This window comes from Loxodonta africana, chromosome 12 (genome assembly GCF_030014295.1).
Source record: "Loxodonta africana isolate mLoxAfr1 chromosome 12, mLoxAfr1.hap2, whole genome shotgun sequence".
NCBI lineage: Eukaryota > Metazoa > Chordata > Mammalia > Proboscidea > Elephantidae > Loxodonta > Loxodonta africana.
In genome coordinates this window covers 32303824-32448002 of record NC_087353.1, presented here as the reverse complement: position 1 = coordinate 32448002, position 144179 = coordinate 32303824, and the positions used below count along the sequence as shown (strand labels likewise).

Sequence of the window (144179 nt, the reverse complement as noted above, 5' to 3'; positions counted from 1 at the left end):
TCCAGGCAAAGTTAATTATATCTGTCTCTGTTCTACCTCTGACCACACTGGACTGTAATCATTTGTTTGCACATCTTCAGACTCTTGAACTTGTAAGGGCAGAGCAGACCTGTGACCTGTGTCTCCCTTGCAGAAAGCCTAGCTCGTGTGCTTTCTTAAATAAGTGTCAGTGAATTGTTGTAGCAAATTAACAAATAAGAGCTTGTGTGAATTTTTCTTGAACCTGAGACTTAGATTTTTTTTTTTAAAACCTCCTTGGCCTTAGATCTTTTCATAGCTAACCTTGAAGACATTTAAACATTTATAAGTTAACTTTAAATTATTTTATCATGAAAAAGAGAATTTTTTTTTGGTGTGTGTGTACGTAGCTTAATTAGATTTTTGTTTTTGTTTTCTTAGATAATGCCTGTGTTCTTTTCGCCGTCTCTGTTCTTATGTTTATAATCAGTTCAATGCTGGTATATGGAGCAATTTCTGTAAGTATTGCATATTTTCAACTTTTGGTGGTTGAGTTTTGCTGAGTGGTACTTAGTAATTTCATGTGTGTGATATGATGCTGCGGTTATTTTGTTCTACAGTATCAAGTGGGTTGGCTGATCCCATTCTTCTGTTACCGCCTTTTTGACTTCGTTCTCAGTTGCCTGGTTGCTATCAGTTCTCTCACTTATTTGCCAAGAATCAAAGAATATCTGGATCAGTTGGTAAGTGCGCCTGCTAATAAGACGTGAAGTAAAATATTTAACTTAGAATTCTGAGTCTGACCGAAAACACAAACCCATTGCTGTCGCGTTGATTCTGACTCATAGCAACCCTATGACTGTGACTTAGATGCCATTATTTCAGCTACCCCAGAGTCTAGACACATAAAGATGTTCTCTGTGATAATAACACTGTAGCTGTCACATGGCAGCAGTAAATGAGGAGCTTAGATTAATGCTGTGTGATGGAGGAGGCAGGGAACACTCTGCTCTGAAGTAGCTAAAGGGGACTTCGTGGGGTAGGTCTGATAAATGAACGGCAGAAGGGGCATCCCTAGTGCATTGCCAGATCCTGGCTTTTAGAACTTTTCACCTCACTTCCAGATTTCCTACCTTGTCCATTTTGTACACCATCAAATTTATCTTTCATTCATTTAGAAAACATTTGTTGTCACTCCTGTGTGCAAGGCATTGCTAGTTTGTAAGGGTGCATCACTGGAGCTTACTTTCTAGAATCAGACAACAATTATTGAATTACAGTTGTGATAAATGCCGGAAAGGAAAAGTTTAAGTTATCAGAGGGGTGTCAGACTTAGGCTGGGATGTGAGATTTGAATTGTACTCAGAAAGATGAGCAGGAGTTAAGCACAGAAGGAAACGTTTCAGGTGAAAGACCCTTGAGGCAGGAAGGAGCATGGTATAGTCAGTAAAAGACGGCCATGGTGGCTGGCACACAGAGTGAGGGGAAGCTGGGGCAGGGCTTGCTGCCAGGTCAGCCATGGTCAGAAGCTTCCTAAGCACTATGGTGTCTGACCCTGTCATCTTTGGCTGAAAACGGCAAGTGATGCCCCACTGCTTTCTGATAAAGTGTAGAACCCTTAGCATAGCATTCCTCCATGAGCAGGTCTCATCTTTTTCCTTTTAATTACCAGTGAAGGCTCCAGGATGAATCTTGTCTCAAGGAGACACTTAGCTAGGATTTTTGGTTTGGTGTGTGGGCCCTTTTTTTCTTTTTGTTTTTTTTAATCATTTGAGATTTCTGTGCTTACGCTGCGTTTGATAAAAGTGAAATTATTTGGGCCTTTGTGTTGACATTTCCACTAAGAAGAGAGAGAATAGCTAAAAAATAAAACAAATGAGCTCTGTAGAAAATGGAGCCCTAGTGGCTCACTGGTTAAGAGCCCAGCTGCTAACCAAAAGGTCAGCAGTTCAAACCCACCAGCTCGTCCTTGGAAACCCTTCGGGGAGGTTCTGTTCTGTCATATAGGATTGCTAGGAGTCGGAATCGACTTGATGGCAATGGATTGGTTTTACAGAAAATAAAACCGAAATGAAATTTTCACTCTTCCTTTTACAGACACCCGTGTTATCTCCCCTCTGTTTTATTCACTTGATCCCTCCAACTGAAAGACAATTTTTGCTGGCCAGTTCGTGAATCCTAAGTTGTTTCGTAATGCCCTTCTTTCTGGACATAACTCGTTGACTTGCACGCAGTAAATGCTATCTAAATGTTTGAATGGATATAGCTAGTCCTAAGTAGAACATCCTGTGTCTGCAGTAAATCGTGTAATCTTGCCTGGCTTATAACCAGTGGCATGCCTTTTTTTTGCATCTGTCAGCTGAGAGTTGAGACCAACATACTGGCTTTTTAAAAAACTGTTTCTCCCCTTGTAGGCCTTATTCACCCATGTAATTTACATGAATTTCAGCACCTCCTAAGTTAGCGACTCAGTACCCAGAGTCAAATCTGGGGTCCAGTACAGGAGCTAGCATTTTTCTAAGGCCAGAAAGATATAAAATAGTGAAAAGTAGAGAGAGAATGAGCTCAATTTAGACTCTTTAGGAGTGTTCTGGGCATTCAAACCAGTGTGTTTTGACTAGTGTAATGGCATGCATTAATGGTGATTAGACTTAAAAGCACTTGGAGTTAAACTCTGTGTAGTTTTTTGTTAGAATATCAGTTCTAACTTTGGTCCTTTTATTCGTATTCTTAATACGCTCTCTAAATACCGTAAAGCACAAGCGCGGTGGCAGATATGTAAATACACGTGTTTTTTTTTAATAGCCTGATTTTCCCTACAAAGATGACCTCCTGGCATTGGACTCCAGCTGCCTTCTGTTCATTGTTCTTGTGTTCTTTGCCTTATTCATCATCTTTAAGGTAAGTTGATGACTAAATCTTTTGGGGGGCCAGTTAGACTGGGATACTGCCCACCTAAACCTCTTGTCTGCTTTATTGTAGATTGAGTTTATTGTCACAGTGTTTACTGTGGCATAATAGTAGAGATAGTTTGTAGAGAACATCCTCCCTCGTATTTCCAGGGAGTGGTTGGAAGTGTCAAGAGCCTTCCTAAGCGTAAGGAAAACCATTATGTTTTTGGAGGTGGTTCATGATTTGGAATGAAAATCCTAAATTCCCAAGGCTCAGAAACAAAGGCTTCTTTCTTCTACAGCACAATGGTTGACAGACCTGACTTCAAACCCAGCTCTGATTTCTCAGTAAAATGGTGATAATAAAACTGGTGACCTTTAAATGAGATCCAGTGTAGAAAAGACCTGGCCTTTGCTAGGTCCAAATGGATGTCAGTTTCCATCTCCATAGAGAAGATGCAGGAAAGCATTATAAATCACCATAATTTTAGAGTCCTGCAGATAGAGCAGGTAGTCTGTTAAGTTTCTAACATTATATACATTTTGTTTTTACTCTTTCAGGCTTACCTAATAAACTGTGTTTGGAACTGTTATAAATACATTAACAACAGAAACTTGCCAGAGATTGCTGTGTATCCTGCCTTTGAAGCACCTCCACAGGTTAGCCATTATTGGTTGTTTGCAAGAAATAACCTGGATCCTGACTTTCTCTTTTATGCCCTGACTGTGGTTTGGGACATGACTAGCTTAGGCCCACAAGATATCAGCATTTCTCAGTTGGAATCCTGGGCGTGTGGGGCTAGAGATATCTGCACTGCTCTCATCTAGCTTGGCTGGTAATGCTTGCCTTTAGGAATGTTGGGTTTGTGGGGGAGAACAGACAGGAAAGAGAGAAGTATGAGTCATGCCAGTCTCAAGGCCTCTGGAGTTCTAAGGCAGGAGAACATCAAAGGCTGAAGCTTGTGTTGTTTTTAAAAAAAAAAAAAAAAAAAAATCCATGTGATCCAAGGGGAAGCTGATCTTTCTGTGGGGAGATGAATGCAGTACATTCTGTGAGTCTGTAGGAGAGGCTCCTAATTACTGCTGTAGAGTCCTCACTATCTCCTGAGGATCTCAGTGCATAGAATATACCTAGAGTCCTCACTATCTCCTGAGGATCTCAGTGCATAGAATATACGTGGCCCATAGAGGGCCAGCCTGTTATACTTTAAGTCTCTGAGGTTAGAATGCCACTCTGCTACCTAGCTATGTCTTTCACCCTAGAGGGCATGTTTATACTTCCTGATCTTTGGCTACAGACAGGGTTCTGATGAAATGCAGGATCTAGCGTCTTACTGGATGCTTGCTGTCACATGGTGTAGATGTCAAGTGTTGTCTACCTTACCTACATCCTCAACCCCTGAGGTGTAATGGGCAGTGGTACTTCATTAGTCATACTGGAAGAAGGGGACACAGTGGTGCATACTACCTACTGAGGAATCCTTGCAGCCTCAGGGCCAGATCAGATGCAGAATTCTGTCTGCCTCCCTTCCCCTCTCCCTGCCTCCTCTGCTCCCTTGTAGTCTTGGGTCAGGTATCTCTCCCGCATGAAAAGTTCCATGTTATTTAGTCATCTCTACTTTCAGGAACTTACTTAGATAATAGTTGCCTTAGCTATTCTCTGTAGGTTTATCTAAAAGCTGAAGTATTTCAAAAAGGATCTTAAAGGAGAATTAAATCTGATATATTTTTTTCTCTTTCTAGTATGTTTTGCCAACCTATGAAATGGCAGTGAAGATGCCTGAAAAAGAACCACCGCCTCCTTACATACCTGCCTGAAGAAATTCTGCCTTTGTCAATAAACCTTATACCAGCTTTTTGTCTTGTTTATTTTACAGAATGCTGCAGTACAGGGCTCTTCAAACTGATTTGATATAAAATACATTTTGTTTGTTTAAGCATTTTTTTTCCAAAACACTAAGCTTTTTGGACATCTATTAAAAAAATATATATATATATTTTTTGTTAAGGCTATATGTTTAAATAGTTTTTGAAGACAATCTAGGTTAGGCAGGAGCAAAGTACCATAGTTTGCTTTTACTTGGGTCGGGAGGGTAGGAAGGGGATATTCTCCACGTATTTTCTTTTATAACTTGGCACTTTCTTTATATAATAGTTTGTATTTTGGTTATTAGCTGCCCTGGATACTTTCAGGAAGAAAGAATTAAATATTCAGGGTGAGAGAGTTGGGTGTAAGATCTGAAATTTTCATTATGGAAATAGGAAGTGTGTAACATTTTGCCTTGACTGTGGAAGATGATGGTTGCATGTTTCTAATTTGTATTTGTTTCCATCTTTGTAATACGATGCTTTAATAAATCTCTTAAATATTTACTGTCATCATATTTCTTTCTTTTAAAATTACCTTTTCTTTGATGAAAAAACATAGCATTTCCATTACCCTAAACTCAGACTGCCAGATTTTTTTTAGTACTTTGAGAATATAATGCTACACGTTTAATTAGAAAGCATTTCTTTAATCTAGTAATGCAGAACTATTTTAAAATTCTTAAATCACAGGCCAGAAATTAATATTGATAGTTTGATTTAAAAAAATATGATTAGTGTAGCAAGCTATATATTTATGCTGTCTTTAGTAAGGTAATGAATTCAAAATTAATAATTGAAGTTAAAGTGCATCAGATGACCTCCAGGGGAACCAAGAGAGAAAGCAGATGCAAACTGTAGCTAATAGATAACCACAACTTAAATTTCTCCTGAATGTATTACAGCTTGTATCTTGCTAATGATACAGCAGTGGTGACTTTAACCAGGCCTACACACCATCTAGCCACATGAATCTAATTTATACCTTCTCTAAAGGGAGATAATTATTTGGCTGCAATCTCCTTTAAATGAATACCTCCCACCACAACCACAAAATAAACTTTAGAAATCCCGTGTGTCTGCCAGTTTGTCATACTGTGGTGGCTTGCGTGTTGGTGTGATGCTGGAAGCTATGCCACTGATATTTCAAATCCCAGCAGGGTCACCCGTGGTGGGTAGGTTTCAACGGAGCTTCCGAACTAAGACTAGAAGGAAGGACCTGGCAGTCTACTTCTGAAAAAATGAGCCAGTGAAAACCTTGTGAATAGCAGTGGAGCATTGTCTGATACAGTACCAGAAAATAAGCCCCTCAGGTTGGAAGGCATTCAAAATACTACTGGGAAATAGCTGCCTAAAAGTAGAGTCAACTTTAATGATGTGGATGGAGTTAAGCTTTTGGGAACCTTAATTTGCTGATGGGGCATGACTCAAAATGAGAAGAAACAGCTGCAAACCTCCATTAATAGGAACGTATAATGTACAAAGTATGAATCTAGGAAAATTGGAATCGAATTTAAATGGAATGCATAAACATCAATATCCTAGGCATTAGCTGAAATGGACTGGTACTGGCCATTTTGAATCAGACAATCATGGACTATGCTGGGAATGACAAATTGAAGAGGAAGGCATTGCATGCATATCAAGATCTATCCTGGAGTACGATGCTGTCAGTGATAGGGTAATATCCATAAACCTACAAGGATGACCAGTCAATACAACTATTATTCAAATTTACACACCAACCACTAAGGCCAAAGATGAAGAAACAAGATTTTTACCAACTTCTGTGTCTGAAATTGGTCAAACCAACATTGATAAGTACTGGTAGTTGGAAACAAGAAGAAACAGTAGTTAGAAAATACAGCCTTGGTGATAGAAACAATGCTGGAGATCACATGATAGAATTTTGTCAGACCAACAACTTCATTGCAAATACCTTTTTCAACGTTATGAATGGCGACTATTTACATGGACCTCACCAGATGGAATACACAGGAATCAAATTGGCTACATATGTGGAAAGAGATGATGGAAAAGCTGGATGCCATCAGTCAACAAGGCCAGGGGCTGACTGTGGAACAGGCCATCAACTGCTCATATGCAAGTTCAAGTTGAAGGTAAAGAAAATGAGAACATGTTCACGAGAGGCAAAATACAACCTTGAGTATATCCCACCTGAATTTAGAGACCATCTCTAGAGTAGATTTGACTCATTGAACACTAACGACCAAAGACCAGACAAGTTGTGGAATGATATCAAGGACGTCATACACGTAGAAAGCAAGAGGTCATTAAAAAGACAGGAAAGAAAAAAGACCAAACTGGATGTCAGAAGAGACTCTGAAACTTGCTCTCGAACGTCGAGTAGCTAAAGCAGAAGAAAGAAATTAAAAAGCAAAAGAATTGTATAGAAGATTTCAAAGGGCAGCTTGAGAAGACAAAGTATTATAATGAAATGTGCGAAGACCTGAAGTTAGAAAACCAAAAGTGAGGAATAAGGTCAGCATTTCTCAAGCTGAAAGATCTAAAGAAAAAGCCTCGAATTGCAATTTTGAAAGTTTCTACAGGGAAAATATTAATGCAGGAAGCACCAAAAGAAGATGGAAGGAATACACAGAGTCACTGTACCAAAAACAATTGGATGACATTCAGCCATTTCAGGAGATAGCATATGGTGATCAAGAACTGATGGTACTGAAGGAAGAAGTCCAAGCTGCACTGAAGGCACTGATGAAAAACAAGGCTCCTGGAATTGACAGAATACCAACTGAGATGTTTCAACAAACAGATATGGCACCATAAGTGCTCACTCATCCATGTCAAGAAATTTGGAAGACAGCTACCTGGCCAACCGACTGGAAGAGATCCATATTTGTGCCCATTCCAAAGAGAGGTGATCCAATAGAATATGGAAATTATGGAACAACATAATATCACACACAAGTAAAATTTTGCTGAAGATAATTCAAATGCAGCTGCGGCAATACATCGACAGGGAACTGCCAGAAATTTAAGCCAAATTCAGAAGAGGTAGAATGAAGGATATCATTGCTAATGTCAGATGAATCTTGACTGAAAGCAGAGAATACCAGGAAGATGTTTACCTCTGTTTTATTGACTATGCAAAGGCATTCGACTGTGTGGATCATAACAAATTATGGATAATATTGCAAAGAATAGGAATTACAGAACACTTAATTATGCTCATGGGGAACCTGTACATAGACCAAGAGGCAGTTTCAAACAGAACAAGGGGATACTTGGTGGTTTAAAATTAGGAAATTTGTGTGTCAGGGTGGTATCCTTTCACCGCATTTATTCAATCTGTATGCTGAGCAAATAATCCAAGAAGCTGAAATATATAAAGAAAATGAGGCATTAGGATTGGAGGAAGACTCGTTAAGAGCCTTCAATCTGCAGATGACACAACCTTGAAACACTTTCTGATGAAGATCAAAGACTACAGCCTTCAGTATGGATTACACCTCAACAGAAAGAAAACAAAAATCCTCACAACTGAACCAATAAGCAAGATCATGATAAATGGAGAAAATATTGAATTTGTTAAGGATTTCATTTTTACTTGGATCCACAATCAACGCCCACGGAAGCAAGAGTCAAGAAATCAAACAACGCATTGCATTGGGCAAATGTGCTGCAAAAAACCTCTTTAAAGTGTTAAAAAGCAAGGATGTCACTTTAAGGACTGAGGTGTGCCTGACCCAAGCCATGGTGTTTTCAATTGTCTTCTATGCATATGAAAGTTGGACAATGAATAAGGAAGACCGAAGAAAAATTGATGCCTTTGAATTATCTTGTTGGTGAAGAATATTGACTATACCATGGATTGCCAGAAGAATGAACAAATCTGCCTTGGAAGAAGTGTAGCCAGAATGCTCCTTAGAAACAAGGATGGTGAGACTTCATCTCCTATACTTTGGATATGTTACCAGGAGGGACCAGTCCCTGGAGAAGTACATCATGCTTGGTAAAGTAGAGGATCAGCAAAAAAAGAGGAAGACCCTCAATGAGATGGATTGACACAATGGCTGAAACAATGGGCTAAAGCATAACAAAGATTGTGCATATGGCACAGGACAGGGTAGTGTTTTGTTCTGTTGTACATAGAGCTGCTATGAATTGGAAGTGACTCAATGACACATGACAACAACAAAAACATTTAGAAAAGTATAATTATAACTGGAAGTATACCTAGTTTCTAGTAACGGAAGATATTTTTCTGATTTCTTTAGGACTTCAGAAGATCTCATATCAAGAACATCTCTGGGGTAGGTCTCACTTTGTTTCTGTATAAAAACTGAAATGGACATGTCATAAGAGGCCCACCAAAATTTTCTTAGTTGGTGTTTTTTTTAATTCCATTGTTTATTGAAGACCATGCTAAGGGATATTTAGGTATTAACCAAACTGTTCTTAGCCCTTTGCCGTTGGTGAGATTACTTCAGACCTTGAACAGGTCAGGACCCTGACCTGGTGGGAATAAATTGGGGGTAGACACAAAAGCATTTGCCCACAGCCAAGCTCAGTGGGCCCATCTGAGTATTATTCTAACCGCTGGGGTGGAAATAGTGAGTCATAATGACTTCCAGTAATTACTTCATTTGAAGCAGGATTGCCTTCTAGAAAAGGGCACACATCTTAGTCTTAATAATAGAAAACGGTCACAATATATTCATCCAAATCATTTTCCAAAAGGCAGGGGAAAAATTGTGACTGTTAAGGCGTCATTATTCTAGTAGAGAGAAGTCTGCTGTCACAGAACAGTTAAATATCCTGATAAATATGCCAAAAGTGTTCGCTTTAAAAAGTTAATTTATTCCCTCCGGTAGTGCGAGAGGAAAATTTTACTTTTAGTAGGCTGCTTAGTGTATTTGGTTATAAAATTTAGATAGAGGTGGTGTTGGAAGATAAAAATGTTGAAATGTTTGACCTTTTGTAAAATACAACTTCACTTTCAGTGGTTTTTGCGTGCCATTGAGTTGATTCCAACTCGTAGCAATCCTACAGAACAGAGTACAACTGCCCCACAGGTTTCCTAGGCTGTAATCTTTACGGGAACAGATCACAGGTCTTTCTTCCATGGAGCAGCTAGTGGGTTCAAACCAAAGACCTTTTGGTTAATGGCTGAGCACTTTAACCACTGTGCTACCTGTTCTTTGATTCCTAAATTATGACATTCCCTCTGCATTCCTTCAAAAATGTGAGAAATTGCTCTTCTAAATCACGAAGTCCTATGATCCTTTCTAACTTCAGTTTTGCTTTTAGCATTCAATGTTGTTAACTACCCCAACCTTATAAACCACTCATCTCTTGGCTTTCAAAACATTCATATTCAAGCTCCTATAAAAGAAAAAAAAAATTTTTTTTTTTTTTAAATTCAGGTTTGCTTATTTTCATCTATTTAGTTCCTTTCTATAGCTCTATTTTCACCTGCATCCTAATTTTGTCCATACCTATCTGTGCTCTGGTTTTGGCCCTTCGCATTCTCAACTTTTTACTTACCACTCTGAATGTGGCTTCAAAAACTATAAAGTTCCAAGTGTTCTCCCAGACCTAGTAAAGACTCCACTTGCAAGTTCCCAAAATTGAGCTCACCAGAACCTACATTTTCCCTGGCATGATCGGCACATTTTGTGTAGTGGAAAGTACATGGCTTTAGGGGTTATGTGTTGGCTTCAAAACAATCCACACTTCTGCATAACCTTGAGCAAAATTTAATTCAATTCGGCCAATATATCTTGAGCTATACTTTCTTCTAGTTCTAGGTGCAGGAAATGTAGCGATGGGCAAAACAGTAAATATTAAAAAAAAAAAAAATCCTCTTCTCATTTTAGTGGGAGAGACAGACAATTTAAAATACCAAATATAGTAAGCTAGTGACAGAGTTATGGAGGAAAAATAAAACAGGGAAGGGAGATGGAGGCTGAGGGTGTTGGCGGTTTTTAACGGGTTGTTGGGAAAGGCCTCAGAGATTAGCATGTGAGTAAGAATTGCATTAGGGAAGAAGAACATCCCAGACAGAGGGGCCTGCAGGCACATGCTTGGTGCGTTCAAAGAATACCAAGCTTGAGTGAAGTAAGTGGTGAGAGAGAAGAGAGGGGGGTAATAGGCAATGAGCTCAGGGAGAGTTGGGTTGGCCACTGTTGTTTATTGTGAGAGCTGTCTTTTACTCTAAGTGGATGGGAATCACTGGAAGGTTCTGAACAAAAGAGTGACCTGAAATGACTTATGATATAACTTCTCTGAGTCTGTCTTCTCACCTGGGACTCTCATTTAGAGTTGTAAATATTAAAAGATATAATTCAGGTACAGTCCCTTGTCCAATGTCTAGCACATAACAAGAAATCAGTAAGTGACATAGGCAAGCTGTATAGTAGTTATTAGAAGGTATCTCAGGCTGGTTCTCTAGAGAAGCAAAATCAGTAATGCGTATAAATATATAGAGAGAAATTTATATTAAGGAAACAGCTCATGAGATTGTAGGGGTTGGAACGTCCCAAGTTCTTGAATCAGGATAGAGTCCTTTCCCAATTCTCAGAGCCGCAGAAGCTGGCGAACCCAAGATGAGCAGGTTGGAGAGCAGAGATCCTGCTCACAGGTTGCGACAGTTGAGGAATCCCCAAGGTCAGCAGGCAAGACCACAACGTTTCTCCTGAGTCAGCTGTAGGGGCTGGTGAACCCAAGATAGGTAGGTGGGGGGGGCAGGACTTTTGCTGACAGGCCGAATCCCAAGGTGGACAGGTAAGCTGCTAGCTCAAGTCCGAAGAACCAGAGGTCAGACAAGAAGAGCTGCTGGATCCAGAACAAGCCAACAATCCTTGCAAGGCAAGCAGGAAAAGGAAGTAGATGGTGGAAGATGGAGAGATGAAGGCTGAGGGGCCGGGGAGCTGCCACAGGCCCTACCTCCACCGGTACCGCTCAGCAGATTCCATCATGGAGGTGATCACATATCAAATTTCAACAGAAAAGATATCACAACATTATACAACGGCCAAAACACTGTGAATCATGGCCCAGCCAAGTTGACACACAATCTCAACCATCATAGAAGGTCAGACATTGGATTTAGACAAATCTGGTTTTAAATCCCTGTTCTACTACTGGTTTGCTATCTGAGCATGGTCAAGTAACTTAACTTCTGTGAGTTTTAATTTGCACAATAGCTTCATAAGGTGAAGATAATGTGGAAAAGTGCTTAGCACAGTGGCAGAAATGTAAGAACTCGAAAACATATGTATACATATATAAGAAAAATATTACTTAAAAGAAGTTTTTAATGAATTCGGTGTTATGTATTAAATTGTGTCTCCCTAAAATATGTGCTGAATTTCTGGCCTTTGTACCTGTGGATATGATCCTCTTTGGAAATAGGGGTTTCTTTTGTGTAAATGAGGTCATACAGATGTAGAGTGGATCCTAAACCTAATCACATCTGAGTTATCAAAAGACCAAAACATACACAGAGACACACACATGGGGAAGATGCCAAGAAACGCCAAGGATCGTCGGCAGATATCAGAAACTAAGATTCAACACAGTTGATATCCTGATTTGAACTTTTAGACTTCAGAACTGTGAGAAAATTAATTTCTGTTATTTAAAGCTACCCACTTGTGGTATTTCTGTTATGGCACCACTAGATAACTAATGCATTGGGTAAATTTTGTAAATTGGTTGTTCTTTCCTTTGATCACTTAGCAAATGGGCTTTCGATTAATTAGGAGAATGATTTTTTTGTAGGCCGACTTACTTCCTCTCCTTTCAGTTTCTGCAGCACTTAGGACTTGACTCCATTAGAGCTGATATTACGTTGTATCTGTCTTTGTGAGCAAGCAACTTAAGACGAGGGCTTTTTACTCTTTGGTCCATATATGATGCTTAGTACAGTGATCCATACAAAGCAGGGAGGTTTAGTAAATGTTTACTGAATGAAAGAATTTTTCTCCACTTCACAAAATTTCCACTGCTAATAGATTATTTTCAGTGTAAACTGGGAACATAACAGCACCTATATTTAAAGGTGCTTGCAGTATGAAAACAATAGACCTTTCATTGATAAATTGTACTTTTGCTTTCCTCTGCTTAGTGATGGATTAATCCCTCAGTTTTTCAGTCTGTGACTGACTTGCTCACAGCCATCGTGTAACTTACTTTGTTGTGAGTTTAGTTGTTCCAGTGTTCCTTGTAAGCAAAGGCTAAATGTGCCACTTTCAGAACTCCTTTTGCTTTCAGGGAATGAATGTGTTATAAATAAGCTCAGTAGTTGACTAGAAAGAAGAAAGTTGTAGCTTTGCTTTTTTGAGGTTGCTTTACTGACTTTAGGAATGAGAAAATAATTTGGAAGCGAGATGAATGTTGCCAAATAATGTGGAATCCCAGGCACATAAGAGAGGTAGCATGGGGATAGTGGAATGAACACACAAGATCTGGGGGCAGAATACTGAAATTCAGTTCCTCTCTTCACCAAACCATTACTCTCTGACTCTGGAAAATTTAACTGGGATCTGAGCTTCAGATCTGTAAAACCAGGAAGATGCAAACCCCTGACCTATGTACTTCTTTGAGTTGTTCTCAGGCTCAAATGAGGTAACAGACATGGAAGGGTTGGCAAACTATAAAGCACTGTGTAAATATTATGATGAAGGTTTTTGTGAAGAACGAATGGCCAGAGGAAGGGCTGAAGAGGGAGAAGAGAAAGTGTTTGATCTGGAAACCAGAGAAAGAGTAACTTTGTTTCTGGTCTGTTAGAAAGGAGCTTTGTATCTGTCATCATCCAGTTAGGTAGCTTGAATATGGACTAGGCATCAGGAAACCTGATTTATATTCCTGGCTCTTCCACCAATTGTATGATGTGGTAAGTAACTCAGACTTCAAATAAGAGACTGACCGGCTTTTTTTTGCTCTGATATTCTGTGGTTCTCACTTTTAAAGAAAACAAAAAACAACATTTTTGGTTATGATTTTTGGTGTTCTTCATTCCTTTGTGTAGATCCACATTTCTATTTGGTATCATTTTTCTTCTGCTTGAAGGACTTTCTTTAACATCTCTTGTAGTTCAAGCCCACTGGTGGTGAATTCTTTTGGTTTTTGTATCCCTGAAAATGTCCTTATTTTACTTTTAATTTTGGAAGATATTTTTGCTGGGTATAGAATTCTAGGTTGATGGTATTTTTCTTTCAGTACTATAAAGATGTTGCTCCACTGGTTTTTGATAACATTGTAATGAAAAATATGCTGTAATGCTTAAATTTGTTCCTCTGTGTATAACATGGTTTTTGTTGGTTCATTTGTTTTTGGCTGATTTTAAGATTTTCTCTATCACTGATTTTGAGAAATTTGTTTATGATGTTACTTGATATAGTTTTCTCATGTTTTCTGTGCTTGGTGTTCATTAAGCTTCTTGGGTTTATAGATTTCTTCAAGTTTGGGAAATTTCAGCCATTATTTCTTCAAATATTGTCTCTGTCTTCCCCTCTCCCTCCTTCTTGGATCATGTTTGGCTTCAGAGATAAGCATAAACTTCAGTAAAATGAGGTGGAGTTTGAGATAGACCTTGAAAGTTGGGTAGAATTTGAACTGATGTGAGAGATACGGGTGTAAGACTTAGCAAATTATTTAATATAATGAGGTCAAGAGAGGAAGGAGGACACCAAGATGTCATGCTAGTCACTGACAAAAAAAAGGGGGGGGAATAAAAGAGTGGAACTTCGGTAAAGAGGATGACATTGAGTTCATTCCTGGATATAGTTAAGATTGAGATGTTTATATGACCTTTGACTAAAGAGTCCAACAGGCAGAGTTATAAACGTAGGTGTGTTGCCCAGGAGCTGGGTTGGGACAAGAGACACAATTTTTGGAATTAACTATAGAGAGCTGGTGACTGAGACCAACTATCAGATGGAATTACTGGTATAGATGGTACAAAAAGGATCAAAGAAGGCCTAGATATTCAGACATTCCATGTTTAGTAGTTTATTCCAGGGAAATAATAATGATTCATGAAGATTCACTAAAGGAGATTTATTGAAGCATTATTTATATTTAAAAACAAAGAGAAGCTAAATGACCCACAATAGAGAATTAGCTAAATAAATTATATGTGTAGAATGGAATGTAGCATAGTCACTAAAAATGATGTGTTAGAAGAATACTTAAAAACAAATATATTTGCTGTACATTAAATATAGAAAACAAGTTACGAGACTATAATATATAATGTGATCTCATCTTAAATAAAAAATCTATGAACGCATAAACCAAAACACCAAACCCATTGCTGTTAAATTGATCCTGACTCATAACGACCCTATAGGACAGAGTACAACTACCCTATAGGGTTTTCAAGGAGCATCTGGTGGATTTGAACTGCTGGCCTTTTGGTTAGCAGCCATAGCTCTTAACCACTATACCACCAGGGTTTCCATGAACACATAAGCAGAGAAAAAAAAGAGAACACCACAGAGCTTATCTTTGGGTGGTAATGTTATTTGTGGTCTTTATTTTCTCGTTTTTGCTTATCTATATTTTCTGAATTCTCTACATTTAATATATATTACTTTTACAATAAGAAAAAAAATCTATTACCATTTTTAATAAGCAGAACAGGCAGAAGACCTGTGCGGACTTCCTCTGGTGTAGAGTGTAGAAATAGGAAAAAGAAGCAGCAAAGGAGATATAAACTTAGTGTAGAATCAGGACTTATACAACAGCCTGGGTAGGAAGGGGCTAAAACTGGGGCAGCTTCCAAAAGCAGAGCTGTCTGAACTCTGAGAAGGAGCCTTTGGATGTGGTGATCTGAGTCATTAGTGTACTCAAGATAACAGTTTCCTTATCAGGATTATGGGGTGGAAGGCAGGGAGGAGTAGATTGGGAAGTGAATATGCTTGAAAAGTCTGGTGGTGGAGAGAAGGAGGAGGGAGAGTAGGCACTCCCTGGCCCAAGATGTCTCATGACCACAAAATCGGTCCCCCAGGAAGGCCAGTTCTTTAACAAGGACAAGGCACCGCTATGCTGGGCCACTTTGCTGAGCAGCCATTTTCTTTCACCTGTTCTTAGTGCAGATCCTTCCACCCAGGCCTGTTAAAATGAGATATCAAGACCATTAAAATGAGATATCACAACCTCCAAGACATTGCAAACTCTCTCAGTGTGGCATTTGTTTTAGAGATTGCTAATAAAGGTTACTGGCCACAGCCTTACCTCTGAATCAGAATATTTGGGGTTGGGGTCCAGGAAACAGCCTTTTTTACAAAGTTACCCTGGTGATTCTAATAAACTGTAGAGCTTCAGAACCTCTGCAGGAGGGCATGTTTAGAGCAGACCTTCTTTCCTTTTGGCTTCCTTTGCACACAGGTTCAGAACGGACTGAAGCTGACAGGAATATGAACAGGCTTCTGTTGGAAATTTCTGTAAATAGCACGACTAGGTGTTCCTGTCATGAATCAGTAAGTCCAGGGTGCAGAGGAAATATGTCTTGGGATCCAATTTGCACCACAGCCTGGCATGTGTCCTGGAGCCTTCTGGAGTCGGGTAACAGTATACAACCTGAAGGTAAGAAACGGCTTGGGTCCAGGGAGTGACAGCTTGTTGGAAGGGGCTTTCAGTCCGTTTCTCATTCTGTTTGAACTGGTAACTAATGCAGCTCCCCTCTTCAAGGGACTTCAAGTGATCAGAACTAAGGATCGACCCACTAAGGCTATTTCCCTATGTAGCTGAAAGCTGTTAGAAAGTGGTTACAATTAGATCATCCAACACTAAGACCTCTTGAAGAGCGGCCGATTGGGATTCAGAGAGACACGCCTTTCCAGAGATTCTCACTGAATTTACCTAAAAAGGGGATCTTAGAGAATACCTATCCCATCCCCATCATAAAAGATGTATAAATAAATTGTGCTGGATTGTACTGTGGTTTCACCGTGATTTGCTATCCCCCCCAAAAGGATTATATTCCCTACCCACTGACACCAGACTTGGCCAAATGACTTGTTTGGCCAATAACATGTTAGTGAAATTGATAAATGCCCCTTTTTTCAGAAGTGTTAAGATAGTACACCATTCCTCTTTTCTTTCCTTTGTCAGAAGATCAGCATGTCTCATATTAGAACGGCCCTTAAGTCTGGATCCCAGAACAAAGAAGATGTGGAAGAGTGCTGCAGCCAACCTATGAAGGACATAGAACAGAATGATAAATAAATCTTTGCTGTTATATGATCCTGAGATTTTGGGGTCATTGGTTAGTTACCACAGCATAACTTAACCAGAGCTGACTAATAAAGAAATATTCTTTGAGAATTGTAAAAGCTATATAGCAACATTTAAGTAAATTAAAAAAAAAACTACCTATACTTTATTCACTACCCTAACCAAATCATTTAAATTTTTACATATGCTCACATGCAAACGTGTTGAAACAGATGTTATACTTTATGCTTCTTCTCCCCTGAATTTCTTCACCAGAGGGTGCCTGATGGTAGAGCAGGACCCAACTCCCTTGCTAGAGAAGGCCAGAGGAAAACCAGGCCATGGAGCCAATGCCCAGCACAGAGATGTCTGTTTTTGGTCAGTGAAGTGAAACTGAGCAAAGCCATTTCCTCAGCATCATTTGACTCTTGGAAAAAAACAATGCCAGGCTATTTCTTTCCCTCCAATCTATGGTGCCTGTTTACTATTCTGCCAAGGCTCGGCTAAATATCAGACCTGTTCTATGATCTTACATTCCTGAAGTCTTGCCCCACCATAGACTGTGAGCCTGCCCATGATAAGGTAGAATCTATAGGAGTTCAACAGTGAACGATGCAGACACCACCTCTGCCCTCCTGGAGCTTAGAGTCTAGTGGGGTCAGATAGAAATAAATACATCTGAAAATGTATGAAATAATAACTGGGTAAGTCCCATAAAAGAAACAAACTGAATAGTATAGCAGGTTGGAAGGCAGGGGCAGCAGGAAAGAACCTGTTTAAACAGTGTTTTTCAAATTGCCACTTGAGAAACATTAGTGAGTCATGAAATCAGATTTAACAAAAAAAAAAAAAGAAATAAAACTGAATGGAGTTGAATAAAACAGAAAATATTCGAGTATATCACATGCAGTCAGTGTGAATATTATTTATGGAACTATCATTTCTGTTGTATTTATGTATTTACTCATCTACTGGGTCATAATGTAAAATGTATTTGTTACAATGGATGGTGATAAAGGAAAATTTGAAAAAAACTAATTTAATACATGGTCTTAGGGAGGGCTATGCTGAGGAAGATATTATATCAATTACCAATGAATTGGTTTACTTGAGATTTTATTTTTATCGACTAGTGAAATTTAATGATCGTGCTTGAAACTGTTAATCAAACAATCAAACAATAAAATCTAATACTGACATTTTATGACAGGAAGCAAAATTGCTATGAGTTGCCCTTTTCAAGTAGTAATTGTATTATTTTGAATGGAAAAGCATCTTAAGTTCTAAATGTTCATTAATAGTATAGGTCATTAACAGATCTCTTTAAAACTTATTGGCAATAATAAGAATGTGCTACCTGTGTTTCAAACAATAGTCCTCTTCTTTTCCAGAGCAGCCATCTTGTCTTCAACCTCGTATAGCTACTATCATATGGCTATAATGTCACTATAGGGTTGCTATAGGGTCACCATGAGTCTGAATCTATTCCATGGCCAGGATTTTTTTTTTTTTTTTAATATAGCTAGAAAGGTGGTATTAAAACTAACATAGATATTAGAATTCACAGTTTAAATTTAGTTCCCACATTTTCTGCTTATTCTCGAAGATTTAATAGAATCATCACCACACCATAATCCATGTTAACCCCGGCATTAACTAAAAAAAAAAATGGAGTAACACAACTTATAAACAACTTAACACGTTTATTTTACATATTAACTTGAGTTTTACATAGGGGATTTCAGTTATGAAAAAAATACAGCAAGTATATAATTCTATACAGTCTAGAAAAGACTTCCATTTTGGATTTGAGATGTTTTTTAAAAACAAACTTTCTTTGTTCTCCAAGTTCCTGATCTCACATTTTCTTTATGAGATTGAAGAAGTCCTGCGCATCTTCTTTTGGACAACATTTTCTCTAATGTAGCTACAGAATCTAAGATCTTTTAAACTTGTTCAGGGGTAGTCCTTCTGGTCCCTTTGCCTCCTGGTCTAAAGTTAGCGCGTCTGGTGAAGTGCCCTGCTGAATCCACTACCACTTCCTAGGACCCAATGACATGGCTGCTGAAATGCCCTGTGCGGACCTCAGGCTCTTGCAAACAACTTATTAGCCTTCCCCTAGACCCATTGGCATGGATGACGAAGTGTCCTGCAGGACCTTCAGGCCTTTTGCTCTGCCAGAATGGCATTGTGCTCAACTGACCATACTGCTGAATTGACAACCCTGCTCATTGCACCAATTTGTCAAGCTGCCAGGTGTTGAGGTGGTCATTTAAGGAAAAGAGCCAAACTGAAAGTAATAATCAAGGCTTATTCACTTACCATGACAGTGCAAGGAAGAGGCAAAAATAGGTTCCAGCTCCCTGGTGTTCCATTTTTTCTTCACAGAGTAGCACCAGGCAAGGGTCAGATGATATGCAGTGCAGTTTGGGGGGTTGTGTCACTGCTGAGGAGCCTCAAAGTCTCACATCTTTAGATTATAAAATATTATTCCAGTCTTTTCCTTCACAAAGTAGTAGAAGATAATTTACAGTGGTGAAGAAATGTTGCTTTTGCAATATTTTCATGTAGATATCTGAGAGCATGGCTACAACCTGGGCCAGCAGCAGTCAGTGAGATAGTGACATTCCAGAAGTCCCTGGGGAAGCCTGGACCCTCTGCCAGATGAGTCATCTCTGTTTTATTTTATATTTTTTGGACCTCAGATGTAATACAACTGCCCATGAACTCTGGTGGGAAGAGCTCTGGAGATACCAACTTATCAGGCAACTTCCATTTCATTCAAGATAACATGGCATACATATACCAGCATCTGAAATCATTTGGGCAACTAGCAACTAATGTGTTCTGACATTGACCAAGGAGCTAGGAGATTCTTGATTTATTCTGAGTTTTTTTTTTCTTTGATACAATGCTCCCTAGTGCTAAAAAAAAAAAAAGTTTTTTTTTTTTTTTGCTAGTCAGAGGGAAAAATTACAAAATTAATGTGTCAGCCCTCTTAGCTGCCGTCTTAGGCTGGGTTCTCTAGAGAAGCAAAACCAGTAAAGTATATATGTACATGTATATATATATACAAAAAAAAAAAACCCAAACTTATTGCCATCGAGTTGATTCCAACTCCTAGCGACCCTATAGGACAGAGTAGAACTGCCCCACAGGGTTTCCAAGGAGCACCTGGTGGATATGAACTGCCAACCTTTTGGTTAGTAGCTGAATTCTTAACCACTATGCCACCAGGGTTTCTTATGTATATATATATACAGAGAGAGAGAGAGATTTATCTCAAGGAAATGGCTTACGTGGTTGTAGAGGCTGGCAAGTCTCAAGTTCTTGGGTCAGGCATCAGGCTGGAGGTTTCTCCTGACTTATGTAGCTGCAGGGGCTGATGAACCCAAAAGCTGCAGGTCAGATGGTAGGCTGCTGGCTCATGGGCTGTGGAGGTTGACGAATCCGAGATCGGCAGGCAATACAGCAGGCCACTGGCAAAAGTCCCAAGAACCAGAGGTCAGATGATAATGAGCCAGATGCAAGACCCAGAGCGAGCAAAAGCCAGTGAGCTTTGCCAGAGCATCCATATATATTGGATGAAGACCACACCCCCAAGGAAACTCCCAGTACAACTGATTGGATGATCATATCAGATCACATCATGGAGGTAATTACTCTGTGTACAAAATAGATGATAACTATATCATTATATAACTGCCAAATTACATTATTACATAACTGCCGAATCACTGAGAATCATGACCTAGTCAAGTTAACACATAATCTTAACCATCACAGTTGTAAACAACAGAACCCACTCCAACTAGAATAAGCAGAAAAAGGTATCAGCCCCATTGCTAGGCCAAAGTGCAAATGAAAAAGACACTCCATTCATTCCTCAAGACATTTTACTGCTATTTGTTGAAATTAATTTCCAATTGTTACAATAAATAAGTGGTGACTTTGAATATGAATGGTGCCCCTTTGAAGTCATGCAGTGTATAATCCTGCAACACCCTGGACCACCACCCTGAATATCATCTGACTCATATAGTTTCTGGAAGGGTGTAAGGGTCCAGCTTGGAATCTGCACAGAAATGAAACACTCCCAAATTATATTGAGGTCTGCTTTAGGAAACACCTTTTTTTTTTTTTTTTTAGAGCCCCTGCTGCTGGGTACAGGCACCACAGTTCACCCTGCTTTCCCTGAGCACTAGCACTCCAGCTTGAACCTCTCCATGGCAGTTCTGGAAGCTGGTATCTTCCAACCCTCATCAGAATGGAGTCCACCAAGTACCTGCTTCTTCATACCACTAACTGCTGAAACAGAATCACTCAAGTTCATCTGATTGACATAGAATTGTTCCATAGGGTTATCAACACTGTGGCCTTTTGGAAACAGATAACCAGGTCTGTTTTTCAAGGCACCTCTGGGTGGGTTTGATCCATCAGCCTTTTGGTTAGTAGTCAAGTGCTTAACTGTGCCACCCAGGGACTCAAGATCTTTATACATAGGTGAATTCTCATTGGGAGTAAGAGACTCTCCCCCGCTTTATGAATATCACTGTTTTAATAATCTACTCCCACTGATAATGATGGAAGTGTGTTGATTATGTCAGGTTTGATGGGATGAGAAACTATTTGAGAACCACCGCTCAAAGGTGATGAGAGTTTAAAGAGTGATTGCTTCCAGAGGTACCCACATTTTACTGAGAGATTCATGAGCCTCTAAAGAACTCAAGGAGTAATAGAATCTTGGCTACCCTTCCAGGGCCCCAGATTCAATTTAATCAAAGACCCCAGGACACTCTCTCGCCTATGTCAGGGATATGTGTGTGCAGGAGACGGAAGCTCTATCCCTTTCATGGGCCAATATTTTCTCTCCCAATCCCACTGCTCTAGTTCAGATCTTATTACCTTATCTGGATTAGTGCATCTGCCTCCTCAATGGATTCTGCAGAGTCCGGTTATACTCTCGCCAATAATTCTCCAAATTGCAGTCATAATAAACTGGTAAGGACACCTCCAAGATTAGACACATTCAATACTCCCTACCAAGTGCAGAGAAAGGTACAAGTTACTTAACACAACATTCAAGGTGCTCCATGGCCAGATTCTACCTTGCTTCCTGACTTTTTTCCATGATACATACCTATTTCCTCTTCCAGCCACCCTGGAACACTCATCATTTCCTGGACATGCCTCATACCTACTTGTCTATGGTTTGCAAAGCTGGTTTATTTGTTCTTTTGTTCATCCTTTTAGCCAACAAACATTTATTAAATTATTCTCTATCTAAGCCAGGCACTATTCTGGGTACTGGTGATAAAGAAGGGGACAAAAATGATCCCTGCTCTCACGGAGTTTACATCATGGTAAACTATATAGGGGTTAAGACGTGGTGAGGAACAGTAGGCCATTAACAAGAAAACTAATCTATTAATAAAATAGCTCTAAAAAAATTTAATAAAATAGCTCTAGAGAGGAATAAATGCTTTGAAGACCATATTGAGTGTTGTGAGGAAGTGACATTGGAGCTGAGGTTTGGATGATCCAATGAAGGCAGCTGGGGGCGATTGAGGGAAGAGTCTTCCAAGGGCGGGGGGAACCAAACCTATTAACTGTTGAGTCGATTCCAACTCATAGCGACCCTATAGGGCAAAGTAGAGCTTTTCCAAGGAGCACCTAGTGGATTTGTACTGCCGACCTTTCTGTTAGCAGCCAATCTCTTAACGACTACAGCACCAGGGCCATCAGACCACAAGGTATGAACAAGCTTGGTGTTGTCCTCTAGGATGGGGGAAGGCTGGTGTAGTTTGGAGAATGGAAAGCAGGGACACAGTTCCGGATGTAGTCACAGAAGTGGTGGTTAAGACTGGATCAGCTCCTGTTGGGCTTTGTAGGCTATGAAAAAGAAGTTTGGGTTTTGCTGGAAGTGAAGCTGAAAGGTGTACACAGAGAAGTGATTAAGGCTGCTGTCCGTAGTGTGGGTTGTAGGGGGCAATAGTGGAATTAGGGAGACCAGATGGAATCAGTTGGAACTCATGCACATTGTCATATTTTAAGACACAACTCAAATACCACCTGCTTCCTCAGGCAGAGCTGGTGTCTCTTTTCTAAATGCACCTATTCCCTTAGGTAGGTACAACATTTACGCATATTTCTCTTTCAGTAGACTCAGTTCCTTCAGGGTCCCCTGGGCAGCCTCCACTCCTGTGCTGCCATGTTCACTCTTCCGGAGGGGAAATGGGTTACAGGGAGAGCCTCTTAAACTCTGTGGGTACAGGCTGTCCTTCCAGCTCACAGGGGGCTCCCTGGGGTATGTATGTTTGGCTTTCTATTCCGGGTAATATAAGTTCAACTGTTTATGGATGTTTGAAGCTGCGATGAAAGCGTTTCTGTTCATGCAGCTACGTTCTGTGAGACTTTTTTTTTAGTTGAGAGCCCACAGAAAAACGTTGGTTACTTGGCTGGAGACAGGGATGTAGTGTGAGGAGCAACGTTTCATCGCTTTGCTCTGAGCCCGAAGGGAAACCTGGAGCAGGAGCAGCGGGAGGGCAGAGCCTGGGCTCCTCAGCTGGGACAAGGCCAGAGGCACCTGGGGATCAGACTCTTCTGGGGAAGGAGGGTCGGGCGGGCTGCAGCTTTGCATAGGACCCCGCCCCGGGGTTTACAGGCCAGGGCAGAAGCTCCGAGAGAGGCAGAGGCGGCTAGATCAGGAGTCCCCCAGCCTAGCCCACCCAGACTAGGCAGTTCGTGGCGCAGGGCAGGGGGCCGGCTGGTGGCCACCCGGGCCGGAGCCCGGGCCGCCGCGCCGCTGGCCCGCTAGCCCCAGACATTCCGTTTCTGCCACTGGAATGCGCAGACAAGGCTACTTGTTGGCCTTGGGCAGGGCTCCCCGGCTGGGCCTGTCGGTCGTCGCCCCCTGCCCCCGCTCCGGCCCTCGCGGCCCTGGGCGGAGCGGGGAGGGGGGGGCGGGGCGGGGCCTAGGCCCGCGGGACCTTTAAATGCGCCTCCTCTGCGCTGGACACAGGTCCCCGACTGACTGAACGACTGACCGACTACCCGACGGACAGACACACAGGCAGGACCGCCAAGCCCATCATGCCGCGCGGCCTCCCCGGACGACTCCTGCTGCTCTTGCCGCTGCTGCTGCTGCCGTCCCCCGCGGCCCCCAGCTCCCTGGCCCGCCGCCCTCCGGCCGCCCTCCCGGGGTCCGGGAGGCTGGGGACCCGCGGCCCAGCGGGCAGCCCCGGGCGTCGCCCCGCTCCCACAGGCGAACCCTATTCCGGAGCCAGCCAGCCCGGCGGGGCCCGCGGCGCAGGTACAGCTGGGTTGGGGCGGGCGAGGAAACCCAGGCTGAGAGGGACAGGAGGGGGCCACAGGGAGGGAATCCCCGCAAGAGAAAAGGAGGGAGATCTGGGCTGGGGCGGGCTGGGCAGGAGGATCCGGGCAGCGAACAAGGAGGAGACGCGTCGGTCATCCACCACGGCTTCGTCGCAGCGGAGCCGAGCCAGAGCCCTGGTGCCTGAAGGAACCTCGCGTGAGGAGCACATTTCATCTTCTTGCTCTGAGCCTGGAGGCAAACCCGGAGCAGGAGCAGAGGGAGGGCAGAGCCCAGGGGCTTCTCAGCGGAGGATCAGGCCAGAGGCACCCGGGGATGGCGGGAAAGAATCTCCTCCGTGATGAATCCTGTGGGGAAACTGAGGTCCAGAGAAGGGAAGCGAGCTGCCCAAGGTCAATAATTGTCAGGGCTGCAATTGGGGTCTTCTCAACCTCAAACTCTAGCAACTTCTCTGATTTAGGCATGGAGAATAGGGCAGCGGTGGGACCAGTGGCCTGCCTTCACCTCTGTCCCAGTCCGGACCCCTCGGTCCTGCTGAACAAATCCTTCCTCAGATTTTGCTTTTAGTTCTCTTGAAATCCCTCCATTTATGCTGCCCCAGATTAATATGTGATCCCTCCTGCCTTCCCCACGGGAATCTAGCGGATGCCCCCCAGTGTGGGATCTGGGCCAGAATTCGGACTGGAAGGCAGGAGTGGGGCGAGAGGGGAGGGGGCGGTGCAGTGAGGCTAGGAAGGAACTTTGAGGAGCACTGGATGCCGGAGGGCCTGTCTTGTCTCCATCCTTGTCTCAATCCCTGTTGTCTTGCTTGAACTGACTGGACATCACACCTAACTTGAGCTCTCTTAGATCCTCAGAGACCCAAAACTTGGGGTCTTTGACGGACAATTTCGTTTCACGTTTTGCTTGGTAACTGGCTCCTGAGGCAGAGAAAAGCTCCTAGAGCTGCAGAGTTGGAAGGTCATCTGAAACACTCCTAACAGCACATATAGGGAGGAAAAAGGAGGCTTATCAAAGGGAAGGACCCAAGAAATTAGTGTCGGAGCCCAAAGCAGAACTCAAACCCAACCCAACCCAATCTGTTGGCGTCCAGTCGATTCCGACTACTAGCCACCCTGCGGGATAGAGTAGAGCTGCCCCATACCGTTTCCAAGGAGCAGCTGGTGGATTCCATCTCCCGACCTTTTAGTTAGCAGCAGGAATCTTAGCCACTGTGCCACCAGGGTGCCAGAGTAGAATTCAGAGCTCTGAAATCCCAAGCAAGTGCTCATTTTACTGTTCCAAGTTACCAAGCTCTTAATATGGTTTACTTATAATTTTCTGTTCATAAGCAAAAGTCCAGCTTTGGCTTCACTAAAGAGACTCTGTACCAAACTGTCTTCTGGGTCTCTAATCTCACCTGGCCAGAGATGCTTCATGCCACAGGCAGCTTTGCATTATCTACCTCCTCCTGTACCTTTTTGGATAGTATGAAATGAGTCCTTTTCCACACCAGCCCCAGTGGGCTGGATTTGAAATGGCAACAGCATTGCCATTGAGGTGGGAAATGCCAGGGTTCACAGGGTTTAAATCAGCTGGTGACTCCAGGCTAGGAATAGCGACAAAGTCTTTGTTCTAGAAGTTAACACTACCTCTGGTCCAAGGGAGATGGGATTGGCAGAGAGTGGAGGGATTCCGCATGGGTGAGGTGGCCATGTTCTCCCCTAAACTGCACTGGTTCTTCATTCCTTGGGATCCAATCTGACCTTGAAAAGATAAATTCTTTAATGAACATCACATTCCAGCCTTTTCCAAATTCTCTCCTTTTAGCCACCAGAAATTGCTAAACTTTGCTATGGGCTTTTATTTCTACCAGGAGTATCTGGAACTGGTAATATTGTGAGTATGAAAACATTGCAGGAAATTCAGATTCTCACTTTCTTTGCTCCTGAGAATTAATTTGCTGCTCTCTACTAAATGGGAGTAAGGGTTAAGAAAAGAAAAAATTAACAATGGTTGCCAAAACAAACAAACAAACAAAACCCAAACCTGTAGCTGCTGAGTCAATTTCAACTCATAGGTACCCTAAAGGACAGAGTAGAACTGCCCTATAGGGTTTCCAAGGAACCACCTGGTAGATTCAAACTGCCAACCGTAGCTCTTAACCACTATGCCACCAGGGCTTCCATGACGGTTGTCAAGGGGATCCAAATCAGGAGGAAACCAGACGCTCACAGAATTCCCCACCACCCAAGCCTCTGTGTTAGTTTTCTGTTACTGCTATAACAAATCACCATAAACTTAGTGGTTTAAAATGACACATATCCATGACATAGGTCTCACTGGGCTAAATCCAAGGTATCAACAGGGTTGTGTTCCTTTTTGGAGGCTGTAGGGGAGAATCCATTTCCTTGCCTTTTCCAGATTCTAGAGGCTGCCCTCATTCCTTGGCTCCTGGCCTTCCTCCTCCATCTTCAAAGTCAGCAAAGCCAGGTTGGGTCCTTCTCATATCTCATCATTCGGACCTCCCCTTCTCTCCTCTCTTCCACTTTTTAAGAACCTTTGCAATTACACTGAACCTGCCCGAATAATCCAGGATAATCCCCCCATCTCAAAGTCTTTAATCCCACCTGCAAAGTCTCTTTCGCCATGTAAAATAATATATACACAGATTGCAGGGATTAGGATGTGGGCATCTTTGGGGGCTGTTATTCTGTCTACCATGCCCCCTGTAAAGCCAGTGTGAAAAACCAAGGGGAGAAGGAAGAGATCATGCCTGTTTAGTTCTAAGAATGTAATCATGATATTTATAAGGTCATTTTTTGGGTATGTGTGAAAGCATTGTCAATTATAGGATTCATATCATCATGGATTTTTCTGTTTACTCCAATTATGCAAAACAAAACAAAAACCCCTAAATCCATCTCCAGGAAGGATTTTCAATAATTCTTCCTCCTTGCTCCTGACCCATGATAATATCAAGGGATGAAGTGAAATTTTGTAGTCGTTTAAAAAATATTTTTAATTCCTTTTGACTTAACTAAATATATGACATCTAGCATATGTCTAGGTGGTGGCTCAAAGTTAACAAGCAAGATGTTTACCAGGTCCATGAGATAATGTTATTTTTGTGGTGGAAAAATGTTACCACAGAGAAGGCAACTGTGGTACCATGGAAAGCCCCTAGGCCAGGAGTCAGGAAACCTGGACTCCAATCCATGCTCTACCACTTTCTAGCTATTGCATCTCCCTGAGCCTTAGGTTCCTCATCTGTAAAATGGGCATAAAATCAAGCTCTGCACCTCCAACTTCACACGTTGTGGTTTTGGTGCCCTGTGATCCCTAAAATGTCATTTGAAGTAAGGTATCATTTTTCTTTTCCTTTTTTTTTTATAATTTTTATTGTGCTTTAATCTTTTTAAGTGAAAGTTTACAAATCAAGTCAGTCTGTCACACAAAATTTATATACACCTTGCAACATGCTCCTAATTACTCTCCCCCTAATGAGACAATCTGCTCCCTCCCTCCACTCTCTCTTTTCGTGTCCATTTCGCCAGCTTCTAACCCCCTCTATCGTCTTATCTCCCCTCCAGGCAGGAGAGGTGAACATAGTCTCAAGTGTCCACCTGATCCAAGAAGCTCACTCCTCACCAGCATCCCTCTCCAACCCATTGTCCAGCCTAATCCATGTCAGAATCATTTATTTTCTTAATTGAATACCTCCAGGCAGCAGAATAAACCCAAGAGGATAATTTTGAGCTTTTAAAAGAAAACTGCTTTAACCACTGCACCACCTGAACTAATTGTACTGCACCACCAGGCTCCTTAAAAACAACAATAGGTCCTCAAAAAATATTTGGTGAATGAATAAATGGAAAAGAGTTGACCAAGACAGTTTGATGAGGCAGTAGCATAGATACCAGGTCACAGTCTCTGTTTCTGAAAACAAGACAGGCTTACAGAGTTGGAAGTGGAATAAACATCTATCAGATTGTCATCCCTCTCTCCCAAGTACCTAGCTCAGGGCTTGTTAGATCCAGAAGTTCACTAAGCATGAATGAATGACAAGAGGAGGGAAAATCGAGGCCTATCCTGGAGCAGTTTTCACCCCCTTGGAAGTGGAATAAAAGAAGGCAGCTGCCAGAAGAGCATCAGAGTGCCTTGCATCAAACTCTGCCATTGACTGAGGGGCCTGAGAAGACCTGGGCAGGGTGGTCTGCAGTGAGGTTGGCCCTGGGAGTCCAGGGCCTTTTACACTATTTGGGGACACTTTGTCCCATTGCCTCAGATGGCCAACATGTCCAAGAAATATCTGGAATACATTTATTCTTGGGAATCAAGAGGAACCTTGGGAGCAAAACCTTACGCAGAGGAATAAGGTTCTAAGTGAAATTTCAGGATTCAACCAGCCCATAACTGAAGCGTTTGGGGGAAATTTCATCCCTTTATTTGAATTCTTATTAGGGAATTCTGAAGGCTTTGGTGCGTTCAACACTCAAAGGGAGATGATCTTGGGGAAGATAGCAGGCAGTGGGTTGCTGGGTTAGAGGACTGTTTAATTTCTGGTGTGGCCTGATCATTGCTTAGTCTTTTCTGCTCCCCACACCCTTCTTTGCAGGTGTTTGCAAGAGCAGGCCCTTGGACTTGGTGTTTATTATCGATAGTTCTCGTAGTGTTCGGCCGCCGGAGTTCACCAAAGTGAAAACTTTCGTCTCCCGGATAATTGACACTCTGGACATCGGGGAGGCGGACACACGGGTGGCGGTGGTGAACTATGCTAGCACTGTGAAGATCGAGTTCAACCTCCAGACCTACTCAGACAAGCAGTCCCTGAAACAGGCCGTGGCTCGACTCACACCCTTATCAACAGGCACCATGTCGGGCCTGGCCATCCAGACGGCCATGGATGAAGTCTTCACAGTAGAGGCAGGAGCTCGGGGGCCCAACTTCAACATCCCTAAAGTGGCCATCATTGTGACAGATGGGAGACCCCAGGACCAGGTGAACGAGGTGGCCGCTCGAGCTCGGGCTTCTGGTATTGAGCTCTATGCTGTAGGTGTGGATAGGGCGGACATGGAGTCCCTCAAGATGATTGCCAATGAACCCCTAGATGATCACATTTTCTACGTGGAGACTTATGGGGTCATTGAGAAACTTTCCTCTAGATTCCAGGAAACTTTTTGCGGTAAGTCCGTGCTTTCAACAAGAAAGGGTGTTATATTCAGACATTGTGTATCCATAGAAAAAAAGATTTATTCTTTTTTTTTTTTTTTAATGGAAAACTTAAAATATAAGCAAGGCTTTTTTGGTATGTTTTTACTAACTTAAACACACTTTCTTGGTTTAGGAATATAGAGTTGCATTATATATAATTTGGTTTGCTCATAAAATCTTCAAGTTTGCATTAGAGATGTTAAAGTCTGGAAATATCCAGGATAAATACTCCTGCTGTTCCCTGACAGGGTCAGAAAAAGGAAAAAAAAATAACTCAAGACACCTCTCTTTCCCCTCTGCCCCACACTACTTTTTTTTTTCCAGGTATATATTTTTTTAAATTTAGCTTTACCATCTCTAGGTTTAACAGAAGTCTGCTTGTTCTCCTACAGGAGTCAGACAGCAGAGACTGTCCATGGAAGGGTCAGCTGGCCCATATCCCAGTGGAACTGTCAGTACGCATGTACATTTAACGCATACTCTAGTTCTCAGATTCCGCTCTGTCTCTGGCTATCCTCTGTGGAGGGACAGGGTTAGGGACCAGGGAGGTTAGGGTTTCAGCTCACTTGAGAGGTAGCAAGAAACAGATATTAAATAGTAATAATAATAATTCTGTTACTCTCCTACTCCTTTAGAAAGGAGTTTGTGCACATGTTAATTAGTTTTTAGCGTGAATTAGCCAACTGGGTTAATATTAATCTATTCAAGGCTGGGGTTTATTTTTAGTCACTCATCAAAACTGTGAATTTTTGGAGCTCGGACTTTATTTTTTATCGTTTAGAGATATCTTTTCAAAGCCCTTTATGGAATTATCCAAGCAGGTATGGACACATTTCTAGTACAGGTGAATTTTACACTTGATGTTAGCTAAAAGGCTGAGACATGATAGCTCAGGTGTATTTTAACACATAGATACCTTTTGGATATATAGTTTATTCCACAGTTATTTATTCAATATGCCTTTCTTGATCACTGATGATGCAAAGATAAAGACAAAGTCCCTCTTTGTCATCAAACCTGAGGGTGAGGGGTGAGACAAACAAGTGAACCAATAATTTAAACTGTCAATTTCAAGGAGATTTTATATTTAAATTAATGCAAAACTCAGCATCCATGGGTTTGCCAGGAAATGGAACATGAAGTCTTGGCCTGGGGTGAAGCCTGGTCTCAGACAGACCTGGCCTAGACCCCCCCTCCCCTCCTCCTTGTCTTTCCTGTCCCAGCACATTGGACCTTTACAAGACTTCTTTGGCTTTGGTGGCATCTACTTGGAATTCATTGGTTTCTCAAAAAGAAAATGGCTTTCTTTCTCCCAGGAAAAGCCCCTCGGCTTGCGGGTGAGAGCTTTTCCATAAAAGTGTTGTTCTGTGGCAAAGTTAGGTCTCAAAGTCAGCACCTGGGGTTGGGCCTGAGGGCCATCAAGTAACAAGTGGTGAGTGGCAATCTTTTCCTTTTGGAACAAAAGGTCTGCTTGTTCTGGGGGAAAAATGTCCTCTCTATAGAAAAAAGACTGAGGAGCAGCTTGTTGTAGTCAATGGGTTAGAAAGATCATTCCATGAAAAAGCCCTTCTTGGGAAAATATTAGCCTTGTCCTGTGGCCAAGGGCAATGGGGGCAAGTTACTCACCACAGAAGTGCCAGCCTCCTCCTCTAACAGGCTTCCTCAGTTTCTCAGAAGTAACTAAACTGATTGGTTTATTTTCAAAATAAGTCACTACAAAAAAAAAAAAAAGAAAATCCAATGAGATATAAATGGGCCCAGTGACAAAAAGATGGAGATACAGTTTAGCTAGTATATTCTCATTAATTTTGTTCTCTCTTCCTTTTATTTTTACTTGTTTGTGTATAGCGTATGAGTTCATTTTCCTTGAAGACATTATAGACTCAGTAGCTGCAAAGGAGAGCCCTGGTGGTACAGTGGTTAAGAGCTCAGCTGCTAACCAAAAGGTTGGCAGTTTGAATTCAGCAGCTGCTCTTTAGGAACCCATACCAGTTCTTCTCTGCCCTATAGGGTCACTATGAGTTGGAATCAACTCAGTGAGGAGTTTGATTTTTTTAGTTGCCTATATATATATATATATATATATATATATACACACATATACATATACATATACATATACATATACATATACATATACATATACATATACATATACATATACATATACATATACATATACATATACATATACATATACATATACATATACATATACATATACATATACATATACATATACATATACACACTTGGATTCAAGAACCCATGCTGTATATTTATAAGGCAGTTACCTTCATTGCCCTCTACCATTTGGATGTTCAAGTATGTATCACTACCCAAGTATGTGTAAGGTCCAGGCCCAGAGGAATGCCCGTGTGCGAATTCTGCTTAGACTAACTCTAGAATCTTTGGAGACCAGATTCTTGTTGTAGTGGGATGACTAGCTCATAGAACTTCAGGAAGTATTATTCTCATTTCTTGTGGTTGGGAAACAAAAATATTTTTCATGGGCTGGTAGATAAGCTGAATAAAACATTAAGTTGTCTGATCTATGTAAGTGTTTGATTTCAGCTCCAAATTTAAAATTCCCTTTCTCGTTTAAGAAAGTCTACAACAAGATCTGCAATTTTAAGTTAGTAACATTTCTAGTTTGCATGGTATTTCTAATAAGCCAGAGGCATAAAACAAATAGACAATTTTTATAGTGAACTAAAGATAGAGTTGGAAGGGAACCTGGAGAGAATTTTTTTTTCTTTATCTGAAATATTTCTTATATGTTAGTAGTGACTGCTCTAAACTTCCTTTGCATAGCTCTGGACCCATGTATGCTTGGCACACACCAGTGCCAGCATGTGTGTATCAGTGATGGAGACGGCAATCACCATTGTGAGTGTAGCCAAGGATATACCTTGAATGCTGACAAAAAAACATGCTCAGGTGAGACCTTGCTTAGGAAATGGTGGTTGACTAGAAGTTATTTGGGAGGTCTGTTCTTCAGGTTTTGGAGTGGGCTTGTGCTTTGACTCTTGAATCCCTTTTCACCTAATTCCATTTGGCTGGTTTTCTGTTGTTCATCAACAATTCTTCTGGAAAAGGAACATGGGGAGAAAAGTGAAAATAACACATAACTCAATCTGGTATGTCACTTATTACTAGTCTTAAGGGAGAGGATTGGTCAAAACTCTTTGACCTTTTACATGAATTTTATTTAATTAAATACAAGCTATCCCTTCCTCTGTTACCATAGTTGCTCACGGATTCTAGAAGAAAATTTAAGAAGGTCTTTATTCATTTAGTATATGAATATCCACATGGAATCAATGAGATTACATTCATTTTTTCAAATCCTAGAAAAAAATTTTGAGAGGAAGAAAATTTAGAGATCATTTACTCCAACCCACTCATTTTATAGATAATGAAATTAAGACGCAAAGAGAGGAAACATCTTACCCATGTGTTTTGGCTGGGTTCTCTAGAGAAGCAAAACCAGTAATGCATATACATATATAGAGAGAGATTATATTAAGGAAACAGCTCACGCGATTATAGGGGTTGGAACGCCCCAAGTCCTTGGATCAAGATAGAATTCTTTCCCAATTCACGGAACTGCAGAAGCTGGTGAACCCAAGATGAGCAGATTGGAGAGCAGGGATCCTGCTCACAGGTTGCAACAGTTGAGGAGTCCCCAAGGCCGGCAGGCAAGACCACAAGGTTTTTCCTGAGTCAGCAGCAGGGGCTGGCGAACCCAAGATAGGTAGGTCAGGGAGCAGGACTCTTGCTCCAAGGCCGTGATGATCAGCGAATCCCAAGATGGACAGGTAAAATGCTAGCGCAAGTCCCAAGAACCAGAGGTCAGACAAGAGACAGTTGCTGGATCCAGAACAAGCCAACAACCTTTGCAAGGTGAGCAGGAAAAGGAAGTAGACGGTGGAAGATGGAGAGATGAAGGCTGAGGGGGCGGGGAGCTGCCACAGGCCCCAACCCCACTGGTACCACTCAGCAGATTCCATCATGGAGGTGATCACATATCAAATTTCAACAGGAAAGTGATCACATCATACAAGTGCCAAAACACTATGAATCATGGCCCAGCCAAGTTGGCATACAATCTTAACCATCACACCATGTCACTGAGTCTTTAGTGATAGAGCCAAGACAAGAAAGTTGATTGCCAGCTCCGAGTCCAGTACCTTCCTCTTGTGCTGCACTGCCCCACGTGTCATTAGCAGTGTTTGTGTATGTGTGAGTCAGTGTGTAAGCAGTGAGGCCAATAATTACTTACTGTGTGTTCTCCATGTGCTCGCATTTATCCTGATCATCTTTTGATAGCTATTGACAAGTGTGCTCTTGGCACTCACGGCTGTGAACACATTTGTGTGAATAACAGAAATGGCTCTTATCATTGTGAGTGCTACGAAGGTTATACCTTGAATGAAGACAAGAAAACTTGTTCAGGTAAGTGAGGAGGAGTCTTTACTATTACTATCTGTCTATGTAACTGCCTATCCAGTGTGACCGGGCAGGTCACATTGACTGAAAATGATCTATTTTCCTCTCTTGCCATACTTAGCTTTTCCCATTTCTTAAGTCTAATTAGAAAACGTAGAAATGGTGGCATGTATGTATCATGCCTCACACGTATCAATGTGTTGTTCATTCTCTGTACTCAGCCCTAAAAGTCCTTCCCAAATGAAATAACAATATGGTAAGTTAAAACCAAATAACACTCCATGAGATATTTATTACAACAGGAAAAAACAGTAGCTTTATAGTGGGGCAATCTTGCAGACACCACCTTAACCAAGCCATCAAAGTTAACATCACCAATAATGAGACATAATGACATCATGTATCTACTAACATGATGTACTGAGGATAAAATAGCACTTTACAGACCAAGTTAAATGGTGTGATTGACAAGACGAAAAATGTATAACCTGAATTGAATCATGAGGAAACATCAGACAAACCCAAACTGATAGACGCACTACAAAATAGTGTGCCAAACTCACAAAAAAAACTAAGGAAAAGTCTTTCCTAATTTAAAAGAGACTAAAGAAACATGACAACTTTAATGCAATGTGTGGTTGTAGATTGGACCATGGACCAGAAAATGGGCACTAGTGGGATAATTGGCAAAATTTGAATAAGGCCTATAGATTAATTAATCATAGTGTATTATTGCTAATTTCCGGTTCTGATATTTTATGCCATGGTTAGGCAAGATTTGATTAAGAAACTGGCTGAAGCACAGGAAGTTATTGTATTATTTTTGCAACCTTTTCATAAGTCTGAAATTATTTCAAAATAAAAAGTTCAAAAATGTTATTGCCATACAGAAGGAAGTGACTGAGTGAAAATTTAAGTCTTGAGCTCTGATGCTGGTTCTGAGTCAGTTGGTCTCCTTTGGAGTCATTTTCCTCATTTGTAATAGGAGAGGGTTGAATGATAATTACTTCAAACTCTAACTCTATGTTTTTCTGAATCTAGTGTAATTAGTCACACAACTATTGATATCCTTCTGATTTTGAATAAATCTAAAAAGAATTTTTTCAAAAGTACTTCTGAGATAGTTATATCATAAAAACTCAACACCGATAATTTTCAAAAGAAGTTGGAGAAAGCAAAAGAATGTTTATAGTGTGTGTAGAATTTTGACTTAGCTAACCTCTGTTGTTGTCAGTTGCTGTCGAGTCAATTCTGACTCATGGTGACTCCATGTGTGAAGAGTAGAACTGCCCCGTAGGGTTTCAAGGCTGTGACTTTTCAGAAGCAGATTGCCAGGCTTGTTTTCCCAGATGCCTCTGGGTGGTTTTGAATCATCAACATTTCGGCTCATAGTTGAGCACTTAACCATTTGTGCCACACAGACAGCTCTAGCTAACCTGTAGTGAAAGCAAATTGTACCAATGGACTTAATAGTTTCAAGTAGGTTTTCCTCTTATGCATTTCCAGTGGCAAATAAGATTTCTATAAGTGTAATAAAACACTTTTCCACTCTCTGTTTCTTTTCTCCTGGACTTCTGTTTGATAGTTCAAGATAAATGCGCTTCTGGTACACATGAGTGTCAGCACATTTGTGTGAGTGACAGAGCTGGGTCCCATCACTGTGAGTGCTATGAGGGCTACACTCTGAATGAAGACAAAAAGACATGTTCAGGTAAGGTCCACTTAACAAATTCTTTCATACTTGGCTTTTTCTATTGCAGTGAAATCAACTTTCAATTCACTAGAAAAGAGATCCTTAAAGGTAAAATTTAGACACAGGGTTCAGACATTCTGCCACACTCATAGGCTAAGCCATAGATTGCTCAGAGAGCAATGAACTAACTAGGTTTTGCAAATATAGATCATTCTGGAAAATTACTGGAAATGAGTAGGGAATGAGGGGTATGAGAAAAGCTAATTGGAAGGAGTATCCTTATCCAGGAAATTTTTATAGCTCTGTCCCCTGGGGACTTTTAAAGCAAATAGGAAACTTCATAGAAGTCAGTTGGGCAGTAACTGGTGTGATAGGCTGAACTGATCTTTTTCCAGTTAAAACTTGGCCTGAAACTTTTCTGTAGTGTTAATCTTACAACTGAAGTGTTTAGTAAAGGGGACTTTGTCAGTGACTGAATTAGACCCACACATATCTTCCAGTAAGTTTGAAGTAAGTCGTTCCTTGACAGTTTCTAGATGATCAGTCCTCAGTGAATCTGAGCCTTATGAGGGACTTGGCTAATGAGCCCGCACCAGTACTACTGATCCTCATGAATTTGATTTAAATTCCCTGGCAGAACAGGGAGTTTCTCTAATGAAAAACACCTTTAAGAGATATTCCTAGCTCTCAAAGTGGTGTTTAGTTTTAGCTTATTCCATATGTTTCAGATTTACGTATATTTTCTTCTCCCTTGCGGAAATACATTATGTGATTTTTTTCAAGATAGATTAAGGGAAATGGCATATCACCAATTCTCTTTCTTATAAAATGAAATCAATTAAAGAGTACTGAGCACCTATTTTGTTCCCAGACCCGTGCTAAGCACTGTGGGGATATAAAGAAGCATGTGTTTCTGCCTCCAAACAACTTATAGCCTGGGTGGAAAGAGTTCCAATATCTCAAGAAAGGAGAGAATGAGTAGCCAGTGAAAGGAACTGCCGTAACTAAGGGCTGTAGGAGCCTGAGGAAGACAGGATGTCTAGGAAAGCACATAGAGAGGTGGGACTGGGGTTGGGTCTTGAGGGATCATGAAGGTTTAGATAGAGAGAAGTGAAGAACAGCATGGGGAAGGGGAATGGCTTGCGTGGGTTTGTTCAGTGTAGCAGGACTAAGTCAACTGGGGTGGAGAGGACTCATGGATGGCCGCACTTCTCAAACAGATAAGTATCCCAGTTGGTGCTTTAAGTGGTCAGGAACACTGAAGACCTGGGAAAACCAAATGAAAGAAATTTACATTTAAACAAAGAGATATTAGGGAATATAAATGAAGCCTTTTATTATAAAAAACATAAAACAAAATTTTCAGTTAAGGCAGATTACTTCAGGCAATGCGCCAGATACTGATCACTAACATTCTTCATTTCCTACTGTCTGCTGTGCCTGGACTAGGCATTTTAGACACAATAATTCATTTAATTCTCACAATTTTGTGAGGAAACTGAGGCACCGACAGAGCAAAGATATGGTGAAACCCATATGAAGTTGTGCACTACAGGTTAGTAAGTAAACACAATTAAGCCCATGTGTACCTTGCTTACTATAAGCCAGTGCATACCAACCGTGCTTACTGGTTAATCCGCCCCCGTGAGTAGGCCCAGATAAGGGGCCGGGGTGATAGCAGGTCTGGTTGTTATCTTTAGAGTGGGTGCTGAGCTGGGATGAGATGAAAAAAGAAACATTCTGCTCTTAGGCATTTTTGCTGGAAAAATCTCAATTGTGGAGATGAAGGGGGAATTATCAGTGTTAAGGTTGAAAGGGTACTTTATGGATAGATTATACAGGGCCTTGCACTTCAGGTAAAGATGTTGTATAGGCACTAGTGAGCCACTGAAGGTTTTTGAGCATAGAATAACATTTAGTTAGAAGGGAACAAGTAGAATGGTTTCGCCCCTGCATTGGCAAGGGAAGAACCTATATCTCCCAGCATGCCTTTCTGGGTATTAAAGGAGAATTGCTGTTTTCATTTGTCCTGGACAGGGTCTTAGTACAGCATTTTCCTCTGCCTTCCACCCAAATTTGGGCAAACTGTTCTCATCCCTGAAATGCATTTACCTGTGACAGATAATGAGTGCTTCACTTCCAATCATACACTGCCTTGTTGATGTTGTAATAATTATTTTTATTATTTTGTTTTCTACCTACGTGTGTGTGTGTCTCTGGGTCAGTATTTTCTGTCCCACTTTGTAAACTATTCAGGGGAGGCCCATGGCCAAAGTAGTCCTTTTTGTGCAGCTCCAAACTCAGTTCCACGTGCAGGTAGGTCCCTAATGAATTGTTTTTGGTGACGGGGCTGATGTTCCAGAAATAACTGGAGATGGTGATGGGTGGTACTAGACATCAGGAAAGGGCAGAGGTAAGTTCTGGAATATGATCATGGCTCAGTGCAGCCTCAGTGCTGTGGGTGGAAAAAAAAGAGAAGCTACCCTCAGATATTTGCAAGAAATAAAAAGGAAAGGGACGTGTGCAATTAAAGGTGAGGTTTAAGGGATGTGAGCTATAGAAACAGAAAATAGGCTTTGTGTTTCTGAAACATGAGAGACTTGCTGCTGACTGCTGAAGGGATCATTCTTAGCTTTTATTTGGTATCAGATGGAAGCTTTTTTTCCTCCCAGAAGTTTGCATGTCGTTTTCTATTTTAATTTGTGAATATTTTCTTTTCCGCAACACTTCTGGTCAGTACGTGACAAGTGTGCTCTGGGTACTCATGGCTGCCAGCACATTTGTGTGAGCGACGGGGAAGCGTCCTACCACTGTGATTGTTACCCTGGCCACACATTGAATGAAGATAAGAAGACATGTTCAGGTAAAGGTCATCCCTTTATACCTATTTTATTTTGTAGAAAAATTGCCTAGGAGTAAGCTTTCCTCTCCGTGTTTGAAGCATGGCTGTGATTGAGCCTTTCTCCTTGTCAGAATTCTCCAGTGGTTCCTAGTTGTCTATGGAATAAAACAATTACACTCCTCAGCCAGACATTCTACCTTCCATAATCTAATTCCATCCTGTCTTTTTATTTTATTGCGGTAAATATATATGACGTAAAATTTACCATTATTTGGTGACATTAGTTATATTTCCAATGCTGTGAAACCATCACCAGTATTTGTGTCCAAAACCTTTTCATAATTCCAAACAAAAGCTCTGTATCCATTAAGCATTAACTTCCTGCTCCTCCCTTCTCCCAGCCTATCATTGTCACTGATCTACTTTCTGTCTCTATGCATTTGTCTATTCTCCATATTTTATGTAAGTGGGATCATATGATATTTGCCCTTTTGTGTCTAACTTATTTTACTTAGCATAATGATTTCAAGTTTCTTCAATGTTGTAGCATGTATTAGAACTTCATTACTTTTTATGGCTGAATAATATTCCATTGTATGTGTATACCATACTTTATCAATTTATATGTTGATGGACACTTGAGTTGTTTCCACTGCTTGGCTATTGTGAATAGTGCTGCAGTGAACGTTGGTGTACAAATACCTGAGTCCCTGCTTTCAAGTCTTTTGGGTATATATCTGTCTTAGTTATCTAGTGCTGCTATAACAGAAATACCATAAATGGGTGGCTTTAACAAACAAACTTTTTTCCCCACAGTTTAGGAGGCTAGAAGTCCAAATTCAGAGCCCTGGTTCTAGGAGAAGGTTTGCTCTCTCTGTTGGCTCTGGAGGAAAGTCCTTGTCTCTTCAGCTTCTGCTTCCTAGTTCCTAGGAGATCTCCATGTGTCTTGGCATCTGTCCTCCCTTGGGTCTAGGAGGTTCTCAACTCAGGGACCCTGGGTCCAAAGGACACGTTCTGCTCCTGGTTCTTCTTTCTTGGCAGTAGTGAGGTTCCTCTCCTCTCTGCTCACTTCTCTCTCCTTTTATCTCTTGTAAGATAAAAAATGTGACTCAAGCAAGGATGTGACTTGAGTAAGAGTATGACTTAAGTAAGGCAGTGACTTGAGGCTTACTAAAGGGCATGACTCAAGGTACACTCCATACGAATCCTGCCTCATTAACATATAGAGATTTAGGATTTACAACACGTATTTATACAATGCCACAAAATGGAGGACAGTTGCATCAGATTACAACATGGAGGACAAGTGTCATGCATTGAATTGTGTCCCCCAAAAATATGTGTGTCAACTTGGCTAGACCATGATTCCCAGTATTGTGTGATCGTTCACCATTTTGTCATCTGATGTGATTTTCCTGTGTTGTAAATCCTACCTCTATGATGTCATGAGGTGGGATTAGCGGCAGTTGTGTTAATGAGGCAGGACTCAATCTTCAAGATTAGGTTGTGTCTTAAATCAATCTCTTTTGAGATATAAAAGAGATAATTGAGCAGAGAGATATGGGGGACCTCACACCACCAAGAAAGCAACACTGGGAGCAGAGTGCATCCTTAGGACTTTAGGAGAAGATTAATGACAAGGACCTTCCCCCTAGAGTCAACAGAGACAGAGAAAGCCTTCTCCTGGAGCTGGCACCCTGAAATCAGACTTCTAGCCTCCTAGACTATGAGAGAATGAATTTCTTTGTGGTATTTCTGTTATAGCAGCACTAGATAACTAAGACAGCAAGTAACACAATACTGGGATTCATAACCTAGCCAAGTTGACACATATTTTTAGAGGACACAATTCAATCCATGACATTCCACCCTTTGGTCCCCCAAAATTCATGTCCTTGCCACATGTATTCTTTTCTTAGAGAACAACAGATGTGGCTCCTTTGGTCTGTTTCCTGTCTGTGGAATTCCAGGAGACAGTGTTCTCTCTTTTTGTTCTTTTTCTGTCCCCTTCAGTCTAAGTGGAGGGGTTTTCTGCTGTGGTAGTTGGTTAGATACATCAGTCGTAGGCTTCATATATTTAATAAAAGTTTGTGTAGCCATGTCCTTGGTGAAAATTCTAGGCCAAATCTTTAAATTTTGTTTTCATTTTGCACCAGTCATTTTTAAGTTCTGCCCTTTCTGCTTGCATTTTACTATAAGCAGCAGGAAGAAACCACCAGGTTCACCTAAGATTTTGCTTAGAAATCTCTTCAGCTAGATATCCATGTTCATCACCTGCAAATTTTAACTTCCACCAGACATTTGAACATAATTCAGACAAGTTCTTTGCCACAGCATTAAAAGCTCTTCCTCCACTGTCCAATCACATGTTCATCATTTTCTTTTAAAGCCTCCCCAGAAGCACATTTAACGTCCACATTTCTAGCACTGTTCTGTTGCTGGCACCATATGTATTCTCTGAGATGATACTTCCTCTATGGCTCTCCTCACTTGCTACCAGAATTGCATTTGACATCTATAATTCTACTGACAGTCTTTTCAAGGCAATCTAGGCTTTTACTATTAGACACCTTAAAACTCTTCAAGCCCCCACCCATTACCCAATTCCAAAACCACTTCCACATTGTAGCCATTTGTTAGAGTAGCACACCATTTTTGTTACCAAATCCTGTGTTAGTTATCTAGTGCTGCTATTACTGAAATAACACAAGTGGTTGGCTTTAACAAACAAATCTGTTTTCTCACAGTTTTGGAGGCTAGAAGTTTGAATTCAGGATGCCAGCTTTAGGGGAAGGCTTTCTCTCCATCACCTTTGGAGAAAGGTGCCTGTCTCTTCTGAGCTTCAGCTCCTGGACAATCTTCATGTGGCTTGGCATCTCTCTTTCCTCATATATGCTTCTCTTGCTTGCTAGTTTAATCTCTTTTGTATCTCTAAAGAGATTCATTGACTCAAGACACGCACTGCACTAATCCTGCCTCATAAACATAACAAAGACAACCATTCCCAAATGGGATTATAACCACAGGTATAGATGTTAGGATTTATAACACATGTTTTTGGGAGACATATTTCAATTCATAATAATACCTAAAATGAAATTGCTGAGTCATATGTTAATTCTATATTTAACTTTTTGCAGAACCACCAAACTGTTTTCCACAGTGGCTGTACCATTTTACATACCCACCAGCAATGTAAAGGGTTTCAGTTTCTCCATATCTTTGACAAAACTTGGTTTTTTTCCATTTTTTCTGAGCATAGTCATCCTAGTAGGGGTGAAGTGGTATTTGCATTTACCTACATTTTTTTTTTTTTTTACCCCTGGTGGTGCAGTGGTTAAAGAGCTTGGCTGCTAACCAGAAGGTTGGCAGTTTGAATCTACCAGCTACTCTTTGGAAACCCTATAGGGAAGTTCTATTCTGTCCTATAGGGTTGCTATGAATCATAATTGACTTGACAGTAACGGGGTTAGCTTAATGACTAACGATGCTGAGCTTATTAGCCATTTGTATATCTTCTCTGGTGAAATGCCTGTTCAAGTCCTTCGCTAATTTTTGATTGTGTTGTTTGTCTTTTTGTTGTTGAGTTGTAGGGATTCTTTATGTATTCTGGATATTAAACCTTTATCAAATATATATTATTTCCAAATATTTTATATAATTTTATAGGTTGGCTTTTTACTTCCTTGATGATAACCTCTGATGCACGAGTTTTTTTTTTTTTATTATAAAGTCCAGTTTATCTGTTTTTTCTTTTGTTGCTTGTACTTTTGGTGTTGTACCTAAGAATCCACTGGCAAGTACAAGATCCTGAAACTTTGCCCTATGCTTTCTTCTCAGAGTTTTATGGTTTAACTCTTATATTTAGGTCGTTGATCCAGTTTGAATTAGTTTTTATGTATGGTTTGAGGTAGGGGTCCAACTTCATTATTTTGCCTGTGGAGATCCAGTTGTTCCAGCACCATTTGTTGAAGAGATTGTTATTTCCTCATTCAATGTACTTGGCACTCTTGTCAAAAATCAATTGATCTTAGATTTACGCATTCATTTCTGGAATCTCAATTCTATTCCACTGGTCTATATGTCTATCTTTATACCAGTTACACATTGGTTTGATTACTGTAGATTTATAGTATGTTTTGAAATTGGAGATTCTGAGACTTCCCCAATTTGTTCATCTTTTTCAAGGTTGCTTTGGCTATTCAGAGCCCTTGCAATTCTATATAAATCTGAGATTTGGCTTTTCCATTTCTACAAAATACGCTATTAGAGTATTGATAGAAACTGTATTCCTTCCAGTCCATAAACACAGGATGTCTTCCATTTATTTAAGTCTATTTTGATTCTAAATTTATTAAATAAATTTATTTAATTTCTTTCACTAGTATTTTACAGTTTTTGGTATACAAGTTTTTTATCTCCTTGGTTTAGACTTATTCCTAGGTATCTTATTCTTTCAGGTATTATTGTAAATGGAATTGTTTTCTTAATTTCCTTTTCAGATTATTTATTGCTGATGTATAAAACCCCAGTGATTTTTGTATGTTGATCTTACATTCTGTAACTTCGCCAAATTCATTTATCAGCTCTAGTAACCTATTTTGTGAAGTCTTTGGGATTTTCTGTATATAGAATCATGTCATCTGCAAATGGAAATAGTTTTACGTCTACATTTCCAATTCCAATGCCTTTATCTTTTTTCTTGGCTAATTGCTCTGGCTAGAACTTCCAGTGCAATGTTCAAAAGCAGTGGTGAGAGTGGGCATCCTTCTCTTGTTTCTGATCTTAGGTGGAAATCTTTCAGTTTTGTACCACTGAGTATGATGTTGTTGTTAGGTGCCATTGAGTCAGTTCTGACTCTTAAACATGCCATGTAAAACAGAAAAAAACATTGCCTGGTCCTGTGCCATCCTCACAATTGTTACTATATTTGATCCCATTGTTGCCACCACTGTGTCAGTCCATCTCATCTAGGTTCATTCTTTCTTTCCCTGACCTTCAATACCAAGTATGATGTCCTTCTCCAGAGACTGGTCCCTCCCGATAGTGTGTCCAAAGTATGTGAGACGAATTCTTGCCATCCTTGCTTCTAAGGAGCATTCTGGCTGTACTTCTTCCAGGACACTTTTTTTTTCTTCTGGCTGTCCATGATATATTCAATATTCTTTTCCAACACCATAATTCAAAGGCATTGTTTTTCTTCAATCTTCCTTATTCACTGCCCAGCTTTCCAATGTATATGAGGCGATTGAAAATACCATGGCTCGGGTCAGGCGCACCTTTGTCCTCAAAGTGACATCTTTGCTTTTGAACACTTTCAAGAGATCTTTTGCAGCAGATTTGCCCAATGCAATGCATTGTTTGATTTCTTGACTGCTGCATCCACGGGCGTTGATTGTGAATCAAAGTAAATTGAAATCCTTGACAACTTTGATATTTGCTCCTTTTATCATGACATTGCTTATCGGTCCAGTTGTGAGGATTTTTGTTTTCTTTATGCTGAGGTGTAATCCATACTGAAGGCTCTGGTCTTTGATCTTCAGTGGTAAGTGCTTCAAGTCCTCTTCACTTTCAGCAAGCAAGGTTGTGTCATCTGCATATTGCAGGTTGTTAATGAGTCTACCTCTGATAATAATGCCACATTCTTCTTCATATAGTCCAGCTTCTCGGACTATTTGCTCAGCATAGAGATTGAATAAGTACGGTGAAAGGATACAAGCCTGATACACACCTTTCCTGATTTTAAACCACACAGTGTTCGCTTGTTGTGTTCAAATGACTGCCTCTTGGTCTATGTACAGATTCCTCATGAGCAAAGTTAGAGTTCTGGAATTCCCATTCTTTGCAATGTTATCCATAATTTGTTATGATCCACACAGTCAAGTACCTTCGCATAGTCAATAAAACACAGCTAAACATCTTTGTGGTATTTTCTGCTTTCAGCCAAGATCCATCTGACATCAGCAATGATATCCCTCGTTCCAGGTCCTCTTCTGAATCCAGCTTGAATCTCTGGCAGTTCCTTGTCAAAGTACTGCTGCAACCATTTTTGAAGTACCTTCAGCAAAATTTTACTTGCATATGATATTAATGATATTGTTTGATAATTTCTGCATTCTGTTGGATCACCTTTCTTTGGGATAGGCACAACTATGGATCTCTTCTACTTGGCTGGCCAGGTAACTGTCTTCCAAATTTCTTGGCATAGACAAGTGAGCACTTCCAGAATTTCTTTTGTTTGTGGGAACATCTTAATTGATATCCCATCAACTCCTGGAGCATTGTTTTTTTCCAATGCCTTCAGTGCAGTTTGGACTCCTTCCTTTGATATCATCAGTTCTTGATCATACGCTACCTTCTGAAGTGGTTGAACATTGACCAATTCTTTCTGGTACAGTAATTTTGTATATTCCTTCCATCTTCTTTTGATGCTTCCTACATCATTCAATATTTTGCCCATAAAATCCTTCAATATTGCATCTCGAGGCCTGAGTTTTTTCTTCAGTTCTTTCAGCTTGATAAATGCCGAGGGTGTTCTTCACTTTTGGTTTTATAACTCCAGCTCTTTGCACTTTTCATTATAATACTTTACATTTCTTCCTGAGCCACCCTTTGAAATCTTCTCTTCATCTCTTTTACTTCATCATTTCTTCCATTCACTTTAGTTGCTCTGTGTTCAAGAACAAGTTTCAGAGTCTCTTCTGACATCCATATTTGCCTTTTATCTTTCCATTTTTTTTTTTAATTTCATTTTGCTTTGGGTGAAAGTTTACAGTGAAAATTAATTCTTATTAAGAATTTATACACAAAGTATTTTGTGACATTGGTTGCAATCCTCGCAATGTGTCAGCACTCTCCCCCTTTCCCTTTACACCCTGGATTCCCTGTGTCCATTTGTCCAGTTTTCCTGTCCCTTCCCACCTTTTCACCTTTGCTTTTGGGCAGGTGTTGCCCATTTGGTCTAGTATACTTGATTGACTGAAAAAGCAAGATCCTCATGTGTGTTATTTGTTTGTTTTATATAGGCCTGTCTAATCTTTGACTGAAAGGTAGCTTCAGTTCTGAGTTATCAGGATGTCCAGGGGCCATGGTCTTAGGGTTCCTCCAGTCTCTCTCAGACCAGTAAATCTGGTCTTTTTTTGTGAATTTGAATTGTGTTCTACATTTTTCTCCTACTCTGTCTGAGACCCTCTATGTGATCTGTGTCAGAGCCATTGATAGTGGTAGCCAGGCACCATTTAGTTCTGGGCTCAGGCTGGTGGAGTCTGTAGTTCATGTGGTCCATTATTCCTTTGGACTAATATTTTCCATGTTCTGGTTTTCTTCATTCTCCTTTGCTCCAGACAGAATGGGACTAACAGATGTATCTTAGGTGGCTGCTTGTAAGTTTTAAGACTCCAGACGCTGCTCACTAAAGTAGGATGTAGCACAGTTTCTTTATGAACTATGTTGTGCTCTTTCCTGTCTTTTTAACGACCTCTTCTTGCTTTCTTTATGTATGATGTTCTTGATGGCATCCTACAACTCGTCTGGTCTTTGGTCATTAGTGTTCAATGCATCAAATCTATCTGTTTTTGAGGTGGTCTCTAAATTCAAGTGGAATATATTCAAGTTCGTACTTTGGCTCTTGCGAACTTGTTCTAATTTTTCTCAGCTTCTGCTTGAACTTACATATGAGCAACTGAAGGTCTGTTTCACAGTCAGCCCCTGGCCTTGTTCTGACTGATGATATTGAGCTTCTCCATCATCTCTTTCAACAGATATAGTCAATTTGATCCCTGTGTATTCTGTCTGGTGAGGTCCACCGTATAGTCACCGTTTATGTCATTGAAAAAAAAAATATTTGCAATGAATAAGTCATTGGTTTTGTAAAATTCTATCATGCTATCTTCCACATTGTTTCTGTTGCCGAGGCCATAATTTCCATCTACCGATCCTTCTTGTTTCTGACTTTTGCATTCCAATTATCAATGCATCTTGAATGCATGTTTGATCAATTTCAGAATGCAGGAGTTGGTAAAAACCTTCAATTTCTTCATCTTTGGCATTAGTGGTTCGTGCATAAATTTGAATAGTAGTCCTATTAACTGGTCTTCCGTGTAGGTGTATGAATATTATCCTATCACTGACAGCATTGTACTTCGGGATAGAACTTGAAATGTTCTCTTTGATGCTGAATGGGACCCAATTCCTCTTCAATGTCTTTAATGGCATAGTAGACCATATTATTGTCCAATTAAAATGGCCAGTACTAGTCCATTTTAGCTCACTAATGCCTAGGATATCAATCTTCAAGTGTTTCACTTCATTTTTGACTTCTAATATTCCTAGATTCATACTTTGTACATTCCACATTCCGATTACTAATGGAGGTTTACAGCTATTTCTTCTCATTCTGAGTTGTGCCACATCAGCAAATGAAGGTCCGAAAAGCTTTATTCCATCCATGTCATTAAGGTTAACTCTACTTTGAGGAGGCAGCTCTTTCCCAATTGTATTTTGAGTGCCTTCCAACCTAGGGGTTCATCTTTTGGCAGTAGCTCAATTAATGTTCCATTGGTATTTATAAGGTTTTCACTGGCTAATTTTTTTTAGAAGTAGATCATCAGGTCCTTCTTCCTAGTTTGTCTTAGTCTGGAAGCTTCGCAGGAACCTCTCCACCATGAGTGACCCTGCTAGTATTTGAAATACCGGTGGTATAGCTTCCAGCATCACCAAAACCACCAAACCAAACCCAGTGCCGTTGAGTTGATTCTGACTCATAGCGACCCTATAGGACAGAGTAGAACTGCCCCATAGAGTTTCCAAGGAGCACCTGGTGGATTCAAACTGCCAACCCTTTGGTTAACAGCCATAGCACTTAACCCCTACGCCACCAGGGTTTCCTCCAGCATCACAGCAGCACATAAACTACCACAGTATGACAAATTGACTAACAAGCGGTAGAGCATGAAGCTAGCTGTGGGTTTTTCACCAATGTCCTGTATCATGTTGAGGAATTTTGCTTCTATTCCTAGTTTGTTCAGTGTTTTTATCGTGAAAGGGTACTGCATTTTGCCATATACCTTTTCTGTGTCGATTGAGATGATCATGTGAGTTTTTAAATTTGTTCTATTAATGTGGTATATTGCATTGATTGATCTTCTTATGTTGAACCACTCTCACATACCTAAAATAGGTCTCACTTGGTCATGGTGTATCATTCTTTTAATATGCCGTTGGATTCAACTTGCTAGGTTTTTTTTTTTTTTTTTTTTTTGAGTATTTTTGCATCTATATTCATAAGGGATATTGGTCTCTAGTTTTTTTTTTTTTTTCTTGTGGTTTCTTCATCTGACCTTGCTATAAGTATAATGGTGGGATCTTAGAATGAGTGAGGATGTCTTCCCTCGTCTTCTGCTTTTTGGAAGAGTTTGAGAAGGATTGGTGTTAATTCTTTAAATGTCTGGTAGAATTCCCCAGTGAAGCCATCTGGTCCTGGACTTTTCTTTGTTGGGAAGTTTTTGATTACCGATTCAGTCTCTTCATTTGTTAATATTTTATTGAGAGATCCTATTTCTTCTGGAATCAATTTAGGTAATTTGTGTGTTTTTAGGAATTTGTCCATTTCATGTAGATAATCTAATTGTTTGATATATAATTGTTCATAGTATTCTCTTATAATTCTTTTTATATCTGTACCCATAAGTTTTGGTATGTTTGTTTTCCTTTTCATTCATGTGTAAGTATTTTTTAATTTCCCTTATAATTTCTTTTTTGATCCATTGGTTGTCCATTCTGCCTTTTATAACTTTTTTATATTTTTCCCCAGACTTATTCCTTCTCCCCTAATCCTATTGTCCAGATACAGTGGACTATTTGATATTCCAGGAACATGTCCTGCACTCTCCTTTCTCCATCCTGTGCTGAGATCCACTTCCGTCATTAATTTGCTTGTCAAAATCCAAAACCACATCCTTGGCAACATTTGGTACTATTGGATTAAATTTTTGCCAATCTAGAAGATGTAAAGAAATATCTCACTGTGGTCTTAATTCTTCCATTTCCTGGTTATTAATGAGGTTAAGCATCTCATCCTATGTTTACTGGTCATTTGCATTTCCTATTTTAGAAATGTTATTTATGCCCTTTTTCTATTTTTCTATGGAATTATTTATATTTTTCTTATTGGTTTGCAGGAACTTTTCAAATACTTGGAAATAAATTCTTCATTCTTTTTATGTATAAAAATATCTTCACCTAGATTATGGTATCTTTTCACTTCTTTTTTTAAATTTTTTTTGGTGAAAATATACACAACTGATCTTACACTCCTTCAATTCTTTCTACATGTACAGTTCAATGAAATTGGTTACATTCTTCATGTTATGTCATCATTCTTGCTCTTTCTCCCCATATTATTTCACTACCCTTGACTTAGACTTACTGCCCCATAAAGTACTCATCTACGGTTTACAGTTACTATTGTCAATTTCATCTCATACAGACAATTCTTTTAAAAGAGTGCAGTGCTCAAGTCTAACATTCTTTACTAATTCAGCTAAAGTGTTGTTTAATTTGAGGATAACTTCAGGGAATAGCTTCAGTTCAAAATTCAAAAATCTTCTCAGGGCAACAGATTTGGGGGCTCCTCCAGCAGTGGGTCCAGTAAGTCTGGATTCTATCAGAAATTAAAAATTCTGTTCCATATTTTCCCCTCTTTGATTAGGACTCATCTATTGAGTCCTTGATCAAAACGTTCAGTAATGGTAGCTGGCACCATCCAGTTCTTGTGTTCTCATGACAAAGGAAGCAGTAGTTCATGGAGGCAACTAGACCTGTAGTCCAATTCCTTCTCCAGTTCTTGGCTCTCCTTCTTCCTCTGTTGCTCCAGATGAATAGAGACCAATTGTATCTTGGATGGCCACTCAAGTTTTTTTTTTTTTTAATTGTACTTTAGATGAAGGTTTACAGAACAAACTAGCTTCTCATTAAACAATTAGTACACGTATTGTTTTGTGACATTGATTGCCAACCCCATGACACGTCAACACTCACCCCTTCTCGACCTTGGGTTCCCCATTACCTGTCTCCTCCTGCCTTCTAGTCCTTGCCTCTGGGGTGGTGTGCCCCTTTGGTCTCATTTTGTTTTATGGGCCTGTCTAATCTTGGCACTGCTTTCTTTGTGGTATGAGGTCTCTCCCCTCTGCTTGCTTCCCTTTCCTTTTTATCTCTTTAGAGATAAAAGGTGGTACAGACCACACCCCAGGGAAACTCTCTTTACATTGGATCAGGGATGTGACCTGGTAAGGGTGTTACAATCTCACCCTAATCCTCTTTAACATAAAAAATTGCAATCACAAAATGGAGGACAACCACAGAATATTGGGAATTATGGCCTGAGTTGATACACACATTTTTGGGGGGCCATAATCCAATTCGTGACAATATATAACACATTTGCCAGTTTGCCATTTTTCTGATGTACATCTTAGTGATATCAGTTACCTTTATACCTGATATTGGCGTATAACCATTACCCTTATTCAATGCTAATTTTTCCTATCACCATAAACATAAACTCACTACTTCCCAGAGAATGAAACCCTCTCCCCACCCCCACCCCAGGTAACCACTTATTATCATTGGTATCTATATATTTACCTATTCTCGTCATTCCATGTAAGTGAGGTCATGCAGTATTTGTCCTTTGGTGATTGACTTATTTTGCTCAGCATAACGTCTTTGAGGTTTATTAATGTTGTAGCATGCATCAGGAAATCATTTCCCTTTATGGCTGAGTAGTAGTCTACTGTATGTATGTACCACATTTTTAATTCATTTATCCATTGATATGCACTTAGGTTATTTCCACCTTTCTGCTATTGTGAATAGTGGTTCTATGAACATAGGTGTACATATGTCTGTTCATGTCAGTGCATTTAGGTCCCCAGGGTATATACCTAGGAGTGGAATTTCTGGATCACATGGTAGTTCTATTTTTAATTTTTTTCATACTGTTTTCCACAATGGTTGTACCATTTTACATTCCCACCAGCAATGGATAAGTGTTCTGATCACCTCACATCCTCACCAATATTTGTTTTTTTCTGTTTTTTTGATCATTGCCATTCTAGTAGGAGTGAGGTGAAATCTCATCGTAGTTTTGATTTGCTTCTCTTTAATGACTTATGATGATGAGCATCGTTTCTTTTGTTTGTTGGTAACTTGGATATTCTCTTTGGTGAAGTGTCTGTTTATGTTCTTTGCCCATTTTTTGATTACGTTGCTTTTTTGTAGCAGATATATATATACATATATATGTAAGTTATAGCAGTTTAAGTTATAGCAGTTTTACAATATTTTGAATATTAAACTCTTATTGGATATATGGTTCCCAAGGATTTACGAGTCTGTAGGTTGTCTCTTTACTCTTTTCACCTTTGATGAACACAATTCTTTAATTTTTATGAGGTCTCAATTATCTATCTTATCTTCTATTGCTTGTCTATTTGTTGTTGTATTTGAAAGTCTATCATTAAAAAAAAACAAAACAAAATCACTAGGTCCCATGGCTTCACTCCTATATATTCTTCCAAAAACTTACTGGTTTTAGATTTAACTTTTAGGTCCTTGATCCATTTTGAATTAGTTTTTGCGTAAGGTGGGAAGTATGGATCTTGTTTCATTTTTTCACATTTGGAGATCTAGTTTTACCAGCACCCTTTGTTGTAGAGACTCTTCCTTTCCCATTGAATTGACTTAGTGCCCTTGTCAAAAATCAGTTGACCATAGATGTGTGATGTTATTTCTGGGCTCTCAATTCTATCCCATTGATCTATATGTATATTATTAAACCAGTACTGGGATGTTTTGATTACCGTAGCTGTACAGTATGCTTTGAAATAGGAAAGTGTGAAGCCTCCTACTTCATCGTTCTTCTTCAAAATTGCTTTGGCTATTCGAGACCTCTTGCTTTTCCATAAAAAATTGAGAGTTAGTTTTTCCATTTCTGTGAAAAATGTCATTGGAATTTTGATTGGGATTAAGTTCAATCTATAGAACACTTTGGGTAGTATTAACATTTTCACAATATTGTCCATGAGCACAGAGTGTCTTTCCAGTGTTTTATAGTTTTCATTATATAAGTCCTTGCAGCAGTGTTTTATAGTTTCATTGTATAAGTCCTTTATATCCCTGGTTAGTTTATTCCTAGGTATTTTATTTCTTGTAAATACAATTGTTGATTTCCTTCTCAAATTTTTCCTTGTTGGTATATAGAAACCCAACTCATTTTTGTGTGTTGATCTTGTACCCTGCAAATTCACTGGCTTTTTCTATAAGTTTTAGAGCCTTTATTGTAGATTCTTTGGATCGTGTCATCTTCAAATAGGGGTACCTGCTGCCATCAAGTTGATTCCAACTCATAGAGACCCTATAGAACAGAGTAGAACTGACCCATAGGGTTTCCAAGGCTTCTCTTCTTTACAGGAGAGATAGCCAAGTCTTTTCCCCCAAGGAACCACTGGTGGGTTTGAACCATCAACCTTTTGGTTAGCAGCTGAACTTTCAGCCACTGCACCACCAGGGCTCCCAAATATAGTTTCTATTTTTTCACTTCTTTCAGCAGCATTAGTAATGTTTTAATTCTTAAGTTGGGTATAGGTTTATTAGTGTTTATTTTTATTATGCTTCATAACTTATGTTCATGTTAGGTGAATTTCTTTGTGGCAGAAGGTAAGTGCTGTGGGTGTTCAGAAAAAGCAGATCATTGAGGGTCAGAAAAATTGAGTACAAATAGGTTCATCACTTCTAGGTATAGGACTCCTAAGTCTGCATCTACAGCTTTTAACTTTTTAAAAATAGTAGCTTTATTGCTATGTAATTTACAAATAAAAAATTGCTCTTTTAAAGTGTACAATTTGGTGGTTTTTAGGATATTCACAGTTGTGCAACTACAACCACTGTCTAATCTTAGAACGTTTCACCACCCCAAAAAGAAACCAGGAACCATTTATAGTCACTCCTCCACCCTACTCCCCAGCCACTGGCAACCACTAATTTACTTTCTGCTTCCATAGATATGCCTATTTAATATAAATGGAGCATATAATATGTAGTCTTTGGTGACTGATTTCTTTCACGTAGTACGTATTTTTTATTTTCCCCATCCTATTTTTTTTTAGTGGGTGTGAGGTGAAATCTCACTGTGGTTTTGATTTGCATTTCCCTAATGACTAGTGATGGTGAACATCTTTTCCTGTGATTATTGAACACTTGTATAGTTTCTTTGGAGGAATATCTAGTCAAGTCCTTTGCTTATTTTTAAATTGGTTTTCTTTGTCTTATTTTTTTTAAGTTAGGAGTTCTTTATATATTCTGAATAGTAGAGTGTTATCACATATGAGTTTCTATATAGTTTCTCTCCCTGATGCACAGTTTCTCCTTTTATTAACATCTCACATTTCTGTGGTACATTTGTTACAACTGATGAATCAGTATTGATACAGTATTATTATCTAAAGTCAATAGTTTATATTAGGGTTCACGCTTTGTGTTGTCCAGTCCTATAGGTTTTGACAAATGCATGTTACGTGTTTCCCATTACAGCACCATACAGAAGTTTTCACTGCCCTAAACATCCTATGTTCCACCTATTCATCCCTTCACCCCTCCCCCAAACCCCTGGCAACCACGTATCTTTTTATTGTCTCTATAGTTTTGCCTTTTCCAGAATGTCATATGTTGTTGTTGGGTGCCATAGAGTCAATTCCAACTCATAGCAACCCCATGCCACAGAGTAGAATTGCACCATGAGATTTCCTAGTCTTTCTTGCATGGAGATGCTAGATGAGTTTGATTGCCATATAATTGGAATGAGACAGTATGTAGCTTTTTCAGACAGGCTACTATCTCTTAGCAATTTAGATGTAAAGTTTTTTCCATAGCTTGAGATACACACACACACACACACACACACACACACATATATACTGAATAGACTCCATTGTATGGGTTACCAGTTTATCCATTAATCTACTGAAGGACGTCTTGGTTGCTTCCAATTTTTGGCAATTAAGAATAAAGCTGTTATAAACATTTGTGTACAGGTTTTTATGCGGAAATAAATTTTCAACTCATTTGGGTAAATACCTAGAAGCATGATTGCTGGATCATATGGTAAGTCTATGTTTAGCTACCAGACTGTCTTCCAAAGTGGGTGTACAATTTTGCATTTCACCAGCAATGAATGAGGGTTCCTGTTGCTCCCTATCCTCACTAGCATTTGGTGTCGTCAATGTTTGGTGTTTCTATCATTTTATTATTGAGTTAGAAATGTAAGAGTTTATTTCAAGATTTTCAATTCTATTCCATTGATCCATACATATATCCTTGTGCCAGTACTACACTGTCTTGATTACTATAGTTTTGTAGTAAGTTTTGGAATCAAGAAGTGTAAATGCTCCAACTTTGTTAAGATTGTTTGGCTATTCTGGATCCCTTGTATTTTCATATACATTTGGGAATCAGATTGGAAATTCTGAAAAAAAGGGCAGTTAGGGTTCTCATAGGGATTGTGTTAACCTATAGATAAATTTGGGGAGCACTATCATTTTAACAAGGAACCCTGGTGGTGTAATGGTTAAGCACTTGGCTGCTAACCAAAAGGTTGACGGTTAGAACCCACCAGTGGCTCCTTGGGAGAAAAGACTTGGTTATCTCTCCTGTAAAGATTACAGCCTAGGAAACCCTATGGGGCAGTTCTACTCTGATATATAGGGTCACTGTGAGTAGGAATCGACTCGACAACACACAACACTGTTTTAACACTCTTCCAATCTAATATGGAATGTCTTTCCATTTATTTAAGTTTTAATTTCTTTCAACAATGTTTTGTAGTTTTCAGTGTACACATCCTGCACCTCATTAAGTTTATTTATAGGTATTTTATTCTTATAAATTGTTGTGAATGGATCCATCTCTCAACTTTCAAATGTGCTCCATCCCAGTTTTCCAACTTTCTATGGAGCGTTTTAATTAGGATATTCCACTAAGTCAACTCAAACCAAGCACGTTTTAAATGAAAATCAAAATAATTTCTTTCAAAATAACAGACTTGTCAAATTGCATCAGAGTCTGTGCGCTCACTGACTTTAGAGCTTATCAGGCAAGTTAGACCCTGGAAAAGTATTATAAGTACTTATACTCTGTACAGGAATGATGGGTGTGTAGTTGGTATTCAATAGGTACTTTCTGGTTTATTGACTGATTGGGATGGGATTTTGGCTGGCTCTTCCTAAAAGGTTCAGTAGGATTTGGACAGGTAGCTAGATGATATTTAATCAAGTGAATATATGCCTCCCTGGCCTTATATTGTATTTAACAATATCATTAATATCATACACAAGTAAAATTTTGCTGAACATAATTCAAAAGCAGTGGCAGCAGTACATCAACAGGGACCTGCCAGAAGTTAAAGCTGGATTCAGCAGAGGACATGGAATGAGGGATATCAGTGCTGATGTCAGATGGCTCTTGGCTGAAAGCAAAGAATACTAGAAAGATATTTATTGACTGCAAAGACATTCAACTGTGTAGATCATAACAAATCAGGGATAACATTGTGAAGAATGGGAATACTAGAACACCTAATTATGCTCATGAGGAACCTGCACATAGAATGAGAGGTAGTTGTTCAAACAGAACAAAGGGGATATTGCGTGTGGTTTAAAATCAGAAAAAGTGTGTATCAAGGTTGTATCCTTTCACCATATTTATTCAATCTATATGCTAAGCAAACTCTCCAAGAAGCCAGACTATATGAAGAACAGGGCATTGGAATTGGAGGAAAACTACTTAACAGCCTTCGATATGCAGATGACACAACTTAGCTTGCCAAAAGTGAAGAGGACTTGAAGCACTTACTGATGAAGATCAAAGACCACAGCCTTCAGTATGGATTATACCTCAACATAAAGAAAACAAAAATCCTCATAACTGGACCAATCAGCAACACCATGATAAATGGAGAAAATATTGAAGTTGTCAAGGTTCCACAATCAACGCCCGTGGAAGCAGCAGTCAAGAAATCAAATGATGCATTGCATTGGGCAAATCTGCTGCAAAAGACCTCTTAAAGGTTTTAAAAGCAAAAGTGTCCCATTAAGGACTAAAGTGCTCCTCACCCAAGCCATGGTGTTTTCAATTGCCTCATATGCATGTGAAAGCTGGACAGTGAATAAGGAAGACCAAAAAAGAATTGATGCCTTTGAATTATGGTATTGGTGAAGAATATTGAATATACCATGGACTGCCAGAAGAACGAACAAATCTGTCTTGGAAGGAGTACAGCCAGAATGCTCCTTAAAAGTGAAGATGGTAAGACTTCGTTTCACGTACTTCGGACATGTTATCAGGAGGGACCAATCCCTGGAGAAGGACATCATCCTTGGTATAGTAGAGGGTCAGCACAAGAGAGGAAGACCCTCAAGGAGATGAATTGACACAGTGGCTGCAATGATAAACTCAAGCATAGCAATGATTATGAGAATGATGCAAGACTGGACAGTGTTTCAGTCTGTTGTACATAGGGTTGCTATGAATCAGAACTGACTCCATAGCACCTGATAACAACAACAAAATTGTTGCAAAAATATTTTGGCCATACAAATAGAGGACTATTTTTCTCATTGTCTTTTTTAATGAGGACATAGTATCACAAAAGATTGTTTTATGTCTGTATCCTTGGTTCCCCCTACACCAATTATCTTTTTTTTAATTTTACCATGGAAAATTTCAGACAATCATAAAAGTATTGCTGCTAGATGCTGTCAAGTCTATTCCGACTCACAGCAACCCTATGTACAACAGTACGAAACACTGGTCCTGCAACATCCTCATAATCGTTATGCTTAAGCTCACTGTAGCAGCCACTGTGTCAATCCATCTCATTGAGGGTCTTCCCTTTTTTCACTGACCCTCTACTTTACCAAGCATGATGTCTTTCTTCAGGGACTGGTCCCTCCTTATAACATGTCCAAAGTATGTTACATGATATCTTACCATCCTTGCTTATGAGAATTCTGGCTGTACTTCCTCCAAGACAATTTTGTTCACTCTTTTGGCAGTCCATGGTATATTCAATATTTTTTTGCCAACACCATAATTCAAAGGCGTCAATTCTTCTTTGGTCTTCCTTATTCATTGCCCAGCTTTCACAAGCATATGCAGTGATTGAAAACACAATAGCTTGGGTCAGGCGCACCTTAGTCCTTAAAGTGACCAAACCCAAACCCATTGCCATTGAGTCGATTCCGACTCAGGGACCCTGTAAGACACAGTAGAACTGCCCCATTGAGTTTCCAAGGAGCGCCTCGTGGATTTGAGCTGCTGACCTTTTGGTTAGCAGCCATAGCACTTAACCACTACACCACCAGGGTTTCCCCTTAAAGTGACATCTTTGCTTTTGAACACTTTAAAAAGGTCTTTTGCAGATTTGCCCAAAGCAACGCATCACATGATTTCTTGACTGCCGCTTCCATGGGCGTTGATTGTGGATTGAAGTAAAATGAAATCCTTAAGAACTTCAATCTTTTCTCTATCATAATGTTGCTTATTGGTCCAGTTATGAGAATTTTTGTTTATGTTGAAGTGTAATCCATACTGAAGGCTGTAGTCTTTGATCTTCATCATTAAGTGCTTCAAGTCCTCTTCACTTTCAGCAACAAGTTTGTGTCATCTGCATAATGCAGGTTGTTAATGAGTCTTCCTTCAATTCTGATGCCCCCTCATTTTTCTTCATACAGTTCAGCTATCAAATTATTTGCTTAGCATACAGATTGAATAAGTGTGGTGAAAAATACAACCCTGATGCACACCTTTCTTGACTTTAAATCACGCAGTATCCCCTTTGTTCTATTTGAATGACTGCCTCTTTGTCTTAAGTACTCATTCCTCGTGAGCATAATTGTTTTGGAATTCCTATTCTTCGCAAGGTTATCCATAATTTGTTATGATCCACACAGTAGAGCGCCTTTGCATAGTCAGTAAAGCACATGTAATTATCTTTCTGATATTCTCTCTTTCAGCCGTGATCCACCTGATATCTGTAAAAGTATTGAGTGATATAATGAACCCTCATGTATTCATCACTCAGTTTTGACCATTGTAAACATATTCTCAGTGTATACTTCTTCTGTGACATTAACTTTCCAAAGTATTTTCTCCTCTTTTTGTTTGCTTTTATCTCCTGAAAAATTAACTTAGGTAAATCTTAAAAATGGAAATACTGAATTGTAGATTTCCTGATTTGCTATAATTCATTGTTAGCTATAATACTGTGTATTGTCATTATCTTCAGCCATTGAAGAGGCACGAAGACTCATTTCTACTGAAGACGCTTGTGGGTGTGAAGCCACACTGGCATTCCAGGACAAGGTCAGCTCGTATCTTCAGAGACTGAACACAAAACATATCCTTTTTGGTAGTTTTGCTGCTTCTGTTTGAGGTCATTTTAGGTTGAGCCAAACATTGTCCAAACATTAGGATCTCCATGGGACACGCGCCTTATCCCTTAAATTTTAATACAGTTTTTTTTTTAATTGAGCTCCTTTTTACGGTTTTAAATAGACTATTTCACTCATTTAATATCTGCATATAAAAGCTGCCCAACTATTTCTTTTCCTTGTGCTTTTCCATAGCAATATGTCCTCCTAACTGAGCTCTTATATAACAGATGGAGCTATCATGCTGATTCCTTAATATGGCTTTCTTAGTTAAGAATCTGTACACATTCAGAATAAGTTGGCTGATTAATGGGGTGTGATATCCCAGATTAGACATAGTTCTACACTTTGGCTAGCCAAGTAACGAAAAAGCAAACTTCAGTCTAATAAACTTTCAAAGCCAAAGGAGTAGCTCAGGAAAAGTATGTTTTATCACCATAGCTCAAGTTAACCTGTTGCTGTCGAGTTGATTCCAACTCACAGCAACTCTAGAGGACAGAGTAGAACTACCCCATAGAGTTTCCAAGGAGTGGCTGATGAATTCGAACTGCCTACGTTTTGGCTAGCAGCCATAGTTCGCTGTAGCTCTTAACCACCGTACCACCTCACAGAAGTGGTATTAAATAGTGGTAGGCATGCCCTACAAGTATGCAAGGACTTTCAAGGAGTATGGGGGCACAGTTTTGAAAGATTCTATTTCCAAATCCTCCACTTCCTTAAATCGATCTAATACAGTACTTGGGGTCAGTTGGCACTCTCTTCCACCATCTCCCATCTCAGTGTTGCCATTCTCCTAACTTTATAGAAAGGCATCCCTCCTACTTACCCCAAATCTAACTAAAGTACACTTCCCAGAAAAGTCAATCACCAGAGAGCCAAACAAAGGGACAATTAAACAATTTCTTTAATCAAGACTTCATAAACCCAGCTCCCCAATCCATTCCATTAAAAAGATGCCTTTCCAATTAAATTTACCTTTTAATGACTTTTTTGTTAAAATTTGTAATTTATTTGTTGTTTAGGTCAATTATATGCTCATCATAATTATAATGATAACTCAATTCAGGTTTTGCTTTAATTAAGGGCCCTATGGTCACAGAAAATTAAAGGTTTATCTCAGTATGTGTATATGCTTATTGGAAACCCTGGGGGCATAGTGGTTAAGTGCCATGGCTGGTAACCAAAAGGTCGGCAGTTCAAATCCATCAGGTGCTCCCTGGAAATCCTGTGGGGCAGTTCTACTCTGTCCTATAGAGTCACTATGAGTCGAAATTGACTCGACGGCAATGGGTTTGTTTTGGTTTTGGTATACGCTTGTTATTTATATAAGTTTATTTGAGGAATATAATAGAATGATTATAAAAAGATCTCCAAGATGCAAAGTACAATAAGATTTTGTGGGGAAAGCAGAAAGGAAGTTAAAAAAAATTAAATATTTTATTTTAAATGAATGATTTAAAAAAAAAAACAAAAGCCAGTTGCTATCAAGTCAATTCCAACTCATGACAACCTTGCATGTGTCAGAGTAGAACTGTGCTCCATAGGGTTTTCAAGGGCTTGTTTTTTTGGAAGTAGATCACCAGGCTTTTCTTATAAGACGCCTGTAGGTGGACTCAAATCATCACCCTTTCGGTTAGCAGCCCAGAGTTAATCTTTGCACCACTCAGGGACTCCTAAATAAATGGTAATAGGTATCAGCATTAATATCCTACAGGATACATATGAAAGTGTGATTGAAATTCTTGTTTTAAAGAGTCAATATTTATTAAATACCAGAAATTACATACCTTATAACTAAATGTATGAGAAATTTTCATATAATTTAAATATGCACAAGAGAACACTTATTTGTCAAAATTATTTTAGGGGATATCTGTGTAAAAATGTTTGAAGACTACTGCTTTATATCATGATCACTGAAGAACAGAATGCCTAAATTTTAGATTAGACTTTTGGTGAAAGATCAATTTTGCTCTTTTTTTCACTTACAATAAGACTTAATTACTTCCCTTCATTTTGTGTTAAGCGTGCTTGAAAATCTTTATAAAAAATCAGAGGTCTATTCGCTTTATACTTTTTGTAAAATCTTGTAAACAAAATTAGGTAATTATGTTCTCCTAGTGAATTTACAGTTAGTTTTAATTAAAGATGGATATTTATACATTCTATTTTATGTCTAAGTAGATATGTTATTTTGCATCTCTAGTATTCATGAAATTTTATGTATTCTTCTGTTGAAAGATACTCTAAGAGACCAATAGTAAAAGAAACATTTTTAAGGTGGCTTGTCAAGGCAGATATTCATTACCAAGTGATAACAAATTTATAAAACTTTTTAAATGCGTAAAAAAGAAATGGTCTTGGCCTTAACAACTACCCACTTGATGACATCTTGAAGAAGTTGCAAGTAAATGAATATGGACAAGTACATCGTTAAATCGCTCAACTTTTTCACTTAGAGATGTGGACCGCCTGGTCTGTTGAATACTCATTCATTTTTTTTTAAATTTAATGAGTACCTCCAATGTGCCTGATAATAATTTGTCATTACAAATGCTCGAATATTACTGGATAAATAGAGGATCTTCAGTCGGATCAGTTTCTTTTTTTTTCCAAGGACATAAACGTCCAGATCCTTATTAAGAGCATTTAGTGTCTCTAAACTATGACTGTGAAATGGCTGGTAGGAAATAGAATGAAAAGTTTAATGTTTCCTTTTTTTTTTTTAATCTACTAATTGAGCCATTTAATTTTTAAATGTTTGTATTAGTAAGATAACCATATTCACAACGGAAACTTTTGATTTATTTTCTTTTGATAGTATTCATAATATAAACCAATTTTATTACTAGGAGTGTAAACTGTGCAAAGTATTTACACATAAAAAAGTTCATATAATTAAACAGAAGTGAAAATGAAATTTAGAACTGTATCTTTTAATGCTTTTTGTTTTTTTTGCTTACTTTTGCTGGAGTATTACTGAAGCTGTGGTCAGGGGATTGCAATACAGATAGATAGCTAAAAACAGTTAACACAGATTAAGTGAACATTACATGTAATTTTAAATACATTCTGATGTTAGAAAGACATGCACAACTAAAGAGCACTAGTTTAGCTGTGAATTAAAGGTGCTATAACTTTTTACCAAGGATTAAAGACTCCTAAATTTACTTTATGGTTTTGCTTTAGGAACCAACCAATAAAATTGTCTATTTATAAATACTGTTATAACAAGCAACAAAACCTCACGTTGTCTTTTTTAATGTTAATGATAAGCATAGCTTTTTTTTCACTCATATTTAATACATATAATTTTTTTCTGTCTTAAAGCTTATAACTTTCAGAACTAACAAACCAGTCCTTTAAATTGTGTACTGCTAAGTTCTTCTTTTGGTTTGTATTATCTTCAGTATAATAAACAGATTATTATCTTTATATATTATTCTCATGCCTGCTTTTTTTTTTGTCTGATTATTGAATCAATTCTGTCTACTAAGCATATTTCCTTAAGCTGATTGAATTAACAGTTAATTTGAACGTGTAAGTTTCTTGTCAAAGAGCAGAATACTGAGAGTTTTCCTATAATTTAAGCTCACACTCTTGAGGCTGAAACTGTGAATTCAGGTTAAATAGAATGGCTTTAATCTACTATGTTGTGGGAGACGGAATAATAATACAAAGTCATCTAAACTTAGATAAAACAATGATGAGCGTTACATCAATATAAGCTCCCAAAAAGTAAATATAACCTACATAAAATTTTTTTTTAAATAACCCAGAAAGAGCCAAAAATCTAATATATAAACTTTAAAGGGAAAAAAAATTTTTTTTTTTACTGTGCCATGACACTACACATTACATGAAACATATTGTTACTTTCTCAAAATTTCTGAAAGGACATGACAAAGCAATATTTTTTTCCAAACTTATGTGGTCACAAAATCAGTAATACATATTAATATATCAGAAAAATGGTGCTATAGAAGGAATAAATGCCAGCTCATTTGCAAGAACTAGGAAAATGTATTTAGAGAATTTTTCCAGACTGTGACCAATAGTAACTAACCAAACCAAAACCGAACCCAGTGCCATCGAGATGATTCCGACTCATAGTGACCCTATAGGACAGAGTAGAACTGCCCCACAGTTTCCAAGGAGCGCCTGGCAGATTCCAACTGCCGACCCTTTGGTTAGCAGCCACAGCACTTAACCACTACACCACCAGGGTTTCCCAATAGTGACCAGCTTCAACTAAATTGTTGCTGTGTGCCTTGGAGTAGAGTCCAACTCATAGCAACCCTATAGAACAGAGTAGAATGGCCCTATAGGGTTTTCTTGGCTGTAATCTTTTTGGGAACAGATCACCAGGTCTTTCTCCTCCTAAGCCAGTGGTGAGTTCAAGCTACCAACCTTTAGGTTAGCAGCAGAGTGCTTAACCATAGCGCCATCAGGGCTCCTTTCAATTAAACTAATCATGTTTTAAACTTGGCCTATTGATTAGAAACCCCTGGCTTAGATAACACTGATTTGTTTCATGAATCCAGTATAGGGAATATGTGAACAGGGGCCAATTGATCTTATCTCTTAGAAATTAATAGTTTGGTGATAAAAAAAATGGATATACATACAACTGAAAACAAATATATTATCTGAAAGGGGTGGGGGTTAAGTTTGGGAATAAACCTTAGAGAGCCCTGATCTGTGCCAGTTTGGTTAAGCACAATCTGTCAAGGGGGTACAAACATCATAGTATATTAAAAAATGGCTTTGGGAGCCCAGTGAAATGCTGAGATGTCATTGTTGTTGTGCCATCCAGTGAGTTCTGACTCACAGCGACCCTTGTACAATAGAATGAAACTGCCTGGTGCTGCACTTTCCTCACAATTGTTGCTATGTTTGAGCCCACTTTTGCTGCCACTGTGTCAATTCATCTCAAAGGTCTTCCTATTTTTTGATGACCCCCTACTTTACCAAGCATGACGTCGTTCTCCAGGGACTGGTCCCTCCTCATAGCATGTCCAAAGTATGTGAGATGAAGCCTCGCCATCCTTGCATCTAAGGAGCATTCTGGCTCTACTTCTTCCAAGACACGTTTGTTTGTTCTTCTGGCAGTCCATGGTATATTCAATATTCTTCACCAACACCATAATTCAAAGGTGTCAATTCTTCTTTGGTCTTCGTTATTCATTGTCCAGCCTTCACATGCATATGAGATGACTGAAAACACCATGGAGTGGCTCAGGTGCACCTGAGTCCTTAAAAGTGACCTCTGCTTTTTAACACTTTAAAGATATCTTTTGTACCAGATTTACCCAATGAAACTAAGTAACTTCATGGGAATGGTTCTACTTGGATGCTTTCTGGTAACTCTCCAGGAATTCAAACAAGACAAAGAAGAATGAACATACAAAGGAAGTAGAAAAAGAGAATGTAGAACTCTAGGTGAGAAAATACCAAATGTGTAGTTAGTATATCATAAAATAGGAGGCTACACCCACAGTTGCATGTGAAAGCTGGACAATGTATAAGGAAGACTGAAGAAGAATTGATGCCTTTGAATTGTGGTGTTGGCTAAGAATATTGATGGACTGCAAAAGAAATGAACAAACCTGTCTTGGAAGAAGTACAATCAGAATGCTCCTTACAAGGAAGGATGGTGAGACTTCATTTCATACTTTGGACATGTTATCAAGAGGGACCATTCCCTGGAGGACATGATGCCTGGTATAAAGTAGAGGGTCAAGGAAAAAGAGGAAGACCCTCAATGACCTGGATTGACACAGTGGCTGCAACAATGGGCTCAAGCATAGCAACAGTTGTGAGGATTGCGCAGGACCTGGCAGTGTTTCGTTCTGTTGAGCATAGCTCGCTATGAGTCGGGACCAACACGATGGCACCTAACAACAGTAACAACCACCACCCCAGTGGCAATTCTATGGTGTAAAAGCTCAAAGCTCATACATATTCCTCTCGCAAGGGCGCCCTCTGCAGTAGCAGTTTAAATACCAAACCCAAAACCCACTGCAGATGAGTCGATTCTGACTCATAGTGAGCCTACAGTACAGAGTAGAACTGCCCCAAAGAGCTTCCAAGGAGCGCCTTGCGGATTGGAACTGCCGACGTTTTGGTTAGCTGTAGCACTGAACCACTACGCCATCAGGGTTTCCGCAGTTTAAAATAAGCTATTAAAAAATACAGTAAAAATCCCCTACGCCCAAATTGCTCCACCCGTTGCCATGAAGTCGATTCCGACTCACAGAGACCCTGTAAGACAGAGTACAACTACTCCCAACAGGTTTCCAAGGAACTGCTGGCGGATTTGAACTGACCTTTTGGTTAGCAGTCAAGCTCTGAATTACTGCGCCACCAGGGCCCCAAACTGCTCCACAGGATTCTCAAATCCCCGAAAGCACAAGGAAAGTCAGGCAAGATGTCGAAACACGCTTTTTGCACTTTCATTTGACAGACGGCGCCAGCCTACCAAATACAGTAAATGATTTTCCCCTTTGAAGAATGTTGGGACTATGGGCTTACAAAAAACCAAATCATTGTGACCTCATTTTAATGGGCGCCTTTACTTTTTTTTGTTTTTTTTTACTCCTTAGTTTATATTAACACCTCAGGCGCAGTTCAAACGCGATCGTCGAAGGTGTGGTGTCTCCTCAGAGCTCGCTGGGGCGGAGGGCAGCTAAGGCGACGAGGCAGGGCAGCTGCCCCAGGAGTGCGCAGCTGGCAGTAGCAGGTCGCCAGTCCAGTCCAGGCGGAATGTAGAATATCCTCGAGAAAAAGTGACCACGCTCAACTACTGGTTCCGTCCCGCAACCCCCAACCCCTACAATTTACCGACGTCTGCGCAGGCGCACGACGCCCAAGTGCCCGGTGCAAGGCCGACACCGGAAGTGTCCCTCGGCGCCCCGGATGCGACCGTGAGGCGGCGGTTGCCAGGGAAACGGGAGCTTGCAAGTGCTGCTTGTACTCTCGTTTGAAGACTTAGAACGAGTTACCTGTCTTAGACCTTGACGACTGGATCCGTTCTCTCGGAGTTCCCAGGATGTTCTTTTACCTGAGTAAGAAAGTAAGTTTTCCAGCGAGCGCCCTTGCTCCCGCTCCATACCTGCATCCTGTGGGCGATTCCCGCATCCTTCTGTAGAAGCTAGGAGTCTTGACCCGGCTTCATCATCCAGCTTCCAGCCTTCCTGTCTGGTTCAGCCTCGGACCTCCTCTTACCGGTATCCTTAACAGAGCCAGAAGCCTTCTCGCAGGACTTCTTTCCCCCACTTCGCTAGGTCGTTGGGCGGTGGGGTGGGGTGGGGGGCGAGCAGCTGTTCTACCTTTCATTCTCCACTTGTTGCTGATCCTGGTGACTTAAATTCGTTGTATTGTCACTGGCCACCGTGATAACAAAAGGGTACCCTAAGTGTTGTGTGTGGAAGGGTAATATGGACTTGCTGTGTGGATTTATACCTCTGTCCTTTCCCCCCCTCCCCTTTGTCTGCCGGGTGACTCCCCCGTTCATCTGTAGTCACTGTTGTCCTGTGTGCACCTCTTTCCCCTTTCCCAAATGGTAGGGGACTATGCCCATTTTCATAACAGCTCATACTTCTGCAGCCTCGTCCATTTTTCTTATTAAGGGGTTTTCTTCAGCGTCCTCTGGCTTATAGATTGACTTTCCAGTCCCTTTGTGCGAAGTTTTGCTAGAGTGGCTGTGGTTGCTTTTCAGATTGCCATTCCCAATAACGTGAAGCTGAAATGTATATCTTGGAACAAGGACCAAGGCTTCATAGCTTGTGGTGGTGAAGATGGATTATTGAAAGTTTTGAAATTAGAGACACAGACAGGTAAATGAATGTAGGCCCAAATGTTTGAGATTGATGGAAAATTGGCTAGTATCATTTGTTCAGTGAGATTTGCTCGTGGTATTTGGTATTAAAAAACCAAAAACCAAACCCATTGCTGTTCAGTCGATTCCGACTCATAGCGACCCTATAGAAACAGAGAAGAACTGCCCCACAGGGTTTCCAAGGAGGGGCTGGTGGATTCGAACTGCCTGCCTTTTGGTTAGCAGCGGTAGCTCTTAACCACTGTGGCAGACAATTCTAATTCTTTAAAAAGAGGGGGAAAAATCCAAACATTTTATAGTGTGCTTCTAGAGTATTTTTGCAACAAAGTTCAGAGAATATTTAATGTAAACATCAGATGGCTTATTTGTTGAAGGGATAAGTAAATGGGTGAATGAATAGGATTCTGCAAAATGCAGTAAAAACTTCTTTCCAAAGTCTTTACTGTTTGATCCCCCTTATTCTTTTACAGTTATCAATCAATATGTCATAAATATTTCTATTTGTGATCATTTAGAGAGTAATAAGCAGCAATAATAATTTTTAATATATTTAATACTCTAAGTAAACAATGTTTTTTTTAAAACATTTTACTTTATTTTACCAGGATAATGTCTTTGTAAGGAGTATATGTTATTGTCCATATTTAAATCATGAGAAAAATAGATCAAAATGAGGCCTACTCCTGAAAAGATCATTCTAATATCTTCCAGGAATAGAAACTCTTAAAAAAAAAAAAAGTCAAAATCTTGTAATCTATCACTTTATTATATTTATTATAGTTTTTTTTTTTTTTTTTAGATGATGCAAGATTGAGAGGTCTTGCAGCCCCTAGTAATCTTTCTATGAATCAGACTCTCGAAGGCCACAGTGGTAAGTCATGCTATATATCTCTATCTATACCTATACCTATATCTGTATCTATACACACACACATATTTCTGATCATGTTTGGATAGTATTATCTCTAGGCATTTAGCATCCATATACTTAATGCAGAAATATCAACATTTTAAATAGTTGCAATATTTAAATCATTTCTGTTGAATCATAATTAATATAACTTAGAGTCATTCATCAACTTTTATATGGTTAAACAATATCCTCAATAAATCTGAAAAAAAGGCTGTTATTTTATATATTCAAAAATAACGTTTCTGTTGTGAATATATAATCCCTTTTTAGAATATACCTATGATTCCAGGTTAAAGGAGACTAAAGAGACATAATAATTGAAAGGACTGTCTGATCTTGGATTGGATCTTGGAATGAGAAAAATAAATAGCTATAAAGGACATTATTAGAACAGCTGATGAAATTTGAATATGGACTGTGGGCTAGATAAAATACTGTTTAAATGTTAAATTTCCTAATTTCTACAGTAGTTATAAAAGAGAAAGTCCTTAGTCATAGAAAATAAATGCTAAAGTATTTAGAGATAAAAAAAATTAGAAGAAATTAATTGTTTGTATAACCCAGAGGTTAAAATATGCTCAAGAGTATGTTATTAATGGAATGGAAAACAAGGTAGAAAAAGAGAGGTTATGAGACATAACCAAAAAACCAGAAAAACTTACCATGGTGTTCTTTGGGAATCCTAATCATTCGGAGTAAGGCAAATGGGTAAATCATGCTCACATTCGTTTCTGTCATCATTTATAAGGCAACTCTTTTAACTGGCCATCATAGGTGCATTTGCTGGCATGAAATAGGGCCAAACATGAAAAATAGTATCATGCATTATCGTATTGTAGAAAATTAGTAATATCAGTAACTACATCTTATGGATATTTTAAAAGTAATGTTGTTAGGTACTGTCAAGTCGATTCCAACTCATAATGACCCCATGTGACAAAGTAGAACTGCCCCATATGGTTTTCTAGGCTGTAATCTTTATAGGAGCAGATTGCCAGGACTTTTTTCCTGTGGAGCCGCAAGGTGGGTTAAAACTGCCGACCTTTTGGTTAGCAGCTGAAATCTTAATCAGTGAGCCACTAAGGAAGATTGGCAAGTTTCACTGCTACCGCCCATCTATCAGTTTGTCATTCTCTGGTGGCATACATGTTGTTATTACGCTGGGAGGCAGACACCATTATTTCAAATACCAGCAGGGTCATCCATGGTAAACAGGTTTCAGCAGGGCTTCTACACTAAGACAGACAAGGATGAAAGGCCTGGCAATTTACTTAAAAAATTAGCCAGTGAGAACCTCATAGATCACAACAGAATATCATCTGACATAGTGCTGGAGGATGAGCCTCCCATGTTGGAAGGTACTCAAAATATACAGTGGTCACAACAGTAGACTTGAGCAAACCAACAATGGCGTAAGACTGGGAAACTTTGTTCTGTCGTACATGCAGTTACCGTGAGATAAGAGTTGACTTGATAGCAACTAACAACAAGAAGTTAAAGAGGAAGTGTACTAATTTTAACATACTTTTGATGCTTATTTACATAAAAATGCATTTGAAAGTTATTATAATGTTTTTATATAATTTAAACAATTATATTGTTTTATAATTTTCTAGGTTCTGTTCAAGTTGTAACATGGAATGAACAATATCAAAAATTGACTACCAGTGATCAAAATGGGCTTATCATTGTATGGATGTTATATAAAGGTATATTAGGAGAGCTTATTTAATCTTTCACAAATTGGAGTTTGGATCACACTATTTCTATGGGGAAATAACGTGCCCTAAGTAGACCCTTGGCTTTTAACCAGCGACAGGAGTTCATTCTAACCTCATAGTGGTAGTGTTTTTGGATTTATTGCTGCTTCCTCTTCTTTTGACTTTATTTCCTCTGAGCTGTGACCCTGTATTAATAAACTGGATGACTGTTGGCTATCCCGAAAATGAACTTAGAATAGTTTCTGTTTGAGATAGTTCCTTTTTTTCCAGGTTTCTAATAAGAATCGTTCCTATGTGTTCAGTAGCTAGAGTTAGCTCAGGAGATAAAAATACAGTTATTAAGAAATCAAAGGCAAGAACTCATTGTCTTTATTGGGCCAGTTAGCTTCCTTTCATGGTTAGGGATTTTATCTCAGCTAAAAAAAAAAAAAATATATATATATATATTTTTTTTATGACTACTGGTTTACTATATGTGCCTTTTGTTCACAAGAGAAGAATGTGAGAGGGATTAACTTTGGTACATCATGATTACCAGAAAACAACTTGTAATACTTATCTCTTGAGGGTTGTAGCTATCATCTTCAAATGTGGAGGGTCCCTTAGTTCATGTGTGCTATTTTGAAAAGTTTCAGGGTATATCATTTAAAAATTCTTCATTAAAAAATATGCTGTAGTGCTTGAATGGCTTAAATTTATAAAGCTTATTGTGCCTTTGTATGTGTGTGTCAAAACTTGTTGCTATTGAGCTGATTCTGACTCATAGTGACCCTATAGGACAGAGTAGAACTGTCCCGTAGGGTTCCCAAGGAGTGACTGGTGGATTCAAACTGCCGACCTTTGGGGTCAAAAGTAAAGCACAGAAGGTTGGAGTAAACTTGGTCTTTTTCTGAGGTAGGTCTTCTTTGGGCCTCGGTCCTAACTCTGTTAATATTCTGCTTTGACTAGCAATTTCAAATTACATGATTAAATGCTTGGCTGCAGGCCAGAGTTCCCTACTCAAGAATGTAGTAAAACCTTGAAAAGACAAAACAAAAAATAGAAAAAAAAGCCTTGCTGTATGACTCAAATTTGGTGAAACTACAAGACAAGTTACATCTTACTCCAACCCTGTGTACAAGAATGTTTTTGTCATCAGCGTTAGTAATGTCACATCACTAATTTTATGTGAACTGTTTAAGAATTTTTTCATATAGCCATAGAGCTTTATCTAATATGCTTATATTTAATATGCTTATAATTAATATTGGAGGGTTTGGGCATGCATATAAAGTTATTGTGGTTATCCTGTCTTTTCTTCTTAGTTATCTGAAATGTGTTGTTCAGGTGGAAAAAGTTAGGCTTTGTACAGAATCAGTTGTTTTGGCCCATAGAAGCAAATGCAATTTTAATTTCCAATTGACAGAAAGAGAGGAGGAAAGCAAGAGAAAGAAACGTGCTAGGCATTTATTGTGTTTTCTGTGACAGTCTTTGAAGCAATCCTTAGTCAAGGTTCAAGTTAATTTTTCATTTTGTTTATGTTGAATTTGAGGTTTTATAATTTCTTGTCCCAGGTTATAGAAAACTTTACAATTATTTGGCCCGCAGTGTATTTTATGGCATGTTTTCAATTCTTTTTTTTTTTTTTTTTTTTACTATTTCTCAAGATCTTATAATAGTGGTCTTATACAATATTTGTCCTTTTGCCTCTGACTAATTTCGCTCAGCATAATGCCTTCCAGGTTCCTCCATGTTATGAAATGTTTCAGAGATTCGTCACTGTTCTTTATCGATGCGTAGTATTCCATTGTGTGAATATACCACAATTTATTTACCCATTCTTCCGTTGATGGACACCTTGGTTGCTTCCAACTTTTTGCTATTGTAAACAGAGCTGCAATAAACATGGGTGTGCATATATCTGTTTGTATGAAGGCTCTTGTATCTCTAGGATATATTCCTAGGAGTGGGATTTCTGGGTTGTATGGTAGTTCTATTTCTAACTGTTTAACGTAACGCCAGATAGATTTCCAAAGGGGTTGTACCATTTTACATTCCCACCAGCAGTGTATGAGAGTTCCAATATCTCCGCAGCCTCTCCAACCTTTATTATTTTGTGTTTTTTGGATTAATGCCAGCCTTGCTGGTGTGAGATGGAATCTCATCGTAGTTTTAATTTGCATTTCTCTAATGGCTAATGATCGAGAGCATTTTCTCATGTATCTGTTGGCTGCCTGAATATCTTCTTTAGAGAAATGTGTGTTCATATCCTTTTCCCACTTCTTGATTGGGTTGTTTGTCTTTTTGTGGTTGAGTTTTGACAGAATCATGTAGATTTTAGAGATCAGGCGCTGGTCGGAGATGTCCTAGCTGAAAATTCTTTCCCAATCTGTAGGTAGTCTTTTTACTCTTTTGGTGAAGTCTTTAGATGAGCATAGGTGTTTGATTTTTAGGAGCTCCCAGTTATCGGGTTTCTCTTCATCATTTTTGGTAATGTTTTGTATTCTGTTTATACCTTGTATTAGGGCTCCTAGGGTTGTCCCAATTTTTTCTTCCATGATCTTTATCGTTTTAGTCTTTATGTTTAGGTCTTTGATCCACTTGGAGTTAGTTTTTGTGCATGGTGTGAGGTATGGGTCCTGTTTCATTTTTTTGCAAATGGATATCCAGTTATGCCAGCACCATTTGTTAAAAAGGCTATCTTTTCCCCAGTTAATTGACACTGGTCCTTTGTCAAATATCAGCTGCTCATACGTGGATGGATCTATGTCTGGGTTCTCAATTCTGTTCCATTGGTCTATGTGTCTGTTGTTGTACCAATACCAGGCTGTTTTGACTACTGTGGCTGTATAATAGGTTCTGAAGTCAGGTAAGGTGAGGCCTCCCACTTTCTTCTTCTTTTTCAGTAGTGCTTTGCTTATCCGGGGCTTCTTTCCCTTCCATATGAAATTGCTGATTTGTTTCTCTATCCCCTTAAAATATGACATCGGAATTTGGATCGGAAGTGCGTTAAATGTATAGATGGCTTTTGGTAGAATAGACATTTTTACTATGTTAAGTCTTCCTATCCATGAGCAAGGTATGTTTTTCCACTTAAGTATGTCCTTTTGAATTTCTTGTAGTAGAGCTTTGTAGTTCTCTTTGTATAGGTCTTTTACATCCTTGGTAAGATTTATTCCTAAGTATCTTATCTTCTTGGGGGCTACTGTGAATGGTATTGATTTGGTTATTTCCTCTTCGGTGTTCTTTTTGTTGATGTAGAGGAATCCAAGTGATTTTTGTATGTTTATTTTATAACCTGAGACTCTGCCAAACTCTTCTATTAGTTTCAGTAGTTTTCTGGAGGATTCCTTAGGGTTTTCTGTGTATATAATCATGTCATCTGCAAATAGTGATAACTTTACTTCTTCCTTGCCAATCCGGATACCTTTTATTTCTTTGTCTAGCCTGATTGCCCTGGCTAAGACTTCCAACACAATGTTGAATAAGAGCGGTGATAAAGGGCATCCTTGTCTGGTTCCCGTTCTCAAGGGAAATGCTTTCAGGTTCTCTCCATTTAGAGTGATATTGGCTGTTGGCTTTGCATAGATGCCCTTTATTATGTTGAGGAATTTTCCTTCAATTCCTATTTTGGTAAGAGTTTTTATCATGAATGGGTGTTGGACTTTGTCAAATGCCTTTTCTGCATCAATTGATAAGATCATGTGGTTTTTGTCTTTTGTTTTATTTATGTGATGGATTACATTAATGGTTTTTCTGATATTAAACCAGCCTTGCATACCTGGTATAAATCCCACTTGATCAGGGTGAATTATTTTTTTGATGTGTCGTTGGATTCTATTGGCTAGAATTTTGTTGAGGATTTTTGCATCAATGTTCATGAGGGATATAGGTCTATAATTTTCTTTTTTTGTAATGTCTTTACCTGGTTTTGGTATCAGGGAGATGGTGGCTTCATAGAATGAGTTGGGTAGTATTCCGTCATTTTCTATGCTTTGGAATACCTTTAGTAGTAGTGGTGTTAACTCTTCTCTGAAAATTTGGTAGAACTCTGCAGTGAAGCCGTCCGGGCCAGGACTTTTTTTTGTTGGGAGTTTTTTGATTACCGTTTCAATCTCTTTTTTTGTTATGGGTCTATTTAGTTGTTCTACTTCTGAATGTGTTAGTTTAGGTAGGTAGTGTTTTTCCAGGAATTCATCCATTTCTTCTAGGTTTTCAAATTTGTTAGAGTACAATTTTTCATAATAATCTGAAATGATTCTTTTAATTTCATTTGGTTCTGTTGTGATGTGGTCCTTCTCATTTCTTATTCGGGTTATTTGTTTCCTTTCCTGTATTTCTTTAGTCAGTCTAGCCAATGGTTTATCAATTCTGTTAATTTTTTCAAAGAACCAGCTTTTGGCTTTGTTAATTCTTTCGATTGTTTTTCTGTTCTCTAATTCATTTAGTTCAGCTCTAATTTTTATTATTTGTTTTCTTCTGGTGCCTGATGGATTCTTTTGTTGCTCACTTTCTATTTGTTCAAGTTGTAGGGACAGTTCTCTGCTTTTGGCTCTTTCTTCTTTTTGTATGTGTGCATTTATTGATATAAATTGGCCTCTGAGCACTGCTTTTGCTGTGTCCCAGAGGTTTTGATAGGAAGTATTTTCATTCTCGTTGCTTTCTATGAATTTCCTTATTCCCTCCTTGATGTCTTCTATAACCCAGTCTTTTTTCAGGAGGGTATTGTTCATTTTCCAAGTATTTGATTTCTTTTCCCTCGTTTTTCTGTTATTGATCTCTAGTTTTATTGCCTTGTGGTCTGAGAAGATGCTTTGTAATATTTCGATGTTTTGGACTCTGCAAAGGTTTGTTTTATGACCTAATATGTGGTCTATTCTAGAGAATGTTCCATGTGCGCTAGAAAAAAAAGTATATTTTGCAGCAGTTGGGTGGAGAGTTCTGTATAAGTCAATGAGGTCAAGTTGGTTGATTGTTGTAATTAGATCTTCCGTGTCTCTGTTAAGCTTCTTACTGGATGTCCTGTCCTTCTCCGAAAGTGGTGTGTTGAAGTCTCCTACTATAATTGTGGAGGTATCTATCTCGCTTTTCAGTTCTGTTAAAATTTGATTTATGTATCTTGCAGCCCTGTCATTGGGTGCGTAAATATTTAATATGGTTATGTCTTCCTGATCAATTGTCCCTTTTATCATTATATAGTGTCCTTCTTTATCCTTTGTGGTGGATTTAAGTCTAAAGTCTATTTTGTCAGAAATTAATATTGCTACTCCTCTTCTTTTTTGCTTATTGTTTGCTTGATATACTTTTTTCCATCCTTTGAGTTTTAGTTTGTTTGTGTCTTTAAGTCTAAGGTGTGTCTCTTGTAGGCAGCATATAGATGGATCGTGTTTCTTTATCCAGTCTGTGACTCTCTGTCTCTTTATTGGTGCATTTAGTCCATTTACATTCAGGGTAATTATAGATAAATAAGTTTTTAGTGCTGTCATTTTGGTGCCTTTTTATGTGTGTTGTTGACAATTTCATTTTTCCACATACTTTTTTGTGCTGAGACGTTTTTCTTAGTAAATTGTGAGATCCTCATTTTCATAGTGTTTGACTTTATGTTAGTTGAGTCGTTACGTTTTTCTTGGTTTTTGTCTTGAGTTATAGAGTTGTTATACCTTTTTGTGGTTACCTCATTATATACCCCTATTTTTCTAAGTAAAAACCTAACTTGTATTGTTCTATATCGCCTTGTATCACTCTCCATATGGCAGTTCAATGCCTCCTGTATTTAGTCCCTCTTTTTGATTATTGTGATCTTTTACCTATTGACTGCCATGATTCCCTGTTATGTGTATTTTTTTTTTTAATTAATCTTAATTTGTTTGTTTTTGTGATTTCCCTATTTGAGTTGATATCAGGACGTTCTGTTTTGTGACCTTGTGTTGTGCTGATATCTGATATTATTGGTTCTGTGACCAAACAATGTCCTTTAGTATTTCTTGTAGCTTTGGTTTGGTTTTTGCAAATTCTCTAAACTTGTGTTTGTCTGTAAATATCTTAATTTCGCCTTCATATTTCAGAGAGAGTTTTGCTGGATATATGATCCTTGGTTGGCAGTTTTTCTCCTTCAGTGTTCTGTATATGTCGTCCCATTCCCTTCTTGCCTGCATGGTTTCTGCTGAGTAGTCAGAACGTATTCTTATTGATTCTCGCTTGAAGGAAACCTTTCTTTTCTCCCTGGCTGCTTTTAAAATTTTCTGTTTATCTTTGGTTTTGGTGAGTTTGATGATAATATGTCTTGGTGTTTTTCTTTTTGTATCAATCTTAAATGGGGTTCGATGAGCATCTTGGATAGATATCCTTTCATCTTTCATGATGTCAGGGAAGTTTTCTGTCAGGAGTTCTTCAACTATTTTCTCTGTGTTTTCTGTCCCCCCTCCCTGTTCTGGGACTCCAGTCACCCGCAGGTTATCCTTCTTGATAGAGTCCCACATAATTCTTAGGGTTTCTTCATTTTTTTTAATTCTTTTATCTGATTTTTTTTCAGCTATGTTGGTGTTGATTCCCTGGTCCTCCAGATGTCCCAGTCTGCATTCTAATTGCTCGAGTCTGCTCCTCTGACTTCCTAGTGTGTTGTCTAATTCTGTAATTTTATTGTTAATCTTTTGGATTTCTACATGTTGTCTCTCTATGGATTCTTGCAACTTATTAATTTTTCCAGTATGTTCTTGAATAATCTTTTTGAGTTCTTCAACAGTTTTATCAGTGTGTTCCTTGGCTTTTTCTGCAGATATCCTAATTTCATTTGTGATATCATTAAGCATTCTGTAAATTAGTTTTTTATATTCTGTATCTGATAATTCCAAGATTGTATCTTCATTTGGGAAAGATTTTGATTCTTTTGTTTGGGGGGTTGGAGAAGCTGTCACGGTCTGCTTCTTTAAGTGGTTTGATATGGATTGTTGTCTCCGAGCCATCACTGGGAAACTAGTTTTTCCAGAAAATCCGCTAAAAAAAAACTGCAGTCAGATCCCTATCAGAGTTCTCCCTCTGGCTCAGGCTATTCAGATGTTAATGAAGCCGCCTGGGGAGGGTGGGGGAGGGAACAGAGAGATAGGAGAGTAGCACCTCAGAATATAGCCAGAGTTGCTTGTCTTGCTTGGAATGACTATTATATCTGAGATTCCCGCGGGCGCGTCTCCTATGTGTGCTGGCTGTGTGGAGATTGCCCCCAGGGGGTCTGGCCCGCTGGAGTCACGGTCAGATCCTCCGCTTCCAGCCCCACGCCCAGCGTCAAGGCTCCCCTACTGGGACGGTGCACTCTCAACTCCAAAATCAGTCGCTGCCTACCGGGGACTTCTCGTCCCTCCAGCCGCGTGGCCGTGCCGCCCCCGTGAACCAGGTGGGCCCCCTCCCGGGGTTAGTTCAGATGGGTGGAGTAGCTCCCCGTGCTTGTGCCGCGACCGAGTGTCCCGGCTGGAATGCTGTTCTCCCCACTCCAATACCAGTTGCTGCCTCCCGGGGACTTCTCCTACCGGCTGCGTCCCACGCCGCCCGCGAGACCCGGCTGGTCCCCTTCCCGGGGTTAGTTCAGGGGGTGGAGCAACTCTCCGTGTTTATGGCGTACCTGCGTGTAGTCCAAATCCCTGCTGGACGGTTCCCCGGCTCGGATGCTGCTCTTTCTGCTCCAAGATCAGTCACTGCCTCCGGGGGACTTCTCCTACTGGCTGCGTCCCATGCCGCCCGTGGAACCAGCTGGTCCCCCTCCCGGGGTTAGTTCAGGGGGGTGGAGCAGGTCTCTGTGCTTGTGCCGTACCTGACTGGTACGCTGGCTCCAGGCTCTGGAAACTATCGCTGCCTCCCCGTATTAGTTCGTTCTCCGTCTCTAAATCTGTGTTTGTTGTTCAGGGTTCGTAGATTGTTATGTATGTGATCGATTCACTTGTTTTTCCGTGTTTTTGTTGTAAGAGGGATCCGAGGTAACGTCTGCCTAGTCCGCCATCTTGGCTCCGCCCCTCGCATGTTTTCAATTCTTAAAAAATGTTTTCAACTCTTAAGTACCATTTAATGGATGTAATGTAAAAACTTTGACTTACAACTCTTTTGTGTGTGTGTGTATGTGTAAACAGGCTCTTGGTATGAGGAAATGATCAACAATAGAAATAAATCAGTGGTTCGCAGTATGAGCTGGAATGCTGACGGACAAAAGATCTGCATCGTATATGAAGATGGGGCTGTGATTGTTGGTTCGGTGGATGGTAAGCATTGACTGGACATTAAGATCAGGATTTAGCTGTTATTTTTTATCTTTAGACATTTAAGTTAATTATTATATGTTAGTATACTGATAAAAAAATTAAAAAAAAAGTTGATTTCCATTTTGATGCCATTCGAGAACTACCTTTTAGTTCTTAGCCATTTGTTTTTAAGTATATTTAAGAAAAGTATCTATTCTTTTTTTATTTCCTACATGGTACTTAAAAAAGTTGAATTAATTTTTCACGATTATTTTAAATATGTCTATGTAATTATATAACTTATCTTTATGATTGTTAGACTGTATAAAAATGTAGACTTTGGATGGTGGTGCCTTTCACTGAAATTGAAAAGCATGGGAGAAACACTGGTTTTGAGGGAAGATTTTGTTTTTGAATATGTTGATTTTTGTCATGCCTGAGGACAGCCGAGTAAATATGCCCAGTCCATAGTTAGATATATAAATTTTCAGCTCAGAAATATCAGGACTGAAGGAATAATTTTGGGAATCACTAGTATAAAGATGTTAATTGAAACCATTGGAATAGATGGAAAAACCAAAGGACAATTTGTGGTATAAGAACCAGCAACATTTAAAGAATGGGCAGAAGAAAAGAATTTCATAAAGGATGCTGAAAAATACCAGTCTCGGAGATAAAGGGGTACGTGGACTCATGGAAGGCAACAGAGTAGCAAGAAGGAAGGGGTGCAAGAGGAAAAAAACAAAAAACAACGGAGAAGCATCCGTTGGATTTAACAACAGGCATTAGAAACCTATATGAAAGCAATTTTATCCAGGTTGGGATGAGTGAGGGTTGAGTAGGAGGTTAGGAAGTAGAGGCTGCAGGTGTAGATAACTCTTCCAAGAAGTTTGGTTGAAAAAGGAATGGTAGAGATGGGTGGTAACCAGTAGCACAATTTAGGGTTGTGGGAAGTATTTTTTGTGTTTGTTTGTTTTTTAGTTGAGGTGGTGGTTTTGAAGAGGAATAGACCTGAGTATGCTTAAATGCTGATAAGAAGGGCCCAGGAGAGAACGTTTAAAGCAAAAGAGAGAAGGGGAGTAATCAATTAAAGGAGATCTTTGCAAAGCTAGGAAGGGGTAGAATCAGAGACTATGTGGAAGGATTAGCCTTCGAGGGAGTCAAGGTAGGGGGATACCTCTTCCTTTTTATCAGGAGGCAAAGAAGAGAGGATAAGTGTGAACTCAGTGATGTTCTGAATGTTTGAAGCTGGAATAAGGAATTTCGTTTTTGAAAGCTTTTGTTTTCTTTCTAAAGTAGGGCTCCCCTGGTGGCGTAGTGGTTACGTGCTATGGCTGCTAACCAAAGGGCTCGCAGTTTGAATCTGCCAAGTGCTCCTTGGAAACTCTATGGGGCAATTCTACTCTGTCCTGTAGGGTCGCTATGAGTCGGAACCGACTCTACTTGACGGCACTGGGTTTGGTTTTCTTTTGGTTACCAGGGCTCCATTTGGCACATAGTAGGAGGTTAATAAATATTTATTGACTAAATAAATTGAATGAATACATGAGTTCTGTGAACAATACAAGAACTGTTTAGGGAGACAAAGACTTTGAGATCAATGTTGGAAGATCATGACCTTGAAATTTAAAAATAATTGTGCTATATGTTTTGCTTTAGGGAATCGTATTTGGGGAAAAGACTTGAAGGGTATACAGCTATGTCATGTAGCATGGTCTGCAGACAGTAAAGTCTTACTATTTGGAATGGCCAATGGGGAAATACACATTTATGATAATCAAGGGAATTTTATGGTAAGTATATTATGCTCATATATCCATTAGTTTTATATATACAATTTTGTATCATGATTTTATATATTATTCATATGTGCATACACAATTATTTATTATGATGATTTGTGAAATTAAGCAAGTCTTTAATTCAGGGTTTTTTTCCCCAATGGTCTAATACTTTTTTTTATTAAAAAAAAAAAACTTCTTGGGTGATTCAAGGTAAATTAACGCAACACGTTAAGAGTATAGCTTTTAGTTCAGATTTTCTGGTAGCTGTGAAGGACATGATTTCAGTGTATTGAAGCAGAAGGTTAATGAGTAGGATGATGTGAAGTTTAATTTTTGCAAGTGTTTTTCATACCCAAAGCTAAAGTTTACATGCAGATATAAAAGACAATTTTGTAGCGAGAATGTAAAAAGAATGGGAGATTTAAACAGTAGGGGAGAAAAACGCAGACCTGGAAAGAAGGCCAAATAGTATAGGCTCTGGTAGTATAATCTCAAGAAAAATTCTGGCTTTTCAAGATTTCACTGTGATAGATCTCTGATCTTACTCATGGGCAGTTTTGTTTTTAGTGAGGGCTAAGACATTACATCGATCTACTCATTGGTGGGAGTAGTAATAGCTAACCTCTATGATAGTTGGCTATTTTCACAATACTTTCATGTACTTCATCTCATTTGAGACTCAAAAATTCTGTAAGTTTTTCTTTAATTTTCATTTGACAAATGGAGAAAACTGAGACTCAGGTGAAGTCATTTGTCTAGGTCCAGTAAACCAGAAAGTGATGGAAGCCAGATTTAAAAATTCTATTTTCAGTAGTCTTTCTGCAATACTCTATTCATAGTGATCTGTTTTAAAATGTAATATATTAACCTAGCCAATTTTATTTAGATGAAAATGAAACTGAGCTGTTTGGTGAATGTCACTGGAGCAATCAGCATTGCTGGAATACATTGGTACCATGGCACAGAAGGCTACATGGAGCCAGATTGTCCTTGTCTTGCTATTTGTTTTGATAATGGAAGATGCCAAATAATGAGACATGAGAATGACCCAAGTAGGTAATTTTTTTTTTTGATATGGAGAATTAAGAATAAGTTTAAGAATTATTCTTAAGGTTTTAAAGTTCTCTAAGCTAAGTGTTTTACCAACAGTTAGGTAATTTTTTTCTTTTTGACTAGATCCTGTTTTAATTGATACTGGCATGTATGTAGTAAGTATCCAGTGGAACCACGTTGGCACTGTGTTAGCTGTGGCAGGATCCCAGAAGGCAGTCGCTCAGGATAAAGATGTGAACACTGTGCAATTTTACACTCCATTTGGTGAGGTAAAAGTATTGAAGATTTTATCTTCTTTCTTTCCATTTAAATGGGCAGTGAACCTGGTAGGGGAAAAAAGAGTGGAAGAAAAGGTAAATACTTTTCATATTTTTCTTTTAGGGATATCGTGAGTACAAATGATGCGCTCTTAGGTGTAGGTCTTTGATTAATGTCTTCATATTACAGGTCTTCACATTTGCATTTTATCATGGAATTTATTTTATAATCTCACCATTTGGAAAATTTCTTCGGCATAAGAAATCACTATGGAGTTAGAATATTTTCTCTGGGATCTTAAATCTCTTCACAGACTGCTTTTGGGTAGTTTTTAGTGTAACTTAGTTTTCATATTAATTTTCCTGATTTTAAATGTGATATTTTAAATGTGCTTAGATATTAAGCATATGTATCTGTCTGTCCCTAACTCAGCTTCTAATGTTGTGAAATAATCAATTATTTTAAGAAAACCTGTCTTAATAATTAATCTTATATTATACTGTATTAAAATATATTTAGTTCCATAAATGCATGTATTATCTTTTTCAATGCTATTATTAATGAATTTAATTTCTAAAGAGAATTTCTTTGAAATAGCATTGGAAAATATCAAGTAGGAGAAGTAATAAATGGTGAATGTTAAAAGATTTAGAAAATTAGAACTTAATAACTAGACTATTTTTACCTATTTTATTTTCTGGCTCTAGACTGTGTTCAGTTCCTTTTAGATATTCTGTGAGTTTTTGTACATTCACCGCAGACTACAATAATATGTATTTTTAGCTGTACAAAAGCCTTTCCTAGTTATTTTGTTATTATGCTTAATGTTTTCTTCCCGGAGTGGAGCATAATTTCCATAAGGGTAAGAAATGGTGTCATCTGATGTTTTTGTCTTAGTATCTAGTGCTGCTATAACAGAAATACCGAAAGTGGATGGCTTTAACAAACAAAAATTTATTTTCTCACAGTTGAGGAGGCTAGAAGTCTAAATTCATGGTATCTGCTCTCAGGGAAGGCTTTCTTTTCTCTGTCAGCTCTGGAGGAAGGTCTCTGTTTCTTCTGAGCTTCTGCTCCTAGACAGTCTGCATGTGGCTTGGCATCTTTCTTCTGCCATCTCTGCTTTTCTCACTTGCTTCTTTAATCTCTTCTATCTCAAAAGAGATTAACTCAAGGTACACCCTATACTTTCTTATTAACATAACAAACACAACCCATTCCACAAGTATAGAGGCTAGAATTTACAATAGAAGTTTTTTTGTGACACAATTCAATCCATAACATTTCACCCTTTGGCCCCTCAAAATTCATGTCCTTGCCACGTGCAAAACATGTTCATCCCATCACATCATCCCAAAAGTCTTAAATCAACTCCAAGTTCAAAATTTCATCTTCTGAATCATCTAAAATCAAATATCAGTGAGACTTTAGGTGTATCAAAATTCGTCTTCATCTGTGAACCTGTGAAATCTAGAATACAAGTTATCTGCTTCCAAATTACAATGGTAGAATGGGCACAGAATAGACATTTCCATTACAAATGGGAGAAACTGGAGGAAAAGAAAGGAGAACAGGCACCAGGCAACTTCAAAACCCAGCAGAACAAATTACATCAGCTCTCAAGTCTTGAAAATAATCCTGTCTTTTCTGAGACCATCTGGGCAATGCCTGGCCCTGCAGACTGTAGGCGTTAGCCACACCTTCTGGATTCTGGGTGGAGGCCCATTGGCCCTGGGCTTCAGCTCTACCTTCCAGGCTCACTGGATGGCAACTCTGTTCCCTCAGCTTTGGGAGGCCCCATTCTCCCAGTCCATCTGAGTGGCAACCCCATCCCCTTGGCCCCGGCAGTCCCCATTCTTCTACCCCCTGGGCATGGCATTCCCACTCACTCGGCTTTGGGTGGTGGTTCTATCCTTGTGGCACACCTCAGCTGAAGCCTCTCACTCTGGAACCAAGTTGGCAAAGATCTGACTCTTTGAAACCAGAAGTCCATGGCCCCACCCTTTGAAACTGAGAAGGCCCTATTCCTGTCCTCGTTCCAACAGTTCTGCAGAACTCTGAGCTGCTCCAGAGATGGTCCTTTTCATTTCTTGAAGGACAACAGAAGTAGCACCTTTGACATGTTTCCTGCCTGTAGAATTCCAAGAGGCAGACAGCGCTATTTCATTCTTTCTCAGTCCTCTTCAGTCTCAACGGATGGGTTTTCTGCTTCGGTAGTTGGTTAGATCCATCAGTCACTCTTTAACAAAAGTTTGTGTAGCCATGTCCTTCATGAACATTCTAGGCCAAATATTTAAGTCTGTTTTTCATTTTACATAGTTCATTTTTAAGTCTGTCTCTTTCCTATTAGTGGCAAGGAGAAACCTTATGTTCCATTTAAGATCTTGCTTAAAAATCTCCCCAGCCAGATATCCAAATTCATCACTTACAGGTTTTACCTCCCACAAAGCATTTGAACATAATTCAGACAAGTTCTTTGCCACTACATAAAAAGTATTGCCCTTCCTCCATTGTGCAATCTTATGTTCATCATTTTCTCTTAAAGCTCCCAGAAGCGTGTTTAACATCCACATATCTAGCAACATTCTATTGCTGGTGCCATATATATTCTCTGAGACTGTACAGACTTTCTCTAAGGCTCTCCTCACTTCCTTCTGAGCCCTTACCAAAACTGCCTTTGACATCCATAATTCTACCAACAGTCTGTTCAAGGCAATCTAGGCTTTTACTATTAGGCACCTTAAAACTCTTCCAGCCTCTACCTGTTACACAATTCAAAAACCACTTCCACATTGTAGGTATCTGTTAGAGCAGCACCGTACTTTTGGTACCAAATTCTGTCCAGTTATCTAGTGCTGCTATAACAGAAGTACCACAAGTGGATGGCTTTAACAAACAAATTTATTTTCTCACATTCTAGGAGACTAGAAGTCTGAATTCAGGGTGCTGTTTCTAGGGAAAGGCTTCCTCTGTCTGTCAGCTTTAGAGGAAGGGCCCTGTCTCTTCTGAGCTTCTGCTCCTGGGCAATCTTCATGTGGCTGGGCATCAGTCTCCCCCCATCTCTGCTTCTCTCACTTGCTCATTTAATCTTTTCTATATTTCAAAAGAGATTGACTCAAAATATACCCCACACTAATCCATCTCATTAACGCAACAAAAACAACCCATTCCCAAATGGGATTATAACCACAGATGTAGAGGCTAAGATTTACAACACATATTTTTGGGGGACTGAATTCAATCCATAACACTTTTGAATGAGTATCTCAAAATATCCAATAAAATGCACTATAAGGAATAGATGCTCTGTGTACATTGTCAGCTAACAATATTTTTGGTAGATGTAAACACTAAGGAAAATCAAGAGTGTAGTTTTCAAGGTTCCTAAATACTTAAAAATCTGAATTATTTATATTCCTACACCTTCCTTAATTCAAATTCATATTGTTTATTTTTGCTATTCACCATTGGCTTACTTTTCATTATGTCATTTTATCTATTTTTATTTCTTCAGCCTCCCCCAAGTGGAAAAACATGGGTTCTAAGGCCTGTTTGCTTCGTCTTGAAATACAATGTTATTCATTAAATTGAGACCTAAGCGGTTTTTGGTACAACTGCAATTGAAAATACCTAACATAGTTTTTCAGGGCATTATAGTCATTTAATATTTTTTGAGGAGCCCTAGTGGTGCAGTGGTTAAGAGCCCAGCTGCTAATAAGAAGGTCGGCAGTTCGAATCTACTAGCCACTCCTTGGAAATCCTGTGGGGCAATTCTACTCCGTCCTGTAGGGTTGCTATGAGTTGGAATCAACTCGATGGCAACATGTTTGGTTTTTTGGTTTTAATATTTTTTGAATAGATGAATAAACGGGGAATTTATTTTTGGATTTATGTTATTGTTAAGAGAGAAGATAACTTAGAAGAAAGTTATCTGAAGATTTAAACTTAAGGAAAACTTCAGGTAAGAATTTAGTTTTTAATATGAGGATTAGGGTCTTCATCTTTTTGCACTGTGGTCTTAGCCCTTGTAGGGTATCATAGAGAGCCTGGGGTTTGTAGCCTGAATGACCTGGCTTTTGAATTCTACAGTGTAGTTTGATCTTAGAGAAGTTATTTAACTTCTAAGACTCCGTTTACTCAATTTCTGAGAGAAAGCTAATACCTTGTGTTGCTGTTATAAAGATTAAATGAGATAACAATGAGAAAATGCCTATCACAGTGTTATGGATTGAATTGTGTCCCCCCAAATTTTGTGTTGTAAATCCTAACCTGTATGCCTGTGGTTGGCTCTGGTAGTCCAGTGGTTAAGCGTTTGATTGCTAACCAAAAAGATTGGCAGTTTGAATTCACCAGCCGCTCCATGGAAACCTTATGGGGCAGCTCTGCGCTGACCTATAGGGTGGCTATGAGTTGGAATCGACTCTATGGCAGTGGGTTTATGGGTTATCCCAGTGGTTATAATCCCATTTGGGAATGGGATGTCTTTATTATGTTAATGAGACAGGATTAGTTTAGGATATATGTTAAGTCTCTTTTGAAATATAAAAAGAAATTAAACAAGCAAGTGAGAGAAACAGAGATATGGGGTAAGATAGATGCCAAGACACATGGAGATCTCTAAGGAACCAGGAAGCAGAAACTCAAGAGACAGGGACCTTCCTCCTAAGCCTACGGAGAGAGAAGGACTTCCCCTAGAGCTGTGTCTTAGTTATCTAGTGCTGCTATAATAGAAATACCACAAGTGGGTGGCTTTGACAAAGTTTATTTTCTCATAATAAAGTAGGCTAAAAGTTCAAATTTAGGGTGTCACCTCCAGGGGAAGGCTTTCTCTCTCTGTCGGCTCTGGAGGAAGGTCTTTCTTGTCAGTCTTCCACTCACTAGGAGCTTCTCTGCACAGGAACCCTGGGTCTAAAGAATCGCTCTGTTTCCGGTGCTTCTTTCTTGGTGGCATGAAGTCCCCAACTCTCTGCTTGCTCCCCTTTCCTTTTCATCTCTTGAGAGATAAAAGGTGGTGCAGGCCGCACCCCAGGGAAACTCCCTTTACATTGGATCAAGAATGTGACCTGGGGAAGGGTGTTACAATCCCACCCTAATCCTCTTTAACATAAAATTACAATCACAAAATGGAGGACAACCACAGAATACTGAGAATCATGGCCTAACCAAGTTAATACACACATTTTCTGGGGGACGTAATTCAATCCACGACAAGCTCGCACTCTGAATTCTGACTTCTGACTTCTAGCCTCCTAAACTGTGAGAAAATAAATTTCTGTTTGTTAAAGCCATCCACTTGTGGTATTTCTGTTATAGCAGCACTAGATGACTAGGACACTAAATGCTTACTAAGACTAGATTTCCTTTTCTTGCTGCTGCCACCATCTGGCTATGTTACACAGCTAGAAGTTGGCCTATTCTCCTCCCGTTGTGAATGTGTCAAAACCAAGAATTGTATCCTCAGAGCTTGCTTGTCCTCCTTTGGTTCCATACAGGCAGCAAGACAGATTTATTGGACTGTCCCTCCCTCTACTCCAGGCTAAAACTTTTTTTTCCCCCTTGGTTTCCCTGGCCAAATGGAGTTCAATAAATCAGACTTTAGAACATGTTTAGAATAAGGGATATCAATACAAATTATTGAAATTCTTGGCATTATACTGCTCTGTGAAAGACGTATAGATTATAAAAGTATTTGTCTTTTTATGACCACATTAAAAAAGTTATTGCATCCATTTATTCACTCATTAATTCAGTAATAAAATGTGCTGTCCCCTGGTGACGCAGTGGTTAAGAGCTTGGCTGCTAAGCAAAAGGTTGGCAGTTTGAATCCAGCAGCCCCTTCTTCGAAACCCTATGGGACAATTCTACTCTGTCCTATAGCATTGTTGTAAGTTGGAACTGACTCAGTGGCAATGGGTTTGGGTTTTTTATTTTTCTTTTACGTTAATATATGAAGAAATTAATTTGAATCCATGATACATTTACTTACTTAAGAGATATTTATGAAAATCTGTTTACCGAGTAATCTGTTAAGGGATAGGGAAATAAATGTGATTGTGATAAAGTTAGTGCTCTCAGGGGTCTCGCTGTCTAGATTCTCTAAAACCATATAGGGAGGGAAGAAGGCAGGACTCATTGAGGAAGCAATATTTGAATTTTATCTTGATGGATGAATAGGATACTGCAGGAGGACAAGGAACAGTAAAGACAGGACAGGTGTAGAGGGAAGGAGAGGAGATTTCAGGCAAAAAGAGTATTATATGGTCCCAAAAGTATGGAGACACAGTAGTTCCTTGTGAGTGAATGCACAGTAATTATGGTTAAATAGTAGAACATTAAGCCAAAGAATGAAGTTTAGGACCAAATGGAAAAAGGCATGTATACTATGTATCTTATTTATCTAGTGCTGCTATAACAAATATTGTTACCAATCTCCAATCTGATACAAAGGGTCCTTGTCTTTTCCTGGGTGAGAATACACATGAAAGTCAAACTTATCTTCAGTAAGCTTTATCTTGCTGACTCAAGCAAAAGGAGTCAGCGGGGGACTAAGCTTCTCCAAAATACTGACTTGAAAAGGGAAGCAAGGATAGGGCTTACGTGGGTTCGGTGGAGACAAGAGAGTAATGAATGTTTAGTGGACTTTTTTTCAAGGGGCGGGTACTTCTCAGAATGGTGGTGCATGTTAATTAGGTTGTGCACGCGTCTGGAATCCAAGATGGAACCCACTGATATTCAAGATGGAGTCCTCTTGGCAGCCCTTGGTATCACTTATTATGGGATATAGTGCAAGCACACTGATCTTTGGCACTGTATCGCCATCTTCGGAGGGCTAAGGAAGGTTAAACAGTGGTCATCCTTTGTTCTTCTGCACATGGAGGAGCCTGTAAAGGGGGCAGGGACTAGAAAAACACTAAGAAGGAGATAGTAATTCACGGATTGTTTCAACCTCTCTCATTTTGACAGGGTGTGGTTCCTGTTTACCCAACTTCTAGATGGTAATCTTTTAACAGCTCTTTTGTTCTGCCAGCACAGTTAACCCCATCTGTCTCAATACCACAGGTAGATGGCTTTAACAAAGAGAAATTTATTTTCTCACAGTCTAGTAGGCTAGAAGTCCAAATTCAGGGTGTCAGCCCAGGGGAAAGCTTTTTCTCTCTTTTGGCTCTGGAGGAAGGCCCTTCCCATCAATCTTACCCTGGACTAGGAGCTTCTTTGCTCAGGAACCCCAGGTCCAAAGGATGTGCTGTACTCCTGACACTGCTTTCTTGGTGGAGGTCCCCAACTCTCTATTTGCCTTCTTTTCCTTTTATCTCTTTTAAGATAAAAGGTGGTGCAGGCCACACCCCAGGAAACTCCCTTTATGCTAGATCAGGAATGTGACCTGAGCAAGGGTGTTATATACCTCGGATCCTCTTTGACCACTGGCAGAGATTACGATTTATAACACACAGGAAAATCACAAAATGGAAGACAACCACACAATACTGGGAATCATGGTCTAACCAAGTTGACACGTGTTTTTGGAGGACACAATTCAATCCATGACACCGTACTAAAGAATGTGATGGTGAAAAAAAGCTATTAAATTTTTTTTTTTATTACTGTATGTTTTTATACTGCAGTATAGAAAATGATCAGGTTTGTGCTCTAGGAAGATAATTGTGACACTAAAGTAGAGATTGGATTTGGGATAGAGGATGGGAATAAGGAAAGGAACGAATGATCAGAATTGTAATTAGGAGGGTATTATGATGAGTCAGTTAAGAAATGAGGCTATTGTAATGGAAGATAGAAAGGAGTAAAAGCAATAGGACTTGGTGACACCTTGCTGGTGGGGGATGAAAGAGGGAGGCAAGACTTTAGGATTGAGCTTAAAACCCATTGCTGTGGAATCAATTCTGACTTATAGCAACCCTAGAGGACAGAGCAGAACTGCCCCATAGGCTTTCCAAGGAGCTCCTGGTGAATTTGAACTACTGATCTTTTGGTTAGCAGCTGTAGCTCCTAACCACTACACCACTGGTACGATATTTCACTGATTTGAAGAAGCATGATTTTAATGTTTTATAACCTCTAAAATTGGGATGTATCTTATAATCAAATCTGTCATGTTTTAATTAGCAATGTGTTTTTTTCTCTCCTTGTTACTCATAAAAGTAAAAATGCATATTTAAATCAATGACATCTTAGATTTGATGAAATTTGGTATTAAATTCTTTGGATATAATTTGTAAATTTTTTCTATCATATGCATGATTTTCACTATAAAGATTAAAGGAAAATGTTATTGAAGTAATTATCTTTTACAAAATAATTTTTATACCAAATGTTCTACATTCTACTTCAGTGAGTAGCTTCTGGGGTCTTAAAAGCTTGGGAGCAGCCATCTAAGATATTTCACTGGTCTCACCCCGTCTGGAACAAGGGAGAATGAAGAAAACCAAAGACACAAGGGAACAATTAGTCCAAAGAACTAATAGACCACAAGTACTACAGCCTCCATCAGACAGAGTCCTGCACAACTACATGGTACCGGGCTACCACCACTGACTGCTGTGATAGGGATCACAATAGAGGGTCAGAGCTGGAGAAATATGTAGATCAAAATTCTAACTCATACACACACACAAACACAAAGACCAGGCTTACTGGTCTGACAGAGAATGGAGAAACCCCGAGTATGGCCCCAGACACCCTTTTATCTCAGTAATGAGTTCACTCTTCAACCAAAGATTAAACAGGTTCATAAAATAAAATGAGACTAAAGGGGCACACCAGCCCAGGGGCAAGGACGAGAAGGCAGGAGGGAACAGGAAAGCTGGTAATAGGAAACCCAAGGTCAAGGAGGGGAGAGTGTTGACATGTTGTGGTATTGGCAACCAGTGTCACAAAGCAATATATGTACTAATTGTGTAATGAGAAGCTAGTTTGTTCTCTATACCTCCATCTAAAGTATAAAAAAAAAATAATAATTTCCATACCAGTTTTCATCTGTGAAGTGATTGTATTTGAGTTAATTGTGATACTTTAGGTTAAACTTTTTTTTTTTTTTCTTTCAGCATCTTGGTACTTTGAAAGTTCCTGGAAAGCAGATGTCTGCACTATCTTGGGAAGGAAGTGGACTGAAAATTGCCCTAGCTGTTGATTCTTTTATATATTTTGCGAATATTCGACCTGATTACAAGGTGAGTATTAAGACCTAGTTTAAAAAGTGTTTTTTACAAAATAATTTTGTTCTAACTCAAAATACTGGTTTCTAGCTTATATTTGTATCCTCGTTTGTTTTAGAAACTAGTAGAAAGGAGGCTATTCTAGTGACATGATAGGACATGATGAGAAGAACACTTCACTTCTGTGATATTCTTCCTAAAAACCCAGTCTACCTGTGAGAAAAACATCAGACAAACCCAAATTGAGAGACATTCTACAAAATACCTGACCAGCACCCCTCAAAATGTCAAGGTTATGAAGAACAAGGAAAGACTGAGAAACTGTCCTAGCACAGAAAAGCCTAAGGAGACATGATGATTAAATGTAATATGTCCTGGATTGGGTTCTGAGCTTGAAAAAAGACATTAGGGGAAAGCTAATGAAATCCAAATGAAGTGTGGAGTTTAGTTAGTAGTAATGTATCAATGTTGGTTTCTTAGTTGTGACAAATAAACCATGAAAATGCAAGTTGTTAACTATAGGGGAAATTCTGTGAGGGTTGTATGGGAACTCTGTACTACCTTTGCAACTTCCTTGTGAATTATTGTAAACTATTTTAAAGTAAAAAGTTTATTTTAAAAAAGTTAACTGTAGTACAAACAGCTAAACGTGGCTTAGCTTTCAGTAGTAAAAAACCTGTAAAAAAAAAAGCCCATTGGTGTCAAGTCAGTTCTGACTTGTAGTGACCCTATTGGACAGAGTAGAACTGCCTTGTAGGGTTTCCAGGGAGTGGCTGGTGGATTCAAACTTCCGACCTTTTGGTTAGCAGCTGAACCCCACCAGGGCTCCTTGAATAGTATATACGATCATAATAATGTTAACATTGAATATTGATTTATTAAAAATTGCAATATAAGTAAATTGGGAAATTTAAATGGAAAGGAAAACATTAAGTGTATGATGGGGAAGGGTGGTACATGAGAGCTAAATTCTCTTCTATAAACAGTACCATAATCAATAGATTAATACCAAATATGGACATGGAGATAATGACCAAAACAAGTTCAGTTAAAAGAGTTAGAAATGGTTACCTTGGAGGGGAAATTGGAGGAGGGATGTTTGCATTTTGTTTTTGTTTGTTTTAAATAAGCCATGTAGAATTATTTGACTATAAATTATGTAAGTATGTTACTCTGATGAAAACAAATATAAAAAATGCGAGGATAAAAAGGCAGAGCAACTACTTTTGAATTTTGGCTTGGGAACCGAGACTTAAAACTTTTGACAGGAATTGCTCTTCCCCCAACCACCCATTACTGACCATTGAAAAATCTGAACTTTTCACCACTGAAGCTTAAAAATTGCAAATTAGAGTAAGGAAAGTTAAACAGACTAAATTTATTTATTTGGCACATTCTTTGTTTTATAAATATCTTTATTTTACACTTTTTAAATAATTTTTATGAATAACAGTATTAACCAGAATGTTCAGTCCTCCGTCCTCTGAAGAATATAATACATTTGTTAGGACTGGTAAACCATACGTTATAGTATTTCTACAGTAAAAATATAATATGATTTTTCTTTCCCGATACTAAATATCTTTCTCTCTCTTCCTTCCTTTCTCCTTCCCTTCTCTCTCTCCCTTCCCTTTTTTCCTTCTTCTTTTCTTCCTAGTGGGGCTATTGCGCGAATACTGTAGTTTATGCATATACCAGACCTGATCGTCCAGAGTACTGTGTGGTCTTTTGGGATACAAAAAACAATGAGAAATATGTTAAATACGTGAAGAGTCTCATTTCTGTTACTACCTGTGGAGATTTCTGCATTTTGGCTACGAAAGCTGATGAAAATCATCCTCAGGTAGGTGTTCATGATTATCTTAAAACATAGGTGGGTTAACTACTTAGCAGAGTTGAGCTATAATTATCTGTTTTCTCTAGCACAGCCTCTATATGGCCAACTACATTATGTGGTCTATTCATCATGTCTCTTTAGACATCTGTTTTGGACAACTATGTGTCTTCATTGGTTCTGTGTCTCCTGACATTTTTCTTCAATTAGCTAATCCGTTGGTAGTTCATACTAACTAGCATAGTTCTTAAGCTTTTTGTCTCTGAAACTTACCTAAAATACCAAAATCCTATTCTAAGTTAAAATTTCGTAAGAAAAAATGAATAACCAGATATCTGGTATAAATGCTCAAGAAATTATGTAACAGTGACCATTTCTGACAGTTTTGATTGCTTTTGACAATGAGAAATGTACTTTATTTGCAGTTCTATTGCTTTAAAAATCAGTGTCTCATAGCATAAAATGAATAATGTAAAGAGTGTCTTTTATAAAAAGTATACTAGCGACTTAGTTTCAAAGGTATGTAAATTTTTCAGAAAAGGACTACTAATTTCTTTGGCTATGTTATAAATTATTTTGTTTCATTAAAAACTATAGAGATTTTGGTTAAAGGTGGCAGTTTGAACAGCCACATTTGGCTCAGTTCTCTCCTGTAGCTCACTAAAACAACAGTAAAGGTATTTAAAAAAAAAAAAAGCCATGAGCCCCTAGGGACCAAAAAGAGAGAAAACGGCAACAAAATTTTGGAGGTTAGAGAATAGATGGATTAGTGGTAATTACCTTAACTGACCTAAGAAAGCTGAATCTTAAGCCATTGGTGGAGAAAGCAAAGAAGCAAGCAGTTTACATTACAGAAAGTGGTACCTGGTGGGAGAGAGAAGCAAACAGAAAAGCAATTTAGAACTACCAGATATTATGCAGGAAGGAGGAAACTTAAAAAAAAAAAAAAAAGACATATAAAGAAGCAAATTTCCAGGTCCTCTCCCATGTACTGAACCCATAGGCAACTGTCTTTCTACCACCTCAGAAGACTAGCATTTATGCTGGACTGAGGGACACCAGTCACAGCTGAGGGTGGAGAAACTTTGCTTAAACCAGCAATTATCTTAAAATTTTACTCCTCAATGTTACTTCCAGCCTTGTTGTCCCACTTGGTTCCCAGAATACTGGCAGCTAAACATACAGCTTTCTCATATGCGATTGGAAGAGTCTTCTCTGGAGATTCTGACCAGTTCAAGAGAAAAAACCTCTGAAGATACTGATATTGAGAAACCCCAAGGAAACAGCCCTGCCCAGACACTTTGCATTGAAGACCACAGTCAAGGAGGCTTAGCCATAGGCAAATGGCTTCCAAACAGCTTTTTAGTATCTACTCTTAAATATAAGCAGATAGACACAGATTATGGGGCATTTGAGGAAAGCGTCTAATCTAACAGGAAAAGACCAAAATAAATACAAGTTGGAGGAAGCAGACATACCTGAAGAAGACTTCAAAAGAGCTGTCATTTCAAAAAACACTATTGTTATCCTCAGCTTTTTAAGAAGAGATATCATATTCGTAAAATAAGAAAAGGATGCTATAAAAAGAAAGTTTTTAGAAATTACAAGTAAGATAATAAAAATGAAAACTTGGTAGAAACATTGGAAGATAAATGAAGGAAAACTATACAGTAGAGCAAAAAGACAAGGAAATAGAAATTAGGAGTGAAAAGATAAGAAAATCAGAGGATGAGTCCTGGAAGCTCAGCACTGGAATAATGTTTCTAAAAAGAGTGAACAGGCAAAATGGAAGGAAGTAAATTTGAAAACAGAAGTCAAGAATATTTTCCTTGCGTTTCTAGATTGAAAGGGCTGCCTGAATACCTAGCACCATGAGTAGAAATAGACCCACAACAAGGCGCATCACTGTGAAATTTCAGAACATGGGGGATGACAAAAAGACCCTACAGGCTTTCAGAGAGGAAAAACAGGTTTCATAGGACCAGGAATCATAGTGGCATTAGACTTGTCAACAGCAATACTTCAGAGAATTGCCTTCTAAATTCTGAAGGAAAATGATTTCCCAGCTAGAGTTCCATACCTTTAGCAAACTATACATTAAGTATAAGGGTAGAATAAAAACATTTTTATATGTGCAGGGTCACCAAAATTTACTTCCCAAGCTTCCTTTTCTTAGGAAGTTACTTTAGGATATGGCCTACCAAAATGAGGAATAAACCAATACAGAGAAGGAAACAGGACTCCAGAAACACAAGAGAGAGGAGAAGGGGCTTCCAACAATGGTGAAGAGCAATATCCTCTGACAGTTGTGTACTATGCTTACTTAGTCATCAGATAAGATGACAGCAGGTCAGAAGGCTCCAAAAGAAATTTCTAGAAGATGAAATTAATGGAATATCTAATATGTTTGAACCCATTGAGAGGAGCAATAACTCAGGGATAATTGAGGTCTTGAGTTAGTAATAAGTAGATGGAAAACTAAGTGAAGAGAAAAACTAAAGACAATTTTCAACTACAGAGAGAACAAAATGTGCTTGAAAGGGAAAGAAATTGTGACGTACATCATGGCTTAGCTGTGAAGAGCATTTGCATAGTCATAATGATGTAAGCAGTGAATTTTTTTAATTAAAAAAAACTTAATTAAAGTATAATATACATATGAAAGTAAATATTTAACAAGATTACATTATGAGTGAAAAGATGGAAGGATGGAAGTTTGCTCTTGTGTGGTGGGGTCTGGGGAAGGGGGAGTGAAAGACCGGTAAATATTTTCCTAGTGGGCAGTTAATAGATAATGTTCCCAACTTAAAAAAAACAAACAAAAACCACCTAAGAAGTAGAGCAATGCACATGTTACTTCGATTTGTGGAAGTTAATACCAAAACGATGAGTTAAATGATCTGAAAATATTTTTCAATGGGGAGCAGGAAACGGGAAGATGGGGGGACTGCCGTTTTTGAAGAAGTCTTAGGAACTCTTTGAGTCATTAAACCATGGAATATATAACTATGATAAAAATGAAAAGAGTTAATTTTTAAATAATACTTTATTGTGTTTTTAGTGAACATTTACACAGCAAATTAGGGTCCCATTTAACAATAAAAAAAAATTTTTTTTTTTTTTTTATACAAATTATTCAGTGACATTGGTTACATTTTTCACAGTGTGACAACATTCTCATTATTTCCGTTCTGGTTTTTCCATTTTCATTAATCTGGTTTCCCTTTCTGCTATTAGCTTCTCATCTTCGCTTTAGCGTATGTTGACTGGTCTCATATAGGTGATTTTTTAAAGGAGCATAGTACTCACAGTTGATATTGTTTATTTTATGAACGAATTAGTTACTTAGCTGAAACATGGAAAAGAATGTTTATCATTTAGTTTATGTTTGTGAAATAAAACGAGTTTTACTTGAGAGACAAAGTCTGTATTTATATATAAATAGTTGGTTTATTTGAAATTGTTATTCTAGTCAGGAAAACATCTAAGTAAAATATTATTCTTAGTACAACATACAGAAAGAGTAATACTAAGAAGGATTAGATTATCACTTTAGAATAATATGATGTAAACTGTGAATTTTGCTTGATTATTTTTCCTAATATTAATCATTGGTAATTATTTGTGTTGTTAACTAATGGACATTGTATGTCATTTTTCACTAGGTTGGACTGTGTCTTTTCTCAATTAACAGATTTTTTTTTTCTCAATTTCTCATGTTATTTATATATTGCTTCAAAGGAAGAGAACGAGATGGAAACATTTGGTGCAACGGTAACAAATTAAGTTAGCTCTTAAATAGCTGATTGTAGATAGAAATGAATTTTGAAATTATAGCTGATTGGGAATTTCAGAAGTATAAATAATGAAAAGTAGCCAGGGCACTTGAGTTTCTTAAGTGTACTCTTAAAAACTACAGTGTTCAATTATATTGAGAAATGAGCCTTGGTTTAATTTTAATTCACCTTTATTTCTAATGCTCTAGATTATCTTTGTTTTTGTTTGTTATTCTTTGCACCTAATAATTTTTGTCAATTTCCCGGTTAGCCATACTTGAAAAAGGGATAAGCATGGTATACATTAAGTATTATTTCCTTTATTGCACATGAGCAGGGGTACTGATAACTCTTTGTTTTATTCATTTGCAGTTTGTGCTTGTTCTTTGTAATTCTATTGGCACTCCTATGGATCCCAAATACATTGATATTGGTAAGGAAATGTTAATGTTTATTCCCTCTCTAGTCAGGTTTTATTTGTAACATTAATTTAAAAGCTTCACGATGGTATTATTAATTAGAGCAATATTCTCTAAAACTAGGATGACCATACTTTCTTGTTTGCTGGATCTAGTATCAGTTTATGCCTTTTGTCCTGATGGAATTATAAAAATGTTCCCTTTAACTCTCAAAAGTGTCCTGATTTTGACAATAAATTTTAAGATCACTCTATCTAGAATCCACAATAATTTCATAATTGCTACACTGCCGTTTTCTGTTTAAATGAGAAATATAATTTTACACAAATAGATATGCAATGCAGTGGTTAGTATGCAGTAAACTGAGAATTATAGAAAGGATTTTTTGCCTTTAAGCCATTTTTTTAAATTAATAAAGTACTTATAAATACCTCTCGTATTTACGTATTTATGTTCTTTCCAGATTTTCTAATGAAATCAGTCTGTTAACAGGGACAGCTTTAACAAATTCCTGACTTTGTATTTTCAGGACACACTTTACTTTAGCGTTATCATTCCTTCTATCCAATAGCTGTGAAAGTAACCATTAAAAAGTTCCAAATCTTATTGTAAGTGTTTTGTAAAAAATCATTGATAGATATTTTGTTGCCATTTCACTATAACTTCCAAAAGTAACGGTTTTCTCTTAAAGCATATGGTAGTTTAGTGGATACGGTAATTGAAAAATGATTAGATTTCAAAAGTTGAAGTCCCACTTAATTATTTCTTGGACCCAAGAACCAGTTTTTTTTTTTTAATATTAGAAACTCAATCTTAGCGAGATTTTAGTGTCTACCTTCTAAGTGTTTTCATTTTGTTAAGTGCTTTGGGCAATATGAGCAAAGTGATAAAAAACTTACTGGACTCAGATGTTTTACTCTTACGTCTAGGGTCATGGTAACTCACTCACTTTTATATAATGACACTCTTCAACTTCATGCCTTATGTTCATTTATTTTTAATTGATATTACAAAGCATGTTTATATGCTTCTGTACGTAGGTATACCCTCACGTGCAGGTATACATATGTTAGTGATCCTTGGTAAAAGGCATAGGTTAAAATTATTACAGAATCTTATAAATAATTGAAATAAATTGATTCCTGTGGTTTTATACTATTTTATTTTTATCTTAACATCACATGAATTTGTTCTATTTATTAAAAACATAACAGTCCTTAATCTCAAAAGTAAATTCTGTCAATCTTTAGATTATATGCTTTCTCTTTGAATATCAAAGTTTTAACAGAATCATAATGATGATAGGATTAGGCACAAAGTAATTTTATTACATGTAGTCTGTTGTTTAATAAAATAGATGTAAATTTCTTTACCTTCGTAAAATGGCAAAAACTTGAGGATACGATTATTTGTATTCTTGAGTCTTGAAACTTTTTTTTTTTGCAGTCTCACTGGCTGAAATTTTAACAAACAGATCTTTCGTTGGTCTGCTGTAAACACAGCCAAAAACTCAATGTTTTTGTTTCTACATATCCTGTAAAATTCCTTTTTTAAGTTTCTGTGCCAAATTTTGATGAGGACCACAGGCTAAAACAAACAAAAAAAATTATTGTGACGTATTGTCCTGGAAAGTATTATTTTTGTTTTGCTTTACTCTTCATCCTGACAATCCCTGTAGGAACATTTAAAAGAACTCTATGTATTATTACAGGAAATTCAGTTTGTAGATCCCCACTGTACTATACACATAGGAATTAGGCACCCTGTTTTAGTGTTCTTCCTTTGAGCCCTCATAATTCCTTTGGTATACTTCTATCAGTGTACTGCTTACTCTGCACTGTGACTATTAATATTTCTTATCTGTCTTCCCCACTAGATTTTGAGCTTCTTAAAGCAGTATCTGTGTCTTATTCATTTCTGTATTCCCACTGCCTAACACTATCTAATACCGAAATATCTGTCGAATGCATGGAAAATGTTTATTTTCTATCATGTAAATAGAAAATGATAATTTATTTAACGAATCACCAATAAATATTCAGATTCTATACTGTTTCAGGTTCCATACTGGGTGCCAGAGCTGATAAAAAATTAATGATGACAATTTCCTCTACTTAAAGGTTTCTCTTGAGCTGAGTTTTGAAAGATAAGTATTTCTTGGCATAGCGTTTTTAAGGAGAGCAAACAGCATTTGCAGGTGAATGAAAACATGAAAAGTAGCTGGGAAGTCAAGGTTGCCTGTGCAGCAGTCATTTTGGCAGTAGTGTTGTAGGCAGCTTTCAAATGATATGTGCACTAAGTTTTCTACATATCCCAAAGAAAGTTATTTTGATGAAGACATTTCAGTGCAATCTCAGCTTGCCAGTTGTTGAAAAGGCTGGGAAATGAATACATAGGAAAGGCAGAGGGTAAAACCGTAGAGATATGAATGTGGGCATTTATTTCAGGCTTCGGCATTCAAGTATTACAAGCAGGTTTTACTTATATGTCAGTTCCTAAGTTGTTTTAAGTTATTTTACATCCTTGCTTGGCTCATAACTACTATCTATTAATGTTACAAATTTCAATTAGTAGAAGCATAATTATTTTCTTTTTAATTATTTTCTAATAATCTTCCTAGTTATTTAGATTCCCGCCCCCCCCGCCCATATTGAGTAGTTGAGAAGGGCATGAGGTTTTGTTTTTTTTTTTAATTTTATCCTCGTTATATTCTTTTCCTAAAACATTCTATCTGTTAAAATTTATTTGAAGTGACATTTTTCTTTTTTAATTTCTCTTAAAAGAAAATTTTAAACTTTTTTTTTTCCCACTATTCTTTTGGACAGTGATCTTATTTCTTCCTAGGAGCTTGGTCTGGGTGAGATGGCTCTCTTAATAAAAATCTAGCATAATTTATGTAGATAGGATTATCTACCCTGTGAATTTGCTGAAATAACTACCGTGTGAATTCAAAACAACATGTATTTCAGATACATTTGTATTAAACCAAAAAAATCAAGAGTGTTTTTGCTTTTAGAAATGACTAGAGGATTGTATGTGGTTTGATTGTTAAAACCTACATTGATGATAGAAGTAAAAACCATGGCAGCCACACCTAACACTGATCAACCATTAATAGAGACCCAATGCGCCATGGCTGGTTGAGAGTGCAGATTCTGGAGCCAGATTGACTGGTTAAGAGAATCTTACATCTTGTACTGTCTTATCTTATCACAGCTATTTTCCACTCGTTTCTAGCTGTGCCACTTGGGTGCATTATTTAACCACTCTGTACCTCAGGTTCTTATTGAGGGTAATCATAGTGCCTGGCTCATAGGCTGGTTGTAAATTAACATTTGTTATGTGTTTAGGATAGTACCTGACATATATTTAAAAAATAAATAAATATTGGCTATTACTATTATTATGTGCCAGGCACTATGTTATGCTTTGTATTTATTCTTTAGTTTCTCGAAACAGCTCTATAAGGTTGTTATTGATATTATGTTCAAATTAGAGTAAGGAAACTGAGGTTCAGAGAGAATAAGCAATTTATCCAGGACCACAGAATTAGCAAGTAGGTTAGCCTGGGACTCGATTCTGAGAAGTCTGACTCTTACCTTCTACCTTACAAGTTCACAAACTTTAACTGCTTTCTAATAAAATTTTTCCTAAGCATCTAAAACTATTTATCTAGTCAATATTTACCTGCAATTGTAAATTATATTCATTCTCCTTTCTTTTTGAAACATCCTAAATAATCACAAGGGTTTTTCATTAGCCTGACTAAATCAAACTTAAAATATTAGTGGGTCAAGGTAAGATAGTTAAGGTAAGAGTCAGACTTATCAGAATTGAATCCCAGGCTAACCTACTTGCTAATTCTGTAAAAAAAAAAAATAAATTGCTTATTCTCCTGAACCTCAGTTTACTTACTCTAATTTGAATATAATAGCAATAACAACCTTATAGAGCTGTTTTGAGAAACTAAAAAAGATAATAAATATAAAGCGTGACATAGTGCCTGCCTGGCATATAATAATAATAGCCAATATTTATTTTTTTAATATATGCCTGGTACTCTTCTAAACACGTCTTAATTTACAACTAGCCTATGAGGCAGGCACTATTATTATCCTCACTGAGAAACTGAGGCACAGAATGGTTAAATAACTTGGCCCAAGTTGTGAACTTACTTTAAAATTATGCTAAGGGCATAACGGAAACCCTAGTGGCATAGTAGCTAAGAGCTAGAGCTGCTAATCAAAAGGTTGGCACCAAGTGTTCTTTGGAAACCCTGTGGTTTCTATAGGGTTGCTATGAGTCGGAATCAACTCCGTGGCAATGGTTTTTTTTTTTTTTAAGGGCGTAATAGTTACCAGCATCAGAGTATTGATGGTAGTATTTACTAGATATTTAGCAGATGCTTAATGATTTAGTGAGGACAGGCTCAGAGAATGATGAGTGAAACCTGGGCCTGGTGTGTTAATCATCCAGCTGAACGTGCGTTCCCTTAGGCTTTGCTGCCATTCTCCAGGACTGGCTGTGAATTGTTGCCCAAAGGAAAGGCTTCTAGCTCCCTCCGGAGCTCAGTGATGGAACACATTTTGAGTAGAAAAATCTTCATTATTGTAATGACAAATAAATTTTTAAAATATGATTCAATCGTACTGAGTTGTCCAGCATATAAACATTTTTGAATTTGGATCCCTGAGCTGTTAATCTACGAAACTGACATCATACCATTAGATCATCTTCTAATTATTTGTTTAGTTGCTAAAGTCTCTTGCTGCTTTAAATGTCCTTTATTTGGACTGTGGCAAAAACTCCATAAATGATAGCTTATATTAACAATCATTCCTTTATTCTGGCCATATTAGTGATTATTTTGCATGATACTTATACATAGGAAAATTATGTTTTATAATTTTTAAATTATAAATTTAGAAAACAGATACTAGAACAAACCTTCATGAGTTCTTTAATGTTTTGTATGTGTGCTTAATTTTATATTGCTTATTCTGTGTTTTGTGACCTTGGGCAAGTTAGTTATTTTGTTTTTGTAATTCTTCGTTTCTTGGTCTATAAGATGGATTTGATGAGACTATCTACTTCATAAAAGGATGTTGGATTAATGTATGTGAAGTAATTAGCACAGCATCCGGCACACAATAGAGGAACAATTAAATATTCTCTAAGAAATGAACAAAGAAAAGTTATTTGTTTAGAAGAATATATTCCTAAATTAGGAAAGAACTTGGGAGAATTTTCTAAAAGTAGAATTATAACACATATGAGATCAGAGGAAAGGAGACCAGGAGGGAGGGGATTGCAGTATTCTAGGTGAGAAATGAGAAAGGCCTGAACAAAGCAGCAATGGTAGGGGTGATGGGAAGGAGGGGTGGGAGAGTCAAGAGATAGTATGAAAATAGAAATAATAGGCTTTGTGACTTTATTACATGTGGGGGCAACTTTTAGGGTAGAGTCTAGAATGACCCCAGGCTTTGCATGTGTATGACTGTTAAATGGTAGTATCATTTATTTTGATAGGGAATAGAATCAACTCATTGGCAAGGGTTTTAACTTTCTTTTTTTTTTTTTTTTTTTTAGTAGAAGAAAGGAACATTTTTCTTTTTTTGAAGGAGATGATTTCAGGAATGAGAATGTTTCAGGAAAGGAGGTTGGGGTCAACACGTTAAACTTGAGGTTCTTGTGAGCCACCTACCTGGAGGTGTTCAGTAAGAAGTTGGAAGTCAGGGCTTTGGATACACTAATAGCCTTGACGGTTTAGCAGTGGTGGGCCAAAGAGTTTTCCTCACTCTGACCCAGAGTGACACAAGAAGGTTTCAAATCTATTTCTTGCTTTGAAACATTCTTATTATTGAACTTTCTCTGTCAATTTTTGAGCAGTTTTGCAATTAGACTACTGATTTCTACATTTTATTCTGTGGCATTATATTTTTTTTCTTTTTAATTATGCTAAGATGTCATTGAATAAATTTCAGTTGTTCTCAATAAATTATTAACAGTTCAAAAGCAATGTAATATAGATATTTTTCTTATTAGGATTAACTCAAATCTCTACTTACAGTGTACTTTTTGTATTCTATTTGTAATAGTTTACTTTTAAATATTTAAAAACCAGGTGGTAGCAGTTTCTAAAGTTTTAAGTTTATAATTACCCACCATTTTCTCATTGATTATATTTTTTAAATTTCTAAATTACTCTATGAAGTGTTTGTTATCAGATTTATTTTACCAAAGAGGCACGTCATCGTAAGGACCCACAAAGGCTAACTGACTTGATTAAGAGAATCTTGTATCTTATACTTTCTTATCTCACAGATACTTTCCATCTGTCCCTCCAAACCCTACCACCCTTCTTCACCCTGCTTCATTCCATTCCATGGCTTTTGATTGGCCAGTGGCCATAGGAGAGTGGGGCTATTTATTCCTCTGGCTCATTCCCTGTGGAGCTGACGCTGTTTTTTTTTTTTTTTAATGTAATGGGAGGTCACTATTCTTCTCAATGACAGCCTCCTCTACGTCACTCTGTCCTCTTGGTTTCTCTCATGCCTTCAGGCCTACTGGTGGTAGCATCTGTTATAATCACAGAATGTTTTCTAGGTGTTGGTGCTTTCCCTTCTCTTTATTATATTCTTGCTGTTAGATTTAAATATTTATATTAAAAATATAGTAAATCTTTAGTTAGTATGGGAAAGTAGTAACTACTGAGCACAAGATATTTTATAAATTCTTATTTGTGGTCTTTAAGTATGAAATACTTCCACATATGTGGATTGCCCACCTTGTATAAGATGCTGGAAAATACTAAAATATAGAACTAAAAATACTTTGAAATTTATTAAGGCTGGAATGAAAGTGAATAAATATTAGATCTTTTGCCTTTGAAGTCCTACTAAGGAAATGCATAATTTCATAACCTGCTTCAAATTTTATGATCAAGACAGAGCAAATCTGTTGTAAGAAGGAGGAATATAAGGCATGAAAAACTGTCACAAAGGGCTGTTTATGAAGAAAACCAGATAGGATAACTCACATTTCATTTTCTTCTTTAGTTATATACCTACTTTGGGGAAAACTGTGTACTTTAACACTTTCAAAGATTAAACATAAATTTTGCTATATTCTGGATGTCATAATTTTTACAGTAGAGTTAAGCTTGGAATTGAGATAAAAACTGACAAGCTTTTTTTAAAAAACAGTTTTATTGAGATATAATTCATACACTATGCAATTTGCAATTCAGTTTTTTAAAATATATTCACTGGGTTGTGGAACCATCACCACAACCTAATTTTAGAACATTTTTGTCCCCCAAAGAAACTCTGTACCCATTAACAGTCACTCCCCTGTCGTCACCCCCAGCTCTAGGCAACTAGTAATCTTTCTATCTCTATAGATTTGTCTGTTCTCAACTTTTCATTTAAATGATATCATACAATATGTGGTCTTTTGTATCTGGTTTCTCTCACTTAGCATAATGTTTTCAAGGTTTATCCATGTTGTAAAGTGTACGTTCTTCCTTGCGTGGCCGAATTATACTCTCTTGCATAGGTATATCACGTTTGGATTATTCATTTATCAGTTGATGGTCTTTTGGGTTGGCTCTACTTTTTGGCTACTATAATTAATGCCAGTATAAAGGTTTGTGTATGAGTTTTTGTGTGGACATATGAGTGTAATTTCTCGGCCATATGATTACTCTATATTTAACATTTTGAAGAATTGACAAATTGTTTTTCAAAAGGCTATACCATTTTACTTTTCCATCAGCAATGTCTGAGGGTTCTGATTTTTCCATAGCCTCCCCAACACTTATTAAATGGGTGTGAAGTAGTATCTCATTGTGGTTTTGACTTGAATTTCCCTGATGGCTAATGATGTTGAACATCTTTTTATGTGCTTATTGGCATATGGCTTATTGGTATATCTCCTTTACCTGTTTTTTAATTGGGTTATTTGTCTTTTTTATTATTGAGTTAATAAGAGTTATTTATATATTCTAGATTCGGTCCTTTATCAGGTATATAATTTGGAAATATTTTCTGTGGGTTGTCTTTCCACTTTTTTGATGGTGTCCTTTGAAGTACAGATGTTTGTAATTTTGATGAAGTACAGTTTGTGTTTACTTTTTTCACTTGTGCTTTTGGTGTCGTATCTAAGAAACCATTGCCTAACCTAAGTTCACAAAGATTTTCTCTTAAGTATTATAGAGGAGTTTTAGCTCCGATATTTAGGTCTATAATCCATTTTGAGTTAATTTTTATGAATGGGCTGACCAGCTCTTGCTTCTTATTTCACAGACTGTGAGTATTTTGAGACTATGTGTGAGTGTATTGTCTGTAAGATGAGGGATTGGAGTCAGTGATCACTGAGGGCCTTTATAGCACAAACATTCTGTGATTTTATGTGACTGTTACTTAATTGTCTTAATGTTCTCTTTAATAGTACCATTATTTGTTGCAATGACCAAAACGCATGTGATAGCAGCTTCAAAAGAAGCATTTTATATCTGGCAATATCGGGTGGCAAAGAAGCTCACAGCATTGGAAATTAATCAGATCGTGCGATCTCGAAAAGAAGGGAGAGAAAGGTACATGTCTTGATACGTATTTTTTAGTAGCTCAACCATATCATGTTTTTAAGACATAGTTAATTATGGATTATGTTTGTGAACTATAAATTGTTTTGATTATATGCAATAACATTTCTCCATTAATTTGAAGGTCTTTCAAATTTATCTGTTTAAATTTATCAAAAGAGACATGTTGTTGTATGCCATCGAGTTGATTCTGATTCACAGTGACCCTGTATAACAGAGTAGAACTGCTCTGTAGGGTTTCCTAGACTGTAATCTTTGTGGGAGCAGATCGCCAGGTCTCTTCTCCCATGGAACGGCTTGTGGATTCAAACAAAGCACTGACCTCTTGGTTAGCAGCTAAATGGTTAACTATTGCTCCACCAGGGCTCGTTAATAGGAGAGATAGTAAAAAAAATAAAAGAAGCCCTTACAGATAAAGAGTGGAAATCTGAGGTTTTATAAGGAAATCACCCACTCCTACCATATTAGAGTTATTATGCTATATTGAAACGATTTCTTGGTTAAGTCTGGATGTCTAACTAAAGATTTTCCTTATGGGCTACGGATAGAGGTCTCTATAAGAGAGTGAGATCGTGTTAGCATCAATCACTGTAGGAGAGGCAGGTGTTTAGACCAGCTCTGGGAGAAGTCTTTAGGTGGGATGAACTGGGGTCTTGGCTTCTCTCTCTTTTGCCTCGGATTCCATGGAGCCTGGGCTTAGAGTTACTTCTGTAAGTGGGGTAAAAAGGGCTGTCACATAGGGAGGTGAGGAGCCAGGATGGAGAGAGTCCCTGTTGTAAGTCTCAAGGTGAAGATGCATTTACTGTGTTTTGTGAACCATATTATGTTATTAATATTGTGTTTGTTGCCCTTTTGTTGTTACCCTAAGTGTAAAGTATTTTTTCAGATATTTTAATCTAATGATTTCTTAATGAGGGGAGATATGTATGTGTGTGTGGGTGGGGATCATGGCAGAAATTCCAGGTTGCTTTTTCACATCACCTTCTTTCTACACATTCACCTGAGATCTTAATGCAACCTCCCCTTCCCTTTAAGACTCATTTATGTACTAAAACTAAGATAGGAGTTATGTCCCCAGTAAAAGTATTTTTGCTATGTGAATTCATGTAGAAGCAAAAAAAAAAAAAAAAAAGTTGGTAAATGCTTATCTTGCCTTGTTGATAATGCGGGAAGACAAAGAATGAAAGAACCTTTGGCTTCTTCAAAGACAGCATATGGCAGTGGTAGCAATAATAAGCAAGAGACCTTTAACTTGCAGGGAGAAGGTGGATCTTCGGACAAAGTTGGAGCAAAAAAGTCTACCCTCTCCATAGAGATGCTGGTTTTTGTTTAAGTAAAAAAGACAGCATTTCCTTGTATTCCTGTCTGGGATATACTTACTAGTTTTAATGACTCTGGGCAGGGTCTCCTTGGACCTCATTTCCACATCTATAAAATATAGTTGTTGATGGTGATAACAGCCATCATTTATTGAGTACCTCTTATATCCACGTATCATGCCAAGTCCAGTTGGTACTCTTGTTATTCACGTTTTACAGAAAGGACACGTGAGTTTAAATTATTTGCTAAAGGTTACCAACTGATAAATGGAGTTGGGACACGAACCCAAGTTTATCTGACTCTGGACCGCTGTGCTCGGGTCTGCTGCTCTGTAGCTTACTTGCTGTAAGAGAGGGAGTTGGACTGAATGATCTCTCAAAGGATCTTCTATTTTAACTATCTTTGACTGTTTTATTCTTGATAAGTAAATAGAAATAGCTACTGGATGTAAGTTACACCAATTTAGAGGTACGCCATGTATCTGCATATTTAATACAATGAAACCTGTGAGAGCTGGAGCTTGATGGGACTGCCTTTTTTTTCTAGGTCTGGGAAGTTTTCTACCTTTGACAGGATGTAGTCTTACTACTTTTCTCTTGCTCTCTATTTAGTGGAAAATACTTGAGTTTTCCTTCTCTGACAGGTTGCCACCTTACACAGGTTCCGGCTTTGCAGGTTTTACTGTATAGAACCAAACCCATTGCCAATAAGTTGATTCTAACTCATAGCAACCCTATAGGACAGAGTAGAACTGGCTGATAGGATTTCCAGGGAGTGCCTAGTGGATTCAAACTGCCAACATTTTGGTTGCAGCTGAACTCTTAACCACTATGCCACCAGGGTTTCCTTTTACTGTATATTTCTATTAAATTTATTTAAAATTTAATCTCCATGTAACATTGATGAAAGCACAGTTTTGATTTTAAATTAACAATGATAAAATTGGATGGTATTTTTAAGATAGAAAATCACATGATTTTGGGGGGTTATATTATGGCTACCATTTCTTGAACCCCTTTTATGTCAGGCTCTATGCTTATGTGCTTTACAAACATCATTTTATTTATGCTTCTCAAAGACCCTGCAAAGTAGGAATTGTTACCCTTTACAGATGGAGGAATTGAGGCTCAGAGAAGTTAAGTAACTTACCCAGGGCCTTGCAGCTACTCTACAGTGTTTTTCCTTATTCACCTCTATTCATTTTAATATTTACCCAGAGACATTGTAGAGCACTTGACAACATGTGGTACTGTGCCAGGCACTGGAGATACAGTCTTGCCTCCAAGAAAATCATCACGTAGTGAGGGAGACATGTAAATCAGCAGTGACAATGCAGTATGAATAAATATTATTATAACACAGGTATCAGAGAGATGGTAGGAGGTGGTGCATCTTTATAACACAGGAGACAGTAGGGAAGGAGTCTTTACTCCCAAACAAAAATTCCATTAATTAGAGTTTCTCAAATATACTTAAGTTTTATGAACACATTGATGAAAAGGAAATTATGGAGAAACAATAAAGGAACTTAGTGTTTTAAAAGTTACTCCTGACTGATGTTTAGCTGAGATTAAGGTAAGATATCTCTCAAGTTTTAATGAAATTCATTGGGAAAATATGATCCAATGTTCAAATATAGATTTGGCACAACTTCCAGGAACATATCACTTGCAAAACCAGCAAACAACTGATAGTGTCTCCCTTTATAAGATATAGCTGTGTTCAGAACTCTTTAAAATAATCAGGACATTTAGATTAAATAACAATATTTATTGTTGTCACCCAAACCTTCAGTTGTTCTAGAGATTATGAAGTAGTATAATCCTCACTTATACTTTCTTTGAAATTCTGGTCTTTTTTACAGAATTTATCATGTTGATGATACTCCCTCTGGATCAGTCGATGGGGTGCTTGATTATAGTAAAGCCATTCAAGTAGGTGATTTTATTTTTGCTAGCAAATCTTAGTACCTGTAGACTTTGAAATATTGTAAGTTTATTTTGAGACCTGAAAAAGAATTTGCTTCCAGTAACTAGCATATTACTCTACTGATTCTTTAAAGAAATTCCTATTCTTAAAGAGTTTTTCTTGAACTTGAAAACTCTTAGACTAAAATAATATTATTAAGTAGCCAATGTGATACTATTTAGAATGTTACTTGTTGTTAGGTTCCTACTCATAGCGACCCTGTGCACAACAGAACAAAACACTGCCGGCCCTGTGCCATCCTTACAATCGTGGTTATGCTTGAGCTCATTGTTGCAGCCACTGTGTCAATCCACCTCATTGAGGGTCTTCCTCTTTTCTGCTGACCCTGTACTTTGCCAAGCATGATGTCCTTCTCCAGAGACTGATCCCTCCTGACAACATGTCCAAAGTATGTAAGACACAGTCTCGCCATCCTTGCTTCCAAGGAGCATTCTGGTTGTACTTCTTCCAAGAGAGATTTGTTCATTCTTTTGGCAGTCTGTGGTATATTCAGTGTTCTTTGCCAACACCACAATTCAAAGGTGTCAATTCTTCTTCGGTCTTCCTTATTCATTGTCCAGCTTTCACATGCATATGATGTGATTGAAAATTAGAAAATTAGAGAAGTGTAGTATCTGAAAATATTGGAGAACATAATTCTGGCCTTTCTCCTTTGTTCTCTCTTTCCCTTCCTCCCTCCTTCCTCCCTTTTTCCGCTTTTTCCCTCTACCTATCTATTTATTGTATATTGGTCTGTCACTTCTGGCATATTAGCAAGTAGCCATATTTTTGAAAATAACATAATTCAGTGTATCTTTATGGAAAAATGCTTTTGTTTATAAGCTAATGTAATTAAATACTTTAGTGAACAGTTTTGTTTTTGGTATGATTTTTTAAGAGTATTTAAATCATTGCCTTATTGTTTATAAAGCTCTTTCCTGCCCAGTTTCTTATCTGAGCCTCACAACTCTATAAGGCGAAAAGAGCGCGTAGTCTCCTCTCCATTTCATCAAGTGGAAAAACCATAATTAGAGAAAATAACTGATTGACTTAGAGTCATAAAGTAGGTGATTAAGTGGCAAAGTCAGGATTCAAGCTTGGATCTTTTAACTGCAGACCTAGTGACCTATCTAAAAGAATATGTAAGAGTCCATCTAATAGTCTCTATGTTCATCCATTTATTAAACAAGTATTTGTCAAATGTCTATTATGTGTCAGACACTGGGCTAGCTTCTGAGGATTCAGTGAAGAATGAGGAACAGTTCTTTCGATCAGGGAACTTTTAGAAAATTTCAAATTGATCAATAAATATATTGAAATTTTTCTCATTTTAAAAACAATAACAACAACCACCTCCACTGTCAACCCGTATCTTCTTCCAGTCACTCACTGCCTTAGCTCTTCATCCTTCATGGCTAAGCTGCTTTAAAGAATGATCTATATTCATCTTTTTTTCCTCACCTCTGATTCCATCTTTACTCCATTGTATTCTGGTTTCGAAAGGTCTTGAATTGCTAAGTCTGATAGGCATTTTTCTGTCTTTCTCTTACATAATCTGTATATAAATTTAATATTTTGGTTACTCTTTTCTTCTTGGCTTTCATGAAACCACTCTCCTGATTTTGTATTTAGCTGACTTTCCCTTCTTACTCTTTTTTGTCAAGGGCTTATCTACCCGTCTCGTATTGTGGTATTTCTTCATGTCTACTTGTAGTCTATCTACTTTTCTCATTTAGAATTCTGATTGAAATCTACACCTTCAATTACATGATGATGACCGCAGTATCTATATTTCCAATCTTGAGTTTTTTCAGTCTCTGGATAATACATTTCTATGGATATTGTCTATGGCTATTTCAGTTGTATGGCTCAAAAAACCCAAAATTTAACTTTTCCGAGGCTAAATTCTTCTTCCTTCTTCCAAATCTCTTTTTCCGTATACATTCTGTATCTCAGGGCACGGCTCCACCATCTACCTAAGAGTCATGGGAATTTCTCTTTTTCTCTTGCTGTCTGTATCTTGTCAAGTTCTGTTGATTCTGTCTTCTAAATTTCTTTCAAATTGATCTCCTTTCCGTCCCTGTATCAGTTCAGTCTGTGATTACTTCTTACTTTGATCAATACAATACTTTCCATTAAGCGCTGCCCAATAGAACTTTGTGTGATGTCGGAAATGTTCTATATCGCATTGTCCAATATGGTAGTCACTAGCCACATGTGGCTGTTGAGCCCCCAAAATGTGTCTGATGTGGCTAAGGAACTGAATTTTAAGTTTTATTTCATGTTAATTAGATTTTAATCCAAATAGCCACATGTGGTTAGTGGCTACCATATTGGGTAAAATTGGGTAGCACAGAAAAATCTCTCTACTTTCAGTCTTCCTCCCTTTCTCTACCTACCATGCCAATCTATTTATCATACTGATAGCTAGAACAGTCTTTTTATAATAAAAACCTGATCATGGTACACAAAGGCCCTGCCCCAATATAAATCTTCAGTAAGTTCCTGTATTTGTCAGGATAAGATAGATACTCACAACTACTACTTTCTCCCCAGCCTACTTTTTCTTCTCTGCCATATTTCCAGGTATCAGCTGTGCTAAGCAAGTTGCTGTTTCCTGACTAGACCATGGTTTTTTTTTTTCTTTTTAACATTTGATTTTGAAATAATTTTAGGCTTTCAGGAAGTTGCAAAAATGGTACATAGGACCCCGTGTGGCCTTCACCCAACTTTTCACAGTTGTCACCTATATAACTGTAGTTTCAAAACCAGGAAACTGACTTTGGTATAATACTAGACTAGAGATCTTATTCAGTTTTCACATGTGTTCATGCATGCGTGTAATGTATGTAATTTTTATCTCCTGTGCAGATTTCTGCAACTGTCACCACAATCAAGTTACAGTACTGGTCTATTACCACAAGTGAACACCCTCATGCTACTTACTTTTTATATTTACATCTATTTCCCACTCCTGTCCCTGACCCCTGGCAACCACTAATCTCTTCTCCATCTCTGTAGCTTTGTCACTTGAACAATATTTTGTGAGTGGAATCATATATCACTTTTGGAAATTGGCTTTATTCACTCAGCATGATGCCTTGAGACCTGTTCAGATTGTTGTAGTGCCACGCTGTTTTACCCTTCCTCATTTCTGCATGTGCTGGTCCTTCTGTCATCCGTTCATCTTTTAAGACTAAGCTCAGAGCTTGCTCCCCTGCTCATCTCGGTGTAAGTTAGATGCTCCTTCCTCAATGTAAGTTAGGTGCTCTCATAACCACCTTGTGTGAGACTCTACTTATTTTTTTTGGTTGCTCTTGTTGGGAACATATACAGCAAGGTATACACCAATTCAACAGTTTCTACATGTACTATTTAGTTATATTGATTACATTCTTTGTGTTGTGCAACCATTCTTACCCTCTTTTCTAAGCTGTTCTTCTCCATTAACATAAACTCACTGCCCCTATGGCTCCTATCTAATCTTTTGAGTTGCTGTTGTCAGTTTGATCCCATATAGATGGTTCTTTCTTTTTTTTAGATGGTTCTTAAGAAAGCATAATGCTCAAGGTTGACTTTTTTACTATTTCAGCTAAAGTGTAGTTTTGGTGACTCTGCTTTTATCATGTTGTATTGTAATTAGGCATTCCATTCACTGTCTTCTCCAGGAGACTTTTGAGTAATATCCGAAGGCAAAGATTTCATCCCTGTATCTCCAGTGCTTAGTTCAATGTCTGGCCCATAGTAGGAGATCAGTAAATGAATCAGTTAATAAATATATTGTTGAAGTATTCTTCATGAATAGCTTACTGCCTTGTATAGGAATAGTCATTCAATAAATATTTGTTGAAGAATAACAATCGATTACCTTTTTTTAGGGAACAAGAGATCCAATTTGTGCCATAACTGCATCTGATAAAACATTGATTGTGGTAAGTTGTAAAAAAATTATTTTATGAATAGTTGTTTAAATTATAAAAATAGGGTAATATAATGTGTTTTGGAGTTAAATATCAACTTGTTGGCACCCCAGGTTTTACTAGTCTAACAAAAGAAATGAGAAAAGTTTGAAACATACCCTTCAAATTGGTTATCATTTACAAAAAATAGCTGTTTATAAAAGCAATAGGATGTTGGCCCCTGAGAAGATAAAGTACATTTAGAGTTTGTAACATCAGGTTGACTGAGCCCTATAAAGAATTGGAGGATGTGAGGTGGACTGGATGGTGGTAGTTGGTCTTGGAAAGTGTCTTCCTCTGTGTGGCCTGCTATTTTACATTGGAGAAAGTACTTTCACTCAGCCACTTTTATAAGACTTAGACTGAAGAGGTGGTGTGTTTGCCAGCCAGTAGAACAGACAAGTCCGTGGTAAATTTGTGCTGAGTTTTTCAAATAGAATCAATGTTATAGTGTCTTTTCTTGAGCTCTGGCATTTGAAAATATTAGTTTTAGGAACAAGTGTTTACTTTAATACAGTAATGCTGGCAGAGTTATGAATCTGAATTGTATAAACAGAGGCTTAATAGTGTACAGTCCCAGTTCTAGTTACGTTCCTTTTGCTATTAGCTAATCTTATGGTGAAAAATAGCTTAAGAGCATACTATTCATTTTTTATCATTAAATGAATTTGTTGGGTGTTTTAAGTAATTTGTCTCGTAGTCAAGTCTATGGAATCTCCTGTTTTCTGATTCTTTGATGTATGGTAAGGTTTTTGTTAGGTTAGATGTATTTCTGACATTTGAAAAAAACGCAACTCAAATCAATCACAGAAATTGAATTTCTAGATGAGAGAGTCTACCTCTAAGCAACATAATGGTGAAACTATCTTCTGTATTTAAAACTGCCTTCCACTGTTGAAATGGAAACAGGTTTTAGAACCATTATTTTTTTCAAATGCTTTAAGCCACAGGAACTCCCCACCCCGCTTTTTCCCAAACAAAATCTTATTTAGTACCCTAATGTATTAAATCTTAAAAAACCCACACCTCCTTTTTATAAATTAAAAACCCTCCTCCCTCCTCACTTTCTGAGAGGCACCTCTTGAGAATCATGCTAGAGAAGCAAAGCTGCTCGGATTAAAAAAAAAGGTTAAGATTGGCCATGGGAAGCCTGCCACTTTGTCCCATTGCAATGGCCTTGGGGCACAGAAGAGTTGAAAACCAGAGCTCTGTACTGTCTGTTGTACTTACTGTTGATCTTTCAACCTTATGGTTTGTACTAAGTTATACAGAAAGTTATTTTCTTTTTTTTTTATATTTTTATTGTGCTTTAAGTGAAAGTTTACAAATCAAGTCAGTCTCTCATACACCTTGCTATGTACTTAAATACACCTTGCTATATACTTCTATTTTTCGTATATTTCTAGTTGCTCTCCCCCTAATGAGACAGCACATTCTTTCTCTCCACTCTGTGTTTCCCTGTCCATTCAGCCAGTTTCTGTCCCCCTCAGCCTTCACATCTCCCCTGCAGCCAGGAGCTGCCCACATAGTCTCATGTGTCTACTTGATCCAAGAACCCCACTCCTCACCAGTATCATTTTTTATGTTATAGTCCAGTCCATTCCCTGTCTGAAGAGTTGGCTTCAGGAATGGTTCCTGTCTTGGGCTAACAGAAGGTCTGGGGACCATGACCTCTGGGGTCCCTCTAGTCTCAGTCAGACAATTAAGTCAGACAATTAAGTCTGGCCTTCTTACAACAATTTGGGGTCTGCATTCCACCGCTCTCCTGCTCCTTCAGGGATTCTCTGTTGTGCTCCCTGTGATGGCAGTCATCGGTTGTAGCTGGGCACCATCTAGTTCTTCTAGTCTCAGGCTGATGTAGTCTCTGATTTATGTAGCCCATTTGGACTCTTGGGCTCATACTTACCTTGTGTCTTTGGTGCTTTTATTTCTCCTTTGCTTATGTGGATTGAGACCAATTGTTGCATCTTAGATGGCTGCTTGCTAGCGTTTAAGACCCCAGACACCACTCTCCAAAATGGGATGCAGAATGTTTTCCTAATAGTCTTTATTATGCCAGTTGACCTAGATGTCCCCTGAAACCATGGTCCCCAAACCCCCACCCCTACTCTGCTGGCCTTTGAAGCGTTTGGTTTATTCAGGAAACGTCTTTGCTTTTGGTTTAGTCCAGTTGTACTGACCCCTTCTGTATTGTGTGTTGTCCTTTCTACTATCTAATTAGCGAATCTCCCTCTCCCTCCCTCCCTCCCTCCCTCCCTCTCCCCTCTTGTAACCATCAAAGAATATTTTCTTCTCTGTTTAAACTATTTCTTGAGTTCTTATAATAGTGGTCTCATACAATATTTGTCCTTTTGCAACTGACTAATTTCACTCAGCGTAATGCTTTCCAGATTCCTCCATGTTATAAAATGTTTCACAGATTCATCATTCTTTATCAATGCATAGTATTCCATTGTGTGAATATACCATAATCTATTTATCCATTCATCCGTTGATGGGCACCTTCATTCCTTCCTTCTTTTTGCTATTGTAAACGGTGCTGCAATGAACATGGGTGTGGATTCTGTTTTTTTGAACTTATTTAAGCTAATGTTCATTGTAGCATCTTGTTCCCTTGCCAAAACTATTATCAGATAGAAGGTATCGCTTAAAAACCTAGACTTTCAGTAACAGCTGTTTCATATGGTGCTCTCACAGTGATTTTTCATATTTATAAAATTCAGTTCAGCAGGTGCTTTATGATTTAGCTTTTAATGTACTCTGAATATTAACCTAATAAATTCTTCCCTGTGGTGCAAGAATTTGTAGAGTACCAAGAGTGAGGTTTCTGACTACTTTCTTGAACGTTACCTGAAAAAAATTGGGCCACCTTCAGCAGCTTTATTAAAAAGGTTTTAATTAAATTAGGAGATTAATGTATGCTACTCACTAACATGACTCAGAATTGTCATCACTTTGGTTCTGAAACAAATGTGTGAACATAGAGATCTGTAGTTGTAGCTCAATATTATTATGGAAAGTATACTTTAGTAATCAAAAGTAATTTCCATAGGGTCGTGAATCTGGCACCATTCAGAGATACAGTCTTCCTAATGTTGGTTTGATTCAAAAGTATTCCCTTAATTGTCAAGCCTACCAGTTATCCTTGAATTGCAACTCTAGGTAAGCCTGAAATGTCTCCTCACGTAGATGTTAGACTTGTTGTTAGGTGCCATCAATGTTAGACTTAGAAGTTATTAATTGAGATTGCTGAATTTATGTAATAAATGTAAACATGTGTTTTTTTTAAGCTCGTCTTATAGTTCATTGTGGTTTTACTATCCTGAGTTTAGTTTCACGGTCTTTCTCTGATTGAGCATATGGAAATACTAGTATAATATTTTACTCTTAAAGTTTGAATATTGAGTCTATATTTGTAAATCAGTTGGTTAAATCTCTTTGGATACAGCTTCCTTACAGGGAAGCAAAATGGAAAGTAATCCATAAATTCTGTCAAATTTATTAAAAAAAAAAAGCTTAAACCGTATATTTATTATAAAGCCATTACTACCTTATTCCCAGGCTTCTGATGAACTGATTTTGAAGAAGAATGGTTGTAAGTAATTATGTTTATAATTACTGGTAATAATTTTGCATTTTTTCCCCTTATCCATTTTTATTATTTTTAGTCGTCTTGCTATCATAGACATTTCAGGAGTTCTGACTTTCTTTGACTTGGATGCTCGGGTAACAGACAGTACAGGACAGCAAGTAATTGGCGAGTTGTTAAAATTGGAGCGAAAAGATGTCTGGGATATGAAGTGGGCCAAAGATAATCCTGATTTGTTTGCAATGATGGAGAAGACAAGAATGTATGTTTTCAGAAATTTGGACCCTGAGGTAAAATCATGAAATGAGCATAAGTAATACATAAACAATGAGCCAAATGTCAAAACCTGGATATTTTCCCTTTGTTTCTTCAAGAATTTGTTGGTGTTGGCTGCACAAATATCTGAAAATAAATAGAAACATTTCTGTGGAATTTTTAAATATTTGGTCTTAAGTGGGAATAATACTCACCTTTAAAATAGTCGCTACTTTCTCTGAAAGCCACTTTCTAAGCATTTATCTGTTTTTTTTTTAAAGATAGAACCATGATCACTGTATAATCTTTTTTATTTTGCCCTTGCCTAAGTCAGTTAAAGAAATTTATCATGTTTTTATACAAATAAAACGTCTGCTTTTGTTTGCCAGCTGCGCCCTCCCCACATGAGGTATTTTTGTAAGAGAGCTATGCTAATTTTTTAACAGAAACACGCGGAAGAGGATTGGCATGGCAGTGCTTGTGAGGGTGCCTTGTGGGAGTGGGGGAGGGCACGGTGGGCAAACAAACGTAGAAGGCATGTGTTGTTTGTGTAAAAATATGGTAATAACCTTATTGGAGCCCTTATTTGGAGCCCTGGTAGCCCAGTGGTTAAGAGCTCAGGCTGCTAACCAAGAAGTTGGCAGTTCGAATCCACCAGCCGCTCCTTGAAAACCCTATGGGACAGTTCTGTTCTTCCTATAGGATCCCTATGATTTGGAATCGACTCAATGGCAGCGGGTTTGGTTTTTTGTTTTTTAGCAGCCTTATTTACTAAAATTTCTTAAACCAATCTAGCAAAGAGAAAAAATGCAGTTTTGAAATCACCTTGTTCTTTTATTTGCTTCTGCCTACCTATCCACTTTATAATGTGCACGCTGTGACCTATTTATTTTTACCTTTGCTCTGTCACCGCCTAATCTGTGTTCTTTTTTACCCAGATATTGGTAGGAATATATACTTGTGAACTGTAATTAATCTACTGTCACTTGGGTATGTTATGGATTGAATTGTGTCCTCCAAAAATGTGTGTTGTAAATCTTAGCCTTTATGCCTGTGGTTTTAATCTCTTTTGGGAATGGGTTGTCTTTGTTATGTTAATGAGGCAGTATTAGTGTAGAGTGTATCTTCAGTCCATCTCTTTTGAGATGTAAGAGAGATTAAACACAAGCTAGCAAAGAGAGATGGGAAAGAGAGATGCCAAGCACATGAAGATTGCCCAGGAGCAGAAGCTCAGAAGAGACAAGGACCTTTCTCCAGAGCCAACAGAGAAAGAAATCTTTCCCCTAGAGCCGGTACCCTGAATTCGGACTTCCAGCCTCGTAAACTGTGAGAAAATAAATTTCTTTTTGTTAAAGCCATCCACTTGAGATATTTCTGTTATAGCAGCACTAGATAACTAAGACAGGTGTCAAGCCCCATTCTCAATCATTTTTATAGTTGTATTTTGATTTTCTATTCATGGCTCACATCAGCTAATATTTGGGCTCTGCATTTCCCTGTCATTTAGTATGCTTCTGGACCAAATGTTAGATGTTGTGTTTAGGAAATACAAAATAATTTGAATGGCAGGCTAATCAAAACATTGTTAAAAGAAGATAAATCTTTTAAACAACTTTTGAATTATTAATGGATTTTAAATTTGGAATTTTCTTTGCTTTTGCTGTCCCCAATTAGTGTAAATAATAAGAGATGAGTTAATAAATGCTTTATGTCATTAGTTTCTGTTTGAACCTATTGCTTCCTTCTGGGGAAGAAATTGCACGCTTTGGGCCCTGAGCTGCCAGTGATCTTCTGTAGTAATTTATTTAGTGGGAAACTATTTGATCCTTTAATATCGTAAATTATTTTCTTATTTCCCCATTTGAGCTATACTGGAATCTTTGAATTGGCAAATGACCTGCATAAATTACTCTCAAAGGCTTTGTTAAAGCTTTCAGGAATTTTAGGGATTCTTGTAATTCTTAGACTTTGAGTAATGGTCCAAATGAAAGGCATTCAGAGATGCTCGATTTGACCTGTAAGCTCAGGCCCCTTTCAGGGGCCAAAGAGAAGATTGACTCTTGCCACAGTGTGGAAATCTGACAAGTAATCACAGAATGACCTTGAGGACGAGAGTAGATTCTTTTCGAATGTTAGGATTTTTTCCCTATCCTTGGCCCCACTAACCCCAAGTCAGAAATCAGTATGCCTGGAGAAATGAGAGTATTGTCCCTGGCTGTTGATAATATGTGTGTAGCACACGTGGTCAGTCTAGTACCAAGTGAAATCTTTGCCTGGTGGAACGTGTTTTTTAAGTAGTTTTGACAGAAAATCTGCCTTTTTTTCATTTGAGTTTATTTTCTGGTTAGGTGAATAGTTCAATTTCTGTTAGATTTAGAGCTAGATGAATTTCTTACAACCTCACCATTGACGAGATTTCTTTATAAACCATGCTGTGTTGTTTCTTTCATTCTTTGTGAGGACACTGGCTCACTGTGGTCACTGCTTGGTTGGTTAACTCTCCTATTCACTCCTTTCATTGCTCACTGATCATGTAAGGACATGCTCATCAAAATAGAGAACTTACTGGATCTGCAGAGCTATAGAATAGTATGTCTCTTCTGGAGATAAGCTATTGTTTGAGGATTAATAGCAATATGTTTTTACCACATGAGAATTAGAAAAAGAGTACCTAATGATGAAATTTCCTGCTTGACCGTTTTCATCTCCAATAACCCACTCAGAGTACTGATTCAGTTCTTCTACTTTTCTGAGTAGAAGAATTCTGTCTTCCCTGTCATTGGTGCTATTACTTCATGCTCATATTCCTTTCATATTTCACATTTTCATCCACTAGCTTGCATTTTTTTTTTTTTTTACCTTTTCTCCTCCCTTTCAAGCCAGGGATATATGAACTTTTGAATACGCCCCAATGCATGCATACTTATTTGTTTATAAATTACATACATGGCCTCCTAAATTAATACAAGTACCTTATGAATCATGTCCCCAAATAGAAATCTTAAAACAATGAGAAAAAGATAAATTTTAAAAGAATGAAACAAACTTAATTTTAAAATGTCATGCTAATTGTTGTGGTTACGTATAATCATTAGCTAGTGTCTGAAGCTTAATACACACTTTATTAGAGTAAGCTTTTGTTACAGGATACAACTCCCATGTTTCAAATAGTTTGCTTGATAATTTTGAGTTTTTAGGTGACCTTTTGTCAGCTCTGATTAGATTGTCATTGTTTTTACTATGTATTGTATCTGATCCAAAAATTTGTGTTAGGAGTACGAAGGTGTCAGTTCTGCCTTTTCTTGCTTGCTTACACTTACGTTATTAACATTACCTTTAATTCACAAATTCTCTGCAGGAAGTTTTTTAACTTCATTTTGTGAGGGTTTGCCAAACCTAGATAATATAATCCCTAAATCCACTTAATTAGGCCCATTCAAACTTTAGCAGTATGTCAGAATATGCTAAAATTGAATGGATAAGTAAGGACACCTCAGGATACCTGTTATATTGTATGTTGTTGTCTTAGTCATCTAGTGCTGCTGTAACAGAAATACCACAAGTGGATGGCTTTAACAAAGAGAAATTTATTTTCTCACAGTCTAGTAGATTACAAGTCCAAATTCAGGGCGTCGGCTCCAGGGGAAGGCTTTCTCTCTCTGTCAGCTCTGGAGGAAGGTCCTTGTCCTCAATCATCCCCTGGTTGAGGAGCTTCTCAGGCACAGGGACCCCATGTCCAAAGGATGCGCTCTGCTTCTGGTGCTGCTTTCTTGGTGCCATGAGGTCCCCAACTCTCTGCTTGCCTCACTTTCCTTTTAACTCTTCAGAGATAAAAGGTAGTGCGGGCCACATCCCAGGGAAACTCCCTTTACTTTGGACCAGGGGTGTGACCTGGGTAAAGGTGGTGTTACAGTTCCACCCTAATCATCTTTAACATAAAATTACAATCACAAACTGGAAGACAACCACAGAAAACTGGGAATCATGGCCTAACCACCATAATACACACATTTTTGGGGGGACATAATTTAATCCATGACAGTTATGGAAACTTCTGGCTTATATACTGAGTAAGGATACCAGTGTGCCTTGTTATATTATACATTAGTAAAGTTTTCAAAACTGTTTTGATAAAAATAAGTATCTTGCATACTGTCTGGGTAAGTATACCCTGCTTTGGAGACCGCTGGTCTATAACTTCATATTCAAATGAAATGTGACTAGTTATCTACCAAATTTTGGAAATGAAAATTGGTTGAAGTGATTCAAGCAGAAGTTGAATTTTTTAAAATCTGAGTTACCTAGATATTTGTAAATATGTACTTATGTACCAATATTGTTAGTTTATTTTGGAAACTCTTAGTTTTTGATCTCTCTCTCACTCACTCTCCATTTCTATTTCTGGGTTTTTTTTTGAACATTTCATTGTGCTTTAGGTGAAATGGTATTGTTTTTAATCTACAGATCATCTCTTATGACTATTTTTCTTTTAACTATCTTACTTTGTTTACATTATCCAGCCAAAAATTCTGGTAAACATTTTTATTAAAGTATATTTGGTTTACATATAGTATCGAAATAATTAATACATGAACCAAAAAACCAAACCCGTTCCCACCTAGTCAGTTCCAATTCACAACAACCCTATAGAGCAGAGTAGAACTGCTGCCCCCTAGGGTTTCCAAGGAGTGGCTGGTGGATTCGAACTGCCAACCTTTTGGTTAGCAGAGGAGCTCTTAACCACTATGCCACCAGGGCTCCTACCACATGAAAAACCAAAACCAAACCTGTTGCCATCTAGTCGATTCTGATTCATAGTGACCCTGTAGGACAGAGTAGACCTGCCCCATAGGGCTTCCAAGGAGCAGCTGGTGGATTCAAACTGCTGACCTTTTGGTTAGCAGCTGTACTTCTTAACCACTATGCCACCAATATCTCATTACGTATACTTTCTTTTTGAATCAAATTTTGTTCTGATTCTTTTAGAGTTATTGCTCATAAAAGCATATTCTTTTTATGCCATATGAACTTTTTTTTTGAGAAAACACGATTTCATAAAAATTTTCATGTAATTTGACCCTTAACAATTTGTGCTTTTAAAAAGAAAATATGCATTTAAAACCTTACCAACACATATACTGTGCATGCAAGAGCCTTATTCTTAAACATAGACATACTAAGCTCAAGCTAAATGTGACTCAATTTTTACCTCTTTCTTTAATCTTTCTTGGTGTATTCTTTTTATTACAATTTCTGTGGTTTCTGCCGTTATTTCTATATGAAGGGCTAACTTTCAGAAATGTAAATATGGTATATTATTTCATTTTGATTTTGGTTGTTTCCTATTTTATGATGATATAAATGCAGATTTTTTTTTTAGGCTCTGGTATTATTTCAGTTACCAAACAACATCGTCATATTTCTTTTATAGCATTCTTAGAGGTAGTAAGTACATTGAGAGTTTGTTTTTATTTATATAATATTTATATCTATTTTTTCTGCCAAGAATTTAGGGCAGCTACTTTAAGTTATACAAATACATTATCTCTACAAATCTAGTTTCTATTGTGTATAACACTAGGATAAGAGACATGTAACAAACTCATGTATTTACACTTTACCAAATAAAACCTTATTATAGGGTATAGGACTTCTTTGATATAGGTACTTAAATACAAATATTAAATCCCAAAAAACCAAACTCACTGCTGTTGAGTAGATTCCAACTCATAGCGCCTTCCTAGGGTTTCCAAGGCTGTAAATCTCCATGGAAGCAGACAGCCGTATCTTCCTCCCTCAAAGCCACTGATGATTTCCAGCCGCGGACATTTCTATTACCAGTTGACCATTTTAACCACTGCGCCACCAGGGCTCCCTAAGATACAAATGTTAGCGTTTGTTGATTTTTTCTAAGAATTAAATTTAATGTTGAATCCCATAAATTAAAACTATCAAGCTATATAAGACATTTTGGATTAATTGGGAAAATTTAGGCTGGATATTAGATGTCATTAGGGAATTAATATTAATTGTTAGATGTAATAATATTAATGTGGTCATGTAAGAGAATGTCTTTACCTTTTGGAGATACGTACTGAAGTATTTAGGGCTGAAATATCATGATATCTTTAATTTACTTACTTAAAAGAAAACTTTAGTCAAGAAATTAAATGAAGCATATTTTACAAAAATGTTAGCAATTACGTAGGTGACGGGCGTATGGGAGTTGGTAACATTCTCTGTACTTTCCTGTTCATTTGCAAATTTTGGTAATAAAATTAAACGTGATATGTTAAAGGAGGGAAATTCTTCTGTAATTAAACATAACATTTGTTTTTGTCTTTACAGGAACCCATTCAGACTTCTGGGTATATTTGTAACTTTGAGGATTTAGAAATTAAATCTGTTCTTTTGGATGAGATATTAAAGGTAATTAAAAAAGTTAAATTTCTTTTGCTAGCTTGGTTAGGAAAGCGTTTGGAGGTCCCGTGATTCTGCCAGTGTAGGTGTGTCTGTTCAAAAGTCTGAAGCAAGAGAGCTCTAGGTCAGTTCTGGGACCGAATAATGTGAACAGTATAGCTAGGCATTGTGCTAAATGCTTGATATATGTTATCTCATTTCATCCTCACATCTCCAGCAAGTAGGTTTGATTATTATCTCCATGTTTTCAGATGAGGAACCTGAGACTTGCAGAGGTAGGCTCATTTGCCAGTGTCACCCAGTTAGGAGTGGGTAAAGGCATGATTTGACTCCGAGCTGCCTGGCTTCAAAGCTGCTGTGTGTCATCTGCAGTACTGGCAGAAATAAGACTGGGAACCGGGGGCTGGGTCAGTGGGGGAGTAAAGCAGGGAGCGACATGGTTGGGTTTATATTTGGTGAAGGCAGTCCTGGTTCCTGGGTAGACAGGGAGGGGAATGAGTAGTCACAGAGCTAGTAAGCAATGGAATTAGGAATTAGAATCCAAACCTCATGCTCTTCCCAAATGAGCTCTATTTTCCTGGAGTTCCTAAAGACTTCATTTTCTAGTTATAATGGTTTAGTTGGGAGGTCAAAAGGTGACATGGGTGGCTTAGTTTATCTTCTCAGAGAACTCTGAGTTTTGGAAATCATTGCTGTTGTTTCATACATGGAGTACTAGTCATCTCTTATGCTTTTTTTTTTTTCATTACTTGGAATATACAGAATATCAATGAGTTGTTTATAACTGCTTGTTTCCTTTCTGTGGCCGTTAGCTAGCTCTTTTCTGTAAGACTGGCTTTTTTTTTTTTTTTTTCAATTTGGTCAGCCTGCTAAATTACAAAAGGAAAGTAGTGGTGAGAACTGGTTCTTTTTCTTTCCTTTCATCTGTTTGTTTGCCTGCTACCTAATGGGACGTGGCAGGGTACAACTGATGAAAGAGTGAGAGTAGACGCTGTGGTGTATGGTGGTTTTTGCTCCAGTGGAGGGGCAGCAGCACTTTTAACAGAAGGGAGTAGCACTTTGGGGAAAGAACAATTGGAACTGAAGGAAACTAGGACATGTAACTGTAAGGGGTCCCGTCTACCATTGCCCACAGGCAACACGATAGCCACAGAAGGACCTTTACTTGTGGTTTGGGGTGTTTTCCACATAACTCAAAAGACTCTAAACCTGGACATTCCTTTCTTCTCTGTTTTTGATCACTATATGGTGCATTCCTTGTTTCTTTTTTTATTATAAAAAGAGTACATATTCTAAAGGCAACGATTTGAAATTCCATTCTCTTCATCTTTACTTTTAGAATGCAGAACATCCAAACAAGGATTATATCATTAACTTTGAAATTCGGTCCCTGCGAGATAGTCGAGCGTTGATTGAGAAAGTTGGAATTGAAGATGCATCTCAATTCATAGAGGACAATCCACATCCCCGACTTTGGTATTTAAAAAACAAAACAAAACAAAATAACTCCCCAAGCATACACCTGTAGTGTATGCTTTTAAAGTCTCATCTCTTCATCCTAGCCTCCTGATGGGGATGACCTTCATTTTTGTTGTTCTTTTTAAAATCTAGAAATTCATTTTAGAGTTGGAAATACTTAGCATAAAAAAATGCTATTATATGAAAAATGTCTACATATGGTAAAATAATCACTTCTTACCATGTTTTGCTAAAAAACAACAGAAAAAATAGTTGAATTCTGGTTCAAGACATGATTACCAGCAATTTGCAATAGGCTTTTTGTGTCTTTTTTTTTTTTTTTTATTAAATAAAGGCGCCTACTGGCTGAAGCAGCACTTCAGAAACTGGACTTACAAACTGCAGAGCAAGCATTTGTGCGCTGCAAAGACTATCAAGGCATTAAGTTTGTGAAGCTCCTGGGCAATCTACAGAGTGAGTCAATGAAGCAGGCTGAAGTTGCTGCCTATTTTGGCAGGTTTGAAGAGGCTGAAAGGATGTATCTTGATCTGGACAGAAGGTAACAAGGCCCATGTATACTGGAACATTTCCAGAGTTCCTGTTTTTTTTTTTTTTTTCCACAACTAGGGGAACAGAAAATAGACTAAATGTATTACACTATTTTGTTTAGAAAATTATTTTCAATTTGGATTACAGCCTAGATATTCCACATACCCCTCATTAATTTATGGTTTATAATTTGGGAGCCCTGGTGGTGTAGTGGTTCAGAGCTCGGCTGCTAACCAAAATGTTGGCAGTTCGAATCCACCAGCTGCTCCTCAGAAACCCTACGGGGCAGTTCTACTCTGTCCTATAGGGTTGCTATGAGTTGGAATTGACTTGACAGCAGCAGGTTCAAGTTTCTTCTCCCCCAGGTTGTACACCTGTTAATGACTGACCCTGGGAGATTTTTCATTTGGTAGGAAAAAAATACAATAGAACTTCAGATACTGGGTGGCTTTTATCATTATTACTCAGCTCGTTATTTCGGTTCCTTTTTTTGAATTAGGCCATTATTTAATTTTCAGTTCTCAAGGAACATACAATAAAAAGTAAAGGTATTTAGATATTGTTTTATTCTTTATATTTCATTTTTGACTTATATAAAATAATGTAAGAACTTCATTATAGCTGTAAACATTATGTCTAGTTTTCATTAGTATTATTTGTACTTAACGGTTGATCCCTAATACAACACTAAAGCCCTGAATAGAAATATAAAACCAAGCATGTGTTTGCCCTAGATTTTGAGATAAATCTGATCATATCTAAGAAAATGGTGGAAATAAATGATTATTATTTAAATTGTTATTTTGTGAAAAAAATTAGAAGTTGGGGAAAAGTAAAAGGCAGAAAATTGTTCCTTTTTTCCACTCCAGGTCCTTTCCGTTACCTCGATATATAGTCAGGCTAAGTTTTATGGTCATGTTTAAAGACCATTTTAAAGTTCTGAAATGTTTAGAGAGTTACCTTCTCAGTCTAATTCAGTGCTATGTATTCTCAGCACTTAGAACTATGCCTAGCACATAGTAGGAACTTAATAAAAAGTGTACTTGTTGAATGAATGAATGAATGAATGAATGAATGCCATTGTTTGTAGAGACCTTGCTATTGGCCTCCGGCTGAAGTTAGGAGATTGGTTTAGAGTCCTCCAACTCCTGAAAACTGGATCTGGTGATGCAGATGACAGTCTCCTTGAGCAAGCCCATAATGCCATTGGAGACTACTTTGCAGATCGACAAAAGTGGTATGTAAGCTGTCTAGACCACCAGTTCTATTCATGCAGCACTTTAAATTGTAGCCGCCTGAGCACCTCTCTGTGAAACCATGCAAAGAAAATGAAGACCATCCTCCTTGATCCTAAAATACCAATAGCCCTAGATTCACATTGGTGAGCAAGAGATCCTAAAAGTTGTAGGATGAGCAATGTAAAACTTTGGAGTTTCCAAACTCACAAAACCTGTGCTTAACTGGAACTGTGAGCAGCTTTGAACTCTTTGAGATGATAGTATACAATTCTAAGCACTGTACGATTTATCACTGAAAAAAAAAGTTTTTTTATATTTGTTTTTTTATTATGGATTATTTTTAGTAATTATTGGCTTTCATTGTTTTCATTTTAATCAATATGCCTATCTGTTTATGTCAGTGTTAGGGAATACTACAGCTGTATACCAGATTAAACAAAATTTCTTATGAATATTCAAAGAACATTGCAACTAAACATTGCTCCATTCTTTAGATCGTGGTTCCCCGCCCCCCCACCCCCAAGGTATTCTGTAACTGAAGATGATGAATAGAGTAATACTAATACTGGTAATTCCAGTGAAGGAACATTTTTGGTGAAAGTGCTTATTTACAGGAGATTCACATTAGTTTTAAAAGTTTTCTTTTTTTCTTTGCATAGGTTGAATGCTGTACAATATTATGTACAAGGCCGGAACCAGGAACGCTTAGCCGAATGTTACTATATGTTAGAAGATTATGAGGGGTTAGAGACTCTTGCAAACTCGCTTCCAGAAAACAATAAATTACTTCCAGTATGTATTATAAATTTTAGTTTTTGGAGTTGTTAGGTTATTTTATAAGGTTCTTATGTGGCAGTCAGGGAATATTCTAATTAGTCCATAATTTTATACTTTCTTAGACATGGAATGATGCTTTTATTTTAATTATTAAAACAATATAGTAGAGACTTCTTGAAAATGGGGAGAAAAATCAGCCATATTCCTACTACCGTAATGTGATCATAGTATTGTATAGTCTCCTCAGTTTTCTAAAATTGCCTTTAAAAGTTAGCCGAATACATGAACTATTTACAGATGAGATGATGTGTTGTCAAGGATTTGCTTCAAAATAATCCAAAATGCATGGGGGAGTAGTATGTGTGTATGTATGTTTGAAATTTGCTATAACAAAAGTTTAAAAAAATAGTTTGACCTATTAGGTTATACTAACAATAAAGTATTTAATGTTAAAAAAAAAAAGACACTGAAGGAATTCTGTATAACTTTGTTTTCAATGTTCTTTTTAAGCTTTTTAAAATTAATTGTAAAGGATTAAAAGAGGCTTAAAAAGATCATTTTTTAAGCCTCTTTAATTGTGGAGCCCTGGTGGCACAGTGGTTAAGAGAGAGGCTGCTAACCAAAAGGTCAGCAGCTCAAACCCACCAGCCACTCCTTGGAAACCCTATGGGACAGTTCTACTCTGTCCTATAGGGTCACTACGAATTGGAATGGACTCCACGGCAATGAGTTTTGTTTTATTTTAAATTAATTGTTGAATAATGTAAATGAGTTTGTGTTTTTTTTGTTTTATCCAAAATGTAAATCATTGAGCTGTACAATACCTATAGAGTGAGCAAGTCTTAACTACAGAGCCCGGACAATTCTGATAATACATTTTTCTCTGAATTAGAGCAGTTATCTTTGTAATAACAGGATTCTCACTTGACATTGTCAATCCTATGTATTTTCTTGAATGAGAAAGAAACAAATTCCTTATAACCCTGGGTGTGGTGATAGTGTATCCTACATTAGTATCATCTGTTAGGTGTGTCTGATAAAGCAAAATATATAAATAAATAAAATTGCTGTAGAGTATTCAGAATAGCAATATTAAAAAAAAATTACTGAGTAAATACTAAAAAATTATAGGTATAATAATAATTAAAATAATACAAATCTTTAGTACTGCAAATATGAAATCAAGTTTTGGAAAAATTTTTAATAGTGAGGGAAAATGTACATAATCTTTAAGTGAGAAATGCAGGATATGTAACTATGTGTACGTAATAATTACAGTGCATACACACATACATACATGCATGCAGACATACGTAGGACAAGAATAATAAGAATTTACACCAGAATATTGAGAGTGGCTGTATAATTACAGTGCATACACACATACATACATGCATGCAGACATACGTAGGACAAGAATAATAAGAATTTACACCAGAATATTGAGAGTGGCTGTATATGAGGACTGGAAACCCTGGTGGCGTAGTGGTTAAGTGGTACAGCTGCTAACCAAAAGGTCGGCAGTTCAAATCTGCCAAGTGCTCTTGGAAACTCTATGGGGCTGTTCTGCCCTGTCCTGTAGGGTCGCTATGAGTGGGAATCAACCTGATGGCAATAGGTTTATATACAAGTACTAGCAAGATTATGAGTAACTTTAATTTTTTTTTTTGTTCTCTTAAGTTTTTTTACTATAAGAATGTGTTACTTTATAATCAGAAAAATATAACCATTACTTTAAAAAAGATGTGCTTTTATGATATCTCCCAAAATATTTCAGAAGTGGGGGCAGGGAGAGAAAAACTCCAGCCAATTAGATATTCAGAAAGAAAAAAAAAAAAAGTTTTTCTGAAAATGGAGAATGCAACCAAGCAATATGATCAGTTTTTTGTGTGGTTCTTCCTCCCTTCCATCACTCTCCATGGGAGTTCTGTTTTGGGTCCAGCTTCCTGAACTGATGATGGTAAACTCTAGAGCATTTGTTTATAGAGGTGTTTTAGAGATCTGTGAACTTGAGGCTTCCCTTAAGCCTCTAATTAATGATCAATGCTGAGTATACCAGCAGTTGCCTTAAAGGATTGTTTTTTTCCCACCTACTGGTGTGGGACTTATTTTGGAACTTGACGTTTCTGTAAACTAGCTAGTAAACTGAGAGAATAAGAGTATAGTATATTCAGGACTTGATTAAAAATCGGGTTCACATCATGAGCCAGTGAAGCGCTAGTTTTGTAGAAGATGATGCTTTAGCATCCTTTCTGAGTTGTAGCTTCTGCCCCATGTCTATTTAAAAGAAAAATCACTGTAACTACCAGTAAATGTAAGGAGCCCTGGCGGTACAATGGTTAAGTCCTCAGCTGCTAACTGAAAGGTTGGCGACTTGAACACAGGCGGGGGCCCCAGCTCTGTAAGAGAAAGACCCGGTGATCCACTCTGACACAGGGGGTTGATATGAATTAAAAATAGACTTGATGGCACCTGACAACAGCAACCAGTAAATTTAAGATTGTTAAGATCATATAAAGTTTTGTCAAATTAAAATATAAGTGATTCCCTTGATCTATGAAATCTGATAGTAATATTTTGTTCCTACAGGAAATAGCACAAATGTTTGTGAGAGTTGGAATGTGTGAACAAGCTGTGATGGCATTTTTAAAATGTAATCAACCAAAGGCAGCTGTAGATACCTGTGTACATCTCAACCAAGTAAGGACCTGAAGCTTACGATCCTGTGCAGATTGTTCTCTGAAGAATTTTTAAGTCAAAGCAGAATTAAAGTCACCCTAGTTATCCTTTAAAAATGGTGGCCAGTGTGAGGGTTAGAGAGCTTGAGATGAATTTTGTGAAGGGAACTAGATATTCTCTCAAAGACTGAGAAAGTGTTGGAGTTTGCACTTACCTCTTGAAGTGTGACCATTATGGATGATGACCCACTCAGACTAATTCAATATGGGAACACGAACAAACCCTGTGCTGTTAGTTTGGCAAGTTGTTGTCTGGAAGTAATTTCATAATTTTCTACATTTTATTAGGGTTGGATTTTGCCTTCAGTGAAGGACCAGTTGTTAATGGCTGTTTCCAGAGGAAACAATTGAGTTACTTTATTAATATTTATTTTGGCAAATCTATTTTCCTTTCTCTTTATAGAAAACATGCATTTGATATTTTTAAGGGCTGAAATTTAACTAAAATTAAAGTGCAGAATTATAATAGAAATGATTGACTTTCAGTCCACAAAGTGGTACTGTATTCTTTTAAGTATTTTTCTTAAAGTGTTTTATAAAGCTCCACTTGTTTTATAAAAATAGCTTTTCAGCATTAAATCTGATAGGGCATTTTCTTAACTGAAATTGTGTATTTTGTTTTATTATAAACAAGTATATCTTCTTCTTGCTCATAGTTTGTGAAAAAATAGAATTATAAGATTAATGTGATTATATAAACTTTAAAGCTTTCCTTTTAAGATGCACTTCTTAAACAAATCTTAAATAATTTAATCATTTTGACACATTTAGTTTATAATTGCCAGATTTTGATGTAAATGATTTGAAAACATACCAGTTTTTAGGAAATGGTGTTATTTATTATTATATACTTAAAGCTTTATTGTGTGAATTTTTATGACATGTGTGGCTGGAATATTTGAGTAACTGAATGGTATGTCCCCCTTCCCGCCCCAGTGGAACAAAGCTGTTGAATTGGCTAAAAATCATAGTATGAAAGAAATTGGATCCCTGCTAGCTAGGTATGCATCTCATTTATTGGAAAAGAATAAAACTCTTGATGCCATAGAACTCTATCGGAAAGCCAATTACTTTTTTGATGCTGCTCAACTGATGTTTAAGGTAATATAATAATCTTGGTGGGTATTTGGTTTGTTGTAGTTACAAATGTTTTCTTATATGCTAAGGGACACATTTTCCATTTTCTTTGTAAACAAGTATTTGTTACAGCAAAACCCCTCTGTTTTATTATTACTATAACTGAATTTATGGAATGCATAAAGATCGATATCCTAGGCATTACTGAGCTGAAATGGACTGGTATTGGCCATTTTGAATCAGATAATTACATGGCCCTACTATGCCGGGAATGACAAATTGAAGAGGAATGGTGTTATGTTCATCATCAAAAAGAACATTTTAAGATCTACCCTGAAGTACAACACTGTCAGTGATAGGATAATATCCATACACCTACAAGGAAGACCAGGTAATACAACTATCATTCAAGTTTACACACCAACCACTAATGCCAAAGATGAGGAAACTGAAGATTTTTACCAACTTCTGCAGTCTGAAATTGATCAAACATGCAGTCAAGATGCATTCATTATTACTGGTGATTGGGATGTAAGAGTTGGAAATGAAGAAGAAGGATTGGTAGTTGGAAAATACGGCCTTGGTGATAGAAAGGATACCAGAGATCACATAGTAAAATTTTGCAAGACCAACGACTTCTTCATTGCAAATACCATTTTTCAACAACTTAAACAGCGATTGCACACGTGGACCTTACCAGGTGTAAAACACAGGAATCAAATTGACTACATCTGTGGAAAGAGACAATGGAAAAGCTCAGTATCATCACTCAGAAGGCCAGGGGCCAATGGCGGAACAGAGTATGAATTGCACATATGCAAGTTCAAGTTGAAGCTGAAGAAAATAAAACAAGCCCACAAGAGCCAAAATAGAACCTTGTATATATCCCACCTGAACTTAGAGACCATCTCAAGACTAAATTTGATGCATTGAACACTAATAACCAAAGACCAGATGAGTTGTGAGAAGACATCAAAGACATCATACATGAAGAAAGCAAAAGGTCATTAAAAGGACAAGAAAGAAAGAAAAGACCAAAATGGATGTCAGAAGAAACTCTGAAACTTGCTCTTGAGTGTAGAGTAATTACCAGGAATGGAAGAAATTAAGTAAAAGAGCTGAACGTAAAATTTCAAAGGGCAGCTTGAGAAGACAAAGTAAGATATTATAATGAAATGTGCAAAGACCTATAGTTAGAAAACCAAAAGGCCAGAACACACCTGACATTTTTCAAGCTGAAAAAACTGAAAGAAAAATTCAAGCCTTGAGTTGCAATTTTGATGGATTCTATGGGCAAAAATATTGAATGATGCATAAAGCATCAAAAGCAGATGGAAGGCATACACAGTCACTGTACCAAAAAGAATTGGTCAACATTTAGCCATTTCAGGATGTAACACATGATCAAGAACCGATGGTACTGAAGGAAGAAGTCCAAGTTACATTCTTCAGCTGGTAAAAAACAGGGTTTCAGGAATTGACAAAATACCAATTGAGATGTTTCAACAAATGGTTCCAGCGTTGGAGGTGCTCACTTGTCTATGCCAAGAAATTTGGAAGACAGCTACCTGCCAACCGACTGGAAGAAATCCATATTTGCGCCCATTCCAAAGAAAGGTGATTCAACAGAATGCGGAAATTATCAAACAATATCATTAATATCACACACAAGTAAAATTTTGTGGAAGATAATTAAAAAATGGTTGCAGCAGTACATTGACAGGGAATTGCCAGACATTCAAGCTGGCTTCAGAGGAGGACGTGGAATGAGGGGTATCATTGCTGATGTCATGGATCTTGGTTGAAAGCTGAGAATACCAGAAAGATGTTTACCTGTGTTTTGTTGACTATGCAAAGGCATTTGACTGCGTGAATCATAACAAACTATGGATAATATTGCGAAGAATGGGAATTCCAGAACATTTCATTGTGCTTGTGTGGGACCTGTATGTATACCAAGAGGCAGCTGCTTGAACAGAACAAGGGGGTACTGTGCAGTTTAAAATCAGGAAAGGTATACATCAGTGTTGCATCCTTTCACTGTACTTATTCAGTCTGTATGCCAAGTGAATAATCTGAAAAGCTGGACTAGATGAAGAAGAATGTAGCATCAGGATTGGTGGAAGACTCATTAACAACCTGCAATATACAGATGACACAACCTTGCTTGTTGAAAATGAAGAGGACTTGAAGCACTTATGGATGAAGATCAAAGACTACAGCCTTCAGTATGGATTACACCTCAACATAAAAGAGAACAAAAATCATCACAACTGAACCAATAAGCAACATCATGATAAATGGGGAAAAGATTGAAGTTGTCAAGGATTTCATTTTACTTGGATCCGTAATCAATGCCCATGGAAGCAAAAAATAAAATTTATTTATTTGTTTGTTTATTTATTTAAGCAGCAGTTAGGAAATCAAACAATGTGTTACGTTGAGCAAATCTGCTACAAAATACCTGTTTAATGTGTTGAGAACCATAAATATCAGTTTGAGGACTAAGGTGCGCCTGACCTAAGCCGTGATATTTTCAATTGCCTCATATGCATGTGAAAGCTGGACAATGAATAAAGGAAAACTAAAGAATTGTTGCTTTGAATTATGGTCTTGGCCAGCAACATTGAATATTATAGAACATTTCAATAAAGAATATTGAAAATGGACTGCCAGAAGAACAAACAAGTCTGTCTTGGAAGAAGTACAGCCAGAGTGCTCCTTGAAAGTGAGGATGACGAGACTTCATCTCACGTGCTTTGGACATGTTATCAGGAGAGACCAGTCCCTGCAGAAGGACATCATGTTTAGTAAGGTAGAGCATCAGTGAAAAAGAGGAAGACCCTCAGTAAGATGGATTGACACTGTGGCTGCAACAACAGGCTCAAACACATCAATGATTGTGAGGATGGCGCAGGACCAGGCAGTGTTTTGTTCTATTTTACGTGGTGTCACTATGAGTCCGAATTGACTCGACGGAACCTAACAACAACATAATCGAATGTTTTCTTGGTATTGTTTTTACTAGCATCTTATTGATACCTAAACAATTGTGTATTTACTTAATACTGAAGTTAACAAAGCATTATGGAATTTGCAGGGACCACAAAGTGCAAAGTCCCTTCACCGGGAATTAAATCCTGCTGATAATCAAAGGAATTTTGAATTCTTTTACATGTGTGAGTTTTAAAAACATTACAGTTTTCATAATATGCATTTGGAGGGAAGAAGACTAGTATAGTATTAAAGTATGTAAATTATACATTGTACTCTGTTTTCTCATTTGATTTAATAAAAAAGTAGAAAATTTCCTTAAAATTGTTAAAATAAATGTAAACTTCTGAATATGCACCATGTTAACTTCATTGTATCTGTGTGCTTGGAACATTATGTTAAATATCTCTGGGCTATGAAAAGTATTACCCATTCCATGAAAACTTTTTTCGTTCTGATTTAGTTATTTAACAGGACTTGTTATTTTCTAACATTGACTTGAGTTCTATTTCTAAGGGCTAAATACTAAGAAGAGAGCTAAGTACAAATAAGTTCTAGGGAAAAAAATATGGACTTTTACATTTTCTTATAAATAGGTAATATGCGATATTCCACCCTACTACTTTTCTTCTTTTTGGAGGATCAGGATGTAGTTAATTTTGAAAATGATATTTGTACAAATGTGTATTAAGTATATTCCTCAAAATTTTTCAAGATTGCAGATGAAGAAGCAAGGAAAAGAACTAAACCTTTACGTGTTAAGAAGCTGTATGTACTGTCAGCTTTACTTATAGAGCAATACCATGAACAGATGAAAAATGCCCAACAAGGAAAAGTGAAAGGAAAGAGTTCAGAGGTAAAATAGAACATTAAATAATGTTAAAACCTGTTGTCTTCAAGTTGATTCTGACTCATCTGAAGTGTTTAAGGGGGAAAAAAAAAAAAACTATCAAACTTCTGTTTATGGATGTCATTTAATTTGCATGTTTACATTTATATTCTTAAATGATATGAGGAAAATGAATAGAATTAGTACTCAAATTTAGAAATTTCTACTTAAAAATATTAAATATTTTTTCTGTAAGATTGGTCTGTCTTTTGTTTTAATTTATTTTTGTTAAAAAATTTTACTCACCTGGTAAATAATCCTTTTTAATCAGTGAGTTTTTAAAAACTTTCCTAGAATATATTATTTTAATATATAGATGAATCTCTTATTAAAATTCTGTCATAAAATCTGATAATTCTAATTTAACACAATGAATTACAGTGGAAAAATTAACTCTTTAATGACATTTTTTGTAATGATAACATCTGCTCGGGTAGGTATTTCGGTGTATAACAATTTCAGACGTTATCTTCATTGTTATGATATTATGTGGTAGTTGATCCTGTGTATGTGTTTGTGCTGACAGAGAATGTGGGTGGTCTTTACTTGTAGGCCACTTCTGCTTTGGCTGGATTGCTGGAAGAGGAAGTTCTGTCTACAGCTGGTCGTTTCACAGACAACGCTTGGAGAGGGGCTGAGGCTTACCACTTCTTTATCCTTGCACAGAGGCAGCTCTATGAGGGATACGTTGACACTGCACTGAAGACAGGTGGGCCTATTACATAATGAGTACAGTATGTCTGAAAAATTATCAACGGAATATGAAGGATAAACTCTTTCAGTTTGCCTTTAAATTAGTTTTAACATTTTGTTCTTAGGGATTTCTTCTTACATGTTTGAGATTATGCTATACGTATCTTGCTTTGTGCATTTCTGTTTTTGAAATTCTTTTTCTTAATACTTGGCTCTACCTACAGTTCACAGAAAAATCAGAAGTTTGAGATAAGCAAAAAAAGAATATTTAAAGCATTCATTATTCTATCCATTCAAACACTTTCAATAGCCTAGTCCGTATCTTTTTGAATACACACACACATACATTTAAATTATTATTATTATTTTTTTGCAATATTGGGAGTATAACAGGACATAATTTTGTGTTCTTTTTTTAAAAAAAACATGATAGTATGTTGTAAAATCTTCCCATATGTAGATATATTTTTATAGCCTTTAATTTAAAAAAAAAAAATGATACTTATCTAACAATTTCAAACATAACAGAAAAATACAAAGAAAAAAGTAAAATAACTTAAAACCGAGCTACTCAGAGATAATCACAGTTACCATTGGGGCGAACTTCCTTTTAGACATCTCTGCATGCCTATATAATTATATATAAAAAAAAAATAAATTTAGTTTACTTAAAATAGTATCTTACAATGTATATTGTTCAGGAGCTTGTATTTTTCCCCAGCGGCATGCTGTAGTTTATCTTTGCACATTGGTAAATATAGATCTATGTCATCATTTTTATTAGCCACGTAATATCCCATGGTATTTATGTACTACAGTTTATATAAGAAGATTATTTACATGCAGTGTCAAGAAAAAAAAAAAATCTGTTGCTGTAGAGTCAATTCCCACTCATACCGACACTGTAGGACATAGTAGAACTGCCCATAGGGTTTCCAAGAAGCGCCTGGTGGATTTGAATTGCCGACCTTTTGGTTAGCAGCTGAATTCTTAACCACTATGCCACCAGGGTTTCCATGCAGTATCAGGATTTTAAAAAAAAAATTGTGGTAAAATATATGCAACATAAAATATGTCTTTTTAATCATTTTTAAGTATACAGTTCAGTGGCATTAATTACATTGACAGTGTTGTGCAGCCTTCACCATTGTCTACTTACAAAACTTTTCATCACCTCAAGCAGAAATTCTAGACCCATTAAACAATAACTCTTTACTCCCTCCTCCCTGAGGCACTGGTAACCTCTGATCTACTTTCTGCCTCTATGAATTTGCCTGTTCTAGATAGTTCATAGAAGTGGAATCATACAATATTTGTTCTTTTGTGTCTAGCTTATTTCTCTTAGCTTAATGTTTTCAAGGTTCATCCATGTTGTAGCATGTATCAAGACGTCATTCCTTTTTATGACTAGATAAATTATATATATATATATATATCACATTTTGTTTACGCATTTATCTGTTAATGGACACTTGAAATGTTTCCACCTTTTGGCTATTGTGAATGGTGCTGCAACGAACATTCGTGACAAGTATCTGTTTGCATTCCTGCTTTCAGTTCCAGGAGTGAGATTGTTGTGTCATGTAGTAATCCTATATTTAACATTTTGAGGAACCACCAAACTCTTTTCCGTAGCAGCTGCACCATTTGACGAACCTTGAGGGTTCTAATTTCTCCACATCTTCACCAGCACTTGTTGTTTTCAATTTTTTTTTTTAATAATAGCTATCCTAGTGGGCGTGAAGGAAACCCTGGTGGTGTAGTGGTTAATTGCTATAGCTGCTAACCAAAGGGTCAGCAGTTCGAATCCACCAGTTGCTCCTTGGAAACTCTATGGGGCAACATCTACCCTGTTCTATAGGAATGAGTTGGAATTGACTTGATGGCAACGGGTAAGGTAAGGTAAGTGGGTGTGAAGTGGTATCTCATTGTTGTTTTGATTTGCATTTCCCTAATGACTAATGGGAGCCATGGTGGCGCAGTGGTTAAGAGCTTGGCTGCTAACCAAAAGGTCGAAGTTCGAATCCACCAGCTGCTTCTTGGAAACGCTTTTGGGCAGTTCTACTCTGTCCTAATGGTTAATGATGTTGAGCATCTTTTCATGTACTTATCGGCCCATTTGTGGTATCAAGATCTTGATTTCTTCTGGATTAATAATATCCTAGAGTTTAGCTATATTAACCCTAAAAATAGCATTATTATGAAAATTATGTTATAAGCCAAAGCCTGTGAATGACTAAGCCATCACAGCTCCTTCAGATTGGCCATGACAGTGCTGCAAGCATTGCTACGACTCACCTCTCCTCCTTGTATCACATTGGCTAGGCCACAATGGAATCATCAATCGGCAACTCGTATCATCATGAGAGGCACATCCCCCCCAAAAACCAAACCCATTGCCATTGAGTCGATTCTGACTCATAGCAACCCTATGTCTATATTATACTGGTATGATTAAAAAAAAAAAAACCCTTCTAGAGTAATTCTTTTGTTTGAATATTTCTGGAATTCTGTAGAGATTGTTTGTGTTTTTATTGTTTTATAAGGACTCTTCATAGATTATATATAGTAATCTTCTGTCATATATATTGATTTTCCCCTAGCATTTAAAAGTTTTCATTAGTTGACCTCTCTAAGTTTCTGTTTGTTTTTGTGTAAAGTGGGGATACTAATACTCTATCCTTTAAAGAGTTGTTTTGAAGATTAAGTGAGAAAATTCATGAAAAGAAAATTCATTTATTATAGTGCCTGGATATAGTGAGCCCTCAATAAGTGGTAGCCATGATGATCGTATTAATAGTGTTTTTTGATATAGTTCTATCTATCAATCTTTTCCTTTATGTTTTTCACTTAGGATTCAAGCTTAGGAAATCCTTCATTTCAAGGTTATTAAATGTTATATTTTATTATAGCTTCTAACTTATCCTAAAACCATTTATTTAAAATGTATTCTTTTCTCACAGATTTGAAATTCTACCTTCATGAATTAAATTTATACATACTCTTAATCCCTTCCTAGAATACTAATTTCTATTCCTCTTTTTTGCTGCCAATACTTCCTCTCATTTACTTTACTTTTGTATTTTAATATCTGATAGTTAAGCTTGCTTTTCTTGTTGAAAAACTTTTTGGGTATTCTCTTGTATTTATTCATCCAGATTAATTTTAGAATCTTTTCGAGGGTAAGGAGAGCCTCAATGAAGTTCCATTGGATTTTAGATTGAAATTCCATTAATTAAATATGTTAATATTGGGGCAGTTGATGTGTTTATAATATTGAGTTTTCTCATTCAGAAACATCTTTTTAAAAAATCTTTTGTTTATGTATGTTTCTCTAAAAAGTTCCCTAGTTTTCTTCTTGTATTCTATGGACATTTCTCTTTTAGTTTATCCCTATTTTTTGTTATTAGTAGCAAAGGGACTGAAATTTTTTTCTATTTAATTTTAACTGGTTAATATAATATACATAATACATTATGTAGTACTTAAAATAGTATTTATACAATTTATGTATAATTTTTAAATTTATGTTGAAAGATTAGACTTTTAATTTGAGATTCTATGCTTACTGGTAGAAGAAGCTATCCATATATGCTTTATTATGTTTATCTTTCAGTGATAAAATGATCTGAATTAATGTTAGCTCTGTACATTATTGTCTGTGAACCTGTTATATCCACATGTAAGATTGGAGGGTATTCTTTATAGTAACTAATTGAAGATATTTTTTTTAATTTCTTCCATTAAGCTTTATTTTAAGCACTTGACCCCCAAACCAATGTATAGAAATCTAATTGTAAAATACATGAGTATATTGTTTTAACCTTAGTCATTTTATGAAATTTCCACTACTTAAACTATGGGAAGATAATTTTAAGATTGTAAGGTCTAGAGAAGAAAAAGATATAATTTGGTTACAAATTTGATATTAACTCTATAGTGCATTTTTAAGAAAGAGATTATAGCTTCAGTATAGAAAAGCTGAAAATAAGATGTTGCAGCTGTCAAAATAGTCTGAACCAGCAATTTAGAGGTACATCTTCACCTCTCTTTTCCCAAAGTTCTCTCGTTGCCACAAAACAAACAAAAAAACAATAATCTGTTCAAAGAAATACAAAGAGGAAACAATTTTATACCTCTCTGCCTTTTTTTTTTTTTTTAACAAAAAGAAGCATGATATCTTGAGAATTATGACATAGTACAATGTTAATTTACTTTTTCTGGAATGCCACAGGAATTTCTAACTTAGAGGGAAGAAAAGATATGTATTTTGACATCAGAATTTTTTGGTCTGTATGTATATTTCTAAGTGGCACAGCCATGAGAATCATTTGGTCATTGTTATTTTTGTAGGATTTGAGCTGTAAACGGGCTTTAAGAAAACTTGGAGATCATGTAGCCTACTTCCTCTTACTAGTCCCCTGTCTCCCATCGTTTTAGTTTGTTAAAGTTCATGCTGGTTAAACTAAAATACCTTAATGTGGATTCTTGCCCATGCATGTTCACGAAATTGTGATTACCTTTAAAAATCCAAATTGTCATCTCTTTCCTAGCTCTTCACCTGAGAGACTATGAAGATATTATTCCTGCTGTTGAGATCTACTCCCTGTTAGCACTCTGTGCCTGTGCTGGTAGAGCTTTTGGTACCTGTTCAAAAGCTTTTATTAAACTGGAATCTTTAGACTCCCTCAGTTCAGAACAGAAACAGCAATATGAAGATCTTGCTCTAGAAATCTTCACCAAACATACTCCAAAAGATAACAGAAAATCTGAACTGGACAGCCTTCTTGAAGGGTAGGCTAATTGTAACCAGTAGATGTCTTTCTACCTCATTAGAAGCATGGACTTCTAATGTCCAATGTATGTATGTATTTATAATAGTGTGATATAATAATTAAAGCATTAAATTTTGAAATAATTTACCTTAACGTTATACCCTATTTTATTTAGTCTTACAAGTGTACTAGTGCTTTATTTTCTCGTTGTAAGACAATTTTTTATTTGAAGTTTATCTTGAAACTTTCTTTGTTCTCCAACTTTTAAGTGTAATAAGTAAATTAAATTGGGCTAATTGTAAGTTTGAAAGTATAATTCATTGTTTTTCCTTTTATTTTTACAGTGGAGAAGGAAAACTGCCAACCTGTGTTGCCACCGGGAGCCCAATTACGGAATACCAATTCTGGATGTGCAGTGTGTGTAAGCACTGTGTTCTGGCTCAGGAAATAAGTAACTACACCTTCTGTCCCTTATGCCATAGTCCAGTTGGATAAAGAAACATACAATTGCATATAACTGTAAATATATGTAACATATATGCATAGCTAGTCTTGATCAGTCTGTATATATAAGACTACATATATACATAATCTTAGTCTCATGTATAATAAGGTTGATTCCTATAAGCATTATATGGAAATAATCTCATTATTTCATGGTTGTATTTTTATATAAAATTATCTATTAATAACAAGATAATATTAATTTTTGTACAAAAGTATAATTATGAAATAATGAGGTTGGTTTTAATATACAATTTATGGTAATCTGCCTTATTTTATATCTGTTTATCTAATTATCTGTGTATCTAATCTATCTTGTGGTTCATTACATGATAGTACAGAAATATTCCAAATAAGAAAAAAATTTTTTTGCACAGCTCAAGGTTACTAATTCATAAAACACTTTGGGGAATGAGAGGGGAAGCATGGAAGTGGGGCAAAGTTGAAATTAGGGAATGACACAACCTGTATTAAAAAAAGATTGAACAATTTTAATACTGAAATGAGCCCTATCTCTAGCTATAGTGTTGAATACTTTCTCTAATTTGTTTTCAGAAGGAAGGAGAAGGCCCTTTAAATAGTTTTACAAATTGAATTGCCTCTAACAGTCTTATTTGTCCTTTTTTAATCTACCCTTTAGTATCGTCCCAGAGATGGTATCTACTCTTCATATTATTGTGCAGAAAAATTTTCTCTATTTGTAATGATATCAATTTATATAGAAATGTCTGTTTTGGGTTATAATTAGAGTTGAAGCACTGCCAGTAAGCTGTACCCTTCATTTAAACAACTCTTGTGCTGTGGGGAATGATTCTTTCTTGGTATATGTATGTGTGTGCTTTTTTTTATTCATTATCATTACTTTAAAGGGAAAAAATTGTAATTAATAATGAGTAATTTCTTACCTATTCTGCATTGCTGATGTTGTCCTCCATTTAATTCTCCTGAACTTATGTTGTTTCATTTTGTGATTAAACACTAGAGTTTGACATTATTTCATCAAGACTGCTGAGGTTTAGCTGATGTTTAGTGAGATAATGAATAAAGAAAAATATGCAGCATTGTTATTGCAGCTACAATACTTAGGTTATTTCACTGTCTGAATATGATGTTTGTTTGTTTCCTTTAGAGACAAGTTAAGCCTATTAGAGACTGGGAATAATGAGCTATGAAAAGAGATTTAGAGCCCACGTGAACTCGGAATAGATATTGTTGTTGTGATTGTTATTAGGTGCTGTCTAGTCAGTTCCAACTCACAGCAATCCTATATAAAATGGAACGAAACATTGCCCGGCTCTGCGCCATCCTTACAGACGTTGCTGTGCTTGAGCTCATTGCTATTGGGGTGGAAAGACCACAGTATCTGAATCTTGGATTATAAAATATTCTTATGCCTGACTCTCACTCTGCCTCATCAGCCTGCCCTTGATGTGTGTTTATGAAGAGGACTAGGGTTGGAGTTTGCACCAGGGGACTCAGTCAGGTGGAACATGCCTGGGGCCAGCAGTACACACTTGCTCTATAGAAGAGTCTCAGCCACAGCTGTAGCTTGCCAGTTACCCTGCTAAGGAACCATGGATTTTATTTATACTTCTTGGGCAGAGGGCAGGTCAGAATGAGTATCACCAATAGGTAACTGAATGAAGAGCTCACAAATATTGAGGGCCTCTTATGCCTCCTGCATACTTAGTATGTTATGAATATTTAGTGCCTGGGGTGCCTTTTGTATTTTCAGTGCCTCGTGAATAGTAGGTATCTCTTGGTCCTTCCTTCTATCTATGGTCACACATGATATGCTTTATACACTTTGTCTAACATGTCTTACAAGTCACTGAATTATTTGTCTATGCTTAACACAGTAAGTTTCATCTACCTGATTTGTTTTCTTCTGTAGCAGAATGGAATGCTGTTCCCCAAATCAGCAAATCATATCCTAAGAAATGGGTCTACCCAAGGGAATATATCTCTTGCCGCACTTAAATTACATCTTTCTCTAGGCTTTCTGTTCTCAGGAATGACGACATTCCCTGCTTCATCAATGAAAAAAAAATTTCTCAGGGTTGTAGGGATGGCTCCATCAGTGCGAAGGGTTCCCACAGGACCGCATGTGCAGAGCTGTGATTCTTCGTCTGTGGTCTGATGCCTGAATACCTCTTCTTTCACTTTCCCTTGGCTGTCCAAGATCAGCTGAGAACTCAGTTAGATTGTCTTGCCTTTAGCCCTTATTGTGACTTCTTGATTACACTCCCATTTGTTTCTATTCCAAAATCAGCTGTTGACACCTCACACCTTTCCTAAGTATCTTTTGTGATCTCTCTCCTGGAGCCTTCTCATTTGCCACTAATTCCATGTTGTCTGAGCCCTAGAATTTTTCATCTAACTAATTATTTAGAGGTAGATTCTGAGTTGCTGTCCCTACTCCTTATTTTGATGCAGAAACCAAAATCCTTAAAAACAACCTCTTAAACATCATGGATGTCATATATATATATATATGATAGTCACATCATTTCTACTAGTATAAAAGCTTATGACTGGGTCTTTATCAGTGGAAGGTTTAATGGTCTGCCATTGTGTCTTGGGGACCTTTATCTTGCTCAAACATGATACTAGAGAGAGAACCCCATGGTATGAGTTGACCCAACTGGTTTTATTTAACATGAAGGAAATGTCAAGATAAAGACACCAACACATCCTCCCTGGTGAAAGAGGAAAAGAATATCGAAATTGTCCGGATAAAACAAATACTCAGAGGGAAGTTGGATAGACAGAATTGGGCAGTATATTGAAGACAGTATAATGAAACAGTTACAATGTTTTTTCTTGCATTAAACATTAACTGAATCCTTTTGGGTAATGCTGAGTTGTTCTTTATCACATAACTTGCCCTGAATTGTTATATTTTAAAGTATAGTAAGTAAAAGTATTGAAACAGTAGAACCCAATGATAAAGCTATACAAATAAGCAGTGTGCCTACCAAGCAGCATAGCATAGTTGACCTGCTATCATATATAAATGCTAATTTCATTAGAAATTGTTTTGGTAGCATACACTTTGAAATATATCCCTAGAGGTGAGATTCTAAGTTTTATGTGCATTGGGTGAAAAAAATAATAAATATTGGACTAAATATTGCATTTATTCCAAGTTTCCTTTATCTTATTTTATGGATGATGATATGGAGTTTTGTTTTGTATTGATTTATTGATTTACATGTTTTGGTGGGAGTTGGATGGGAGGGTGTTGGGCTCCAGAGGGGGTGAGGGAAGAAGGGAGCAGAAGGTAAAATAGATGTAGAATACCACTTTTGCTACCAAATAGGATTAAAAAAAAAAGTTACAAAGGTATCAGGACTTTTGATACCAAATAGGAAAAAAAGAAAAGTTAAACAGGTACCAGACTACTGGTGGTTTCAGTGAATTATTCCTTAGAAGTCACGCAGGGTTTTCATTTAAAAATGAGGGTAAAAATTGTTCCCAAACCTTTCAGAGAAAATCAAGAGTATGGAATTTGATGATATTTTAGCCCGAAGATACTGTTTCTAAAAGGAAAATAGCAGTATTATGTTGCCCCCTACTGTCTAATTTTATGACTATTCTATCAGTTTTTGTTTTTTTTTTTCCTTTAGGAAATTAACTTTTTTTTTTTCTGAGTATAAAGGTAACATAACGTTCATGGTATAAAATTTCAAAAATGCCTAAGTGTATAGAACAAAAAAAAATAGTGTCAATAACTTTTTTAAAATAAAAAGCATTATTTATATTTTAGTTGAATTAACAGAAGAAATTGAGGAAACTAAAGAAATGGCTGTACCATAAATAACCATTCATAACCAGAGCTATCAGTTCTTAATAGCTTTCTCTATTTTAAAAAAAGTACACTTAAGAGGCTTAGGGTTATTCTTTTAGTTAGCTACTTATTTCTTGTTTTGGAAAAGTTAAATTTTCTAGTTAGTAAAATTTTAGAACATAGTTCTACCCTGTCCTATAGGGTCACTGAGTCCGAATTGACTCGATGGCAATGGGCATAGAGAAAAATGAGATACACCATACACCCACTAGAAGGGCTAAAGCTGACAATACAAGTGTTGGTGAAGATATGGGGCAACTGAAATTCTCATACATTACTGGTGAAAATGCAAAATGGCATACCCACTTTGGAAAAGTTTTGAAGTTTTTGGAAATTTAAACATACACTTACCATAAAACAAAACAAAACAAAAATCCCACTGTTAGGAACTTACCCAACAGAAGCCAAAACATATATTACACAAAGACTTGCATGCAAATGTGCATGAAAGTTTTATTCATAATAGCCTAAAACAGAAAGAAGCTAACAAGTGAATGTATAAACAAATCCGTACAGTGAAATACTGCTCAACAATAAAAAGGAATTGAACTATTGATACATGTCAACATGAATAACCTCAAAAGCAAACACCAAGACAACATACTGTGTGGTATTATTTAAATGAAATTCTAGAAAAGGCAAAATTATAATAATAGTTGATCAATGGTTGCCTTAGGTCAGAAAGAGGGGAGGGCATTGCCTTTAAAGGAATACAAAGGAAATTTGGGGGGGTGATAGAAATGTTCTATATCTTGATCTTGGTGATGATTACATTTGTCAAAACTCCTTATGTTCTTCACAATGATGAAATTTTTTTTAAAAATAAGGCATTAATTTCTACTTTAGTTCACTTAACAGAAGAAAAACAGTGGAACTGAAGAAATTGCTATATTATGTGTCTTTATATCAAGAGATATCAGTTCCTAAGAAATTTCTTTAAAGTTAAAAAAAGTAAATCATTAAATCACACCTCAGTAAAGCTTATTTAAAAAACAAATAAGAAAACTAATAGAGAAAAAAAAAAACAATTATTTGGTTAAGTTAAAAGAAGACAGGAAAAAAGAGGAATAAAGCATAGATGTTGTCGTTAGGTGCCGTTGAGTCGGTTCCAACTCACAGCGACTCTGTGTACAACAGAATGAAACACTGCCTGGTCCTGTGCCATCCTTACAGTCGTTATGCTTGAGCTCATTGTTGCAGCCACTGTGTCAGTCCACCTCGTTGACGGTCTTTCTCTTTTTCACCGACCCTGTACTTTGCCAAGCATGATGTTCATCTCCAGGGTCTGATCCCTCCTGACAACATGTCCAAAGTATTTAAGACACAGTCTTGGAATCCTTGCTTCTAAGGAGCAGTCTGCTTGCACTTCTTCCAAGGCAGATTTGTTTGTTTTTTTGGCAGTCCGTGGTATATTCAATAATGTTCACCAACACCACAATTCAAAGGCATCAATTCTTCTTTGGTCTTCCTTATTCACTGTCCAGCTTTCACATGCACATGATGTGATTGAAAATACCATGGCTTGGGTCAGGTGCACCTTAGTGTTCAAGGTGACATCTTGATGAGAATATAAATAGTAAGAGCAGACTTAAGCCCAGCTATATCACTAATGACATTAAATGTGACTGAACTAAACACT

General features: G+C 37.6%; 3 protein-coding genes across 4 annotated transcripts in view; all 3 read left to right on the top strand.

Moving 5' to 3' along the window:
* The window catches only part of LAPTM4A (lysosomal protein transmembrane 4 alpha), a 17041-nt gene extending 11813 nt beyond the window's left edge, over positions 1-5228 (top strand). Inside the window, exons 3-7 of the mRNA XM_003411906.4 lie at positions 400-476; positions 579-701; positions 2764-2859; positions 3411-3509; positions 4593-5228. Of these exons, the coding sequence (XP_003411954.1) occupies positions 400-476; positions 579-701; positions 2764-2859; positions 3411-3509; positions 4593-4667 (470 nt within the window). The 3' untranslated portion in view covers positions 4668-5228. The remainder of the gene's footprint in view (positions 1-399; positions 477-578; positions 702-2763; positions 2860-3410; positions 3510-4592) is intronic.
* An 18738-nt stretch (positions 5229-23966) lies between these two features.
* On the top strand, positions 23967-61255 carry MATN3 (matrilin 3). The gene is made up of 8 exons (XM_003411813.4): positions 23967-24231; positions 28850-29416; positions 32260-32385; positions 33778-33903; positions 35483-35608; positions 38328-38453; positions 57772-57882; positions 60298-61255. The coding sequence occupies exons 1-8, from the start codon at positions 24012-24014 to the stop codon at positions 60351-60353; spliced, it is 1458 nt and encodes a 485-aa protein (XP_003411861.1). The 5' UTR covers positions 23967-24011; the 3' UTR covers positions 60354-61255.
* A 3607-nt stretch (positions 61256-64862) lies between these two features.
* On the top strand, positions 64863-141832 carry WDR35 (WD repeat domain 35). Of its 2 annotated transcripts, XM_003411904.4 has the most exons (28): positions 64863-64991; positions 65637-65754; positions 66556-66627; positions 68286-68378; positions 76484-76612; positions 78251-78384; positions 79262-79427; positions 79552-79697; positions 88743-88868; positions 90511-90696; positions 94429-94461; positions 94836-94896; positions 103334-103478; positions 106672-106741; positions 110654-110707; positions 113787-113896; positions 114403-114613; positions 120927-121007; positions 122338-122474; positions 122812-123015; positions 124096-124242; positions 124903-125035; positions 127610-127720; positions 128695-128859; positions 132545-132685; positions 133271-133427; positions 137965-138205; positions 138531-141832. In XM_003411904.4, exons 1-28 carry the CDS (start codon positions 64968-64970, stop codon positions 138679-138681), a joined length of 3546 nt encoding a protein of 1181 aa, XP_003411952.2. In that variant the 5' UTR covers positions 64863-64967; the 3' UTR covers positions 138682-141832. The 2 variants fall into 2 exon arrangements, with proteins under 2 accessions (XP_003411952.2, XP_003411953.2); XM_003411905.4 differs by lacking the exon at positions 94429-94461.
* The last annotated feature ends 2347 nt before the right edge of the window (positions 141833-144179 follow it).

Coding starts and splice junctions, on each gene's coding strand:
- MATN3 (XM_003411813.4), top strand. CDS start 24,012: ATGCCGCGCGGCCTCCCCGGACGACTCCTGCTGCTCTTGCCGCTGCTG. Junction 29,417..32,259: donor ATTCCAGGAAACTTTTTGCG/GTAAGTCCGTGC, acceptor TCCTTTGCATAG/CTCTGGACCCATGTATGCTT. Junction 33,904..35,482: donor AGACAAGAAAACTTGTTCAG/GTAAGTGAGGAG, acceptor TCTGTTTGATAG/TTCAAGATAAATGCGCTTCT.
- WDR35 (XM_003411904.4), top strand. CDS start 64,968: ATGTTCTTTTACCTGAGTAAGAAA. Junction 78,385..79,261: donor ATAATCAAGGGAATTTTATG/GTAAGTATATTA, acceptor AATTTTATTTAG/ATGAAAATGAAACTGAGCTG. Junction 94,462..94,835: donor TGGAAACATTTGGTGCAACG/GTAACAAATTAA, acceptor ATTCATTTGCAG/TTTGTGCTTGTTCTTTGTAA.